Below are 136,059 nucleotides of genomic sequence, written 5' to 3' on the forward strand. Positions count from 1 at the left end.
ATTATTATTATTATTATTATTATTATTTTCAGCGTTCATATTAAAAAAATAGTTGGAAACTAATGTAAATGCAGATGATATAGAGAAAACAATTTGATGGAATCTAACAACAATTAGAAGCAAACAATACATCGATTATTTTAATCCAAAGCAAAATAATATGAACCCAGCGTCTATTCGCCAAAGACTTCCAGGTGGGCGGCTTTGCCCTCACTCTGCTCTTTTCCCTGCCCGTCTGCGCCTGCGCTACGAAACCTGGAGCCGCCATTTTTGGATCGGGAAAAGTGGAGGGGCGTGGCCCGGAGGCTCACTGGCGATTGGCGCAGCTGAGGCAATGGTCCCGCCCCCATTGGGCCAGGCGACGGAGGAGAGCCCCGCCCTTTCCGGTATGGCCTGCGGCCGGGGGCGCCCCGGCGTGGGCGTCGGAGTGGTGGTCGTCAGCTCTGCCCACCCAGGATGCGTCCTCCTCGGCCAGAGGAAGAGCGCTGTCGGCGCCGGCCTGTTCCAGCTCCCCGGAGGACACCTAGAGTTCGGGTAGGCCTGCGCGGGGCGATGACGCCATTCTGCGTCGTCATCAGGCGACCTCCGCTGAGGGGCTGGGAGGCAGCAGGCCTGGCAGAAGAGAGATCTCTTGGGATCTGCTCCCCGATTTCAGTCACTCAGAAAAATCTCTAGTGTCCTAAAAAGAAAGCTAAATCAGGCCCCTATGTTCGTGCAAACTTCGCCTTCTGGTGCAGCCTTATTGCTGGTAGTGATTTCTTTGGGAACAATATCTTATATTTATATTTTCCTGACTTGGACCAATCACCTCATCTACCGCAAAAGGCTGCCGTGAAGTTCTATAGGAAGTATAAAATGTCCGCAAAGGGGGACGTGGTGCTTGTCTCATAGGCATCACAGTTTGGTTCCTTTCACCAGACTGATACATCTTAGTACTGCACTATGAAGGGTCATGCCTTCTGCTTCCCCACTTTCAAATTAAAGGTAAAGGGACCCCTGACCATTAGGTCCAGTCGTGACCGACTCTGGGGTTGCGGCGCTCATCTCGCTTTATTGGCCGAGGGAGCCGGCGTACAGCTTCCGGGTCATGTGGCCAGCATGACTAAGCCGCTTCTGGCGAACCAGAACAGCGCACGGAAACGCCGTTTACCTTCCCACCAGAGCAGTACCTATTTATCTACTTGCACTTGACGTGCTTTCGTACTGCTAGGTTGGCAGGAGCAGGGACCGAGCAACGGGAGCTCACCCCGTCGCGGGGATTCGAACCGCCGACCTTCTGATTGGCAAGACCTAGGCTCTGTGGTTTAACCCACAGTGCCACCCGCGTCCCTTACTTTCAAATTAGTACAGCTCTAATTCGCCCCACTTGTGTTCAATTCAGCTAACTCCTAGGTGTGTGCAGGGGATTGCTTCCAAAGAGGAGCTCTCTCTACTATTTTACTTTTATTTTGGTTGGTTTTAAAAGAGGATTAGACAATTTCATGGAGGATAAGGCTACCAAGAGCTGCTAGCCATGATGGCTATGCTCTGCCTCCATGGTCGCAGGCAGTTTGCTGCTGAATATTAGTTGCTGAAAATAACAGGGAGGCGGACTGCTATTGCGCTCAGGTCCGGCTTGCAGACTTTCAGTAGGCATCTGGTTGGTTACTGAGAAGAGGATGAGCCACATCCAGCAGACATTTTCCCACCTTCGCCGCATCAAGCAGTTGGTCCCTTACCTTTCCCGCCCCGACCTGGCCACAGTGATCCATGCGACGGTCATGTCCAGGCTTGACTACTGTAATTCGCTCTACGCGGGGCTGCCCTTGAAGCTGGCCCAGAAACTCCAGCGGGTGCAGAATGCTGCAGCGAGGCTCCTCACGGGGTCTTTGCCATGGGAGCATATTCACCCAGTGCTTTTCAAGCTGCACTGGCTCCCGGTGGAGTACAGGGTCAGATTTAAGGTGCTGGTTTTGACCTTTAAAGCCCTTCACGGCCTAGGACCCTCGTACCTACGGGACCGCCTCTCCTGGTATGCCCCACGGAGAGCCTCAAGGTCCATAAATAGCAACACCCTAGTGGTCCCGGGCCCTAAGGAAGTTAGATTAGCCTCAACCAGAGCCAGGGCCTTCTCAACTCTGGCTCCTGCCTGGTGGAACGCTCTGCCTCATGAGACCAGGGCCCTGCAAGACTTGACATCTTTCCACAGGGCCTGCAAGATGGAGCTGTTCTGCCTGGCCTTTGGCTTGGAGCCAGTTTGATTCCCGCCCCCTCTTTCTTTTTTCCTTTCTCCTCCTGTGAAGTGGCTGCATCTTAATATTTTAATGTTTCAATATTTTAATGTTGTATTTTAATTTTGTTTTTAAGTTGTAATCATTCAACTTGTTTTTATTATTGCTTGTAAGCTGCTCTGAGCCCGGCCTTATTATTATTATTATTATTATTATTATTATTATTATTATATTTAATCATCTGACTGGACTGGATGACTTATCCCCCCTGCAAACCCAATAGAATTGGTCACGGCCAGTTGCTTGAGTACAGGGAAAACACCCCCCCCCATTTTAAATGACCTAATGGATCCATGTTTTTCATATCTTTGATTCTTTTGAGCCCCCTCTTCACGCCTATATTGTCCCTTAAATGGGCGGGGGGGAGGGCAAAGCCATTCAATTACCATCTTTCATGCGGCTTCATGGCTAAGAAGCTGGGCTCTTACTTCAAGCAAATAGAACTGATTATTGCCTTCTCAGTAGAAATAGTATTTCTTTTTTCTTCTTGCTGTTTAGTGAAAGCTTGGCAGAATGTGCAGAAAGAGAGGTTTTGGAAGAGACAGCCTTGCACCTAACAAACGTTCGCTTTGCATCAACTGTAAATTCTGTTAGTCTGAAGGATAATTACCACTATGTAACGATCTTAATGAAAGGAGAGGTGGATATGAATTATGAATCTGAACCAAAGAATCTGGAACCTGATAAAAATGAAAGTAGGATATTATATTTTTTACTCTTCAGTGAGCATTAGGTAGTTTCTGTAACCACATTCTCTGCATAGTATTAATGTAAGATTATAGTTTTCTTGTATCATGTATGAAAATGCTGATTTTTTTACTGTTTTTGGTGAGATTTAGGCTGCGACCTTATAAAGTATTACCTTGGGAGTAGACTAGGGTTGCCATATCTTGAAGAGCAAAAAAGAGGACAGCCCAAGATGGAGAAAGAGGGGTACAGATGCGCATGCCTCTTTCGCCAGCTTGGGTTGGCAGTGGCCGGGCATGCAGACCATGTGCGCCTCTTTCCCTGGTTCAGGCTGGCACCGGCCGTGGCATGCAGAGCAGCGGTTGCACAAGAGAAAAATAAATAACCCCTAAACCCAGACATTTCCTTTAAAATGTAAAAATCTCCCCAGATGGGCATGTTTGCCCCCCAAAAGAGAGGACATGTCTGGGATTAGCCAGACGTATGGCAACCCTAGATTAGGCTCTATTCTTTCCAAGATGGGATGGCATTTTGATGGGGACCACATTGTGTGGATGCCGCAAAATACTTGCATGCTTGAGTGGCACCAAGTACACAATAAACTGGGTGGAAGCACTCAAATTCAAATGCATCCTGACCCTAGGGATGAAAATATTTGGGTGTTACCTGAGCCAGGTCATAGTTCTGACTTCTGAACTTGCAGTAGCTATCATCATTTCTCTCTTTTTCTTTGTTTACAGGTTGGGAATGGGTAAAATGGGAAGAGTTTCCTTCAGCAGATCAACTGTTCTGGGCTTTATGCTGCTTAAAAGAACAAGGTTACAATCCTTTCACAGAAGAATTTAATCACCTTGTGGGATACACTGGAAATCATTGTGTGAAAAAAGAGTGCTAAATTTACTACATGGGAAATATGTGTTTTTACAGAGACATTTATTTGTAAAATGAATTCTGTATCACCTGGGAGGGGGTAGTTTTATCTAAGCATGAAGTCAGCTACTTCCACCAAATGTAGCAATAATCCTTGACACTAAACATGCAGCTTTTTTTTGCCTCTACTCTTCAATCTACAATGGCAAGTAAGATTTTGATGTAATAGATATGCACTATTACAAAGCAAGTGTGCAAGAGGATGCAGTAGAGCAGCTTTCCTGAAAGCGTGATGAGCGCTGCAACCCCATAGTTGCCTTTGACTGGACTTAACCGTCCAGGGGTCCTTTACCTTTACCTTATTAAATACATGGTTGTTCCTTCCATACCCTGTGTGATAGCACGCTGATTGCTTTTTGAATGTTGTTTTTGATAAACAAGTATTGTGTTGTATGTTTCATGTTGTGTCTTCCTCACCAAAATAAGTTTCTCTGGCTCAATTTGGAGAGTTACCATCAAAAACAAAGCACAGAAAAGTAGTTAATACACAGAGTTTAGGGGACCTGTGGCTTTTCAGGTAGGAGAAACTCCAAAATTTCCCCTTTCCAGCCACGAAGAAAGCGAAAAGACACATTATCTGACAATGAAGGCTTGAATGCCTTTAGGAAAGCAGTGAGAAAAACTTTTCTGTTGACAATATTTAGGAGTGACACATTACTAGTGGATGCTGCCAAATCCAGTGACCATTGGCACCCTTTTCCTCTCCCCAAAGGGCTTTCCACAGGAATAATAGATTGCTGGTGCCAGGAATGATTGCTTACAGAGGGTTTACCCCCCGCTTCTCCCATTACTATTCATCTTGGCCCCTTCCTCTAGATTGCCCACTCCCACAAGAAATTTCTAGACTGAGGGCCACAGGTTGCCACCTATTTTAGAATGAGAGTAGCTGGCAGAGCAGTCCCCATGACAACAGGACATGCAATTTTTAAAGGTGGGGCAGCAGCAGCATCTGACGACCAGATGCATCAGTCACCACTGCCTTAGCAAAACACACAACAGTATTTTTAAAGATGAAGCAAGCAATTAAATATATATATAGAACTGCCTAACTTGAGGGAAAAGACCAGAGGAAGCCTAAAATATGGAGATAAAGCAGCTACCATGCAATGCTGCTGCAAAGGAAAAGAAACAACACCTGCAATTTCATAGACCATATTTTTCGCTCTATAAGACGCACCAGACCATAAGACACACCTAGTTTTTAGAGGAGGAAAACAAGAAAGCAACGCAAAGCCTCTTGAGCGAAGAGGCAGGAGCGTTCCTGCTGCGCTCAAGAGGCTTTGTGTGGCATTCGCTCCATAAGACGCATACACATTTCCCCTGGGGGGGGGGTGTGCGTCTTATAGAGCGAAAAATTAAATGAGGTGGAAGAAGTTAAGATACCTGCTTACATACCTTCTCTGCAAGCCCAACAACCACCAGGTTTAGCACAAGCCAAGGGTCCTAGATCACCCCCATTGTTCTGCCCAGACACTGAGGTCCAGTGCCGAGTGCCTTCTGGCGGTTCCCTCGCTACGAGAAGCCAAGTTACAGGGAACCAGGCAGAGTGCCTTCTTGGTAGTGGCACCTGTCCTGTGGAATGCCTTCCCACCAGATGTCAAAGAGAAAAACTACCTCCAGACTTTTAGAAGACATCTGAAGGCAGTCCTGTTTAGGGAAGCTTTTAATGTTTAATAGATTATTGTATTTTAATACTCTGTTGGAAGCCGCCCAGGATGGCTGGGGAAAAAATTATCATCATCATCATCACAAAGCTGCCTTTACCAGTTTTACTTCCTACCTGCCCGCCACTGAGTGGAGGTCTGCAGGCACCAGTTGGGAACCAAACTGGGCTAACTGGTGGCTCTCTCTTCCTTGGTTCTTTCAGTTGCTCTGAAGCTATATACCAGTCCATGGGGGATCCTTTTAAGTGAGGTGAAGTTCATTTTCCTACACATTTCACCCAGTTCAAACTACACTTTTCTCAGTCTAGCAAAAAAAAATTCTTAAGAGTAGGGATGGGGATAGTGCTGTTTCCATAAGAGGACAAAGCACTGGGCAGGGATTTGGCTGCTGGAACGCTGGTGACAGGGGCCAAGCGCTGGACCATGCTGAGGTGCAGCTCTGTGGTATGTGAGGAAGTGCTGCGTGGCCCTGCCCACCCCTGGGGTTCCTGGAAGGCTGGCTACAAGGGAAGGTGAGCCTCAATACTGCAGGTCCTGGAATATGGACAGTTGTGAGTAACATACTGCGTGAATTAAGTGGTGATGTTAGTCCTCCCTATCAGTGCTTTTTCTTTCTAAATCACCCACTACTACCCCGCCCCCCAGCAGCACACCTAACCTTCAAAGGTGAAATAAAAAACTAAGCATATATATACTGCAAGCAACCTGAGGGTGCAATCCAAATTCATGGTTGGCAGCAGTGGAGGTTAGAACTGTGTAGCCACTGCCACATCCATAGCTGTCTCTGGCACAGGAAAAATGTCTCTACTATGTGGTCCCCAGGCTAGCACAGTAGAGAGGCTGAAATCAAATCCATTACTACCACAGCGTGACCCAGCTCAGGATCCAGTACTGGCCAATGCCAACTCCCAAAATGCCATGGCAGGGATACAGTGGTACCTCGGGTTACAGACGCTTCAGATTACAGAGGCTTCAGGTTACAGACTCCGCTAACCCAGAAATAGTACCTCGGGTTAAGAACTTTGCTTCAGGATAAGAACAGAAATTGTGCGGCGGCGGCAGCAGCAGGAGGCCCCACTAGCTAAACTGGTGCTTCAGGTTAAGAACAGTTTCAGGTTAAGAACAGACCTCTGGAACGAATTAAGTTCTTAACCCGAGGTACCACTGTACTACCACCCACTGTTTACATGGTGACATTCAGGCACTCACCGGAAGGGTTCCTTTGCCACATCCAACCCCCTTCCAGCACAGCCGGTTGGGAGTTAGGATTGTTCTGTGAATAGTACAGCAATCTTCAATATCGCATGTACAATAGAACTCTTAGCACTGTATCCAAGGTTTGCTTGAACAGAAAGCAGCTTGCCTAGAGTTCCCCTACACTGCCCTGTAAAACCTCCAGAGGGCTGTAAGGCCCTCCTGAATAATGTGCACTGTGTTTGTGGGCACTGGCGGGAGGGTAGAATAATCCAAAGTAGCGGAGGCACTTGGTGTGTGCATTCACCTGATTTTAGGTGATTCTCCCCCACGCTGGCAGCAGCTGCCAGCACAGCCATTGATGTTCAGAAGGGTCTTCAGCCCTATGGAGAGGCTTTTCAGAAAGATTGTTGTGGGGTGGAGTGGGTTGAGCTGAGGAATTCTGGTTGGATCAGCTTTATTTCGTGCAACAAGTGGATACAACTTTATGCCCTCCTATTCCATCGTTTTCAGAAAAAAAGATGACTAGTGGTATGCTTTTGTTTGAGGGAAAGCTGTTCATAATACACCAAAGTTAGTTCAAGCTTATATTCCATATACTGGTCATAAACTGAATCCAGCAACTAACTTCAAATATCTGTAAAAGTTTAACTGTTTTCACATTGCATATTCTCTCTGAAAAGTTAGAGAGATGAATCCAGAGATTCTGTGAGTGAAATTCTCCCCAAATAATATTTCTGTTAATGGAAATGCAAATGCTTTCCCCAAATTCCTTCATGCCCTCCAACTATCCATTCTGACAAGGCTATTAGGGGAATTAGTGAAAATTTCCTCAGTCTGTTTGCTATCACCACCACTAGAAAAAAGCTCCTTCCACAAATTAATCAGATACCACTTCCTGCAGTTGTTCTTTCTGTTTCTTCTTCAAGAATTTGTTTTATCTACACGTTGAAATAAATTGTGTTACAGCTGCTGGAAACAAGCTTCACTTTCTCCAGGACTGTTTCCAGCCATAGCTAGGTTATTCTGAACAGCAATTCATAAAATATAATGAAATAAATGTCAAAGTTGTAGACAGTTTCTTTCCTTGCAATGTGGCTATCTGGATTGCAGAGCAGGTGCTTAATGATGTGCACCAAACAGACTGAGATGCAGTCCCTAATCTGAGTCACTACTGCTGGTTGATGAATCTGTTGACATGACTTCCACATCATCTTCATTCTCCTTATTATGTCCAGGAGGTTCCAGCATAAAGTCATTGCTGTGATTAGGCGGTAGCATGTTCATTGACATGTCACTTGATTGCCAGGGATACTGAGGTGCGAGTACATCTAAAGGAAAAATGAAATGATACAAAAATCACACATCCAGATATTTTCATAGCAGTGTATTTTAACAACTTGCAGTCCATTGTTATGCACAGTTTAGAAGTTTCACAGAACTATGCAGTTCTTTATTTCTAACTACAGTGGTACCTCGGTCTACGAACAGCCTAGTTCACAAACTATTTGGAACACAAAGACTTCAAAACTGGAAGGTGTTCCAGTTAGCGAACTTTTTCTGGAATCCAAACATACTCTGTTCAGGGGTGCACTTCTGTTTTGAGTGCCACACTTCTGTTGTCTGGCAGCGGAGAAGGGGGTCATCATGGCGTTTCCTGCAGCAGCAAGGGAGGGAAGCTATGTGCCCGCCAGCCAGCCAGCTGGCAGGCAGGCGCGCAACTTCCCCCCCATGCCACTGCGGGAGGCGCGTGCTCTAGGGAGCATTTCCCGCAGCAGTGTGGTGGTGGTGGGATCTGTGTGGATCCCAGTTCAGCTACCGACCGACTGATTGATTGTGTGACTGCGGAAATGGATAAAAGCCCCCCCCCCATCCAAACAATGACTCATCAGTGCAGATAAGAATTTTTTTAATTTTTATCATCTACAATACTGTTTTATTTATTTTATACATTGATTATTGCTTTCATTTCAATTGTCTCGTTAGATAGTAAAATTCATATTAAATTGCTGCTTTAGGGCTTGTTTTTAAAAGTCTGGAACGAATTAATCCATTCTGCATTACTTTCTATGGGAAAAGCGTGCCTTGGTTTAAGATTGGACTTCTGGAACGGATAAAGTTCATAAACCAAAGTACCACTGTAAATATTTACAAATTATGCAATAAAACTACGTATCATTTCAACCTAAGACAAACCATGAAAATACAAGCCAACCAAAGTTAAATGTTTAGGCCCAATTGATTTCAGAGGGAGATTGGTACAGTGGTGCCTCGCAAGACGAAATTAATTCGTTCCGCAAGTCTCTTCGTCTTGCGAGTTTTTCGTCTTGCGATGCACAGTTTCCCATAGGAATGCATTGAAAATCAATTAATGCGTTCCTATGGAAACCGCCTTCAGACCAGGTCCGGGGACAGTCTGTCCCCCGACCTCTTCTGAAGGTTGGGGGGGGGGGACAAGGGCTTTTCTTCCCACCCCCAGCATTTTAAAAAACCCCGGGACAGCGGAGGACTTCTCCGCTGTCCGGGGCGATCTTAAAATGCTGGCGGGCGGCATTTTAAAATCGCCCGGGACAGTGGAGGACTTCTCCCTGTCCGGGGCGATTTAAAAGCCCCTGGGAAGGCAGGCAGGGGGGACAAAGACTTTTGCCCCCCGCCAGCCTTCAGAAGAGGTCCTGGACCTCTTCTGAAGGCCGGCGGGGGGCAAAAGTCTTTCCTCCCCCCTGCCTGCCTTCCCGGGAGAGCGGAGAAAGGCAGCGCGTTTCTCCGCTGTCCCGGACGGCTTTTGAAGGCAGGCTTTTGAAAGCCGTCCGGGACAGTGGAGAAACGCAGTGCGCCATTCCCGTTGTCCCCCGACTTAGCTAGAAGGCTGGCGGGGGGGAGAAGCCTGCTCCTCCCCGTTGCCAGCCCCGCAAACTCGGGAGACAGCGGGAGAGGCGCAGCGCGCCCTTCCCGCTGTCCCCCGACTTGGCTAGAAGGCTGGCGGGGGGGAGAAGCCTGCTCCTCCCCGTCGCCAGCCCCGCAAACTCGGGAGACAGCGGGAGAGGTGCAGCGCGCCCTTCCCGCTGTCCCCCGACTTGGCTAGAAGGCTGTGGGGGGGGAGAAGCCTGCTCCTCCCCGTCGCCAGCCCCGCAAACTCGGGAGACAGTGGGAGAGGCGCAGCGCGCCATCCCGCTGTCCCCCGACTTGGCTAGAAGGCTGTGGGGGGGGGGGAGAAGCCTGCTCCTCCCCGTCGCCAGCCCCGCAAACTCGGGAGACAGTGGGAGCAGCTTCGGCATGGCTCTGGGTCCCGTTCTGGGGGAGGGGGAAGCTCGGGCTTCCCCCGCCCCAGCCCGGCGGTGGGGGAATAAATTTTTTTCCCTTTATTTCCCTCCGCCAGGCTTCGGAGCAGCCTTCCGAAGCCTGGCGGCGGGAGGAGGTCTCTCCGCCCCCCCCAGGCTTCGGAGGAGGTCCGAGGACAGTGGGGAAGACGCGTTGCGCTTCCCCGCTGTCCCGGAGATTTCCCTATGGGCTTTCGTCTTGCGAAGCAAGCCCATAGGGAAATTCGTTTTGCGAAGCGCCTCCAAAACGGAAAACCCTTTCGTCTAGCGGGTTTTCCGTCTTGCGAGGCGTTCGTCTTGCGGGGTACCACTGTATAGACATTACATAGCCTAATGGTTGAACTGTGGTTTGCTCTCCTTCCCATTCAAATGCCCATTTTGGAATTGAGAATGCCCTTCTGTCTCTCTCACACAAGCTATTCTCCCTCCATCTTCACTTTTTTCTTTTGCTAATCACAGCTAGCCTATAACCCTTTAATCCTGCTTCTGACCATGGCTTCAATGTTAATGCTATATTGTTGCAAAGCACAGTTATTTCCAAAGAGGGAGTTGTTCAAGGGATGAGCAGGAGCTACAATGTGGTTGTCCTGATTGCCATATTATGGTTTAACAATTAAATACAGTGGTATCTTGGTTCTCAAACTTAATCTGTTCTGGAAGACAGTTCCAAAACCAAAGCATTCCAAAACCTAGGCACGCTTTCCCATAGAAAGTAATGCAAAACGGAATAATCTGTTCCAGACTTTTAAAAACAACCTCTAAAACAGCAATTTAGCATGAATTTTACTATCTAACGAGACCATTGATCCATAAAATGAAAGCAATAAACAATGTACTGCAGTCATACAATCAATCAATCAGTAGCTGAATTGGGTTCCACAGTCACACAAAAAAAGAGCCGCAAAAACAAAACGCTAAATAAATAGCAAAAACAGACAGACCTCAGAGTAACAATCAAAACAGAAGTGTGGCACTCAAATGGGAAGCGTAAGACTCAAAATGGAGCACGATCGACTTCTGAAAAAGGTTCACAAACCGGAGCATTTCCGGGTTTGCAGTGTTTAGGTTCCAAGTTGTTTGAATACCAAGGCGTTTGAGAACCAAGGTACCACTATACTGTTTCAAACATATTAAGCCACCCTTAGCTTAGTGATTGCATGCTAAATAGCAGTACCAGAATGTTACCCACAACAAATATCACTTCTTTGACCATGTTGTTTTTGTTGATAAAACATTTACTAAAATTGAAATCATAAATGTATTTTTGTTCTCCCTGTTAAATTAGCTGTTGGCCAACTAAAGCACATATACACTATTTGAAACAGCTCTAATGATTTGATTCAGTGAAGAAGTTTCATTTCTCTCATTTCCCATTACCTGGCAGTCTGCCTGCTGCAAGTGCATCGCCTGGCAAGTGTCCGTTGACACCATTTGCTGATGGGTTGTTCATCTGACCCAGCAAACCACTCCTCATCTCCAGATCAGTTGGGTATGGCCTCCGAGGGTCACCTTAAAAATAAACAATTGGTTTGCAATGCTTTCTTTTTTAAAACAGATTTTTATTAAAGATTTCTTGGTTTAGAAAAGTATGTGCAATGTCTCTTTTTTCAAGTTGAATTTTCTACAGTTTCATTTGTTGTGAGACATTTGTGTTACATTAGGAAGAAAAGGGGGAAAGAGGTGGAGGGAGGTTGGTTTGCAATTCTGAATACACACACACACACACATACACACACACACACACACACACACACACATATATATATATATATATATATATATATATATATATATACACACACACACACACACACACACACACACACACACACATACATGCTCACTGGAAGGACAGATCGTGAAGCTGAGGCTCCAATACTTTGGCGACCTCATGAGAAGAGAAGACTTCCTGGAAAAGACCCTGATGTTGGGAAAGATGGAGGCACAAGGAGAAGGGGACGACAGAGGACGAGATGGTTGGACAGTGTTCTCGAAGCTACCAGCATGAGTCTGACCAAACTGCGGGAGGCAGTGGAAGACAGGAGTGCCTGGCGTGCTCTGGTCCAGGGGGTCACAAAGAGTCGGACACAACTAAACGACAACACATATACATATACGTATACGTATATATGTGTGTGTGTGTGTATATAGCAAGACAACTATCCAATCTCCATCAATCATCTTTCCTTTTAACCACTGTTCACCTAGCAGCACGCAGCATATCTGCTACATAGAAAAGTGTGTTTCGCTGCATCTGCCTGTGAAATTCAGCCAAAACTTGTACACAAAGTATAAGCAGAGATAAAACATTTTTAGATCCATTTTCCAGTGAAAATACAGCATGTCAAACGTTTAATTGTGAAACGTGTTACCTGGCACCCATGTCAGAGGAGCGCAAACAGCATTGCTGGCACTAATTCTATGAGCATATTTAATTATTTCTTCAGATGAAACTGCCCCTGTGAGAAGTGGAGAAAAAAAGATGCAGTAGGTAAAAAGCCTCATCTCTGCATTATGAGATTCAAAAGCCAGTGTTTCAGGAGGAAAAGCTGTCACTGCTCGTTTCCTGAGCCACCAACTCCCCCTCATTTTCTCACCCTTGCACACTGATTTTTAGACTTGTACACATTGTAGACCACTACTGTGGATTTTTTTGGGGGGGCAGATCACTATATGTTCTTATGTTATGGCTTAGTATGTAGGAGGCTGCCTGGAAGTTTCCAAATTAAAACAATTCCTTCCTGTTTATTAGACCATTCTGTTCTGCACTCCAATGCAGATGTCATGAACACATGGGTGTAACTAAATTTATATGTGCTGGTGGCAGTGATTAACAACCAAGCAAGTTTCTAATTGTTGCATGGTTTGTAATCAGAAACCTAGCTGAAGTAAAGTGTGTGTGTTGCATCTAGATGCCAACTACATCCTTTTTTCTATTTTGGATACTGTCAGGGTCATAGAGTCAGGAAGGGGGTCTTGTAGACCATCTTGTTCAAGAAGAGCCTTTTAAATAATTGGCAGTATTGTCAAACTGTTCTTATCCATCAAGCAGTTTCTCCTAATCTTCAAATGAAAACTACTCCTCTGTAACCTAAGCCCATTAGATCTCAGGGTAGCTGAGTACAACTCTTTGCCATCTTCAAATATCTATAGAAGAGTGTCATCATGTCCAGGATGCTAAACTGAAAATATATTTTAGGAAATTATGTCTACAGGAATGTTTGTGTGTTTGCATGCATCTGTAACTGTTTATCTAACTGCCATATGTGGTTTGGGAGATGCAACTTTTTAAAACTGAAAAAGCATTATATACGTTTCACAGTCTCACACACATATATAATTTATATATATATATTTTTTTGGGAGGGTGGTGGCCAAAGTTGTGTTTTTTTGTTTTATTTTTTAAAGAAAACAAGATTGTTGAACTTTTTCTTGGGACATTACTGACCACCCTTGCCTACTTGACACATTTACTTGAGACAATTAAAAGGTTTTCGATATGTAAAGATATAAATGCTAGAAGAACAGATTGAATAAAATCCAACAGTGAGTTGAATTAGATTTCTTTGGAAATTAATCCAAAAATTTGTTTAACATTTGTAAAGATACAATACTATACATATATTTTCCATGTAATAAGATCTGTCATTAGTTGTCATTTAAATGCTTATTTTCTAGATGATCTTTAATAGCAGTTTTTCACTGGAAAGCTATTACACAAGAGATATAATCACCACACGTCAAATGTAGTTGTGGAAACTGGCCGTAGAACTTCCTAAAACACACTGAAAATATAATACTCACCTTTTCTTGCCTTTTCTATTGTTTTCAGTTTTTCTTTTGCTTGATAAACAGCTGTGGCCTATATTAAAAAAATACTTTCATTGGCGAACAAATATGTAACCAGAGTTTAGTACAAGAGAATTCCCATACTAGTTGAACTAAATGTTTTGCAAGTTGACCAAACATTTGACAGTATCTTAAGAATACCTTACACTGATTGACAACACATACTTCTAGCTTTTGTTGTTGCGGAGAAAATACTAAAACAGCATAGCCTCCCAGGGATATATCAACAGCAAGGCTTGTCCACATATCCACTATGGTTGTAAACGATCACTAGGTAGAATTTCTGTGGCACCTATAATTATTGCCAGGTGCTAGACTTCAGGAAACGGGAAACATTACTACATGGAACTAGAGGGAGGAGACAAATTTAGGGATGCCAATCCCAGTAAAGTGGAGAAATGCAAGAGTGGGAGGAGAAATGGCAGTAGAGGTCCTGGGGTTAAAAGGGAACAGAACAATTCAAATGAATGGGGTGATTGAAGTGGAAGAGTCTGAGAACCTAGACTTCTCAAGAGAGTTGAAGGAAACCTGGACCTTGGGTTGAGGATGCCATAGTAACTGGAGTAAGGCACTCAAAAGCTGGACTATTAGTAAAGTAATGTGCAGTGTATCTTATTATGAGACATGTAAACCCCTAACTGTGTTTAGAAGACTAATTAAAACGTTCACCCTTCACTGCATGGCAGATTTATTAGACATGGGTGTCATGCCCATCTTCCGACATGCCATTTTATTCACAGACTCACCAATATATGCTCTGCTTCCTTCAGCTGTTTCTGAAGCTGCTGGATATCACTGTCCCTCTTCTCCACCACTTTTTCCAACAGCTGCATCTCATGATGTATTTTTCCTTGATCAAGGGCCAGTTTCATTAATTCTTGGAACTCTTTATCCCTCTGAATCAACAACTCCAGGATCTGTCCAACAACCAATGTGTATTGCAATTTTTGATTGCTAAGTAGAAATTCAAAGCTGAATTGGAAAGTATATATACTGTCAATTTCTGAGCAGTTTATTGAAATAATTCTGCTCTGAATCAGCATTTCCTAAACTGTGGGTCATCACCTGCAAGTAGGTTATGAATCCTGTGTATCTGAATTGCATGCTTTATGGATAAACCCAAAACAATTATTGCTTTAAATCCTTAACTGGTATGATGAATGCCACATAAGGCTTTTTGTTTTGTTGGCATATTATAACCAAATGTCAGGACGGCTTGAGTCTTACATTTTAACCCTTGGGAACCACCCTCTGGTGGCAGATCTGGAGACAGTTTGCTGCACGGTCCTCATACAGGGCGTAGATTTGAGAGGCTATTACAACCTGTCTCTGATGTGCAGGCTCCAAAGGCAGCAGCTACACACCGGAGGCAAGGTGTAAAAGTCACTCAGAACGACTCCCTGTACAAGCACCTTGTGGCAAAGTTAAGCCAAGACTGATCTGAAGTTTGCTTATTCGAAGTAAGAAATAACATCCGTATCCTACGAATCAACTAAGTCTGGAAACCATCAAACAGGTCACTTCATTGGCAAAATGCAGGCTCAGATATCTCATGGATACTTCCCAAAATAGACTTTCTTATGAATACTGTTTAAAATATTCAGTTGGTTATAGCTAACACTGCTTGTGTAACCGTGTACAACACAAACAAAAAATAACAAAGGAGGTTGATCCCAACTTGTTTTAAGATTTTGTACACTAGTACCCAGTGTTTGAAATTAGCCAGGCACATTTTGCACCTGACTATCTGCCACTTGCGACCAAGTGAAGATGCCTGGGGGCCAGTATAGCGCCTGACATCTCCGCCATCTGGAGGTGCATGCCTGGGGATCATGGATCTTGACTGTTTTCACACACTAATACCACATCCTGTAGAATTCTATCCATTATATTGTATCTGCACAATCAGAATGAATTTCAGGAACCAAAATTGTAGCTTGTCTTCACTTACCCCACCCCACTGCCCTGCTCACAGTGTGATTGTCAAACTTGTTATGGGGGCGTTTCTGTTCTGTTTTTGTGGTATAATTTAAGTTGCTGAGGCCTTCAGGTAACAAGTGACAAACAAGTCTAATAAATGATAATAATACCAACAATACTAGTATTTCAAGGAGCTGGTTTTAACATGTACAGCCTTATACAGCTTGCGTCTTATACAGGCCTCTCCCAACAAAAATATACCCAGACCTTATGAGCTCTTTAAATGTTTGCTTACCTGCCTCTCCTCCCCAGGTTGTGCAAGTTTCTGGTTTCTTGAAATGGCCAACATCTCAATCAGTTCCCTGAAGCAAAGTTTCCACACAATGGAAAAAGTCAGTTGCAGTTTCTGAAAATTGAGTTACAGCCTTCACTCCTCCACAGTAAATACCAAGTCTAAGTAGAAAGATCCACAGAAACACTACAGTACCATGTCCATGCCACTTACTTGGGCGAAGCCATATCAAAAGTATAAATGAAATACTGCCATCTACAGTAGGATAATCCTTTGCCTCTTATGCAAAGCAAGTATATTAGAACTGTATCAGTTAGTAGTCTTTCAGAGTAAAAGAACTAGGTCCATATTTCTTGACTAGAAAAATATGGGTAACCATAAGACCCAATTTTCTAGGGTTTGCTTGGATCTCTTTGGGCTAATAACTGGCCTGAAATTCCAGCTTTCAATTTCCTGGCTTGTTACATATTCACTCTGTTAATCTGTATCTCTAAAAACTTGAAAAAAGAAAACAGCCTTCCTGAAAGTTTTGTGGGGAAAAGGCATCTGAAATACATTATGATTGCATATAGTGCACAATCAACTCGTGCAATTTCAACTTTACACAGTTGAAAGCCTGCTCATTGAAACTGCACAAATTAAATGCAGTACACACAAGGTGTAGGTGTGGCAAAAACCTAATAGTAAATTGTCCTCTCCTTCTGGTGCAAGTCAACAGGGCTTCAGATACTGAGGATCGTGAATCCTCATCCTCTGTAGCCCTTGGTTTGGATCACTTATTTATTTACTTACAGCATTTATACCATGTCCATCATTCAAAAATATGTCTCTTAAAATTTTCTGTTTGGGGTACATATTTCTACTCCATTTCTCAATGGTCCTGATGTGGAGAAGGGGGACTGAGAATGGAGAACTGCCCCAATATCACAAAACAAGCTCTCCCCCAGGGCAAACACTATACTCCTCTCTCCAAAGGCTCCTTCCAGGTGACAAACAAAAACCAACCTGTTCTTCATGCACATACTCATATGTACTCAGAAGGAAGGTCCCACTGAACTCAGTGAGTGATGAACCTCAATGAAGATTACTTCTGAACATGCATGCACAGACTTGGGTTGGCTGCTTTGGAGCCTTTCCACATGTGCAAGTGGACTCCTAAAAAAGTAGATACTAAAAAAGAGCAGGGGTTAAACTATTTGTATATTTGGGGACCTTGAGACCATTCCTGCATTAACCTAGTCAATTTAATATAAAAACAACCCATTTATTTTTGTATGCAAATAAATCATGAAATAAAAACTAACTAAAAACTAAATAAGATCCCGCAGATGGGTAACAAGGTGCTTTTGATAAAAATCTAAACTATGCAGCAGTTGTTTACATTTGTCTATTTATAAGTTTGCCTTCGTGGGAACCTCAGAGCGAACCAGGGTGCATGGCTGTTTCGCAGCTGCCTTCAACTTAACATATAATAGTTTTATATGTTTAACTGGATTTTTTAAAAAAATGTATTTCCCCCCTTCCCATGTTTTTGTTTAAACCTGTAAACCACCTTGAGTCCCTTTCGGGGGAAAGAATAAATAAATGAGTTCCTTTAAACCTGCAATAAAATCCTAATAATGATAATAAACAATAAATAACCGCTCCTTTAAGCCTGCGATGTAAATCCTAAGGGAGAACAGGAGCGTCGCCTTGGCTGACCGACTGTAAGGCGGGCGGGGGAAGCCGCCGCCGCCGCGCAAGCCCCTCCCCCGCCCGCGGCTGACCTTCCCTTGGCGACCCACCTGGCGAGGAGCTCCAGGTCGTCCAGCGCAGCCAAGAGCCGCTCGCGGGTGCTGCTCCGCCCTCCGCCAGCCGCCACCGCCGCCGCCGCCATGGCCTCCGCCGAGCGTGCCGCGGACGAGGAGCAGCGAGCGACCGGAAGGAAGGGAGCGGAGGAGGAAGGCAGCTGGCCGGGCGGCTGGGAGGCAGCGCCACCTGGCGGCCCCTCGGCGCAGCACCGCTTCCCTGCCAGGCGCGCGCCGGCTTCCCGCTCCGAGCTCCCTTTTCTCCTCTGCCGGCGGAGCAAACCGGGGCTGCAGCCCCACGGAATCGAGGAGTGGGGCGGGAGAGAAAGGGGGTCGCTGTTTTTCTGCGTCGCCCTGAGCTTAGTATTACTGCAACATTTTTATATGCAGCTGTTGTTGTTTTGTAAAATTGGTAACTGTTTTAAGTTGCATTAGTTTTCTCTACGTGCAGCATGCGTATATTTTTATATTACGTGTATAGAAATGGAGTAACAAAAATGAATGGGCAGTAGCCAGGGTTTATGTTGGGGAGGGCAGGTTCCATGTTGGAGGCAAACGGGGATCAAACCTGCAACCATAGCACCACCCTCTAACCAACCGGGATAGTAGTAGCATTTCATGTACAGTATATTTATTTATAACCCGTTTTTCCAACTTACATATAAAAGTAGGGGAGGCGGTTAACAATCATAAAAATACAGTTTGCTGCACAATTACAGGTACACTAAGATGTCTCATAATGTACCTGGACTGCAAATAATCTCTTCTGATATATATCCCTTTATACAGAGTAATAATCTACTAGCAAGACAACACATTTTGCATAGCCATTTTGCCATGATTCAGACCAAAGGAAGAGCACACATTAAATAAAATTTAATAAATAGTAATAAATCTATGGCCTTCAAAATGTGTTTGAAGGGGGTTCGGGTTTTTTATGTATTTTGGGTTCTCATTTTGTATTTTTATGTTGTGAACCACCCTGTGATCTTCGGCTGAAGGGTAGTATACAAATTTAATAAATAAAAATAATTAACAAAACCAGATGTCAGGATGCTTCTAGATGCCCTGCCTGCTGTTTGTGGAGAGATCATCCTGATTTGTTTGTGCAAAGTCAGGCAAAGTTACAGCCAACAAGTGTGATCCCACACTTTCCAGTGCATTTCCCTGTCACTTTCCTTATTGCAAAAGGTCTCATAATCTTTTGGGGAAATGGGTTTTTTGTTTTGTAAGAGTTTCAAACAGCTTTAATTATGCAGCCTCGATTTGCCAGCATGCGAGTGAATCCCTCCTGAAAATAGCGACCCTCTGGAAGCGGTCTCAGCTTTGAGGCAGTCCTGCGGCGATGGGGAAAAAAGCAGCTGGAGATGTCAGAATAGTGCGGCTGGCGCCGGTGTTGCTGTGTGGACGCTGCGCAAGGACGGAGCAGGAGCCCTGCCGGATGAGGCCGGGGCCGGAGCCTCCCACCAGACGCCTGCGGGGAACTAGCGAGCAGACCGGGATCGGGAGCCTCGGCGGAGGGCGGAGCCTAGTGGCCCAGCGACAGCCCCGCCCCCGCCCTGCATTCGCCGCCTCCTCTTGGAAAGCCGCCCCGTGGCAGGGAGTTCCGCGGGCTGACTAGGACTCGACAGGCGGCGCCTGGCCACGGCCCAGCCCGGGGAGAGCAGCGGCCCGCCGGAGCCAGCGCGTCTGCGCCCCCCGCCGCCGCGCACGCGCACTGCCGCCGAGGCCAGTCCTGAGGGAGGAGGTGGATCATGGCCGCCTCCATGATGGGCGCCCGGGCGGCGGCGGCGGCGGCGAAGCAGCTGCTGGGCTGGGGCTGCGCGGAGCGGAGCGCCGCTGCCAAGGTGAGCGGGGCCGGGCCTCCCTTTGCTCGCCGCGCCCGCGGAGGGAGGACGCCGCGAGGGGACGGGCAGGCAGAGGCGGGGGCAGCGAGGGAAGGTCACCGGGCGCCTCAGCGACAGGCCTCCGGGGCGGAGCCAGCGGGAGCGCGCCGGGTGCGGGGCAGGGGGCGCCGGGTGCGGGTCCCTCCACGGCCCCCGGGGGGAGAACCCTCGGAAATGGCGAGGATCGGGACGGGCCTCGCCGGGAGAGGCGCCCGGCCCCGCGCAGGATCCGCGCCTCGCCTCCCCTCGGGGCCGGGGACAGGGAAAGGGGGCTCCGTCTTCGTGTCACCCCCCCGCCAAACTCAGAGAGGCTGCCAGCCAAGGCTGACATATTTGCAGAAGAAGAAAGCAGTTAACAGGGCATCGCGTACTTTGGATTTCCTTTGCTTTCTTAGTGATCATTCTTCACCTTTAGAGTTTGTATTTCTGAGGGTCTCACATAAAACAGATGCTGCTACTATTTCTGTTGGAAGCATTTTCTCAACACATCTCAGCCTCCCACCATCCTGCCTGTGTGATATTTATTTATTCAGAGCGTTTGCTCCCTGCTCCTCAGCCAAAAAGGCTCCTAGCATGGTTTACATACAGTCAAAGAACAAGACAGTTCCTATCTGTAGAACTTAACAATCTAAAAAAAGCAAAAAGACACAAGAGAAAAGGATCAGCGAGGGAAGAGCACCAGTTTCTAAAGAGCTGTTCCCATCATGACCAGCTGGCCCAGTCCAAGGGGCAGGAGGTGCCCGAGGGAGCTGGGCCTCTAGCAAAGTGGGTGACACGAGCCCTGCTTCTTCCTGTCTCTTCCACTAAGGCAGCTGGGTGCCATAGCTGCCCCTGGGTGACAGCTGAGAGGGGACCTGGTGGGGCTGGGCTGTCACAGCAGAGCGATGGCATGAACTCTGACTCTCAGCTCTCCCACTGCTGGAATGTAAGTCCCTGTGTGTCATGAGCTTGAGATGCTGTTCCTCCTGTTTGTAGCAACTTTGTGGAGGCATTTTTCTTTCTCCATTTTGGCTTTATTTAGGTTTAATAAATATAGACACGGTGTAATATGTTGTGTGTTGTTCATCTGAGGGTTGTATTTACCTATTTTATAGTTCTGTTAAAGAACAGATGATTGTTATTATGTCCTGATATGTAAAGGAGGTTGTACTTTTTTTTCTCCATGACTATACCTGTTGTGCAGGCTGCTGAGTAAGTGTTATGCAGATCTCAAGCAGTCAGTCCCTGAGTACAATTCTGGGAAATTGGTATTACAGATTGAAGTAAAATGTGTTAGCCTTGGTCACAAACATTGAAGTATAATTTATGTTCTTGATATCAGAGTTACTGTTTTCTATGTGGCTGTATCTTTTTATTAACTACTGTACCTTTGTGGCTTTTGGTGGTTCTTTTTCCCCTTAATGAATTTTTGGCAATATAAACAGACCCAATACAATGGGACCTATGTAGTAAGCATATCATAAATACAGATTACATAGCTGCTGCTAAAAGCTGTAAATGAAAGTGGCAACCAAAATGTTTTCTTTGCCTGTTTGATTTCTTTCTGTTGGATTCTGATACCAGTCAGTGCATGGGTAACCAGCATGGTGCTATATAGATGTTGCTGGACTCCAGTTCCCAACAGTCCTGTCTGTGGGCCATGCTGGCTGGACTGTGGTGCCCAGAGCTGATGGGAGTTGGAGTCCAACAGGCTCTGGATGGCACCATGTTAGCTATCCCCAGTTATATGGAGTGGAAGCTCTTCAGGTGAATTGTTTTCCCACTGAATATATGCCATTTCATTAATAGGAATGGGGCTTATTATGTCTGTTCCTGTTTAGAGCTCATGGCTCTTTTCACACTGATACTCTTTGTGCCAATTCTTAGTCCACTTTAGCAGTGCTGGCTCAACCATGAACTCAACAATGCTATTAGGCTTTAGTTGAAAACTTTATTCGCAATAGCCAATGGCCATAGCAACATAAAACAAGTAATATATACAATTAAAAAGACAACAATGGGTAAAAAGGGCAATCAAATGACCAAGATTATCATTCAGATAGTGGCCCTTAATCTTATTGCACCCTCAATAAACCTAGCAACCTTTGCTGTTGTCTGATCATTTAGATCTGATAAAAGAAAGAACAATGTAGTCGCAGATGGGCAGCCTGGGATGGTAAGTAAGAGTGGGGTAATGATCTCATTCCTCAGATCTTTATAAAGGGGCAGGACAGTGTTCAAAATTAGCCAGGTGCCAGGCATATTTTGCACCTGAAGATCAGCCACTTGTGTGTTTTTTTAAATAAATTTTTATTGGGTTTTCACATTTTATATAGACAACACAAACACACAAAGACAAAAACAAACATGTATAATTTCAAATCCTTACTTTCTTAACCACTTTCCCTGACTTCCCCTCACCTCCCCTTCATGCATCCCAATTCCAATAATTAGCTCAGCAAGTTCTTCTCTCTCATCCTTACAATATTATTATCATTTTTTAACTTGGTTCTTCTTGGTTAGCCAAATTTAACTTATACACAACTATTATAAACATTACATCCTTTTCTAAGGTCGACCCAGATTCCCTTCCACAAATTTCCCTTTTTTATATTAATTATTGGTCATGATAACTAAACACCAAAAAACATAAAAGTTCTTAAAGTTCTAGATCAGCCACTTGTGACCAAGAGAAGCTGCCTGGGCACCAGGATGGTGCCTGACATCTCCGCCATCTGGAGGTGCATGCCTGGGGATCATTGGATCTTGACAGTTTTCATACACTAATACCACATCCTGTAGAATTCTATCAGTTATATTTTATCTGCACAATCAAAATGAATTTCAGGAACCAAAATGCTTGAGCAGGAGCAGTGAACAGTGTTATACAGTAGTTGATTGATGTAGCTTGCCTTCACTTACCCCACTGCCCTGCTCACAGTTCTGAAGAATATACTTGCGTTATGAAACAGAGGCTGGAATAGGCCGATATATATGTGGACTGTCCCTGCATCAAGTGAATTTTCTTTCTTAAGTTTTCAAAGTTCTTATCCTAACTCAAGATTGTCATCTGAACTAGCCATATGTTTAATGGAGTTGTCTTGCCCCCAAATGGCAACTAGACACTACATTTTGCTTGAAGGAGCCATTTGGCACCTAGCTTATATATCTGACTTTCTATCTGACTGATTGTGACTGATTTAGACTCTAAAGCAGATAATCTGCCCCCAGGCACACAGTGACAGAAAAGAATGGCATTCTAAAACGTATTCATAGAATCATAGAATTGGATGGGACCCCAAGTGTCATCTAGTCCAGCCCCCTACAAGGCAGGAATCTAGCTAAGGCATCCATGACTGATGGCCATGCACCTTCTACAGTGGTGCCTCGCAAGACGAAAATAATCCGTTCCGCGAGTCTCTTCGTCTAGCGGTTTTTTTGTCTTGCGAAGCAACCCTATTAGCGGCTTAGCGGTTTAGCGGCTAAGCGGCTAAAAGGCTATTAGCGGCTTAGCGGCTTAGAAAAAGGGGGGGGGAGCGGAAAAAAATCGCAAGACTCGCAAGACGTTTTCGTCTTGCGAAGCAAGCGCATAGGGAAAATTGTCTTGCGAAGCAACTCAAAAACGGAAAATCCTTTCGTCTAGCGGGTTTTTCGTCTTGCGAGGCATTCGTCTTGCGGGGCACCACTGTACTTAAAAACCTCCAATGAAAGAGTCCACAACCTCCCATGGGAGTATGTTCCACTGTCAAACAGCTCTTACCGACAGAAAGTTTTTCCTGCTGTTTAGTTGGAATCTTTTCTTGTAACTTGAAGCCATTGGTTCAGGTTAGACCCTCCAGAGCAGGAGAAAACAAGCTTGCTCCATGTGACAGCCCTTGGGATATTTGAAGACAGCTATCATATCTTCTCTCAGTCTCCTCTCTTCCAGGCTAAGCATACCCAGCTCCTTCAACCATTCCTTATAAGGCTCGGTTTTCAGACCCTTGATCATCTTGGTTGCCCTCCTCTGCACACATTCCATCTTGTCAATATGCTTCTTAAATTGTAGTGTCCTGAATTGGTGGTCTGACCAAGGCGGAATAGAGCAGTACTATTACTTCCCTTGATCTTGTCACTAGACTTCTATTGAATGCAGCCTAGAATAGTATTAGATTTTTTTTTGCTGCTGCATTATACTGTTGACTCATGTTAAGCTTATTTCTGTTTTGTATATTCTAAAATATGATTTGCAATTGCTTTAAGATTGTTAATGTCTCCTCAACATAATAAGCAGTACTGTGGTACCTCGGGTTCAGAACTTAATTTGTTCTGGAGGTCCATTCTTAACCTGAAACTGTTCTTAACTTGAAGCACCACTTTAGCTGCCATTGTACCACCACCGTGCAATTTCTGTTCTCATCCTGAAGCAAAGTTATTAACCTGAGGTACTGTTTCTGGGTTAGCAGAGTCTGTAACCTGAAGCGTCTGTAACCTGAAGCGTCTGTAACCCGAGGTACCACTGTATTGCTTTGCCATTTTTCTCCCTGTTTGATATATGTCATTATTATTTACATACCCCCATCCCCTTCATCTCAACCAGAGGGTGAAGCTGCTGTTTATCCCTTGGCTGTGTCACTGTAAAAAGATCACGTTTTGGTTGTTTATATAGTAAAGTATGTAAACTGTAAATAAATGAAGCCTTGTTAAACTGAAAGTCGTGTTCCTATTTTCCTAGGTATTCAGTGGAAGACAAGGTTTGTTTCCTAGCTATGTGTTCCAAGTGCAGCAACGAAGGAGCTTGTCGCTGCATGAATACTTAAGTATGGAACTATTAAAAGAAGCTGGCATTTCTGTTCCATATGGATTGGTTGCAAAGACACCAGAGGAAGCTTACAACATTGCAAAAGAAATAGGTATAGAACTGAAGTCTATAGATGTAGTAAATGTTTTCTTTTTGTTGTTTTTCCTCCATGCACAAAGTTTTAGAGACTTAATAGGTAGTGGTAAAACTGCTTACATTTTTCAAATTCTTGCTTCTTTCTCAATTTCTGAGATCCTACAAAATCACTTTAGGAGAGAGAATACCATTCAGAGATTTGTCAACTGTGAAGTACTTAGATGTACTTTTTGACACTAGTTATGTTACTGACACTTTCCAAAACCCAATTGTATATACAGTGGTGCCTCGCAAGACGAAATTAATTCGTTCCGCAAGTTTTTTCTTCTTGCGAGTTTTTCGTCTTGCGATGCACGGTTTCCCATAGGAATGCATTGAAAATCAATTAATGCGTTCCTAGGGAAACCGACTTCAGACCAGGTCTGGGGACAGTCTGTCCCCCGACCTCTTCTGAAGGCTGGGGGGGGGGACAAGGGCTTTTCTTCCCACCCCCAGCATTTAAAAAAACCCCGGGACAGCGGAGGGCTTCTCCGCTGTCCGGGGCGATCTTAAAATGCTGGCAGGCGGCATTTTAAAATCGCCCCGGGACAGCGGAGGACTTCTCCGCTGTCCGGGGCAATTTAAAAGCCCCTGGGAAGGCAGGTAGGGGGGACAAAGACATTTGCCCCCCGCCCTCCTTCAGAAGAGGTCCAGGACCTCTTCTGAAGGCTGGCGGGGGCGAAAGTCTTTGCTCCCCCCCGCCTGCCTTCAAAAGCTGTCCGGCCAAGGCTTCGCGGACCTCTCCGCAAGCAGCGGCAGCGCTGCCGCTGCTTGCGGAGAGTTGCCGGCATGCCGAAGCCTGCGCGCGCTGAGATCAGCGCGCCCAGGCTTCGCGGACCTCTCCTGCCTTCAAAAGCCATCCGGGATAGCGGGAAGCGCTTCCCTGCTATCCCGGACTGCTTTTAAAATGCTGGCGGTGGGGAGCAAAGCCTTTCGGCCCCCGCCAGCCTTCCTGGACCTCTTCTGAAGGCCGGAGGGGGGGGGGAAGGCTTTGCTCCCCACCGCTAGCATTTAAAAGAGGTCCCCGGAGATTTCCCTATGGGCTTTCATCTTGCGAAGCAAGCCCATAGGGAAATTCATTTTGCGAAGCGCCTCCAAAACGGAAAACCCTTTCGTCTAGCGGGTTTTCCGTCTTGCGAGGCGTTCGTCTTGCGAGGTACCACTGTACTACTAGTCATGCTAATTTATAGCCTGTTCCTCTGCTGCATTGCAAGGCTCCCTGAATTAAAAAAAAAAAAAAAGCATTTTGTCCTCCTTGCTTTGGGGCTATCCCTTGTTCCGGTTCCCTCAGGTCAGGGCTTCCAGAGGCCTACTTGGGGATGCCACATCCTTCAAACACTGTAATATCCTCTACTTCTGACACCATGAGCCAGGGTGAGATTATTCTTGTACTTCAGTACAATAGTTTTGTTTAGGCCCAACATGCTATCTAAGGCCCCTGTCTTGGTTACTGCAAAGAAGCTTTTCATTCTCTTTTCTAAAACCTGGATCTGCCTAGGTTAAAAAAAACCCTCAAATAGTATTTGTACATTATTTAATTTGAAACAATTCTTGTCTACCCTCCTTCTATTCCAGGTACAAAGGACCTTGTTGTAAAGGCACAAGTTTTAGCTGGTGGTAGAGGGAAAGGAACCTTTGAAGGTGGCCTTAAAGGAGGAGTGAAAATAGTATTTTCGTAAGTTGAGCTTCTAATTAATTAACACAGAAAGCAAAAACATTAATAGCCCAGGGGCATTTACTATGCATAACTATTTACTAGAATTATTTCAGTATTTGTATTTTTAGAATGCTTGAAATATTACTTAAACTTCAGCAACTTCATTTTGGGACTTTGATCTCTTTTTGGTATAGTAGATTAGATAACATGGATCTTATGGTGATCTAGTATTTTGTGAATACTATTTTTATTTTAATATGGGACAGGTCACCCTACAACTCTGAAAAAGAGGCCTGTTTGCCTTTAGAGCAGCAATTTTAAGAAGAAATGTTTGTGGGGATAATAAATTCTTTAGGGAAGCAAACTCTTAACTGACAGAATAATACTTTAATAATTATTTTAATTGTGTAATATATTTTATTCTGTTTAATGTATCTTATTCTGTTTAATGTGTTTTGTTTTGTGATGGCTTTGGCTACACAAATAAATAATATTAATAAATAATATTTATTTATTTATTAGTCCAGAAGAAGCAAGAGAGATTTCCTCCAGAATGATTGGGAAAAAACTGTATACAAAGCAGACAGGAGAAAAGGGCAGAATATGCAATCAAGTGTTTATCTGTGAGCGCAGATATCCCAGGAGAGAGTACTATTTTGCAATAACCATGGAACGATCATTTCAGGTGAGTAGTCTATTTTGAGGAGAAATGCTTTTTACGCCAGTACATTTCCAAACACAATTCAAAGTGTTGGTGCTGACCTTTAAAGCCCTAAACGGCCCTGGTCCAGTAGACCTGAAGGAGCGTCTCCTCCCCCATCATTCTGCCTGGACACTGAGGTCCAGCGCCGAGGGCCTTCTGGTGGTTCCCTCCCTGCGAGAAGCCAAGTTACAGGGAACCAGGCAGAGGGCCTTCTCGGTGGTGGCGCCCGCCCTGTGGAACGCCCTCCCACCAGATGTCAAAGAGAACAACAACTACCAGACTTTTAGAAGACATCTGAAGGCAGCCCTATTTAGGGAAGCTTTTAATGTTTGATGCATTACAGTATTTTAATATTTTGTTGGAAGCCGCCCAGAGTGGGCAGGGTATAAATAATAAATAATTATTACTATTATTATTATTATTATTATTATTATTATTATTATTTTATTTTAGAGTTTAGTGTTTTTGGTAGTGATAAAGACTTTTAAGCTGTCTTCAGAAGGATAGTTAGTAGAGCAAAACATGGATTATACAGTCAAACCTCTGTTCCTGAACAGCTCTGTTTTGGAACGTTTAGGCTCCCGAATGCCAAAAACCCAGAAGTAAATACTCTGGTTTTCGAATGTTTTTCAGAAGCTGAATGTCTGACGCTGCTTCCAATTGAGTGCAGGAAGCTCTTGTAACCAATCTGAAGTCGTGCCTCAGTTGTCAAACATTTAGGAAGCCGAAGGGGCTTCCGGTACGGTTTACGTTCGACAACCGAGGTTTAACTGTAGTACCCTAGTTCTCAATCTGGGCAAAATCTTTTGTTTTTCTAGTTTGTATTAAAGAAACAACATTCTGCCATCAAACATTGCCAGTGTTATTTACTATAGTATGAAGCAATTAGGTGCCTCATAGGACATATGAATTGTAAGGTGCTCGGTGACAGAAGTGTTTATTAATGTAAGGTTTTGATTAGATATCTGAGCATCTGAGTTTTTTAGAGGTTTTCCTTTTCTGCAGTAGCCTTTAGTAAATCCCCAAATAGCTTCTTACCTGTATAAGTTTCTTACCTGTATATGAGTCCTTTCAAGAGAAATACCATGCATGTGTCTGTGACAAGTTCTACAGCAGCTTTTTGGAGTCCTCTTGAGGACAGCAGCTGAAAGGGGCCTTTCCTAGAAAATACTGGGTGCATTTTAAACCATCTTTTGTTTTGTGCTTAACAAGAGTGTAAATAAGAGCACAGCTTTAGGGACATGAATAAGATTTTAAAATACTTAGACTTGAACACAATTTTTCATTTTATAGCCTACCCTGGCAGAAATGGAGCCAGGCTGGATTATGAGTGGTAGCAAATTTGGGGGGCTAACTGGCTGTGGTAGTGGAGAGGAGGAGAGGGTTCTTCTTTGGCTTGGATTAAAATCATTTTCGCATAAAATGAAAACTATAGAATCTGTTTCAAATTATTAACTTACACACTGCATGTTGGTACTAAACCTCCAATGTCTTTGGTTGTCTTCCAAGAATGAATTGATAAAAACATAAAACGCTTTAGGAGTTTCCCAAAGTGCTGATCACGACTAATTTCTTCTAAAAATATACTGATTCCTACTGGGGGTAGTGGTGCCCACTTTTTTTAGTAGCTTGTTTCGCTGGCCAGTCGTTTCGGGGGGGAAATATTAGATTTGAGTTCTACTCTGCCTTTCTCTGAAAGTTCACAAGCACATAAATAAGAATTTCTTGTGCAAATGATATAACCACCTTTCCCAACCACATCCATTGGAATATTTTCAGACAGCTGGTTTTTAGAAAGTAGTTAAGATATGATAGCAAGAAAGACTCGAGTCTCCAGGACTGAATTAGGGGTCTGTAAATTTCCAGCTGCCACACCTATAGTTTTTTTTATTGACTAATTGATAACCTTTAATTTTCAGTCAACCGGCACTCAAATAGCTGGTTGGCAACCAGGCTATCGTAAATGAGTTATTCTGTGTTTCTAGGTTTTTCTAGGCGTATAATTGAACACTCAGTTTCTATGTAGTATCTAATTGTATAGTTTTCATATTCAACCCACAAGTGTGTTACCAAATTACTTTAATATTTTGGGGATTGTAAAAAGACCTTGATGAAAAGTGTTTCTCTTTTTAGGGTCCTGTACTCATTGGCAGTTCTCAGGGTGGTGTCAATATTGAAGATGTCGCTGCAGAGAATCCTGATGCCATAGCTAAGGAACCAGTTGACATTGTAGAAGGCATTCAAAAGGAGCAGGCCATCAGGGTACTGAAATATGCATTGTTTGTTCCGCGACAGCTACTCTATAACCTGTACACATATGGTCTGTTTAACTAAAAGATATAACACTGGATCTTCAGATTCTTTAATGGTTTGGATTTAGAGTTGTGCAGAGAAATACCCCGTGGCGTGAATGCTGCTGCGAGTAGATATAGGTGAGGAGGATATTTTTGCTCCTTCCTCCTCTACTCCCCCCGCCCCCACTTGCTTCAGCAGCCTCCTGTGCCCCCAAACATTTGCTCCATAGAGTTTTCACCAGGCAAAAACATTCCTCTTCAACCAGCCCCTGGTTTTTATGATCTAGGACCTTTTAGAGGGGGTGAGATTTTTTAATGTGATTTTGTTCTTCTTATCTGGTTTTAATTTAAGTTGCTTTGGTTGCCTGTGGAAAAAGCAACTAATAAAACTAATAAAATAATAAAAAACAATCTAGTCCAACTCCTTGCAATGCAGGAATCTCAACTGAAGCATTGATGATATGCTAAATCTTCTCTGTATTGTTCCAATTTTAGCATATATGCTGCTGGAGCAAGCACAACTACAGCATCCATGACAGTTGGCCATCCAACCTCTGCTTAAAAGCTTCCTGTGAAAGAGAATCCACCAGTTTCCAAGGGAGTCCATTCCACTCTCAAACATCTTTTACTGTCAAAAAGTTCTTCCTGATGTTTAGTTGGAATCTCCTTTTGTAACAGAAATCCATTTGTTCAGGTCCAACTCTGGAGCGGGAGGAAGCAAGATCTTCTATCTGACAGCCCTTTAGATAAATGAGGATGGCTGTCATATCCCCTCTCAGTCTCCTCTTTCCCAGGATAAACATCCCCAACTCCCTGAACCATTCCTTATAAGGCTTGATTTCCAGGCCCTTGATCATCTTGGTTGCCCTCTTCTGCACATGGTCCAACTTGTCAATATCCTTAAATTGTGGCATCCAGAACTGGAGACAGGACTCCAGGTGGAGTCTAAGCAAGGCCAAATAGAGCAGGACTATTACTTCCCTTGAAAAAGCAACACAACAGCACCCATATAGTACAGTAAAAAAGGTAAAGGTACCCCTGCCCGTATGGGCCAGTCTTGCCAGACTCTAGGGTTGTGTGCTCATCTCACTCTATAGGCCGGGAGCCAGCGCTGTCCGCAGACACTTCCGGGTCACGTGGCCAGCGTGACAAGCTGCACCTGGCGAGCCAGAGCCGCACACGGAAACGCCGTTTACCTTCCCGCTAGTAAGCGGTCCCTATTTATCTACTTGCACCCGGGGGTGCTTTTGAACTGCTAGGTTGGCAGGCGCTGGGACCGAGCAACGGGAGCGCACCCTGCCGCGGGGATTCGAACCGCCGACCATGCGATCGGCAAGTCCTAGGCACTGAGGTTTAACCCACAGCGCCACCCGCGTCCCTATATAGTACAGTACAGTACAGTAATTGTATTATGTTAATTATATTCCCTGCCTTTTCTCCTGACAGAGACTCAGTGTTAGTGTTAATTCTATCAATGTTTATTTTATGTTTTACTTTTTTAAATGGTTGTGTTTCCTATGTTTTAGTGGTTCTTATTTTTATCTGTAAGCCAGCTTGAGTCCCTGTCAGGGAAAAAGGTTGGGCATAAATAGATACTGTATTTTTCGCCCTATAGGATGCACTTTTTCCCCTCCAAAAATGAAGGGGAAATCTGTGTGCGTCCTATGGGGCGAATGCAGGCTTTTGCTGAAGCGTGGAGAAGCTATCAGGAAGCCTGGGGAGCCTGCGGGAGTTCCCGCAGGGCTCCCTAGGCTGCGGATAGCAGCCTGCTTGCCCGGAGTGCGGGGCGCGCCGAAGCAGAGCGCCCCGCGCTTCGGGCAGATATCCGTGACTGGGGGGGGGATTAATTCCCCCCTTTATTTCCCCCCCAAAAAACTAGGTGTGTCCTATGGGCCGGTGCATCCTATAGGGTGAAAAATACGGTATATAATACAACAACAACAGATTAACCTTCACTAGTAGTGGGCCTAATTCCACCCATGGATGATTCCATCTTGCCCACAGAACCTCTCGGTCTTGGCTTTGCTCCGTCCACCGTGTTGACTTCAGGGAGGAGCTTTTTTTCCTTGTGGCTAGCAGGGAAATACAGCTAATTGTAGGCATGGAAACCCAATCTTGGTGGGGGGGCAGGAGGGTTCTTTATAACTCTTTGCTCCCTACTGTGGTTCAGATCACCACAATCCCTGCAGTCTGTCTTCCTGTTTGGTTCAATAGGAACATTTATTCCAATACCAATAGCAGACTTAGAGTCTGAGGGATGCTTGTGTCTGGATCTTTGTAACTGGGGGGAAAGTTAAAGCCCCCCCCCCCCAATTCCTTGATGCCATAGTCTAGATCTGAATCTTCCACCTCCCCAAAAGAGTTAGTAAGAGTTAGAACAGAGGATGGTTGTGTGTAGGTGTGTAGCAGAGTGGCTCACTTGGGGAGGGGGATGGTTTCCCATCTCGGGCTTATATGTAAGGTAGCTTGAAATGTGCTCATTCTTTCTGAGTTTTCTTGTTTTTGATTGATAAAGGTTCCTTCTGTGTTTTTGTTTTCCAATTCCAGCTCGCCAAGAAAATGGGGTTTCCTGCTAATTTGGTAAACGAAGCAGCTGATAATATGATTAAGATTTACAACCTCTTCATTAAATTTGATGCTACTATGGTAGAAATTAACCCCATGGTTGAAGATTCTACAGGGATTGGTAAAGTTTCTTTCTTTTGGAATTGTTTCACTTTGAAAACTTAATTGTGGAATTTATTAACTTAATTACAAAATAGGATATCTGAGTTTTTGCTCATGTTTTATTAAGAGGATTTAAAAACCTCAAACTAGATTTACCTGTTTAAGATGTGCTTTGGCATTGTCCAAATGCAATATTATGCCTTAAATGGCTCTACAAACTGCAGTGAGAAGACATTTTTAGGACTGTCTGTTACATGTACTGTGACAAGAGTCAGAAATTTGGTCAGTGTATCCCTTAAATGTGCTCAATCTGATTCCTTTCTCTCTCTTTTTTTTTGGGGGGGGGGTTGGCTCTTCCGAGTTAAATCAGTTTGCCTTTCCCATTTGTACCCTTTGTGTAGGAGCCTCTTCTATGCACACCATTTTCTCTTGAGTTTCTCATATGTATTTTCTTGGCTTTGGGAAGAAATATCGTAACTTTGATGGTCTATACATGTAGCAGGATGAGGTGAAAGAGTGTAGTGCATCACTTCAGGTTCCAGATGGGGGAATGTCACTCCTGAATTTGACTACTGTAAAAAGTTCCCTGCATGTACAAAACCAGCACAGCAGGCAGGAAACTTATTATTACACATCAGAGAGCATGCAAGGCTTGTTTTCTGCTTTCAGGGAATTTGCATGTTATGGGACATTTGGAAATACAATATCTTCTTCATGTTAAACTGGCTCAGGACTCTGCTACCTTAATCTGCACTGTTTTTAGACTAGCCCACATAGATAACTTGGGAAGTTACTGTTCTTAGCATTAAGGGGCCTAAACACATCTTGTTTGTTTTTCCAAGTGATGTGTATGGACGCAAAGATAAATTTTGATAGCAATTCGGCTTATCGTCAGCAGAAAATATTCGACCTGCAGGACTGGACCCAGGAAGACCAGCGAGACAGAGATGCAGCCAAAGCAGACCTCAATTATATAGGATTAGATGGAAGCATCGGATGTCTTGGTATGTTGGGCATGGTGAATGCTGAATATAGGAACTAAAGATGCAGCAGTGCCTGCAATAGTTAATGTTTTCTTTTTCTGCTCCTCTTTCAGTGAACGGAGCTGGTCTTGCAATGGCCACTATGGATATAATTAAACTTCATGGAGGCACCCCAGCAAATTTTCTTGATGTTGGCGGTGGTGCCACAGTGCAACAAGTAACAGAGGCCTTTAAACTGATTACATCAGATAAAAAGGTAAGAGCACAGTTGCTATTTAGAGTTCTCTGATTAACCTGATGTTTAATTAATCAAGTATTGCTGCTAGTCAGAAATGCAGCTTACTGTTTCTCCTATGAGCAGGCATCTTCTTTCAAGGAACAGCCTGACCTCTAAGCACAGTCCTGTGCTAGTTCCCTTGATGAAAGCTATAGTGTAAGTTAAAACTGCACTGTAACTTGAGCTTTAAAAACCTTTAGTATTTTTTTCTGGTTTCATTAATTTGGACTTTAGGTGGAAATAAGACTTAGCTGAAACCGTGTGTGTGTGTGTGTGTGTGTGTGTGTGTGTGTGTGTATCTTCCACGGGAAGGAAGCTATCTTTTACAGGGATTAAATCACCATCTAACTCACGCCTCCCCTCTTGTCTGTTCCCCATTCCCATCTAAATTCATATCTCATTCAAATTCCTACTCTTAGGGATTTGAGCCACACTGCCTGATCTCACTGGCTGTAGTAGCAGGTGGTAGAAGGATATAGGAACATCTCCCTTAGCTAGAGGGTAAATTAACTCGAACTACCAAATAGATACGCAGCTAAAAAGGCAGCAAGGGTGTGTGCCAATGATTGTCACATGTGCAGCTGCTGCCTGTTGGACAGAAGTGATGGACAGAAGTGATGGATGTGTGCTTGGTGCAACGAGCTCCTGCCCCTTAGGGAATGAGCTAGAGGAAAAAGCAGTAAGAGGAGGCATGATAGAGGTGCTTGGAATTTGCCATAGTCTGGAGAAAGTTGATAGAGAAAAGTTTTACTCCCTCTTTCATAATACTTGACTGAGGGACATTCAGTGAAACTGAATGCTGGAAGATTCAGGACAGATAAAAGAAAGTGCTTTGCACAGTGCATAGTTAAACTATGAAATTTGCTCCCACAAGAGATAGTGGTGGGCAGAAATTTCAGTGGCTTTAAAAAGAGGATTAGACAAATTTATGGCTGTCAGTGGCAGTAGGCTGACAAACAGGAGAATGCCATCATGTCCAAATGCCACGCAGTTGCCTGAAAACAGGCAATTGAATTGCACCCTCTCTTTTTAAAACCCTTTAAAACATCTTTGGGACAAGAAACTGTAATGAGAGCCCTCCCTCCCCTTCCATCTACTAGCAAAGATCTACCATCTGAAAATCTATGAATACCACTTTGTTGAGGAGATAATACCCACAAAGGAGGAGTGGCAGATGAAATTAGTGGAATATGCAGAATTAGCAAGCTTAACCAGCAAAATTAGACAGCAAGAAGAGAAAATTTTAAAAGAGGAATTGAAGCCATTTGTAGACTACCTTAAAAACCATTGTAAAAATGTTAGAACTTTAATCATTCAGCAGTTAAAGTTTATAATGAGAAGAATTTGAATGTTTAAATGGTTAGAAAAAATAGAACATACAGCAGAAATTGGAAATTTAGGGAGCCATGGATGGGAAGTTGATGGAATAGAATTATGGATTGATGTAATGTATCTATTCTCCTCCCTTTTTCCCTTCCTTTTTATTCTTCAGTGCTGTATTTTGTACTCTTATAAATTCATAAATATTTTTTTAAAAAACAACTTTCTGTTGCTGGAAAAACAGAAAGTAAATGAATTGTTAAACTATCTAAACCAAAGCGAAAACTTGATTTATGGTGGACAAGAGAGATTATAGAAATTCCGTTATTTTATTTATTTATTTATTTATTTTGCTTCCTGCCACCTAAAGAATCCGAGAAATTGAAAGTGGAGTAATTATCACTAGCCATGAGAAAAAGAATTTGTTTTGAGATAACAGTTGCAGCTGCAGAACATCAATACTTTGGTTTTTAATGAAGTTATGTTGAGTTGAATTGAGTGGCTAATAATAACCAAAACATTAAAAGTTTCCAACATGGTAAAAGTACTTTTGGATCAACCAGTGACTGTTGGTATTGTTCAGCAGTTGATAGCTGGACAATTAAAAACGATTAGATCAATATTTGATGAAGATAAAGAAAATGAGCCAGATGATGATGCAAAAAAAAAAGGAGCCAGAGGAATATGAGGTAGAAAATGGAAAGGGAGAATACATAGAGGCCCCAGATCAAATTGATGAAAAGTTGGGAGGACTGGATCAAGAAATAATCAATGGAAGGAAGCAGATGGTCACATGGAAATGGAAATGACCTCCATACAAGGATTTAGGGAAGAAGTAGAATGCCAGATTAGCTCTGCCAACTGTTGCCTGATGCCGTAAATCAGAAGTGGGCACGAGACTTGATGGCAATTAACTTTTATTGCTTAACACCCAGAGAGTCAGCGCGCGCGTGCACACACACACACACACACACACACACTTCAAAGGAGCTAGGTTTCCACCCCCACCCACCCCCGTTCTTGAGCTGTGAAAGGGGGAGGGCCCAGAACAGAGCTCTCTTGCAGAGCAGGAGATGCAGCCCCTGCTCTTTCCCTATCAGAGTCTGGGCCCACATCAGAGTCCCCATCACCCCCAATCTCTGACTCCAATGCTTCCCTGCTGGTTCCCTTTGTCAATGGCTCCTCCCTTTCCCACCAGTCTGAATCTCTGCATAGCTGCCTTGGTTTAAGGCGGGTCAAAGTAGGTAAAAACCCTGACTGTCCCGTTGGGCTGGGTCTCTCATGATGGCTCCCTCCTAAAAACTGCTGCCTCTGTGTATTTTTCTAAGGCAAGATATATTTCCAAAACCCAGTGTTATGAACTGCATTAGTTTCAAACAACTTAGTCTCTTGTATGTTTGGACATGTGGTGATGTCTGCCAAGCATAGTTGCCTAAAACTATAAATTCAAAGGTATTAAGAAACACATATTACCAATTATATGCTCTTTTGCAGCCACATAATTGCATAATGTCTACAAATTAGCAAACGATTCAACGATCTTCCTTTTGCAAAACAGGCATTATTTTTTTATCAGAAGACGGAATGAATCTGTGCTCCATTATGTTTACAGTTCTATGTACTTTTTTACGCAGGTGCAAGCTATTCTGGTGAATATTTTTGGAGGCATTATGCGATGTGATGTGATCTCACAGGGAATAATTATGGCAGTAAAAGATTTGGAGATTAAAATACCTATTGTTGTACGGTTACAAGGTGAGCATTTTACAATAAAAGAATCATAGGATTGTAGAGTTGGAAGGGATCCCAAAGGTCATCTAGTCCAACCTCCTGCAATGCAGGAATCTCAGTCTCTGCTCTGCCGCTCAGCCAGTCGCAAACCATGTGACTGCAAATCTCAACTTGGTTGCTAGGTGGCACCCCTGAGTCACAAAAAGCCACTGGTGATGGGTTAATTTCGAATGCTGCTTCTGCATGCTTTGCAGTACAGAATATAGAAAAGCAGAGCCTGTAACACAATGAATAATCTTCTACAGCTTCTCTTAAATCTGTAGCTTTTATGATTGTACAGAGTCCCTTTTACTGTTGAAGTTAGACATTCATTGACATACCACAAGCTTATATTTTCCTCCTATATATGAAGATATATCTGTCAGTGATGCTAAAAATATAGACTTAAGCACTGGGGTTCATTAATGGAATCATAGAATTGTGGAGTTGGAAAAGACACTAATCCAACCCCCTGAAATGCAGGAATCTCAACTGAAGCATCCATGACAGATGCTTAAAAACGTCCAAGGAAGGAGAGTTTATTATTACCAACCAGGTTATATTTACCTTCCTGTATTAAAAGCTCCAGTTTGTCTTGCTTGTTTCCCATACTCTGTGCATTTGTATAGATACAACTGAAACCATGTGTCGTTCCCTCCAGCTGCTTCTTTCTTGTAGCTTCTTGCCCTTTAGCAGGTTTCTGAAATGCCACCTTATTTTTTGTGCATAAATGCAGCTATTATTCAAAATACCAGGTGTTCTTCTGTCATTTGTAATGTTGTCTCCCTCCCCCTTGAAGATCTAGTTTAAAACTCTCCTGGTCAGGAGAGTTGCTGAATCCAAATTATCTTAGTGACTGGTTTCCAGATGTCACCAATGTTTAGTAAGGTTTGAATTGGTAGCAGGGGGTGAAGGGGACTGGCAGGGGTGTGGCAGAAATTGATGGATTCCTGAGTACTCTGGAGAATTTTCCAATGGATCCTTCCAAAGCTCCTTTGTAATGGAGAGTTGAGACAGGCAGTGCCTGATCCCTCCTGAGCATCCTTTCCAGCACTGCAGTGCCTGATTAACTCCTTGGCATTCTAGAGAGCTATGTGCTATGAAGAAGCTGGACAAAAACTGGAACATAAGTGGCACAAATCTCACTCTGAAGTTAGCGGAGCAGAGGTTGGTGCACATACAATTGCCTACCATGCCGCAGTAAGGGCACCCAAAACTGACAAAGCTTTTGCCTCTTGGTCAACTGGACTCCCACTCTAGCCTTAAAATATATTGCCATATGATTTTGAAAAAGATTGGTTGTGAGGAAAGAGAAGTATGGTAGCTACTTCAGTCAAGGCCACACTGTCTGTTGTGCCAATTACTATGTCCTGTCTTCAGAGTCAAGTGTTTGGATAACATTGACAGAAATAACCTGTGAATCCTGAAATATAAAATCTTAACTATGTAGGTACACGAGTTGATGATGCTAAAGCTTTAATAACAGCCAGCGGTCTGAAAATACTTGCCTGCGATGACTTGGATGAAGCTGCTAAAATGGTGAGCTAAAATTTATTTGTATAAATTCTTGCTGTAACGTATATTTGATAGGCATTGTTAACTTACCTAAACATGATGAAATGGCACTCTTAAGCTTTCAGTGTTATAGGATTCTTCACATACTGTAGTATACCGCAAAATGTACGAAGGCACAGTCAGGTGGCTGTAAGAATCTAGTCCTGTTAAGGCTTTCCATATGATCACACAATTTTAAATCGGGCCGTCTGGCTTCACCACATCCCTGCTCTATGCCTGCTGCTCACCATGTTGGAGGGCAAACATCTGCAGCAGGGAGCCTTCTGTGCTTGCGGAGGCTCCCTGTGCAAGCTGAACCACTGAGTAAACCAGGGGTCTAAATTGTGCAGGGAGCCCCCACTGGCATAGAAAATTCCCCGCGGCAGGTCATAGAATCATATAATTGAAAGAGACCACGAAGGTCATGTAGTCCAACCCCTGCAATGCAGGAATCTTTTTTGCCCAACATGAGGCTCAAACCCACAACCCTGAGATTAGTGGTGTTTGACTTTCCAACCCATGGAGGGCAGCTTCTGTCTACATCTGTTCATAATCAATATACTTATAACTAGACTCCTACCTTATTCAGGATAAGAGACCATGCATATAGCTGTACATGTTTTGAAAGAATGCGCATATAATTATGTAAACTGATGAATGCGTAGTAACTTAATGATACTCTGTGAAGCAAGTGCTTGAGGCACAACCCTTTTTGCCCTGAACAGTGTCTGAGGAGGAGTTTGTTAGGTGGTTCTGAGGGAAAGTTGGAGATCACAGGTAGAGTGAATAGACAGCTTAGAGAGTGAAGTGGATGAGAGAATTACAGCCTTCCATCCTACCTGCTAGTGGTAAAGCCTTGACACACCCCTGGTTGGTCACCTTGGCAGGTAATGGAGCACTTGATGCCACAGCCCCATGGATCTCCTTCTTTGCACACCTTGATGGCGCAGATGCTGGACTCGTTCAGGCCATATCCCCGGGCCAGTGCAGATAGTCACGCTGCCTCTCAAGCAGTCCAGCACAGCCAGTGTCTCTTGCACTGTGGGAACACATTCTGCTTTTTAGCTTTCCCACCTTGAGGAAGAAGCTGTCTTGTGTTGGGGGCCATGCACTCAGACTGAACCTCTGCTTCCTTTCAGACCACCTTCCCCTCGCTCTCAGATCACCTTCATTTGCTCTTTATGCTCCCATGTCCTGTGCACACCCAGCCAAGGAGGACAAACGGACAATAGTTTAATTTTTTATTGACAAAAGCACGCACTTACAGCAGCTCCCAAGCTGCCCAGAATCCACACGCATGCTTCTGGCGACGATGTGGCTGGCATTACTTTCCCAGGTTCAGGCCTGGCAGAGCAGTTCCAAAGGGACCACATTTGGCCCCTGGGCCTAAGGTTCTTTATCCTTGTACAGTGGTACCTCGGGTTACATAGGCTTCAGGTTACAGACTCCGCTAACCCATAAATATTACCTCGGGTTAAGAACTTTGCTTCAGGATGAGAACAGAAATCGTGCTCCAGTGGTGCGGCAGCAGCAGGAGGCCCCATTAGCTAAAGTGGTGCTTCAGGTTAAGAACAGTTTCAGGTTAAGAATGGACCTCCGGAACGAATTAAGTACGTAACCAGAGGTACCACTGTATTAAGCAGTCAGATGACTTCATCTTTCAGTGCATTAGATTAGACTGATATGACTTCCTTTATGAGGTTTTGTTACACTCTGTAAGCTATTTCTTCCATGTGACTTAGCTGTAACATTTTGCAGTTATTCATACTGTTAGTCACCCAAATTACTTTTTATTGTTGTCATTTCACCTGTACTTGTTGAATTGATTTTAGTATCTTATGGAAACAAAAGATCTCAAGGTGATTTTTGTTTTGTCTTTTAGGTTGTGAAACTCTCTGAAATAGTCACCTTAGCAAAGCAAGCTCAAGTGGATGTTAAGTTTCAGTTACCAATTTGATCAGACATGTAATGGTTCATGTTCCCCAAACCCTTGTTGTGTTCAGCTTTCTAAAATACTGTTCTATTATTATTTCTTCTGTTATGTATGTGAAGATTTTACTTGCTTGATAGGCAAGCTTGTATCACCTTCCTGTTAATATTCAAAGTGTTTGCTGTAATAAAAAAAAAGTTAAATACTTAGTTGCAGTCTCTCCTTCAGTTACAGCTACAGGAACAGATGCTCTTCATATGGGGAAATACAACCTTGAGGCTGAAAATGTGTGTTCCAAACAAAAAAATAAAAAGTCCATAGCTTGTGTTGATCTCATTGAAAAACTTAACAGTTAGGCTTAGTACCATATTGTTGGCACTTGTTTCAGGAGACAATGGAGTGCACCTCCAGGGGTGAAGTCAAACTGCTGCATTAGCCCTTCATTGCCCAGAAGTACAGTGGTGCCTCGCAAGACGAACGCCTCGCAAAATGAAAAACTCGCAAGACGAAAGAGTTTTCCGTTTTTGAGTCGTTCCGCAAGACGAATTTCCCTGTGGGCTTGCTTCGCAAGAAGAAAGCCCATAGGGAAATCTCCGGGGACCTCTTTTAAATGCTGGCGGTGGGGAGCAAAGCCTTTCGCCCCTCTCCGGCCTTCAGAAGAGGTCCAGGAAGGCCGGCGGGGGCCGAAAGGCTTTGCTCCCCACCGCCAGCATTTCAAAAGTGGTCCGGGATAGCAGGGAAGCGCGCTGCGCAAGCTCCGGGGACAGGAGGGCTTTGCTGCCGCCCCGGGACAGCGGAGATGTCTCCGCTGTCCCAGGGGCTTTTAAAATGCTGGCGGTCGGCAGCAAAGCCCTCCTGTCCCCGGAGCTTGCGGGGCGGGAGGTGGGGAGAAAGGCTTTTCTTCCTACCGCCAGCCTTCAGAACAGCCTTCTGAAGGCTGGCGGTGGGAAGAAAAGCCCTTGCCCCCCCCCCAGCCTTCAGAAGAGGTCGGGGGACAGACTGTCCCCGGACCTGGTCTGAAGGCGGTTTCCATAGGAACGCATTGATTGATTTTCAATGCATTCCTATGGGAAACCATGCTTCGCAAGACGAAAAACTCACAAGAAGAAAAAACTTGCGGAACGAATTAATTTCGTCTTGCGAGGCACCACTGTATCTGCTGGGCAACTTTAAGAGAAACAATTCATGTAGCACAGAATACTATGGTAATACAGATGAATGTGATGAGGTATTCTGTATATGCAGTATATCAAATATATTTATATTCTGCAGTACAGTGAATGAACTAGAGCATACTGCTCACTATTTATGAACAGTGCATTTTGACAGCCTGTGCTTTCTAAAGCAAAAACTCTTTGAACGTTGTAATTTAATCACTATGAAAGTACTGTCTTCATGATTTTCTGGTACTTAATTTAAAATATCATGTAGATTTGTATACGAACTAATAAATGCTTGTTTCTTTTAGTACTGGGCAGACATAGTATTCTTTAGAGTAGCAAATAAAAATTATTCAAAGAGCTGAGCATTGTTCTCCTTCACATATTTATATTTAAATGAAATCATTGTTTAATATTACTGTGAAATGCGTTACTAAAATCAGTGGGGATCTGAATGTTACAATCTTAGCACTTACATAGTGCCTTAGAGTGTACAAAACGTTCAGCATGTGTTATCTCTAATAGTTGTGCCACAAAAACTTATCTACAGCAAAGTGGGAATGAATGTTATGTTAATAGATACACTTCCTTTTTATAGAAAACTTCTTTTGGAATATACATTTAACAAGCTGCGTACAACTGGGAAGCAGGGCCAGATTTGTAACTAGGATAAATAAAGAATTGGAAACTCTTCACGTCTTTGTGGCAAATGTGTTTTCATGAGTATTTGTGCAGCAAACATGTAAAGTACAGATGACACACATATGTGCTGACAAACACATCTTTAAACGCAACATACATAAACATGGTTGTAGTCATATGTGACACTTGTTATTACTTGACAATTTTCCTCATTGGGTTTTAATAGCTACATGCTCAGTGTTCCCATTTAGTTTAACAATACTTGCATCTCACACCAGGTCATTGACAAGAGTTTAATCTTAAATCTATGGACTCTGCCCCACTAGTTGGTTTCATGACAAATTGTTCTAGGGCAGTGTCATTTTTAAGGCATTTTACCTCTTTGGCATGGCTGGAACAGGCATCTACCTAGTACAACACTTCCTCTTACCTGGGCAATTTGGTTGGAGGGATGATAGTATTAGTCCACAGTACTAAATTACTCTTGGTGCTATGTATCACACCACTGTGTTTCTGCTCCTTTTGGGATTTCTAGCTTGTGGGTTTAATGCCCTTTGACATACAGAGTGACACCACCTTCTTAAATTCTCTTATACAGTTGTACCTTGGTTTTCAAACAGCTCAGTTCTCGAACGTTTTAGCTCCCAAACACCGCTCCCGAGTGTTATGGTGTGCGAACCATTTTTGGAAGCTGAACATCTGACAGGGCTTCTGCAGCTTCCGATTGGCTGCAGGAGCTTCCTGCAACCAATCTGAAGCCACACTTTGGTTGGTTTTCGAACATTTTGGAAGTCGAACAGACTTCTGGACTGGATTCCCTTCGACTTCCAAGGTATGAATGTACTGAGAAATAACTCCAGAGGAACAATTCCAAAGAAACAATTCCCCCAACAGACCTTCGCCCCCATACAGCACCAGATCCAGCCATAGGGAGCCTCAGCAGCATTTGGTCTGTCATCCTCTCCAACTACGTCACCCTGCTCCAATGCTTGCGCTACCAACCCTTTGTGTGAGTCCCCGTAGGAGCACTCCTGCCCTTGAAGGTGGTCCAGCTAGGGCTGGATTGCCCAGATGAGGAGCCCTAATTGCCACAGGTAACAGCCATGGAGACATCCAGCCCCGCCTGGTTGGGGCAGGTCCAAATGGTGCAGAGCGATGATGGACCAAATACGGGGGCTCCCTATGGCTGGATCGGGTGCTGTATGTGGGTGAAGGTCTGGTGGGGGGATTGTTTATTTCTTAGTGTAAGGTTTTTATTGCTGTTTAAGAAGGTTTACTATTTGAGGGGAGTGGGGTTTGTTGCTGTTTGAGGTTTTCCTACTTTGTTCAAATAAAGACCTCTTTTCCCTCATATTGTCTATGAAAGATCCTTTAAGAACCTGCAGTGTTAACTGGCAAAACAAGAAGAGAGTCCTTGGAGACCAAAGAGACCAAAGAAAGAAATGACAACCCCCTTGGCCTATGAAAGAATATGGCTGATATAGTAACTAAGGACATTTGAATACTTGGATTATTTCCCTTAAAATAATAGGCTTCATGTTTTGTAACCTTGCCTTTGTTCATCCATAAAGTACAGAAGCTGGACACCACCCTCACTTTCTGCTGAGGTGTGGCCCTGGCTTGGAAAGGAAGCTTAGCATGCATTTATCTACTGGCCTGCAATTTCCCCTTCAATATTCCAAATAATCAAAATTCTACCATTTATTAATGTCTAGGGTTTAGGAGGTCCCCCCCCCCCGCACATCTGTAACAATAGTTCCATTTGCTACCTTCACATACCTGTGCTTTATTTTAGGTCTATAATTGTATATGGACTATGTATAATGTCACCAGGTCGGTGTATTTAGGGGTATTCAATGGTGTACTTTGCAGAATCTTATACAACCAGAGGAGTATTGCGTGAGGAGACATCTATTTTGGGGATGGGAGAGGTGGCTTTGCAGACAAGGGGTGTCCTCTCTCTGCCACAGGATTAGGCCAGGGAAGGATTACCCCCCTGTTCTCCACAAATCCCACCGGCCAAGGGAGAAGCCACATCTGCCAGCTGTCAGAAGCCAGGCATTGGCTTCACCTGCTGAACAGCAGCCTGAAGGAGCAGAAGGCGAAGGCGAAGTGACTCCACCTGCTGCTGATCAGCTTTCTTGCTCCTGATGAGAGCCAGCTGGCTCCAGCTTTCTCTCTTTTTTTAAAAAAGGATAGTATTTTTGAGAAACATAGTGTGTCAAGTACAAGGGGCAACTCTGGACTGTTGGATTGGCTAGTGTCCTAGTCCTGTGCTGTCAGCCACAGCAGAGCTTAGTGGAGGGAGAATCAACCTCAAGGGGGTACTTGCCTGGAGGCAGAGTCCAAGGTCCAGAGTATCTCAGTTCATGTAGTCAGACGATCCAAGGGTCAAGAAAGCCAAGCGTCCAAGCCAAGGTCACGAGAAGCAAGAAGCAGCAAGGTCCGGCCAGGAACAATGAATGTTGTTTCCAGCAAGTGAGGCTGGAAACTCTACTTACAAAAGCTGGAGCTTTCTGCTGCTGCTGCTGCTGGGCAGGTGAAGAAGATTCCTGGTCCTGGACCCCTGCCTCCCGCTGCCCCCTCCTCAGCTCGCTCACTGACACTATCCCTCGCACTGAGACCTGACATGGCCAAGCCAAGCCATGAAATGTAGCAAATGAACAAACAGTGCATGTATGACATTTTATCTGAAAAGGGGGGGGGGGGGGAATATAAATGTGAAATATAAATACGATGCAAGAAAGGGTATGTGTTGGTGTATTTTAGTTGGTATGTGGCCTAAAATATCAAACCTTTTTCCACACTTGATCTGGAATGAAAGAAGACAGCAATACTGTATTAGTGTCTTCCCCTTTGGCTTCAAATCCTAATGAGTGATTATGTCACCTAGTAGAAAATTTAAAAATGTTTGGATAACAAAGACTCTTCAACATTAGTATTGTCAGCGTCCAAAATATATCAAAAAGTGTTCCTAGTATGCTTGAAATACATCAGAAAGTACTATCAGCAAGTCTTTCTGATTTCAAAATCAGAAGCAGTTTTTTTTAAAAAAAGTATTTTATTTGTATAGTTATTTACAGAGCTTTCTTTCAAAGGATGAATGCCCGGATTTAATTTTTTTAGACTTTTAAATACAAATTATAATCTGCAAACTGCAATCCTGTGACCCCAGAAATATATCCCAAGAGTCCGAGGAAACATCAAGAGCTCCCTGTCCATCGATGATGGAGAAATAAAATGCCAGATCCACCACACAACAGTTATGGAAGCATCTAACAGCTTTTGAAGCTCCAACACTGGTAAGGGCCCCAAGCTGCTGTGAATCTCTCCCCCAGTTTCCCCTAAAGTTTTTTCCCAGTGGGAGGAAAATAGTTATTTATAAAAACATCCGTTAAAAGGACAGGAGTGCAAGATCACTTATCCACTCTCATTTCTTTCCTGCCAAGAAGAGCAGAGTTGGAGAAGGCAGTTCAGCCACCTTCTGTACCACTCCTGTAGGACTGAAGCCTAAAAATACCTATGTGGGACAAGCCACAGGCTGCCACAGTGGAGACGCCTGGATCCTCACTGGCAGCTGTGTCGGCAGAGCTCTACAGAGCCCAGCACAGTGACTAGATGAGGCTTCCTCAACCTTGGCCCTCCAGATGTTTTGAGACTACAATTTCCATCATCCCTGACCACTGGTCCTGCTAGCTTGGGATCATGGGAGTTGTAGGCCAAAAACATCTGGAGGGCCAAGGTTGAAGAAGCCTGGACTAGATCCTGGAGGTGGTTACACTTGCTTAGTTTATAGTTCTATTGGGTTTAAGTAGACTAAATTACTTCAGGTCCACTTTCTCCAGTTTAACTCATTTGCAAGTTGGGTTTATGTTTAACAAATATTTGACCAAAGCAGCTCTATAAATGTACTAGCCGCAGCTCAATAAAATGGAGGGTTGTTTTTTTAAAAAATAACCTAATTTTCAGCACCATACCTGAAAGCTTTTCTTCCATGTTCATACTTGTGACACTTTATCTACAAACTTCAAAATGAAGTGAAGTATTAAAAAGAGCCTGGCAGAATTCATTAAATAGATAGATGAAGTTAATCAAAGTAATTATCTTCCTATTAAATGAAATGATTTAAATTAAGTAAGCATTTTCATTTTGTAACTTGCCAGTCTTTATAGAATCCTTTAACCACTGCTCAGACAAAATTTTAAACTTCCTTTTGAACGTTCTTCTCAGAGTCTTTATCTCCTTCAAATGAGCATGATCTCCACAGATTACATGGGACACACCCTCTTCAAGCTGTTGAACCACTTTTGCTCCATGAAATCGAAGTATCAGTGCTGCAGTTAATAGTTTTGTTTGTTTAATCCTAGCACCTGAATTACTCAATTCATCAGAAGGAGCCAGGTAAATCGTGTGCTGCCTGAACATACTTAGTGGAGAGCTTTCCCATGAATAACGTGCTTCTATGTCAGCAATTGCATCCTGAGAGATCTCTGCCTGAAAGTTATTCATTCTTGAGAACACCTGCTTTAGTTTGGCAATATCAGTATCACCTGTGTAACTATCACCATAGCAGTCATATTCACAGGCAAAATGTTGTTTTGTTTCTGGAGACATGTGAATCATGAAATCAAGCTGCCAGGGTACAAATGTTTTGGATTGAAAGCACTGTAAAAGCCACTCCGCTCTCACAACATCATACTTGTCAGAAGAAATAATATTTTTCACTCTGACATTCTCGATTCCTGCAATCACACAATAGGTGTCCAAACCAGGATTCTGGACTATGCTGCCGCCATATTCCGCTATTTTACTTTCCAGCTGATATTTTGAATAGTTTTGTGTCCCTGTCATAACACAAAACTCAACATCTTCAAATATACTGGAAATCTGGTTTACATTTGAAAGATCAGGAGCTTTAAAATGATCTATTAAACCAATTTTTTTTTTAATCTTGGGCACAGTTTTACGTTTCTTTCCTTGTGGCTCATCATTATCTATATCAAAGTGCTTAGTCGCTAGCTTTCCACAAGCTTTACCTCTGAGTTGCTCTAGAATGTCAAGAGTCATACAATCATGCCATTCTTTATCTTCTCTTATCCTCTCAATACGAGGGAAACGTAATGTATAATCAGTTTTGTACATATCACTGCTCACAATCTCTGCTGCTTTAATCTGGACAATGACTGAATTACAAGGCTCAATATAGACTTCAGGCTTCTCAGTTCCACACAAGATATTAAAAGGAGGATCTCTTTTACGATAAGGTTTCCAATATTTGGCTAATTTCAAGCCAAGATCATAAAGTTCTTTCATAGTGTAACCAGAACCAACACGACAAATGGAGTGGAACACTGATGGTTTTTCACCAGGCGGAGGAGTCTCAGCAACTGCACATAAAAAATGTGACATCATGCCACCACGAAGACCTTTTCCCCAGTAGCCCCCAACAATTAAAAGGTCTAGTTCATCCATTAGTCCACTAACATACTCTGGTTTGATCTTGAACCATCCTTCCCCACGTTCGTCCGGCTTGTAAATTGACATGGGATCTTTTACCACAATTCCTTCTTCTCTGTTATCTATTGCTTCATTTAGAGAATCTATTACTTCTTTCCGAGTGTTAGCTTGATTTTTAGGAACAAACTGCAAACGACCTTCTATTGGTGTAAATATCTCATTCAGTTTCTCATATCTTTTGCTCAACATCTCATGACCCAATTTTTGGTTATTAACCATTAGAACATCAAACACACAGAAGCATGTCTGTAATTCTGAATCATCTGACATCTTTTTGATGTCAAATTTGCTACCCTTCTGTACAAAGTTCTGTGTGGTGGGATTGTAGGCCATCATTTCACCATCCAGAATGCAGTTCTGAATATTTTTGTTGAAGATATTATGAATAAATGGAGTCAATGAACCTTCCAAGGGAGAAGCTCCAAACTGTTGAGTATAATCATACCCATTTCGGGAAAAATACTTGTAAACATCTGCATCTTTGTGCATCTGCATTCGCTCACCATCTAATTTGGTTTCTATGTAAAAACTCTGGTTGTTCATTTGTTTTTCAATTTGTTGTACATCAGCAATAGCAGCAAGCATCGGTTTAAAGGCAGAAAATAATGTAATAGAAACATCACTAAGAAATACAGAAGGATTGTGTAACTGTCTACAGACTTTCTCCAAATCAGTTGTAACATTATGCAACTTTGAAGCTTCAGGATGAAAGATGGAAAGTAAGGTTTGCTGGCTGACACCAAGTTTCAAATCTTTTATGATCATCCTGATCAACCATTTCTGTTCAAGTGCTGAACTCTGAGTTATTAACTGAAGAAGGCTCTTCTTGACCAGATCCCTCCTTTTGGCAGCATTATTATTAGAAATGGAATCTAAAATATCGTTCACTTGCTTTATGGTCAGTTGACCTTTCCTGGGACACCTTTGTTTCAACACAAAATAGGCAATCATAGCAAAGTCTCCAGCATCTCCCCGTGAGCCAGTAGGTGTTCGATAATTTAAGAGTTTTAAAGCATCTTTTCCATCTTTGGGTAAATTTAAGAGCTCAATATACAGCTTAGCAAGCATGGTTTCTTTAATTCCATAAGCCATCCTTTCTCTTTCCAACTGTGGAAGAATAAGCCTCATTGCTGGATAAAAAGAATCTGCTACATCTTTTTCATTTTTATGAAGCGCATCATGATATTTCCTCCAGGAATCTAAAAACTCCTTGAAATTCTTGGTTTTCTCAGGTCGGGATTTGCATTTTTGTATTCGTTCTAATGTTGAACAGAGATCTTCAAAAGGAACTTGTGATGCCACAGTTAGTTGGGAAGGAGAACAGGAAGTAGAGATGGAAGACATCTTGAGTATTTCACTACAAAAAGAAAGAAAATGGCAAGCTTGTTTTCAAATAGTACAACTCCCACTGTATTCCTGCTTTTCCTTGAATCAGCAACAGCTCTACATTTAAAATGAATTAAAATCTCAGTTTTATTACACAACGTTAGGTCCAGTCATGGATGACCCTGGGGTTGCGTGCTCATCTCGCTCTTTAGTTTAGAAAAATGGTAAGATGATACATACATCTTTTTTTTTTTGTATGCCATCTATGCATGATGTGGTGATAGCTGTGGAGGGATTTAAGAAGTTTTTCTCTTATCATAACTCAGGGCCACCCTGTGAAGCTGAATGTTGGAAAGAAAAGCAAAAAAGTACTTTTTCACACAGTGCACAACTAAACTATGGAATTCATTCCTACAAGACATAACGCTGACCACCAAATCTGATGGCTTTAAAAGAGCATTAGATAAATCCATGGAGCCATAATGGGAATGTTCTACCCCCCACAGTAAGATGCAATTTGCCTCTTCATGCTAGCTGCTGTGAATCGCAAGTGAGGAGACAGAGGGCTGTTGCTCTCATCTCCTGTGTGGGCATTTCTTCCACAGCGTTAGCCACTGAGAGAACCCAGGTGCTGGACTTGAGGGGTCAGTGGTCTGGTCTTGCAATGGAGTGGCCGAAAAGGGAGAGAGCAAGAGACACACATGAAAAACGAGAGAAAGAAGCATCTCACCGTCTGGATAGGTCGCATTTCCAGGTTCATACTAGAGAACAATGTTGAAATATCTTTACAGTTTTAACGTGTGGGAGGAGCACGACGTCGCAGACGCCGATACAGAAATCACATGCTGACGTGGCTGGTGTGTCCAGGCCACTTCGGGGGCCCCTGCGGGCGAAGGCGACCCAGCAAGAGCAGCCCGGGGGCTTCTCCTCCCACGACCTGCCTTGGGCCTGAGGCGCCGGAGGGTCTGCCTGGCACGCAGAAGGCAGCTCCAGTGAGAGACCCGGCGGAGCCGCAGCCGGCCTGCTGGGCCCAGGGCTCTGGCTCGGAACGAGGCGGCTTCCCCGTCCCTCCCTTCTCACCTCGACGAGCCTCCGCTTCTCCTCGTCCACCTCCGCCGCTCGCACAGAGACCAAAGCACAGCCTGACAGGAAGAGCGGGCTTTCTGCTCTGCGCATGCGCGTGTGCGAAACCTGGCCTGTTCTCGCGGGGTTTCCTTCTGCCGCGCTTCCCTGATAGGCTCCGTCGCGGCGCTCGTTGGAAACCTTTGCCCTTCGAACTTTGACCCGGAAGCGTTGCCGTCCGTGCCGGTTTCCCGGAAGTGGTGAGTGGGCGAGGAGATTCCCGGCCGGGGGGCGGGGAGGACGACGGAGGAGGCGGGAGCGGGGCGCGGGCATGTCCCGCCCGGGACCGCGATGAGGTGGGCGCGTCGGGGCTCCATCCGCCCGAGCGGAGCAGCGGAGGCTCAGGTAGGGGCGGCCGGGAGCCGCGGGACTCTCTTCTCTGCCCTGCGCTCCTCGCCGAGGACGGCCTCGTCCCCCGCCTGCCCTGCGCCAGCGCCCGGGAGCTCTCGCCTTCCGCCTCGCAGCAGGTAGCGAAGCGCGGCTTGCCTGGCGCTTCCTGGGCAGGGCGGCGGGGACGGCTCTCGGTGCTGCAGGAAGGCCCTTTCTCGCGGCTGACCCCTGCCTCGCCCCCTCACGAGTGAAAGCCCCCTCCTGCCCAGAGCCCACATCCCGCGTCCTTGTCTCGCCCAGGCGGCTGCCGCGCCTCGCACCAAACGCCCGGGCCTTCGAGGGCAGCGCAGCCCGGCGCCGTCGGTTCTGACCGGTTGCCGCTCTCTCTCTCTGGCCTCGCTACGTGAAGATCTGCCGGCAGCCTCATTACTTAGCTCTAAATGACAGGGAATTTAGCCCTGCTGGGTTTGTATAGTATCTGAAATAAGTGTGCTTCCTAGTTCCAGTTTATTTCACTGGGATTTGCTTTGATGTGAGTATGTTCACGGTGGTACAATGGCTTTGTGCATGTTTACCTGGAAATCCTGATTTTTCCAAGTACCGGTAATAATGCATGTAGCCTCCACTCTATTAGAAGGCAAAAGTTTGGCTCCATGATGTAATTCCAGAAGCTTTGGTGATAGCCACAGTAGAAATCCAGGAAAGCTGTCTGGGTAATATATTGTTTAAAATATTATTTAATAGCCTAAAAACTTGCTTGTGAAAAATCACATCATTCTGGGAACATCACTCTGGGATGCATAGTTGAGTTTGTGACTTCTCTTTTGTATGTGAACACTGCAGCCTGTAATGCCCTATTAAAAAAGCAACTCTTAACTGGAAATTAATAAGAATGATGTCTGATACAAGATGTTTTCCAAAGCTGCAATTACTTATTTGATAAATTTAACAGTTATTAATGTAGCCTCATTCCTGTTTTTCAAAATTAACAATTATGATAGTGAGGCAATACTGGCTAATACACTTCCTTTTGTAACTTGGCACACCATCATTACTCCTTTAAGTGCTGTATGTCCTGTTTCTGGATATGAAGGCCTAACAATATAGTATCCACTTGAAATGGAGCAATTACAACTGCAGCATGTGCAGTATTCCAAATGTGGCTGAATCGTACATTTTGTGCGTGTGTGGCTATGGACCTAAAGGACTATAGAACTTCCCATGAATGGTGGTGCAGGTGGCTGTCTCTGCAAGCTTTTAAGTAAGCATTAGTCTATTTCAGATGGCTTTTACCAAAAATATGCTGTAATCCTATTTGCTTTAACCAGGTAGCTTAGCAGGTTTTAAGTGGTGTTTTGCTGGTTTGATGAGTTGTTTTATTATTATGGGTTTAAATTTTCTGGTATTATATGTTCTGCTGCCAACACTACTATTAACTCAAATCATTGTCGTTCCTGGCCTTTTGAGCATCAAAGTGTCTTTGATGCTACACTGTTCAAAATAGGGTGACCAACTGTGGTCATGGGCGGGATGGAAGGGGGTGACTAGAAGAGCATGAGGGAGATGCAAGCAGGGCCCCCCTAGAAGCAGGGAGTTTGAGCGATCAAGAGAGGTCAGGAGAAGGAGGGCCTTCAAGGACAGGCTTAGAGACTGAGAGTCACAGTGTGAGTGCCAACTTAGTTGGCCCTGCTAAAGGTAAAGGTACCCCTGCCCGTTCGGGCCAGTCTTGCCAGACTCTAGGGTTGTGCGCTCATCTCACTCTATAGGCCGGGAGCCAGCGCTGTCCGCAGACACTTCCGGGTCACGTGGCCAGCGTGACGAAGCTGCATCTGGCGAGCCAGCGCAGCACACGGAACGCCGTTTACCTTCCCACTGGTATGCGGTCCCTATTTATCTACTTGCACCTGGGGGTGCTTTCGAACTGCTAGGTTGGCAGGCGCTGGAACCGAACAACGGGAGCGCACCCCGCCGCGGGGATTCGGACCGCCGACCATACGATCGGCAAGTCCTAGGCGCTGAGGTTTTACCCACAGCGCCACCCGCGTCCCTAGTTGGCCCTGCTACACAGCAGCAAAACAGTCCCAGTCCTGCTGGCTTGCCTCCCCCTCTGCCACCCCACTCAAAAAGAGTCCTGCACATTGCTGAGCAACGGGCCAGGCAGGCCCAGAGGAGGAGCTTGACCCCCCCCCCCCCCGAATGCAGACTTCGTCCTCTTGGGAGAGATCTAGAGTGAAAGGCTAGAGGTGGGAAGCTCAGAGCTAGTGGTCAGTTTCAGCAATGTCTTAGCTGGATTAAGATGAACCAGAGGAATCTGCTGTGTTATTTTCTGTTAATAAGGAGCTAATTGCATTCCGTGCCTTTCATGTGTGTGCCTGCCCTGTGGTTGGCCTGGATTGTTGATAGCTCCTTGACAGTTGTTCACAAATTTATAAAGATATAGGTTTGGGAAACTCCCCCCTCTAAATGACTAAAAGACGTATTTTGTGCGCAAAATTTATTTCATCTTCAGCTGAATCCCCTATCTTGTCTTTAATTGCTTTACAAAGATCCATAAACATCGTTTTAGGTAGTCCTATATTTTTATTTTATTGGTCCTCAGTTACCAGGCACCTGTGTTACTTTATCCTATTATTCTGAATGGCTTTAGTTTGAAGCATTTAGGCATTTTGTGTATTGTCTATATCAGTGACCACTGGTCCTGTTAGCTAGGGATTATGGGAGTTGTAATCCAAAAACAGCTGGAGGGCCAAGTTTGGCCACCACTGGTCTATATGATTCTAGCTGGGATCCAGAACTTCATTATGTGAAGGCACATCTGTTTCTAACAGTTTCTCTTGATTCCCTAATCCTGCTCTGCACTCCCATACATACTGTACTGTTTGTGAGGGTAGTAGCTGCTTTGGGGGGCATAACGACTGGTAGGGGTGTTTGAAAGATGCTAATCAAATTGTACTTAGTGATTGTATTTAGAAAAGTGTCATTTAAGCAACTCCAGAATTTTTTCTGCTTTTGCTATTGAGCTTTGGAGTTACTTCTTGTAGAAGGTCATCTCCCCACTTTATTACACATTATGCTCTCTGAAGAAATACTAATGGCGTTGATTACACACAATATTCTAGATCTAGATTTCCTTCCCCCAACTGTATTTCAATTTATTTTGAAAGCCCACACGTCTTTTTATTTATTTAAATTATTTATTTAAATTTCTTTTGGAGCCCACGCGTCTTTTGCACTACATAAAGTTTAGGTATGAATTACCTTATACATTTGTTGTCCCTTTTAAAAGTTGTTTTAAAAGAAGCTTATTTATTTTCTTTTTTCAGGCTTCATATGGACTAAAGATTCATTGACTACTATAATGGAAAAATCATGGATGCTTTGGACTTTCATTGAAAAGTGGCTCCTTGCGTTGGTCTCGTGGTCCTGGGGCCTCTGCCGTATCTCTCTCTTACCTTTGATAGTAACTTTTCATTTGTATGGAGGCATGATATTACCTCTGTTAATATTTGTATCTATTGCAGGTATATTATATAAATTCCAGGATGTGTTGCTTTATTTCCCAGAGCAACCTGCTTCATCACGACTCTATGTCCCCATGCCTACTGGCATCCCACACGAAAATATCTTCATCAAAACCAAAGATGGTGTGTTGCTCAATCTGATTCTTCTCAGAAACACAGGAGACAATTCCTCATATTCACCTACTATCATTTACTTTCATGGAAATGCAGGAAACATTGGTCACAGGCTACCCAATGCGTTGCTGATGCTGGTGAACCTGAAAGTAAACTTACTGCTGGTTGACTATAGAGGCTATGGAAAAAGTGAAGGAGAAGCAAGCGAGGATGGCATCTATTTAGATTCTGAGGCTGTGCTAGACTATGTGATGACTAGATCTGATCTTGACAAGACAAAAATCTTCCTCTTTGGACGATCCTTGGGGGGAGCAGTTGCTATTCGCCTAGCGTCTGAGAATTCCCATAGGATTTCTGCCATCATCGTGGAGAACACATTCCTTAGTATCCCACATATGGCCAGCACTCTGTTTTCTTTCTTTCCAATGAGGTACCTTCCCTTGTGGTGCTATAAAAACAAGTTCCTCTCCTATCGAAAAATATCTCAGTGCAGAATGCCTTCACTCTTCATCTCTGGGCTTGCTGACCAGCTGATTCCTCCAGTTATGATGAAGCAGCTTTATGAGCTTTCCCCTGCTCGGACTAAGAGATTGGCAATATTTCCAGATGGAACTCATAATGACACTTGGCAGTGCCAAGGCTACTTCACAGCACTTGAACAATTCATCAAAGAAGTTGCAAAGAGTTATTCCCCTGAAGAAATGGCAAAAATGTCATCTAATGTAACAATAATATAACTAACTCCAGTCTTTCTGTCTGATACAACTGCATTGTACCTGGATTTGTAGAAAGTGATAAAGAATGACAATTTTTAAAGTGTGTACTCTGTCTTGTACTTATCTAAAGAGCAAAATTAAACATGGAGAGATCTAATAAATTATGAGCCAGATAGTTTTTACACTTAGCGTTATCAATTAGTGATGTTTTTGATAAAATTAATCTTAATTTCCATTTCTTAGATTAAGACACATTAATAAATTTATTGGTAAAATGTAAGTTAACCCGTGGGGAGATCTGATGTGGTGCAAGAGGGATCCACTTGTGCAATGGGACTTCTTTCCTTTGTAGCGCCCCCCCCCCCTTTCCCAAATTTTGCTCCAGAGGATTATAGGATGCTTCATAGAGCGGGGTGGAATGGGGCAGGAAGAAGAGAAACCGGAAGTTCTGTTGTACAAGAAGATTTCTGTTGTGCAGGCAGACAAACATCTTTGGCTGTTGCCCACTGGTTTTAAGAGAAGAACAGAGCTGTTGCATGCAGTGTATGTTTTGGCTGCATAGGTAACCATGATTACCGACACACACTATAACTAGAGCTTTGGGATGCATGATAAGCCCCTGAATTCTTTTGTTATGCATCTCAGATTGTGTAGTGTGCTTAATATTATAAGTAGCACCAATGGCCCCCTGGGCTCCTTTGGGAGGAAAGGCAGGGTAGGAATTAAAAAAATTATGGAAGTACACTCTATTCGGTATGACATGGCTGCATTCATTGCTTATTACATCCACATGCAGGATGAATGGAGAAAAGATGCATTTAAAGTTAATGATATATTAGTGTTGATATCTTATCCAGTCATGAAGACGGGCTGACTAGTGTTCATGTTGCTATGTTTGCTATCCTTATACTGGAAGGTTTACTGCCCTTGGCGCTTGTGCATTTTGCCTCTTGTGCTTGTTCCCCTAGAAGCCATGAGTGCTAAATGCATCAAACCTAAAGTCTGGTTGGAATATTGCTTTCTACTTAAACAACAATATGGCAATTGGAAGAAGTTGGACTACAGGGAAAGGGGTTTTTTTAGAAAATCTACCATCTAACATTTACTTCTGCTTTTCATATCAAACTCCTCTTTAACTATTTTAAAATGTTTAATTAAAAAGTTTTCTTGTGGGGTAATTGGTTTTCTTTCATTGCAGCATGGTTGTCATTTTCTAAACACTGTTGACAGATGTCATGTAACATGAATAAAACTGAAAATATTTTGGTTATTAAAGGCCAGAATCGTAGGTGTACTTCTCAGGAAATAAGTCCCACCAAACAACAGGACTTCCTCATGAAAATATACTTGGGATTGAGCTATAAAGAGGGCCAGACTAAGTGATGAAGACGAGTATTAAATAATGAGTTTGATATTGAGTATACTTTACAAAATCAAATTACTTATTCTATTAGGATATATCTAGTATATGTGTGTGTGTGTGTGTTTTGTTTTATTTTTGCTTTGTAAACAATTCATTTATTGCAAAAAACTGGGTTTTTTATTTTCCGAGAAAGAGAAAAAACAGTTTACCCATTTAGAGTGCTTCAGAATCTTACAGAATGCAATTTTAACCACTCATTTTTTAAGATGTAGTAAAATAAAAGTCAGTTTTGAAAAACTGGTTGTGCTTGTTTGAAGAGCGCATAAATTGTGCAGGAAGTGGAAAACTAATGGGTAATACTCAATTGTTAGTCATACTCAGAGTAGACACATTGATATCGGTGGACTGAAACTACTTAAATCCATTGATTTTAGTGAGTCTGCTGAGTATGACTAACATTGGATATTGCCCCTTAGAACCAATATTGAGTATCTATTTGAGGACATTCTCTTTCTGTTTTTCCTCTATCTTCTCTGACATAATTGTTTCCTGTTTAGTCTTCTTCCAACATCTCATTCATCATTCTATTAACATTTATTACATGACACAGAAACTGCAAATAATCTCTTAAATAATTTGATATATTTCAGCAACTACAGCATTTGTACTTTGCCATTCTTTTTTGTGGTATGCTATTTTAGCTTCATCGGTTTTGGAAACATGCCTCTATTACTGTTCACAGAAAGTAAATTAAGCCTTATACAAAACCTTCAGCATTAGCATGCAATAGCATACTGTAGGGTGTAGATCATACCATCCACAGTTGTAGAAAGCGTGAAGTTAAAACAGTGCAGGAATGCTGCAATGACACCCTAGACGACAATGATCAGTATTTTATTGGCCTGAGTATTGCTTTGGAAGAGAATCTTATAGTAATTATTAATCTTATAGCATTTGTTGTAGATATATCCCTTTCCCCTTATCTTTTTATAATGATATGTGTATTTGCTATGTGCACTTTGACTTTGCTTGGAGCTCATCATCTTGTAGAAAAAATATAGGTTACATTATCTTTTATATAAGAGCAACTGAACAGCCTTTTGTGGGACAGTAAATCAGCTGAGACTTGAGCTTCGAATTTTGCCTCTGAAATTTGTGGTACTTTCCAGAAAGATTAGCAATGGTCTAGTTTTGAATGGAGAATGATTCATTGACTCCCCAGTTATGCCTAAAGAGATAAGAGAAGCTTATGCTTTCAAGTAAGTACTTGTGCAGAGCTAGAGTATGATGCTTGTATGAAATTTGTGCTTGTTTTCGCAATGAGTATTTGCATAGGAACTGTATAAAGCCCCATTCCATTTCAGATGTCCCCCTCCCCCCTCAGGAAGGTCAGACTTTTAAATACAGCACAAGCTTATTGGGTCCAATTGTAATGACAGATGTATTGTTTTGAATACATTTTTATCTTTGATAATTCAGCAAGAAAATCTGGATTAATTTATGGGACCAATTGAGGGTCTGTACTCAAGGGTTTGTGCATTGTGGCACAAGGTGATACTGAAATCAGAGTAAGGATATTTAAATGTCCTTTTGGTGCTCTTATTTATTTGCTAAGGTTATATACCCTACCTTCTGCTTTGGCAGATCCAGAAAATTAAGGCTACTGAAATTTCAGTAAAATTCAATTAGAAAATAAGTATGGGGAAACATCTATAGATTTTTGTTGTTTGTGTAACTTTTTGCAAATAACACAAAACTTTATGGTAGAACTCTTGCCAAAAAATAAATTTGCTGCATGCAATAGAATTAAAGATACTTGTGGGTTCAATTTTGAATGTTTCACTTAGATCAAAACAAAAATTAAAACTGCAGCCATATGTATTTTCACTTAAAGTAAATATTGTTGAGTTCTGTGAGATTTGCTTATAAGTAAACATGTTTAGGGCCAGACTGTTGGTATATTTGTGTTTTCTACAGATTAAAAACAATACTTGTCATTTCATATTTTTAGACATGCATTTAATTAAGCACTTTCATTTTCTTTTCTTTTTTTACAATAGTAGATTGATTTTCCTTTTACATAACCTCTATTTTTATGTACTAACATATGCAATAAATTGATAACACCTACAATTGCTAATAGCCTTTTCTGTGTGTTTGTTTTGTTTTCAGAATAATTATCTGTCAATTTCCTGTAGTTTCAAAATGTAGAATAAGCCATCAGTTGGGCAGCAGCGGAAAATAATCTCTTAACACTTACAACACTGCCAACTTAATCTGTTATACATTCAGTTCAGATAATTTTAAAGGCACATATGACTTGAGTAAGGATTGATTGGTGTTTGGTGTAGTAAGCTTATCCTTTTTTTGGTCAGCGCATCAGAATTGTTTTCAGATAGATTCTTCTTCCTTACTTCAATATGTTGTAACATGGCATATTAATACGATTACTGTTTCACATCCTGCAGTTTCTCTTGCTATGCTGCTGCCTAATCCTGGCACCTGAATATTTCACTTTTGAATGGTGATGATTTCAAAAGGCAAACACAGGCTCCAAACTCCGGGAATCAACTCTTTGGGCTTCAGGCTCCCAGGCTTTCTTCCCACCACCCACTCCTTAATTGGGAGGTGGGGAGTGAATTGAAGAAGTTGAAGTTGACCTGGAAAGGAGAAAAAGGGCCAGACATTCATCAAAATTGCACAAATTCTCAGGAAGCACTCAGGATGCTGGTAGTAACAGCAGAACCAACACTATGATGCTGATGCTGCAATCGCTTAGAGCAGTGTTTCCCAAACGTTTTTGGGCAACGGCACACCTGTTTACCGGAAAAAAATCTCGCGGCACACCACCATTAAAGCCCCGCCCCGTGACGTCAGCGCGCAGCGTCACGCCGGGAGGGACGCACAAAAGTGAAAGTTTTTTCCCTCCCCCTTGCCGGGGTGGGAGGAGGCAGCAGAGCGAGGGACTGAGGGACGGCGGCAGCTGAGGCGGCCACCCCTCGACGCCGTCCCAAAAGCCGCCAAAAAGCCCTAAAAAAAGAGGAGCAGCACAAAAAACACACCACACACGGGGGGCGTGTTCTAATTTGCTTCTAACTCCGGGTTAGAGCGCAGCACGTGGAGGATGGGTGGGGAAAGAGAGAGGAGGCGCACTGATAGAACGCCAGGCACGGGGGCCGCCAGGGAGAGCCAGCGCGCGCCCCACCCCGGACGCTCGCGGCCACCGCCATCCCTCCCTCCCAGGGAAGGCGGGATTAGAGCAAGCGCCCGGGCAGCAAGAAGCGCGCGCGCGCCGGCCCTGCCCTGGATCCCTCAGAACCGCCAGTCTCTGGGAAAGTGGGCGTGGCTTCAGAACTCTCAGGCAGCAGCACCCGCCGCCCGGCAAGGCTTCCCATTGGGAGGCGCGAATGCTTTAGTGGGCGGGGATTGGTGCAAATATAGGCAGGGCGGGCTGAGAGGAGGAGCCGCCGCCGAGGAGCAGCGACACCAGCAGCGTTTCCTCTCCCCCCTCCCCTCCCGTGTCAACAAGCGGGGCGCCTGCGCCGGGGGTTTGCGCGTCAGGCAGGCAGCCAGGCAGGCAGACGGCGAGAGCCCCGCGCTGGGCAGCCGCTGCTCGCCGCCGCCGCCCCGCGTCTCGCCGCCCGACTCGCCCGCCTCCCTCCCACGGCACACCAGCCAATGTCTCACGGCACAGTAGTGTGCCGCGGAACACCGGTTGGGAAACACTGGCTTAGAGAACAACTCCATGCAGTCACAGTGGCAAAGACTGAAAAAAATGAATGCTGATCTTGTCAACTGCAGAGCCCCCGTGTAGTTTGCTGACTCCCCTCCCCCCTCCGTGCCATTGCAAATTATTGTGAGGGGGAGGCATAGAAAAATGCTACAAAGGTGCATCAGATGGGTGGGCTGCTGGTTCACCACCTGTATTCTATGACAGCAGAGGCTTCCTCCAATCCCCTTTTAGAATGAAAGCTGGAAATTCAGGCCAGTTATTAGCCCAAAGAGATCCAAGCAAACCCTAGAAAATTGGGTCTTATGGCAACCCTTATTTTTCTAGTCAAGAAATATGGATCTAGTTCTTTTACTCTGAAAGACTACTAACTGATACAGTTCTAATATACTTGCTTTGCATAAGAAGCGAACATTACGAGGATTATCATCCTGTAGATGGCAGTGTTTCATTTATACTTTTGATATGGCTTCGCCCAAGTAAGTGGCATGGACATGGTACTGGAGTGTTTCTGTGGATCTTTCTACTTAGACTTGGTATTTACTCTGGAGGAGTGAAGGATGTAACTCAATTTTCAGAAACCGCAACTGACTTTTTCCATTGTGTGGAAACTGCTTCAGGGAACTGATTGAGATGTTGGCCATTTCAAGAAACCAGAAACTTGCACAACCTGGGGAGGAGAGGCAGGTAAGCAAACCATAATGATCTGAGTAAGAGTATCAAACAGCAACCATAAAAATTTAGATGAGCAATTAAGTTCATAAGCCACTGCTTACTGCTCTGAGAGCTGGTGTTTTATCAGCAACCCAGAGCAGTACTAACATCAAGCCTTGATTCCCTTGGTGAAGAAAAGTCTTCATCTGACTCCAAAAAGGTGTTTGGTGTCTCCATGCAGGCCTCACTCCAGAGAGCACGGAACTGAGAAGGCCATCTGCCTGGTTGCCATACTTGTGCCTCTCTCAGCAGGGGCACATAGAGAAGGGCCTCAGAAGATGCTCATAAGGTCCAGGTATATTGCTGTTGGGAGAGGCCTGTATAAGACACAAGCTGTATAAGGCTTTACATGTTAAAACCAGCTCCTTGAATTATTAGTAGTATTGGTATTATTATGTGACTTGTTTGTCACTTGTTACCCAAAGGCCTCAGCAACTTAAAACATACCACAAAAACACAACACCAACACCCCCATAACAGGAAGCTTCACAACCACACTTGATAACATAACAATATCATCTCTCTCTGGGGAAAATATAAGTCTTTACCTGGTGCGAAAAACGTCAAGAAAAGCACTAGATGGATCTTACTGGGCAGAGCATTCCACAGGTGGGGAGCCACAATGGAAAGGGCCCTCTCTGTTGTCACCACCCTCTGAGCCTCTTGGGGGGACGGACGGATGGACGGACCTGGAGAAGGGCCTCAGAAGAAAATGTAAGGGTCCAGGCAGGTTCATATTGGAAGACGCATTCCAGAAGATGTTGGGATCCTGAACTGCAAAGAGCTTTATAGGTCAAAACCAGCCAGCCATGTAGTTGTAACAGAATTGGTGTTATGTGATCAGCTTGCCTTGAATCTGTCAATAGTCAGGCAGCCACATTCTCAACTTCTTTTCAAAGACAGTTTGGTGGTTGACCTGCTTTTGGAGGGTTTGCACTACCCCTGAAGGTACAAGTTTGTAGTCTAGCAGTACTGCTGGATTTCAACTTGTCCCAAGTGGCTTATGCACAGTTTAGGCTCACCAGCCATGGCTGTTCCTTTACAGGGATCGCCTCATCTCCCACCAGGAATATTGGACTGTGAAGACTGTCAGGAAGCTGCTACTAGCACAGAATACAGTTTCTATGTTGATGAGGGGGGCACCACAATGGGGCTGTGTGCCACAAGTCCGGAGTCCGATGGAGAGACTGCCAGTGAGATACCAGACCCAATTCAATGTGTTAGCAGTGTTAGAAACTCAGATAAGCTAGGCACCAAATAACTCCTTAAACCAGGGTTGTAGTCCCCAAACAGAATGTCTAGAACTTTGAGAACTTAAAGAAGAAAAGTCACTTTATCCAGGGACAGTCCACATAAAGACCTATTCCTACCTCTTTTTCTTAATGGTGACATGGACCATTCATAACATAATAATATTCTTCATAACTGTGAGCAGGGCAGTGGGGTGGGGTAAGTGAAGACAAGCTACAATCAACTATAATGTCGTTCACTGGTCCTGCTCAGGCTGCACAGAAAAAGCATTTTGGTTCCTGAAATTCATTCTGATTGTGCAGATACAGTATAATGGACAGAATCCTACAGGATGTGGTATTAGTGTGTGAAAACAGTCAAGATCCAATGATCCCCAGGCATGCACCTCCAGATGGTGGAGATGTCAGGCGCTATACTGGCCCCCAGGCATCTTCACTTGGTTGCAAGTGGCAGATAGTGAGGTGCAAAATGTGCCTGGCTAATTTCAGACACTGGGTACTAGTGTACAAAATCTTAAACAAGTTGGGATCAACCTCCTTTCTTATGTTCAGAATTATTTTTTGTTTGTGTTGTATACAGTTACACAAGCAGTGTTAGCTATAACCAGCTGAATATTTTAAACAGGATTCATAAGAAAGTCTATTTTGGGAAGTATCCATGAGATATCTGAGCCTGCATTTTGCCAATGAAGTGACCTGCTTGATGGTTTTCAGACTTAGTTGATTCGTAGGATACAGATGTTATTTCTTACTTCGAATAAGCAAACTTCAGATCAGCCTTGGCTTAACTTTGCCACAAGGTGCTTGTACAGGGAGTCGTTCTGAGTGACTTTTACACCTTGCCTCCGGTGTGTAGCTGCTGCCTTTGGAGCCTGCACATCAGAGACAGGTTGTAATAGCCACTCAAATCTACGCCCTGTATGAGGACCGTGCAGTGAACTGTCACCAGATCTGCCACCAGTTGTGGGTGTACCTGGTTGCAATGTCAGAGGTCAGTGCCGGTGCCGGTGCCACCGCATCAAATGAAATGTCTGCGCTGAGGGGGAAAGAGCTGGCCAGTGGGAGGGCAACTTGGGCAGGTACAGTGTGGGGCCCAGCCCAGCCCAGCCCCAAAGGCCTGGCCCTCGTGTGGCTTGCCTCCCCGCAGGGTGCCTGTGGCTGGGCCACCTCCCCCACAGCCCCAGTCACCCTACATTACTTAGCAATGGGCCAGCAATAAAGCCAGCATGGCTTTCTCAAAAATAAGTCATGCCAGACATGTGTGTATGGGGAATGCTCTCAATATACTATAGTGTGTCTTGATTTCGGTAAAAAAAATTTGAAAAGTCCCCCATGCTATTCTTCTGGAGAAGCTGAGAAAATGTGAGCTAGATCATGTTACTATGAGGTGGATTTCTGGCTGGTTGACTGACCAAACCAAGAAATTGCTCACCAATGGATCCTTGTTATCCTGGTAAAAAGTGACAAGTGTGGGGGCTGCAGGGTTCTGTCCTGGCCCCATTGTTGAGCAACATATTTATGATGGACTTCGATGGAGGAATAGTGGGAGATGTTCATCAAATTTGCTGATGACACCAATCGGAGAGGGGTAGCTAATACCACAGAAGATAGTATCAGGATTCAATATAATATTTATGGATCAGAGATCACTGCCCAAACTAACAAAATGAATTTCAAAAGGGACAAATGTAAAGTTCCACACTTAGCTAGGAATAGCCAGGTACACAAATATAGGATAGAGGATAGCTGGCTTGCCAGTAGTGCATGTGAAAAGGATCTAGGGATCTTAATAGACCATAAGCTTAACAAGAGTGACCTAATCAAGGGAAGTAATAGTCTCACACTATTCTACCTTGGTCTGGCCACACCTGGAGTCCTGTGTCCAGTTCTGGGCACCACAGTTTACAAAGGGTATTGACAACCTTGGGGGTGGGCAACCAAGATGATAAAGTGCCTGGAAACCATGTCTTATGAGGAATGGTTGAGAAATTTGGGTATGTATAGCCTGGAAAATAGAAGACAGAGGAGATATAATAGTCATCTTGAAATATCTAAAAGGCTGTCACATGGACAATGGAGCAAGCTTGTTTTCTCCTGCACTGCAGGATAGGACACAAACCAATGGATTCAAATTACAAGAAAGGAGATTCCAACTAAAACAATGGGAAGTACTTTTTGACAGAAATAACTGTTCAACAGTGGATGGTGGTGGACTATCATTCACTGGAGTTGTTTAAACAGAGGTTGGGTGACCATCTGTCAGACATTCTTAGCTGTGTTTCCTGCATAGCAAGGGATTGGACTAGATGACTCTTGGGGTCCCTTTCAACTCTAAGATTCTATGATTCTAAACCCCACTGTGATCAATGAGCCATTTCCATAAATTGGTATAGGGCTGCAGCCTTAGTGTATCAATAAGACATACATGGTCTAGGAGCTTTAACATAATAATTATTTCTTAGTGACGTTTGAAAAACAAGAGTAGCATTGTTAATTCCTGTAGTTTGATAGGATTTATATTTGATGATGTCAGAGTTTTAATCTTTCTGTTACTGGATTGTACAGTGGTACCTCGGGATGCGAATGGGATCCGTTCCAGAGCCCCGTTTGCATCCCGAACGGAACGCAAGACACGACAGCGCATGCGGGGGCCGTGTTTCGCCGCTTCTGCGCATGAGCGTGACGTCATTTTGAGCGTCTGCGCATGCGCGAGTGGCGAAACCCGGAAGTAACGCGCTCCGTTACTTCCAGGTTGCCACGGAGCGCAACTCGAACGCACTCAACTCAAAGCACATTCAACTCAAGGTATGACTGTATAAGAGGAAAATGAAAATACCTAATTATGTCGTGTTTGGTACTTGGAGCCAATACATTGTATTCTCTACACCTTGCCAAGAGTTTCCTACACAGCTTGCTATCTAAGAGTGCAATGGAATTCAAAATGACCAGACATTTGGATGTGGTGACGATCATACAAAGCTGTGTAGCTGAACTGCTATACATGAAGCTGAAACTGAAATGAGGAAGGTGAGTTGGGGAACTACAGAAACAGAGCCATAAAGCAGAAGCAAGCATTAAATGTCATGCATAGAGCATTAACAGACCCACATGACAGGAAGTAAGTGCTGTCTGCATTTTGGACACATATCTTGGATGCAACTAGCAAGATGTAGTTATTCACCAGAAAGAATCAGCTGAAGTTTTCATCTGGTGTTTAAGAAAGGAGGCATGGCATTTATGACCTACACACGAGGAAAGAGCCATATCGCCACCTCCCATCCTTTTAATGGCTTGGATCCTAAAGGGTTCTTACTAATATTTCTGGGGCTTGCAGTGTTCATGTCATCTTGCCTTGCAGCCATCTCTTTCTACTATGTTACAGCATTAAAATCAGAACTAGCAATGCTGAGCAGCAAGCTGAACTGCAAGGTCCAGACAAGGACATCATTTCCACAGCTCTTGAGGTCTTTGGAAAAGAGCAAAGAGGCCAATTCCTTCATTCCCTACTTGAATGTATTAGAAGGTGCTTCTAGTCAGGTGAGCTGCAGGCCCATTTGGAAGGAAATGTATACTTCTTTGTGTGTTCTGCAATTTCCATTCGCTTTTGGGAAGGACAGGAGTCACAGGCCTAATATTGACTTTCTGCGTATGTTGTTGGCAGCAAATTTCTTCTGGACCACATCAAAGTAGTGAAGAGATAATGTGGAGTGGAGACAAGCACAGGGGGAAAAGGTCTCCTCTGCACACAGGAGAAGCAGGTAAGTGAAAAGAGCTTAGTAAAGAATACAGGTCCCCAAGGAGTAAATGGGCTAACAAATATGAAAGCCAGAGATGGCATGTAAGCCTTTTTGCTGGGATTGTGGCATACAGCCAAAATTATGGTAATTAGGCATTTCTTTTGAAAATAGTACAGACGGAAGTACCTAGGTCTCAGAAAAAACCTATTTATGTGTGCTACTACATCAGCTAGGATTTTGTTAGCCCAGAAATGGCGGGTGAGTGATGTCCTAAATAAGGAGGATTGGCAATTAAAAATGACAGAATGTGCAGTTAGCAGGTCTAACCAATAAAGTAAGAGAACAAGAAGATCAAATATATAAAGAAGAATGGAAAATTTTTGTGAAGTACCTGGAAAACAACTATAACCATGTGAAAACATTAGTAGAAGTAAGGGAAATTTAACACATAACAAAGGAATAATAAAGGATTAAGGGGATTTAATGAAAATACAAGAATAGGTGGGAGAATTAAAGGAACCAGGGAGGGGGAAGAAGGGAAGTTGTAAATGACTGGTTTATTTTAAAGAAAGATATGAATGGGGAAATGTTTATTTTAAAGTGAATATGGTTTTGGAAAATGTAACATTGATACACACACACACACACAGTGCTTTTTTCTGGGGGGATGCAGTGGTACGCATACCCCTAAACATTTTGTGAATCTTAAGTTTGGCCTCATTGAGGGGCAGTATTTCAATATGAGTAGGAAAATGAGAGCACCCCTAAACATTTTTTTAGAAAAAAAGCAGTGTGTGTGTGTGTGCATGTGTGTGTGCGCGCACACACACACACTAGGGGTGAGAAATCTCAGACCCGGGGACTGAACGGCTCGATCCATTCCTTAGGACTTTCTCCTGGTCATGATTTTCACCAGCCCTGCTCTCCCAGCTCCCTGAGAGCTTTTTCCTAGCTGCAGTGTGTCCTAGAATTGTGCTTGCTTGCTCCACACCCTTCTACCTCTGGCCCTGCCCACTGCTAGCATGTGGCCTCCAGTGCCGGAGGAAGGGGGGCGGGGGTGGGCCACCCTGGGTGTTATCACTGAGGGGGGTGACAAAATGTTGGGCGGCACTCACCGTGGGGCCGGCAGCACACCTGAGCCACGCGTCTCCCCAAAGGGTCCACCCGCCCCTCTCCCTCAGCTGTTGGGCAACTGTGTGGGAGGAGGCAGGCAGACTCCTCGGAGGCCCCGTGGAGCGTCCTGCCCTGGCTAGCCCCGCCCCCACGGGCAGCTGCCCCCCAGGCCCCGCCCCCAGGTGCAGGGCATGCGCGCCACCCCAGGTGCCCAATCAGCTTGCTCCACTGGTATTCTCCACAAAGTTTCCCACTTAGGTTGAAAAATGTTCCTCACACCTGGTCTGATCTATTGTTTTCACACATGGGGAACACTTCAACCCTGGTAGGTTCACTAGTGTTATTTTATCTATAGAAGGTGAACAAACTAACTATGCAGATTCATAGAATCATAGAATCATAGAGTTGGAAGAGACCACAAGGGCCATCGAGTCCAACCCCCTGCCAAGCAGGAAACACCATCAGAGCACTCCTGACATATGGTTGTCAAGCCTCTGCTTAAAGACCTCCAAAGAAGGAGACTCCACCACACTCCTTGGCAGCAAATTCCACTGTCGAACAGCTCTTACTGTCAGGAAGTTCTTCCTAATGTTTAGGTGGAATCTTCTTTCTTGTAGTTTGGATCCATTGCTCCGTGTCCGCTTCTCTGGAGCAGCAGAAATCAACCTTTCTCCCTCCTCTATATGACATCCTTTTATATGTATATTTGAACATGGCTATCATATCACCCCTTAACCTCCTCTTCTCCAGGCTAAACATGCCCAGCTCCCTTAGCCGTTCCTCATAAGGCATCGTTTCCAGGCCTTTGACCATTTTGGTTGCCCTCCTCTGGACACGTTCCAGTTTGTCAGTGTCCTTCTTGAACTGTGGTGCCCAGAACTGGACACAGTACTCCAGGTGAGGTCTGACCAGAGCAGAATACAGTGGCACTATTACTTCCCTTGATCTAGATGCTATACTCCTATTGATGCAGCCAGAATTGCATTGGCTTTTTTAGCTGCCGCGTCACACTGTTGGCTCATGTCAAGTTTGTGGTCAACCAAGACTCCTAGGTCCTTTTCACATGTACTGCTCTCAAGCCAGGTGTTCATTGAAGCCACATTGCTAAAATTTGTAAACAATACAAATACAAACAATACACAATATCTGTATTCTTTTACTATTAGCCTTCAACATGATTTGGTGGAAAGACACAATACAGAATTAGCAGATAAATAAGTAATGGTTAATCTTGTTCAAAAAACCAGAATACTGAATTTGTATAGATCAATATATTCAGAAGCTGCTGGTATGTCATCATAAAAATCTGTAATATTTTGGAAAAGTAGATACATTATGTTTTGTGTTGGTTAAATCCCATTTTTGCTCAACTTAACACCTCTACCATAGCTGCCTTTCACTTTCTATATCTGTTGTCTTTAAAGGAGCAAATTTTGAAGCTCAGAGCTTTTGGTTTGGTATGGTCTTACTCAAACAATAATTCCTCAAAAGGTAGTCAATAAAGTACTCATTTCAATGTTTGCTTTACTTCATTCTGCTAACTGAATTAATTTTTGTTCAGAATTGCAAATACCTGAACTTAATGCCATGAAAAGGGACGCGGGTGGCGCTGTGGGTAAAACCTCAGTGCCTAGGACTTGCCGATCGCATGGTCGGCGGTTCGAATCCCCGCGGCGGGGTGCGCTCCCGTCGTTCGGTCCCAGCGCCTGCCAACCTAGCAGTTCGAAAGCACCCCTAAGTGCAAGTAGATAAATAGGGACCGCTTACTAGCGGGAAGGTAAACGGCGTTCCGTGTGCGGCTCTGGCTCGCCAGATGCAGCTTGTCACGCTGGCCACATGACCCGGAAGTGTCTCCGGACAGCGCTGGCTCCCGGCCTATAGAGTGAGATGAGCGCACAACCCCAGAGTCTGGCAATACTGGCCCATACGGGCAGGGGTACCTTTACCTTTATAATACCATGAAAATAAATCTGATGACAGAAAACCATTCTCCATTAACCTTTAATTTTTACAGTGGTACCTCGGGTTAAGAACTTAATTTGTTCCAGAGGTCTGTTCTTAACCTGAAACTGTTCTTAACCCGAGGTGCACTTTTGCTAATGGGGACTCTGCTGCCGCCACGCCACCGGCGTGCAATTTCTGTTCTCATCCTGAGGTAAAGTTCTTAACCCAAGGTAGTACTTCTGGGTTGGCGGAGTTTGTAACCTGAAGTGTTTGTAACCCGAGGTGTTTGTAACCCAAAGTACCACTGTAATTTGTTTGAGCTCTGTACTACACTCAGCTGCATGAGGGTAATCTTCCATTTTAGACTATTCATACAAACTATAGGCAGTTCTGTAGGCCTACAAAGGCATCCCAGAACAATTACAATATGAAATCTAAAAACATACATTAAAAAAACAAAATAAATAAATTTTGTAATGAACAAGTTATCAGAGTAACTTGTTTTTTACCACACTGAATAATTCGGTGTCATCTTGACCTCCTAAATTCACCCCTAAATTGAGTCCATTCACGAACAAGTTTCCTACTTCTTTGCCAGGCCCTTTTCCCTTGCATGACTTGTTCTGTTTTGATTGTTGGCCTGTGGGCATCGACTGCCTTGTTTTAATTGTGTGTATGTATGTATGTAGCCTGCTCTGGGATCCTTTGGGGCTGAAGAGTGGGGTACGAATAGCAAAAATAAATATTAGAAAACACTACTTTACAAAATATAGTAATAACTTAAGTTGGGTATGGGAAACTGGATCTGGCAATTTGGTAGGATCTTTATCCTCAGCCCTTTTGTGCCACGTTTTGGCAGGTGGGTGAGGCCACTTGTCACATGTCAGTCACCTGGCATCACAATGACATGAAGCCTTGACAATCCATGGGCTGCAGGTCCCCCAACACTAGTTAGGAGGAGTAATTTGAGTTTGCAGGGGGCAGGGGGAATGGCAGGCAGCGGTGGAGCAAGCCAATCAGCGCCTGGGGCGGTGTGCGTGCCCTGCATCCAGGGGTGGGGCCAGCCACCCGCAAGGCGGGGCTAGCCGGGTTGCAGGGTGCTCCACGGGACCTCCGGAGTCTGCCTGCCTCCTCCCACTCAGCCGCCCTACAGCAGAGGGGGAAGTGGTGGCGGGCGGACCATTTGGGGCAGTGTGGAGCCTGCGGGCGCCCAAGCTACCACGTCACTCCCAGGAGAGACGCGTGGCTCAGACATGCTGCAGGCCCCGCGGTGAGTGCCCCCCGGCATTTTGTCACCCCCCTCATTGGTGACACCCAGGGCAGCCTGCCCCCACCGTCAACCTACCATCAATATTGTTCTGCTTTTGCGGCCACTGCAGGGGAATTGTACTTTTGTGTCTCGGCTGCTGGGATGTATATTTTAGTTACTTCCTTCTGTTTCCCCCTTCAGTTCTACAGTCATGTCTTCAGTTGATGGCTGACAGCAAGCGTGACATTCAGCAACATGGTAATGCAGCATTTTTAAAATCTCATTTTACTCTTGCCACAAATAAATGGGCAGCACCACCTTTCACTTGCTACAGGGCAAGAAGCATCAAATTGTGCTCAGCTTTTCATTTCCATTAGTAACATCCCTTCACATTTCCAATGGGAATTTGTCAGCGTAGCCTTATGCTGAAATGGTGACCCTGTCTTCAAATCCTGTGAGCTGCTGCTTCACTGGAGCACATGCTCAGGTGAGCACTGTGTCTGAGTTCTGTTCCGTTGTTGCACTTGTTTTTAGTGCAGACAGCATCCCAAGAGACCTGGCTTGGTTCCTTCAGTTCCCCACTGTGAATTCAAAAGATTTTTGCCCTTCCAAATTTGTCAATTTCTTTTTCTAAAGATGTTAAATGCATGCCCTCTGTTGTGTTTCTGTGATGCCAAGAGGTGACCTTCCTCAAGACCCCTCAAATTGTTCTTTTTTCTTTTTCTTTTTTTGAAAAAAATGGCCATGCCCTCTTAGATAGTTGACTCATGGTTCAGTCTGGCTGTCAGCCGGGAGAAAAGTTAGCCATACCAGCTCGAGTGGGTGCATACAGTGAAATTCTCTGTGCATACTAGGGCAATCCACATTTTCTATTTTTGCTGCACTGCTGCAGTTGTGGGGACCCCCAACTTTCCATAAATTTTTGAAAACATGAATAATCTGTGATGGGGAGAGGGTGCCTTATTCCTGGTGACCCAAGAGAAAAACAAGCAGGTATAAAGAAGTTGTTACCACAGCTCTTTGAATCTCATCTTACAGGTAGAAACGACTGATTTCAAAAAAATCCAACTGATTCTCTTCAAAACTCAGCAACATGCCTTTGGTACTAAAAGGAAGCATAAACGGATTAGCTTATTCTTACAATTTTTTTTTGTTTGTTTCTTTTAGATGGTTCAAGTATAGTTCCATGGCTTCTTAGCTTTAAAAGAGGAACTGCTCTTGAAGAGCGAGGAAATAAAATACTTGTCAGAGAAACTGGCTACTTTTTCATATATGGTCAGGTAAAGAATTCAGTAAGCTCCTGGAGTTTGTTCTGTTTTCTTCAAAGTTTCCTAGTGTAATCTGTTTTGTCTGTCTTTATTCTTCAGGTTTTGTATACAGATGAGATGTTTGCAATGGGACACTGGATCCAGAGGAAAAAAGCTCATGTAGTTGGTGATGATCTCAGTTTGGTTACATTATTTCGTTGCATCCAAAACATGCCTCTCACTAATCCTAACAACTCTTGTTATACTGCTGGTAAATACGTTACCTATCCTAAATACATTTTGTCAAGTCCCCCCCCCACATGGAATGAGAAGGAGCTTAAAAAAATATCTGACACAGTGTTTCTAAGTGGTGTGGGTGTGTACCACATATTTCTGCAACCATTCACTGAAAACTCATTAAGTTTCATACATAAATTCCTAAATTCCTTATCTTTACCTGCTCTGTGGTGGTTGCCTGTGAACAGTATTCAAAGACAGTAATAGATTCTCCTCAGTGGAGTTGTAGCTGTTATTTTAAGCTACTTTCAGCAGAATGTGCTCAGTAATTTTGAAGCCTGAGTGCAAATGCTTACCTGGGTGGCAAAGAGTCTCTGTGTGGTGGAGGAACAAGTCACATGACTTCCTGCCCTTGAAAAGTGTGTGTTGGAGAACTTGCATGATTAACTGTCTATAAGCAATGCTCACATCATACTTAAGGTCTGTTGTGGGTAGTTTAGAGGTTCTGTTTCCTGTTCCATGACCTGAAAGCTGTGGCCACCAACTTGGGCCTCAGTTTTAGAAGTCAATCTTTATTTTTTAATATTTTATTACATTTATATATTGCACTTTCTCCAAGGATCTCAGGCAGTATATATAATTGTCCATCCCTTTATCCTCTCAAAAATCCTATGGAGTTAGGAAGAGAGTCACCCACCCAGACTGATACCATATGTGTCACACAGGTGTTGCTTCCCAACACTTGCTGGAGACCCACACAGTCTCTTTCCAGGTATTATGCTGTACTTGGGAAAATAAAATGTTTGATTTGTTGCATTATAAGTTTTATTTTACACCCTGGGACCTTATTATTAGCAACACAGCAATAACAACATTAAATCAAAGAGATGTCTCTGGACTGACTGATAACAATCTGTACATGTTTATATGTTTACATTTCTGTAAGGATATTCAAACTCTCTTGGCAGGTATTGCAAAATTAGAAGAAGGGGATGAGCTTCAGCTCACCATTCCACGGATGGGAGCCAAGATAGTCTTGAATGGAGATGCCACTTTTTTTGGTGCAGTCAGACTTCTGTGAAGCTCTTCATTGTGCATTGTACAAAGGGTTGGATCTGTTGCGTGTTTCATTTTTAGTTAGTTGGTTTATGGAGTACTGTTTTCTGTTTTATTGAAAACAGGAAGCTGATTGGATGTGGTACACCCACCTCATGTGGGTTACCAGAAATGAAACTTGTAAGAAGAATATAAATATAGCATTTGTTGCATAAGAGCCTAAATAGAGCAGTCTTTAATCAGACCACAGTGGCGTAGCGTGGGGGGTGCAGGGGGGGCCAGCCGCACCGGGTGCAACATCTGGGGTTAGGGCAAATCCACAGGTTAGGGGGCGCAAATCCACGGGTTAGGGGGCGCAAATTACTTGCCTTGCCCCGGGTGCTGACAACCCACGCTACGCCACTGTCAGACCAACAACTGATCTGTGTTTGAAGTGCAATAAAACTGTGAATTGTTGCACATGTCACAGAAGTACCCTTGATATTGAATTCCATGCATGTTCATAAATAAGTAAAAATCATTGCAGTGGCATTTACATTTCAGTAAGTGTAAAAGATTGCAGCTTTCCAGCTTTCAATTCAAAAGTTTTAAGAGTCAAGCAAAAAATGTGTTCTTATCAATAAATAAAATACTAACACACACGAACAGATAAAGGAAGATCAAACTGTATTCCTCATTGGCCAACAAAGTAGTGCAAATATTGATGGCATTTTTCACTTAGATGACATTGAAGACTGTTAGGAATGTGGGGAAGGAGGTGCACATCATGCGCAGGTTGCCATAAGACAGCTGAAGCCATTTTCTGTATCAGGCACTGGCGAACTGTCAAACTGAAAGACTTGTGGTATTTCAGTAATTGCAAATGCAACATTATATTAAAACATTGTGAATAAGTGTCAACATATGTGGTAAGGACTAAGAATGAATCTGGCATTGCCGGGGGCTCCTATCAAAATCTAAGGTTCTGTGATTCTATGATAAAGAACAGCCTTCTGACAGATAATCTTCCTAAACACTGTCGTAATGCAGGGAGCCACAGTATGGGGAATAAATTGCTCAAAGGTAAGCGGAGGCAACATCTTCCCAATGAGGAGGCCACATTCCGTCCCTGCACCAGCAGCCTTCTGTCTGTGTAGCTTTTGCACCCAATTCATTGTTTAGAACACATCAGGAAAGAAATGTGAAGCTACAAACAGAAAACAGCTTAGTAAAGATCAGTCACAAAATAAGTATTTCATTCTCTCTAATGTTAGAACTCTTTGCCTTTTTATTACAGACCAGTCTACAGCTGCAAATGTTTACCAGCAAGCACTTTAAGTCTAGATTGTTCTCGGCCTTAGGGTTAGGGGACTAAAGTTGGGTTAGGGATTATGGTTGGGGTTAGGGTTTTATGGTTAGGTTAAGGTTGGGGTTAGGGCTTTAGGGAAGCCTTTCTTCCTCCGAATGGGACCGGGAAGCATGAGCCTTCCCAGGGAGTAGACCCTGGGGCACTGGACACAATGTCACACTCTGCATGAGGTAAACCTGTAGGTCTCAAGGAGGCCATGGGCTGCTAGACCTGGTAATGCTGTCAACCCCTCCGCCAGGTAGACCGGCATCTCCCTGCCCTCCGGTGGGTAGACCGGCAAACCTTCCGTCCTCTCAAAGGGACCAGGAAGCCCAAGTCTCGCCAGTGAGTTCACCGGGGTCGATGGCAACAGGTTCGATTTTTTGTACTAGATGCAATTCATAAAAACTGTTTGGCCATGTCACACAAATGAATTAGATTAAAATTGCATTGGGTTGCATTCAGCACAGCAACCCCTAAACCTGTTCTAGTGGTTCCCTCAACCACCTGGAGCAGATTTGGGGAGGGCAGGTGGAGCGTGTGCAGAGAGGAGAGTGCGAAAAATTCCCAAGGTGCAAACTGAAATTGCTCCACTCACACATTTAGTTGAATACTGCCCACTGCATTGAATTACTTCTAAAAATAAAAGATTATATGGATGTGCAAGCTCCACAATACGCCTGCCTATTTTAATTTTTATTACTATTGGCAGTTGCCAGCTATACCAAAGGCGAATCTCAGGGAATGCAGACCATGATGAGGGTTGTGTAAACCATCAGAAAAATAAAGCTTATTTCTATACTAGGCTAAACTCATTTACCTCACAAGGAAACAAGCAGATTCTTCCAGCTTGCATACATTTAGGCAAACATCCACATGTATTTTGCCAATGCCCATCTGCAAACCAAATTAAAATCTTGCTTAGACCTTGCTTCCGTTTTTTATAAGCAATTTACAGTCATAGATTATCTAGAACAGAGGCTCCCAAATTGTGGTCCATGAGCTTCATTCAGGTGGTCTGCCTTAATATTCACTTAAATTCTTAATTGTAATTTTTGTTGCTTCTTTTATTTCTCATATTTGAGTTCTATGGAATGCAAACTGTAGTACAATGAAACACAATAAATAAAAGCAATAACAGAAATTCAATTAAAGACCATACATTGTCTCATCGCAGAATGTTACAATTGCTACAACAGGCAGAAAAGCCATTAAATGGTCCACAAAGACCCTCAGCAATTTTCAAGCGATCCATGGAAGTTTGGAAACCACTGATCCCCTTGGAGATGTGGCTATGGAGTCCTGGTTGTCATGATGAGCTCACACACGTCTCAATTTATCTCTATGTCACCACACTTTAGAAAGATGACTTCAGTTTCAACAACAGAAATATTTGTGCAAAGGTCTATTATTTATTTCATCTTTTAAAATCACATTAAAAATAAGTATTTACACATAAAGTATAAAAACCATGAACAGTTTTTTGGGGGGAGGGGCTTTAAAAATATTTATTGGTGCAAATTGTAGACCTTCACAAAGGACTTGATCTTGGATCGCTTGGCAATCATTTTTAATTTTTTTTATTAAGATTACAAATTTTAACATAATCAAAAAATCAAATTACCATACATTTTTCAATTTCAATTAACGCCCCCCTCCCACAGTGACTTCCCCCAACTTCCCTTTCTGGTTTATAGCATATTTGTTTCTTCTGCTTATAGTTTTGATGCCTTATATACTGAAATTAAAATTGTATTATTATTTATTCTTAACATTTTTACCTCATATTAATACATGTCCATTGTAAGTGTATTACTCGAATCCTGCAAATTAGTTTATTTCAGTGCATTGTTTCTGTATATATATCATAAAAGGTTCCCAATCTTTTAAAAGTCATTATTGTCCTTATCTTTGAGTCTCTCAGTTAACTTTGCCATTTCAGCGTATTCCATCAACTTTTCTTGCCAATGTCCTTTCGTTGGTATGTTGTTGCTTTTCCATCTTTGAGGTAGTAGAATTCTGGCCGCTGTTGTCGCATACATAAATAGATTCTTATATTTTGGTAAATATTTCCCTACAATATCTAATAAAAATGCTACTGAACTTTTAACAAAGGTTAACTTGAACATTTTTTTCATTTCATTATAAATCATATCCCAATACTTTATAATTATTTTACAATTCCACCACATATGAAAAAATGGCTGTCTTCCAGACTGAGAATTTTTCTATGAGGCAAGCTGCATTACTTGGATACAGGATCGGGTCAAATTAGAAAATACTGATTTATTAGATCTGGAAGGACATACCCACTTTTGGTTTGAGGCTCTTGAAAGGGACACAGAAAAAAGAGGTAAGACAAAGTGGGTGTGTAAATAATCCTAGGCCATCTTTTCTTTTTACACCTTTCAGAGTGGCTGACAAAATCATTTAAACAAGATCAAAATATTAATATTCATAAAGATAATTATGAAAAATGTTGGAATGATAAAAAGTAATCTAGAAATATGGGAAAGAATGAATCTCTCCTTATTCCTGGAAGATAACATAGTCCTGCCTTTAAAAAAATCTAATTAGATTAGATAAATTTATTGTCATTGTCCGTATATACACAGTATACACAACAACGAAAATCAAACACCCACCCAAAGACCGGGTTCACATACACATTTGCACGTATCTCCAACACTCTCATCCTATTCAGACATAATCTATAAAAACATAACATAATCCAGAATATAACATAACCTATTAAAGGCATAACATAACCTAAAACCTATCTCATTCCTTCCTACTCCCTGCTTGCTATTTCTTGCAACTGGCCCTGAGATCATTATTTAGTGCAATCAGAGCTCTTGGATAGAAACTATTCAAAAGGCGTGTGGTTCGTGTTTTCATTGTCCTATATCTTCTGCCCGAAGGCAACAGTTCAAAGAAGTTGTGAGCAGGATGGGTGGGATCTCTCAGGATATTGTGTGACTTCTTCAAAGTGCGAGACGTGAAGATCTCATCCAGGGTTGGTAGTTGGAGCCCAATAACATTCTGGGCAATTTTAATGAATAAAATATTGGAAGAAGGTAAAATTCCAATGTCATGGCAAGAAGCAAATATTGTATAAATTCATAATCAAGGAACACCTAGAGAGTCAGTAAGTAACTACAGACCCATCTCACTATTAAACAACAATTATAAATTATTTGCGGGTATCCTGGCCAGCAGACTCAAATTAATACTAAAAGATACTATTAATTATGATCAATCGGGCTTTCTACCAAACAGACATATGAAAACAAACACTAGAGTGGTTATTGATTTAATTGAATATTTGGAATTAAGACCTAGCAAAAAAGTAGCATTTATGCTAATAGACGCCGAAAAAAACTTTGATCTTGGGCCTTTCTGCAAAAAACGATAGAACTATCAGCTCTTGGAGAAAAATTCTGTAGAGGTGTCAAAGCAATATATAAAAAACAACAAGCCAGTTTAATAGTAAACAACACCAAGAGCAATATTATAAAAATTGAGGATTTAAAAGTTCGAGAGTTAAAATGAATAATAAGTACTTGAATAATAAGTATTAGGTGTGGCGCAGCATTACATTAAAACTGACAAACCGACCAAAGAATTCAAGGTATTTGGCTAAGACTAAACAATAGTGCTCTGATTGATTATACATGCAAGGCCACCAGCAGCAGCTCACTGGAGATATGCCAGCTTCCTGGGATGAACTTCCTGCTTCAAGCATGCCTCAACAGAGCTAGGTTAAGCTTCTACACATCAGAAGGTCCCTTTCTACAGTGGCACCCTTCTAGCCATTCCCAGGCGTCCTTCGCCCAATTTGATTACTTAACAGCTGAGACAAGAAATGTGGAAGAGCCACCAGTTTTCCACCAAAGGTCCCACAACATTTAAATTTTTAAATATTAAATTGAACTCCTCTGCTGATGCAGAAGAAGCAGATGGTGTCACCAGCATCTCGGTGACAATTCTCCTGCTGCTCGTTTTCAAGAGCCTTCTCCTCTTCAAGGATCTGTGCCAGCTGGGACTGTGATGAAACCAGAAAGGGAAAGCTTCAATACCAAAGCTTGAAAGGCACACGATGTTCCTAGTAAGGATAGGATATCCATGTGCTTTGCTGTAGACCCCTTCTTGCTTGTGAGGATTGTGGCTGTTAATTTGTATATTACAGTGGTACCTCGGGTTACATACGCTTCAGGTTATAGACTCCGCTAACCCAGAAATAGTGCTTCAGGTTAAGAACTTTGCTTCAGGATGAGAACAGAAATTGTGCTCCGGTGGCGCAGCAGCAGCAGGAGGCCCCATTAGCTAAAGTGGTGCTTCAGGTTAAGAACAGTTTCAAGTTAAGAATGGACCTCCAGAACGAATTAAGTATGTAACCAGAGGTACCACTGTACTGTGATGGTAATAACGTACTATAAGTACTAATGGCTGTGAAGGTTAAACATCAGCATTAAACAATGAAAGCATTTAAGTTCCTCAAGTCAGTTCTATTAAATTAAGTCTGCACCACCCCCAGTGCGGAAAGGGTACATACACGCAACAACCGATTAATGCACATCCGAAAGACATGCGATTGCATATGGCAACAAACCTGGAAGTGACCCAAAAACTTTGCTCAGCATGTCACGAAAAGGGCGTAACAGGGCTGGGGTACACTTATATATGCCCCTCCAATGTATGTGGGGCCAGGATAGAACCCCTGCACAAAATGGTTGTCAACTTTATTCAGGGTTGCCATTAAAATTTGGCCAGACTCTTAAAATAGAGAGTGCATCTAAAACACAGATTACGGCCTCCTCACTTGGTATAGGCAGCTGACCCGAAACAGAAAAAGTTTTATAATCCGAGTCACTAACTAAAAGAATGCTATGCTTTGAAGGTGTAATTGCTGGCAAAACAGAGCATGAACCCTATTTAAAAACAAAACAAAAAGAAGAAGATTTAAAAAATCCAAAGATCACAGTAGGCTTAATATAACCCTACGACAAACAAAAGTTTTAAAGAAAAACTGTGGGGGGAAATGTATTACATAACCCAAAACTGAGGTGGAGGGAAGTCAATAACTTACATGTTTGTTTTTTTTGTTTTTGTTTTTGTTTTCTTATAATTAAGTTATGTTCTTCTTATTATTGTTTTTTTTCCGTGAAGAATTTATTTTCTGTACATATGTGTGTATATGTGTGTATGAAAATTAATAAAGAGAAATTTAAAAAAATAAAACAAAAAAATAAAAACAAAACAAAAAAAATGATATAGATGCAATTTGACCTGTTCCAGCCTAGAACTCAGATTTCAAAGTAAACAACTTACTTCTTCTAGACGTCGTTTCAAGTCTGCTATTTCTAAATGATCTCTCTTCAGATTTTCCACATTTTTTGCTATTGTAGCAAACTAGGAGAGATAGGCACATGCAGTCAGAACCACTCATTGAAGGAGAAGTCAGAAAAAAAATTACCTTTGTTAAAATCTCTTTTCAAAAATTACAGAAGTATGGAATCTTAAAAATCAACATTTGCTATTACAGTAAATGCAAAAGGGACCCATTAAACGAAATGTTGCAGCATACCTTCACCTCTCATAGAAGGGAGAAGCCTAGGTTAGCCAACTTGGTGCCCTCTAGATGTTGAACTACAACTCCCATCATCTGACCATGTTGACCATGGCTAATGGGAGTTGGAGTCCTCCAACATCTGGAGGGCAACAGATAAGCTATCAGGAGCTCAAGTAGGCCCTTCCCCCCACCTTTCCTTTTCTGCCTGATATTCGAGACTCCATGACTACCATGAAAGCTTAATCTTCATAGACTCTCTTTTTAAGAGTTGGAGGGGTTGCTTCTGCAAACGTCAATATCCACCCCAGCTATTAGAGGAAGTGCTACATTACTTCCCTTTGAAGAGGAAAGTCTGATTTCTCACAGTTCTATAACTGCAGATACTGTAGATGCTGTACTGTTGATGCTGTACTGTTTTTAATATTCAGTTGGAAGCCGCCCAGAGTGGCTGGGGAAACCCAGCCAGATGGGCGGGGTATAAATAATAAATTATTATTATTATTATACATACACTAGAACAAAGCATGCTAGTTTAAAGAGAGGGAAAGAACTTCTTGCCTACTTGCTACTTTGGGCAACTTTGCCCACAAAACATTTCGGGGAAGGAAACGGAACGGTCTACTTTTACCTGGAGAGTGCTAAGAGTTTCTTCCAAGGATGTCTAAGGGACTGTGCAGATAATCACCGTCTTAGTATTTCCATCTAGTGAATTCTGGAGAATCCACGTCAGCTTGCTACCCCTGTAGTTAATGTAGTCTCTGGTGAAGGAGGATGGCCAAAAAGAGAACAAGGAGGTTTTTACTTATTAAGTAGAGGCAAAACTGGCCCAAGAGCCGATCTTTGACATCTAGGACAGAGACAGCCGATGTGGTGCCTTCCAAAAGTTGTCGGATGACAACTCCCATCAGGCCCGGACAGATGACCAATGGCCTGCGGTAGTGGGAATGGTAGTCAAACAACTAGGGGTGGCAGTACGTTGGCTACCTGGTCTAGAATCAAGTGAGAACACTTTTCAATAAGAGGAGTTTGGATTTGATATCCCGCTTTATCACTACCCTAAGGAGTCTCAAAGTGGCTAACATTCTCCTTTCCCTGCCTCCCCCCCAACAAACACTCTGTGAGGTTCTTAGCTTCTTGGAGGAAAGGTGGGATATAAATGTAGTAACATGGGCATTGTTTAGTCTGCACCTCTTCAACACATTCCAGCAATGTCAATGGAACTTGCTTTTGAATAAGCATTAGGACTGCTGTGCCAAACAGACTTGAAACCCAGAGCAGCTGAATTTCTGCAGCTGCTATTTCCCAGGCAGAAACAGCCCCACTTCAGAAGTTCAAGAACCTTTCACAGTCCCAACATATAGTTGGCCGGCTACATCTCAAGCAGAAAGCACACAAGGCTGGCCCAATATATTTTGCTGCCTGAGCCGAAACAGAAGATGGCACTCCTCCCACCCCACCTCTTTCAGTATGGTCCCAAGACAAAATCCTATACTTCAGGAGTTAGCAACCTTTTCCAGCTGTGGGCCGGTCCACCATCCCTCAGACCATGTGGTGGACCGGACTTAATTTTTTGGGGGGAAATGAACAAATTCCTATGCCCCACAAATAACCCAGAGATGCATTTTAAATAAAAGGGCATGTTCTACTCATGTAAAAACATGCTGATTCCCGGACTGTCTGTGGGCCGGATTTAGCAGGTGATTGGGCAGCATCCGGCCCACGGGCCTTAGGCTGCCTACCCCTGCTCTACTTCATCTTAGGGCAGCAGTGTAGCTTAGGGGACAGAGCGGGTCCTTTGGCACACAAACCTCTTTCCGCCAAATGTTAAAGCATTTGGGGCTTTCAGAGGAAAGGCAAGTTAAGGAGGGACCTGACAGAGGTGTATAAGATTATGCATGGTATCATTGGTCTGATCCAGCAGGATGTTCCTGTAACGCACACAATGGCATCTTCCAATGGTAGTTTTTTCTGCCAATCCCCATTTAAAAACCTCTGTTCTATCTTTCAAAGAACTCACCAAGTGAGATATCATTACTGCGCCATCATAGCTATCTCTTGCTTTCAATTATCTTTTAAAAAAGAAAGCAAAGTTGTGAACTTGTTTTACCATCACAGATTATAGACCAACAAAAACAGCCACCACTAATACCAGTTTGCAACGTGCGGGTCAGTATATACAGTAGCACACCTGCCCTCGACCAACTGGCGTATCTTGTGGAATGCTCTCCTCAGGGAGGCATGTCTGGTGCTTTTGTTACATATTTTAGGTGCCAGGCAAAAATATTCCTCTTCTCCTAGGCCTTTGGCTAATTAAACAATCTATGGTCTTTTAAACGATGTGTGTGTTTTATTGTTTTTGTTTATTATTATAGCAATTTTTTTTTTGTTTTTTTACACTGTAAATCGCCCAGTGGTAGAAATGTAAAATAAAACTAAATAATAATAATAATAATAATAATAATAATAATAATAATAATAATAATAATAATAATAATAATAATAATAATATAAAATAAATAAAACATCCTCGCAGCCACAACCAATCGCCCGAGCCGCCAATGATCTACCCACAAGACGAACCCATCAGCCAATCCGGGGGCAGGGCTGGCCGCCCGAGGGGGCGGGGCGAACATCCAAGGGGCGGGGCGAGCGTCTCGAGGATGTCCCGCCCCCCTCCGGGACGGCCCCCGCCCTCTCCCTGCCTGCCTGCCCAATCTCTTCGGGGAAAAGCCGCCTCTGCCCTCCCCCGGGGCCGTTTCCGATTGGTCTACTGGGGACGGAGGCGCTCAATCCCCGCCCACACGTTGCTCCGTAGTAATGCCTAAGTGGAGGGCGGGTGGGCGAATCGATCTCAGGCGCCTGGGCGGGGGGAGGCGAGGAGAGAAAGGGCGCTCGATCCTGCAAGAAGGCCCAGAGAGGGGTTCGAGAGATTCGAGGCGCCTTCTCGTCCCTCGGGAAATGATTGAAAGGGGGGGGGGGTACTCCCCTGGCTTCCCCCTTCGCCTTGTTTTCACAGGGCCCTGGTGGTGCTGGGGTTAAAAAGATTCCTCGGTTCTTCCCCCCCCTCCGCCCTGTCGGGTGGGTCAGGCCAGGCAGGAAGCCGCTTCCTGATTGGCTGCCTCGGATTCTCAGCGCGTGGCTGACACGCGTCCCCTTCAGAGCGCTGGTGTCGTCCGTGGAAGTAACTGCTAAACCCCTTTGGCTCCGGCAGCGCCTTGGGCTGGAGAGGCGGAGCGGGGCATCTTCTCCTGCTTCTGGAGAGCGCCTCCCCCCAGCTGACTCCCGCTGCTCGCAGGAGATTCGTTCTTCCCGCTTCCCGCCCTTGGCCAGGACTCGAGGCGGCTTCCAGAGAGAGGAAGAGCAGCCGGACGGGGTCCCCCTCCTCTTGGGGAGGACATGGCAGGAAAAACCCCCCCAGGGGCCCTTCCCGTCCTCCGGGCGGACCGCTCGCTCTAACCGCTGGGCGCTCCTGCCCAGTCCCAGCCGCCAGGCTCTCCCCCCCCCTCCGAGATGGCGCCCGCCTTTCTCCACCTCTGCAGGGACGACGCCCGCCCGCCTGCCCGCCCTCTCCCTGCCTGCCTGCCTCCTCCGGCCGGGGACCTGCGCCTCTTCGCCGCTCGCTGCAGGATCGGCGCCGCTTTCGAACAACTCCCCTTTCCCACCCCCAGAAACTCACCTGCCAAGCAGCATACGCGCACAGGGCTTGCTCCTCCATCTCTTCGGGAATCAGGGCTTCGGCCCTCCATTTATCTCCCCCCGGGGCCGCTTCCGATTGGTCCGCTGGGGCCGTAGATGCTCAATCCGCGACCACAAGCTGGACCCATTGAAATCAGCTGCTTGTCTCCCTTTGAGAATGGGTCTTTAGTGTTAAGACCAATAGATGTTTTATTGTTCGCTAAGAATATTATGTGTCTATGGTTATTTTTGGAATTTGTGTATAATTTGGTATTTGTGTTTTTTGTTTGTTTGTTTTTCTTGTATAAATAAAAAAACTTTAAATAATAATAATAATAAAAAGAGAATGGGGAGGCCGGGGCGCAGGCGGGGCTGATTGAGATCCGCTTCACCTGCCGTCTCCATTTCACAATGGGGGGGGCGGCGGGGAGTTGAAGCTAGAGGAGAGAGGCAAAATTGCGCACGCTTTAAAGAAGAGTTTGGATTTGATATCCCGCCTTTCACTCCCTTTAAGGAGTCTCAAAGCGGCTAACATTCTCATTTCCCTTCCTCCCCCACAACAAACACTCTGTGAGGTGAGTGGGGCTGAGAGACTTCAGAGAAGTGTGACTGGCCCAGGGGTCTGCAACCTGCAGCTCCGGAGCCGCATGTGGCTCTTTTACACCTTTGCCGCGGCTCCAGGGCGGATACTAGCGAGGGGAGGAGGCTCATTGTGCGCCCTGACACTCCCCACTGTGGCGGGTGCTGTACTGGCTGTGACGTCGCATGGGGGCGGTGCGTGCGTTAGTCACGCACCATCCCGACGTCACCTTCCCGCCTGCCCGCTACATTGTAAAGGGCATGTACGCTGGTCACTGCATTGAAAGGGGGCATGTACGCTGGTCACTGTTTGGAAGGGGAGTGAAGAACACACACACACACAAAGGTAACTTGTTAACATTTATTTCTATGAGGAGGAGTAATTCTGAGGGGTCAAACAAAGAAATAATAAAAAAAAAGTGACAAAAAAGTTATTTTTATAATGACGAGTTTTGCGGCTCCCAGGTTTTTTCCCCTTCGGAAACAGGTCCAAGTGGCTCTTTTTGTCTTAAAGGTTGCAGACCCCTGGACTAGCCCAAGTCACCCAGCAGCTGCATGTGGAGGAGCGGAGACGCAAACCCGGTTCCCCAGATTACGAGACTACCGCTCTTAACCACTACACCACACTGGCTCTCTCTTTACGCTTTAAAGACCAGAAACACCAGACAGGACAAACTCTTTTTAAAAAAACGTCCCTATGAGGCAAGCGAGGCTGTATTCCCCAAACCTGGAGGCGGACGGAAGAAACCAAGAAACAAAACACAACAATCTTGATTTAGAAACCCTGCTTCCCACGGGATGGGGAAAGAAGCTAAAGACACGTGTCAAATCATTTCAATAAAATAGCCCGTGAGCCTGACTTCATGTTAGGGAGGACACAGTGGTGTAGGAAGGTCAAGTGGTACCCGGTGCGGATTTTTTTGGTCAACCTCCCCCCCCCCCCCCCGCAATTGAAATTTGTTAAAGAGAGCTGCGCAGGTGATCACAATTCAGATCCCGCCTTCTCCCCCTCTCTCCCTCCACCCCCCTCTGTCAAAGAAAGCTGTTATGTACTGAGTTGAATAGGATCCAAACTGCAGCAGTCTGATCGGTCCTAGCACAATAGGATCCAAAATGCAGCAGTCTGATTGGTCCTAGAACAATAGGATTCAGAATGCAGCAGTTTGATTGGTCCTAGAACAATGCAGCAGTATGATTGGTTGGCAGGAGCCACCCAATCCAGCTCCAGATAGAAGTGAATCCACGACCTGATTGGCCTACAGGGGAATTCCGGAATTAGCCAGTCACGTGCAGCCTATTGTGTAAATAATGTATATAAAGCAGATACTTTGAGGGGACTTCCATTCCCTTCTCACCACTATGAGCTGAGTAAAGAGCATGAAATCCACTCTTGACTCATATTTCAAAAGCCATGCAGGAGATGCTGCTGGTGGTCCTCATCCTGCCTTGCCTCCTCAGAGACAGGGCTCCTCGTCTCCCTCATCTCTTCTCCACCCCTAAACCAGTGTGTGCTTTCTCTCTCTCCCCACGCAAACCAGTTGTACTGCACAGCTCTCCTAGGCCCAGCTTCTCCTCGCCCCCACCCCCCAAACCAGCAAGACGGCTTGAGCACATAACACCATTCCTGGCCTGACTACACTGGCTACCAGTTTCCAAGCCCAATTCAAAGTGCTGCTTTTGACCTGTAAAGCCTTATGCAGTTCAGGACCCCAATACCTCAAAAACCACCTCTCCCCATATAAAGCAGGAAGATCTGGAGGGTGGCAGTGTGAGAATGGACCTTTTCAGTGGTGACTCCCTGTTTGTGGAATGTTCTGGCACCATCATGATATAAAAATCCTTTTTAACCAGGCCTTTGCCTCTTAATTATCTTTGGCCTTGAGTGGGTGGAATGTTTTAATCCTGCCTTTTAAAATAGGATTTTCCTTTAGGGTCTTTATTTTTTTCTTTTATGCTGGTTTCAATGTATGTGTTTGTATGTACATATATTGAAAGTTGCTTTGAATTACCTTGGTAAAAACCCCCAATAAAATTAAATAATAGTAATAATACACTATGTCTTTTTGAACAGAATGATACAGAGCACGCTTAAATACTGTGCTAAGCTAACTGTCCCAGAACCATGTACTCCCTCTAACTGGATTGTATGAAAATAAACTCTGAACATAACCTCATATTGGCCCTGTTCTAAGAGCTGCATTTTATAGCACTCACTTTAGTGTTTTAAGCCCTAAATAACTTAGCCCAGTGCCCCCAAATTACCACAGATAGTGTTGGGGTGGCTGTAGCTGTGCACTGCCAGCCATGGGGGGGGCAACTCTCCCCCATGCCGCTGCGGGAGAGCGATTTCCGCAGAAGCTTGGGAGGCAAGCTGCGCACCCTTACGGTTGGCGGGGCGCAGCTGGCAGGCGTGCTGGGAAAGGGGAGGCTGCCGGCAAAGTCGCACAGCTCCACTTGCTGGGGCGCCCCTGAGAGGCCGGTGCCTTGGCGCAACGCACCACTAAGCCCTATGGGAAAGAGGGCTCTGACCTCATGCTTACAGTTGGAGAAACGGGCTATCAGAAGCCAGGACTGCCGTACTATTGGCTGTGGGATTGAGTCAGGGTCTTGATGCTGGTGGTTGAGAGCCTGAGCCCAGGCCTTCACGGATGTAATACTTGAGCCTGACTTGACAGAGAAATATAGTCTCTCTCATACTGGCATACGCATCCAGCGGCTCAGGGAGCATGTCAGGTCGGAGATCGCAGAAAGGAGGAGAGATGCTTGTTGTCAGGCCAGGGCTTTGGCCCTTTAATAATAATAATAATAATAATACATTTTTATACCCCGCCCTTCCCAGTTCAGAAAACCGGGCTCAGGGCGGCTAACAACAAATTTAAAATACTTAATTGTAATACAACATAAAGGTAAAGGTACCCCTGCCCGTGCGGGCCAGTCGTGACCGACTCTAGGGTTGTGCGCTCATCTCGCTCAAGAGGCCGGGAGCCAGCGCCGTCCGAAGACACTTCCGGGTCACGTGGCCAGCGTGACAAAGCTGCACCTGGCGAGCCAGCACCAGCGCCGCACACGGAAACGCCGTTTACCTTCCCGCTAGAAAGCGGTCCCTATTTATCTACTTGCACTTAGGGGTGCTTTCAAACTGCTAGGTGGGCAGGAGCTGGGACCGAACGACGGGAGCTCACCCCACCGCGGGGATTCGAACAACATAGAAGCAGCATAAAATACAGTATAAAAGCGTGAATAACAACAAAATTCAAAGTTCAAAAATCAATTTGGGGGAAATCCATCCAATAAGATTCACAGTCTTCAGGCCTCCGCTTTAGAAGAGTGAACAGGTGAAAGAGACTCCTAAGTCTTCAGTCCCCCTCCAGTGTTTCTTGAAGCAAGTGACTCACTTGGAGCTATCCATTATTCTGCAGCCACCAGATGGCCTTGACCTCTTGGGTACCAGTTTTAGATGAGTCTCTCCCATGGCTCCCTGAATGTTCCTTGCTGCTGCTTCTGCTGCTTTTGCCACTGATGTTGATCTTTTGTTCTTGGGTGCAAATATGATAGGTCTACCCCATGCAATGCCCACCAAATAACGGTTTGGTGGGCTGGAAATATTGTGGTTGGGTTGGGGAAAGGTAAAGGATAAACTTTAAAATGGGCAACGGTATTAAAATGCATCAAAACATAAACTACTCGGCAAGTACCTCTTCCCGCCAGAAACCTTTGAGTTAAATCCAGAACAAGACAAGATTGGAAGACGGCATGGTCTCACTTTATGTGACAGTTGTGTTATGCATATACACTCATGCCTCTGATGAAGACTATAAAGTTCAGTTGGTTGTATGTGTATATGGCACATAGACAGGACACATGTGCTGGGGACCCGTGACTGGCTGTAACTTTCTGGTATGTGCCCACATATTTAGCAAATTCATTTTCAAGCATTTGGGACTAGGGTTCCTGCCGCTTCCAGACTAACATCACTCATGCAGCAGCCAGATACATGGCCAGCACATGTGTCGTTGTTGAGGGGTTGTTCCCACAGGCCCTTTATGTGCTTGGAACTGATCATGCAGCAAGCACATCTCTTAAGTGTGCTTAATTTGAGGAAATTGTGTTAGCTTATCCAACTTCATGAAGAAAGAAAGTGCTCCTACAATTGTGTTATCCTGTACATGGTGATGTGCCTGCAGAGGCCTAGAATTCTTGACTTCCACACTGGAGGACTGTTAATCACTAATCCTGCAGGTCTGTTAGTGTTAACTGAAGCATATAATGAGTTCCTGCTCCAAACTTTAATGTGCATGCCTGTGTTTTAGTTGGCAGGGTTAGCTCGGCCAGCGTACTACCTATTGAGTGCCCTTGCTATAGTCTAAGAAATTACTTATTAGCTGCCTTCACTCAAGCCATTTGTCAATGATGGCTTAAAACAAAAAAGGATCTGAATTCAAAGACAACATCCCTGCCTTTCTGGTAAACAAGGGCCTCTTGATCTTCCTCAACAGCACAACCATTGCAACTGCTGTGGTGAAGTTTAGCCCTTTGCCTAATTCTCAAGAAGTTAGAAAAGGGAAGGCGGAATCAGGAACTTCATTTGAATATATCTGTATCCACCTGTTAGGGTAAAACTCTCCCAAGAAGGCTAACAAGAATCAGCAAGACACATATACAAAATAACAAGACATTAAAACAGTACCAATATTGGCAAGTAAAGCAGCAGCAATAAAAATATGAAGCCACCAGTCAAATGCCAAGATAAACAAAAACATTTTTTAAACTCATGGACAGAATCACAAGTCCTGTCTCTCAAGAAACCTTCCCAAAGAATTCAGACATCCCTTAGGTGTTTATGGGAAGGCCATCTGAATTGGCCAGGGTCACCCACATCTGCAGGGAAGGTCCTCCACCATCAAACCAAACCTTGCATAAGGTCTCTTGTGATATTCCTGTAGGCAAGGTGGTAAAGTATGGTCTAGACAACACTGGTGGCGCTGTGGTCTAAACCACTGAGCCTCTTGGGCTTGCTGATTGGAAGGTCAGCGGTTCGAATCCCCGCGACAGGGTGAGCTCCTGTTGCTTGGTCCTAGCTCCTGCCAACCTAGCAGTTCAAAAGCATGCCAGTGCAAATAGATAAATAGGTACTGCTGTGGCGGGAAGGTAAATGGTATTTCCGTGTGCTCCGGCACTCGTCATGGTCCTCAGTGCACCAGTAGTGGTTTAGTCCTGCTGGCCACATGACCCGGAAAGCTACCTACAGACAAACGCTGGCTCCCTCAGCCTGAGAGCGAGATGAGTGCCACAACTCCATAGTCGCCTTTGACTGGACTTAACTGTCCAGGGATCCTTTACCTTTTTACCTTTTACAGTCAGGCAGATTTATAGTTGGTTGATGGGACTCAGAGTTCTCACTAATGCCTTCTCATCAGCCTGGAGAGAAAAGAGAAGTGGGGTGCTGCAGAGATCTGCCTTCCTTGTGCCTGGTGATGTCTAGCATCTTTATAAATAACGTGGATGAAAGAGTGTGATACTCATCAAATTTGCAGATGACACCAGACTGGGAAGGCCAGCTCATATCTTAGAAGACAAAAACCCAATGTGACTGCTTTAGAGATATACTGTAGATAGATATAGATATATAGATATAGATATAGATATAGATATAGATATAGATATAGATATAGATATAGATATAGATATAGATAGATATATAGATATAGATATTTTATTGTAAGATTTTCAGGGTTAACAAAGTTACATAAAATGTCTGGGGTTTTTTTTGTTTATAATGTCCTTTCTACAGGTCATTTGCATTTGCTGTAAGACATTGCTATTGTAGGTATTGTGAGGTGGGGGGGGAAGGTGGGGTAATGATAGTTTATGTGTGGAGTTTTGTTGTCAGCATAACATGGATAGGTTATTTATTTGTTTGTTTTTGTTGGTATCGTGAGAGATAGCCCAGGGCCTGGTTGATTGCAGCGACGTTTGGATGCCTGTGTGAGGCGGTTGGAGTTGTTGGGCCAGGTTAGCCATATCAATTCATATGCTGTTTGGGGGTTTAGGTTGTTGTGAAGATGACTATCATATTTCCTCTCAGTCTCCTCTTTTCTGGGCCAAAACAGACCCAATTCCCTCAACCATTCCTCATAAGGCTTGGTTCCCAGACCTTGATCATCTTGGTAGCCTTGCTTTGTACATGCTCCAGCTTGACAATAAGCTTCTTAAACTTTGGCACTGAGAACTGGACACAGTATTCCATGTGTGGTCTGACCAAGGCAGAACAGAGTGGTCCTATTACTTCCCTTGACCGGGAGACTAGATGTCTACAAAGACCCCTAGATCCTTTTCACATGTACTGCTAGTAAGCCAGGTGTTCCCCATCTTATGGTCTTCCTGCCTAAGGGTAGAACCTTACATTTGTCCCTACTCATTTTGTTAGTTTGCGCCCAGGTCTCAATCTGTTAAGGTCATTTTGAATCCTGATTCTGTCTTCTGTGGCATTACTTCCCCTCCCAGTTTGGTGTCACCTGCAAATTTGAGGAGCATTCCCTCAATTCCTTCATCCAAGTCATTCACAAAGATGTTGGACAACAATGGGCCTAGGACAGAACCCTGCAGCACATGGGGATCTATTAAGCCAGAAAAAGATTCCCATTTACATTCTTGAATAACCTACTTTTAATCACAGAATTATTCAAAAGAAACAATTGATTCATATATGTGTACGTACACGTGTACACGTGTATACACGCGCACACACACACACACACACACACACTCGGTTCCCAGATAGTGATTCAGAGTCTGAAAGTATTTCTTGCCACAAACTCAGCTCTTTCTTAGAATATTAGATTCTTCAATAAAGTCTTTGAGCAGCTATCATTCACAGCATTGCACCCAAACCCAAAGAAGCATGGAACATTAAAATGCAGACTATCTCTTACAGCTTTGGGAAATAGTTTTATTTTCCTTTCAAATGAAAATGTGGGCATATATTTCTGACAAAGCTTTGCTTAACCTTTGGTAGGGCTGCCCAAGGCCCAATAAAATAATGGCCTTGTGGGTCAGTTGTGTCTCATGAGCTGCCAGATGTCCACCCCTGTCTTAGGTGGTTGTTCTATTTATTTATATGAAGATCTGCTCAGGGAGAATTTTTTATGACCGAGCTTGAAAAGTAGGAAGTGAAGCATATAATACAGTATGACAGACCTGCGCCCAACGACCGTCAACAAGTCATGCTCTAACTGGAAAACAACCTTTATTATCATTAAAATTCCTCATGCCTGTCCTCCACCATTTAAAAAGGCAATGTTAACTTTGTCAAATCACAGCCTTCACCATTATGATAATGAAGCTCCGTTTCTGTGAGGGCAGGCAGCTAGAGTGACATTTTCATTGACGATTGCTCTTTTTCAGATTACATTTCTGAATGCCACGCTCTGACAGCCCAGGTTTATCATGCAAACAAACTCTGGACCTTTCGGCTTGTCCCTTTGCAGAGGGTTGAAAGTTCTTTATCTGTGTGTGCCCCCCCCCATTAACCCATCTTAAAATGGGTCCAGTTGATGCTAAGCAAAAGTGACTTTCATGGCAAATTTTGATAGCAAGTTTTGTAAAAGGGAAAACTCATCTTAGCCCAGCTGCTCCTCCAAAATCTGTGACGACATACCGGTAATATTTAAAGAGTTTCCCAAACAGTCTTGCAAAGCACTTACTTGTCCTCTTTGCATGTTCTATGAGCCCCTGTTGGAGACCTATGCTAACCCCTAGGTTTGAAATTTTATTGTTGTTGTTATTATTATTATTATTATTATTATTATTATTATTATTAGTTGTTGTTGTTGTTGTTGTAGTAGTAGTAGTAGTAGTAGTAGTAGTAGTAGTAGTAGTATTGGATATATCTGAGAAAACAACGAAAAATTGTAAAAGGGCATTGAAGCACAAGGAGGAGAAATTTTGCTGATATAAGTCCCAGCCACTGAAAATAACTCCATCCACCCCCCAAAAACACCTCAGAGAGGCAAACACAGTCACACAGGTACTGGAGGGAAAGGGGCAAAAGGCGATATCTCAACCAGAACAAGCCTTCAAAGCATAGCTGTCAACCTTCCCTTTTTTTGCGGGAAATTCCCTTATTTCAGCGCCATTTCCCAATGCTTCCTGCTGCTATCCTAGATTGTTAGATATCCCGTAGACTGTCTCCAGGACAGGTGAGGCTACTGATCCCTTATTTTCAAATTTGAAAGTTGACAGCCATGCTTCAAAGCAGAGCTAGCCCTTGCTGTGTCCTCTTGTTGGTGCTTTTGTTTTTTTTTAAAGATATTTATTAAGATTTTCAAATTATTACAAAAAGAAAAAAGAAAAATACAAAATACAAAATAAAAATAGTTAAAAACAATTCAATCTTTCCATTACTTATCTTTCATTTGCTTGTTTCCCGGACCTCCTCACACCTCCCTTTTTTGTATTCCAATTCAATTTGTTAGTTCAGCAAATCCTTTCCCTCTTTGTTTATCCTAGTCTTTAATCATAAAGTATTATAACATTAAATTTTTACCTGTTAATAATCCATTTTTTCATATTCCTTTATAGCATTACAGCTAAAAACCACTTAACTTCTATTTTTACTCTTGTTGGTGCTTTTGTGTTTCCTTCCTTTGTGGCGCAATCCTATGCATCAGACGTGGGACAACTATTTTCAGCCAAGGGATGCATTTCCTTCTGGGTGACCTTTGGGGGGGGGGCACATGCCAGTGGGGGCCAGAAGCAAAAGTGGGTGAATTTTACCTTTGTAAAGTTTCTGCACTCACCTGCCCCTCTCCATCCTCTATCCAGGCAACCAAGAGACACTATGAGGACCCACAGACTTAGTCCAGCCAGGAAGAAGCAGTGCTTTTTTCTGGCTGTATTCACCAGTATTCAGTCCTGAAAACCCCACCGGCAAATCTTGGCTTCTAAAAGCAAGTGTGTGAGGAGGGTGCACCTTTTCTTGGCACTGCCAGCTGCAGCTGCAGCACTTCTTCCTTGTCCTGTGGCAGCACAGCTGCAAAAAGCTGCCAGGCAACCGCTGCACCCACTGCTGCCACTCAGCCAGCTCTGAGGCCGGCGGAAGGTGCTTGGCAGACAGCAGGCGGGCTGAGTTTGCTGCAGCCACGTCAGCAGTGGCCGGGCAACACCAAAAGGACTCCAGCTTCTTTGAAGGCCTCGCAAATGGCACAGAGGCAGAAGGCCACGTCTCCCGGCAGTGGAAAGCCCAGCTCCGGGTGCTCGGCTGGCACTTGTCTTGCACCAAGCCCAGCCTGCAGTGTGGCAGAGAAGGCTACTTCATGGTGTGTCCTGGCACCTTTTTTTTCTAGAAAGAGGCACTGGGAAGGAGGTACAAAGGGGGCTGCAAGCAAAGCAAGCCAGCGAGGGCTGTGGCCTGGCGGAAGAGTCCCAAAGTTTAGCTACAGAATCAACATCTTCATCAAGCAATTCACTATGACCCCAAGGTCTCATTCCTGATCCACCACCACAGTTTCAGACCTCATGAACTTTTATGTGATATTAAGATACACACACGGGACGTGGGTGGCGCTGTGGGTTAAACCACAGAGCCTAGGGCTTGCCGATCAGAAGGTCGCCGGTTTGAATCCCCGCAACGGGATGAGCTCCCGTTGCTCGGTCCCAGCTCCTGCCAATCTAGCAGTTCAAAAGCACCTCAAAGTGCAAGTAGATAAATAGGTACCGCTCCAGCGGGAAGGTAAACGGCGTTTCCAAGCACTGCTCTGGTTCGCCAGAAGCAGCTTAGTCATTGCTGGCCACATGACCCGGAAGCTGTACGCCGGCTCCCTAGGCCAGTAGAGCGAGATGAGCGCTGCAACCCCAGAGTCGGCCATGACTGGACCTAATGGTCAGGGGTCCCTTTACCTTAACTTTAAGATACACACACACACACACACACACACACAATTTTCTTGCTTGGAATTGCATTTGCCAATTCACTTAGTTTGAAGAAATCTTTTTAGAGCCCCATGCAACCCTCCACCCCTTTTTAACTACCCTGAACAAAATGTGAACGAAAACATTTGGCTCTCTCACTGCTCATTCCTAACGCTGGAACATTAATGAAGAAGTTAACAATCACTGGTCCCAATTTCAATCCTTTGGAGATTGAAATCCTTTGGAGATTTTCTATAGCCTCTCCACTGGGAAAATTGTCCACTAATTCCTTTCTCCTCCCTGTTCTTTAATTAGTTATTGATCCGTAAGGGCACCTCTCCTATTTTCCCTGACTACTAAACTAACTTATCAAAAGCTTCTTGGAAGTCTCAATACACATTGTCAACTGGATCATGCATAAGATGTAATACAGATGTTAAGGCCTGAAGAGGGAGGAATTCCGCTCCCATTTTCTCTGGGCTTCCACATCTCTGCCCATAGTGTTCCTTTGTCCCTATCTTTCTATGTCATTTTAACCAAAATTGTTTGATTTGAAAGCTTTTTGCTTTGTGCCATGAAAATGTCTAAGCCCAGAATTGGATGCCAAGATTCAAGCCTGCCTAGAATTCACATCCCCTGACCTAGAATATCTTTTTCGGTTTCCAGGATGTGGGTGGGCTACTTGTGGTTACTCTGGTGAGAATCAGTATGCTCCATGAATTCCTTTTTGTTGTTTTTGGAGATGCAAACAATAACTGCTAGATCAGTGCATATCTGTGAACAATAATGTGTTCTAATAGGATGGAGGAAAGGAAATATTTCAGCTCATACTGTGACTCAAGCCGGCTTTTATGCATTTCAGCTATTGCCTTTGAAGAGAATCCCCAGCGAGTTGCTTTTGTCTTGTTAATATCCTGTGGAAAATAATACCAAGAAATTGCTTGCATTCCATCCAGAAGAGTCAAAGCACAAAAGCCACTCTCCCAAAGTCACTGCCCCCCCAGCTCCCAAGAGATGGAGAGGATTTATTGGCGCAGCTTTGGCTGTGTTACCTTTGAACTTGCTTTCACTGCTAAAATTAACCCAGCAGCTGAGCTAATACTTGTTTTCTTTTATTATTTCTATCCTAGACGGGCTTTGTATGATTCCACAGCTTCTTTGTGCACCACTTGCCAAAAAGCAGGGAGACCAGCCATGCCTCAAATGTGCTCTGCGCTGGTTTCATTGCTGGAGTAATGATAAAGCATTAAGTTGTTTATCCATCAGCCAATGACTGCTATCACAATTCCATTTCCCCACCACTTGCAGTTTGTGCGGAAAGCTGCGTGCTAAGTCTACTACAAGGTTATCCTACTTGAATTCATGATCCGAACTCACCCTTGGAGACAACAACTCAAATTATCATCAGTTGTCACATTTTAATAATCCCCCAACTTGCCTCAGTCCAGCATTTGTAGCATGATAATGAGATAAATCAGAGACTGACACTAGTTCCAAGCAAGCTTTAAGCAAAAGAAAGACTGCATGACTAAATTTCGTTTCTTACCTTACTTTCTGTGAGCAGCTTTGGATTTTCAAAACAAGAGAGCTGAGCTACACTGGCACTTGTTTCATGTTTCTAAAGCTGGGCTCAAGCGCGCAAGCGCGCGCGCACACACACACACACACACACACAGAAAATGGGGAGGTGTACATGCCCCTGAAGCAGCAATAGCCCCTTCCGTGATGGGGAAGGAGATACAGTCTGACTGTATCAAAGTCTGCTTTGAACAGTTAAGTGATGGGGGAGAGGTGGGGGAGAAAACACAATTCACTTCTATTTACCTGCCTGCTCTGAATGTTCTGAGCGAGTCAATACTTATGCTAAGAAGGGCTGAAGAAAGTTCATCTGTACACCCATATCTGTCATTTAGAAATATTTAATGCCACTCCTTTGAATCCCAAAGCAGCTTGAAAACAAAACAATAAAATGATATTGAACAGTAAAACTAAAGGGGGAAAAGGGGTGGCGTCACATTTAAAATATCACTATATCTAGCAGCAGCAGCAGCAGCAGGAGGAATAGTAAGCAAAAATCCTGCTTTATTCCAAGTCAGACAATTTGTCCCTCTAGCCAGGTATTGTCTATGCCAAGATCTCAGACAGACATCTTTATAATAGTAATTTTTAATAATGTTATTATTTATACCCCAGCCATCTAGCTGGGTTGCCCCAGCCACTCTGGGCAGTTTCCAACACATATAAAAACACAATAAAACATCAAACATTAAAAACTTCCCAAAATAATAATAATTTTATTATTTATGTCATCTGATACCTCATTCTTTAAACTTGGATGTGCCAGAGGCTGGATCTGGCACCCAGCACATGAAAAGCGCATGCTGCATTACTGAGCTTTGGTTGTGTCCCAAGGGGCCCCCCTAAACAACCACCTTTCCACAGCTCTCCCAAAGTTGAGCAGTGACTGAGTCAGGCAGACCTCCCTCAGGAAAGCCTGGCACCATGCGATGTGGCACCATGACGGAGAAGGCCTTTGTGTCCCTGCCCACCTCATTTCTGAAGGCAAGGCAAGGGAAGGGAAGATGTGCCTCAGGTGATGGCCTGAGCGACACACAGAGGATAAAGTTTCCTTCAATAGCAATCAAATAATGCCTTTATTAGTATCAATTGAAAGTCATAAAGTATTGAACTAATTTTTGAGTTCACCTTAGCCTAGCTATTAAACCAACAAAAATAAATAAGAAATGGGGGGGGGGGGAGAGAGAGACATGTCTCTGATGCAAAGCATATTTGGGAGCCATCTGTGGCTACCTTACAAATCTAATGCAGGAAGCTCTTTGCATAATGATTAAATGAGTTTATGCCAAGTGCAAAAACTGTCATGTTGCACCAAAGCATGTTGGGACAAACAAGGAATGGCTACTCTCCCTTTGGGAAATGTAAATGCTGCCTTATTTGCATCTGTCTCTAGTACTTAATGGAACCCACCAGTTTGCAACATGATGGTGTGAATGCGGGTAGCTGATTCCTGGCTGTTTTAAAGGTAAAAAAAATCCCCGCAAGGTGATTTTTCTCACCAATATTCATGTTAAAACTCTCTCTTTCTCACACTTAAATTTCCCCACTTCAAATATGGCATTACCTACTCTTTTCCAGGACATCACAACTTGGGAAAGCAAGGCTACCTTACTTCATTGGCCCTTCACTGCCCTGAATATCTTTGTCAGAGAAGGAGTCACCTCAAGGCAAGATGGAAGTGCTCTGAAGGCACCTCTGAAGGTTAAACAGTTATTGTGCCAACACTGGGAATATTGCCAAACACTTAATTGGTGAAGACATGGTGTCTAGAGCTGTTAAATCATTTCCTGGTTTATTAAATATTAGAGTTATTTTGCATCTAACTAAGAAGCTCCTGGGGTCCTGCTGCAGTTCAAGAGGTTTAGGTTTAAGAAGCACAGTCAGGGGATGTGGTCAGTACAGTGGGCAAAGAGCCAAACTCAGACCAAAGGAGGTAAAAGAGGTAAAATAGACTAAACAGAGCTGGGAGGAGCAAACATGGGACTCACATCCAGCTGGACAGAGATGGCAGGGATCAGCCACAGGTAGTGGCAGGGAGTCGCTTTGAAGTGAGATGCTGAGATCTCAGGTGTGTGCTTGGGAGAGATCTGTAAAAGAATTTCAAGGAACATCATTTAAGGTGCAATTATCAGTAATCATGAGTAGCAACTTACCTGCACATCAGTTGCTTGGTTAGGCTTTTTATATAGAAAATGAGACTATACTCTCACTGAGGTGATAAACCTGTGTCAGAGCTCAGGTGACTGAATGCAATCATGGCACACAGAAAACTTAAGTACTGAGTTTTAAGCTCTAAGATATTTTACGGTAAGATAAGGTTAAATAAATTAAGGCAAATTGAATAACAGAATATGGTGAAAGATGGAAAGGATTTGCTGAGTTAATTAATAGGTTAGACTGTTAAGATAAATTATTCAATAAAAATTGAGAAAGATGGAAAAATTTGCTGAAACAACTAATTAAGCTAGAATACAAAAAGGGAGGTGTGAGGAGGTCAAGGAAACAAGCAAATGAAAGATAAAGATATGCAATATGGGATTTGTATCTTTGTTGTTGTTGTTGTTGTTGTTGTTGTTGTTGTTGTTGTTGTTGTTGTGTTGTATTGGTTTTTATGTAATTTTTATTCTTTTTTCTCTTTTTTATGTATTGTAGTGTTGTTTCCTCTTTCTTCTTCTTCTTTTTTTGTAATCTTGAAACTCTTAATAAATATTATATTTTTTTTAAAAAAAGAAAACTAGTGTGCCAGGGGAAATTCTGAGCCAGAACTAGGGACTGTTCAGAACAGGGGGTACATATGTACCAGGCCCCATACATGCAGAAGCCCGAGGTCTGTAGCCTTCCTTAAAAAAAAAAGAAAAGTAAGCCAACCAGACATTTCTAAAGAAAGTTATAAAACAAAACATGAAGACAACTCTCATGCTCTGGCACTTGGGAAGCAGCACCATTGCTAAGGAGACTTAATCACTTTTGCTAAGGAAGGGATGTTGTCCACCACCATTTGGGACTTGGGAGGGAGCCCTCCCAGAACAGCAGAAAAAGTAAGAGAAGCTGAATGGAGGAGGAACATGGGGCATGGGAATAGCGGGGGGCAGCTGCCCTCCCAAATCAATAAAAATTAATAAAAATACATAGTAAACAGAGGTTCTGCCCCCCCAACAAAAGCCATGCCCCCCCAGCAAAACTCCTGGCTACACGCATGACCCGGGGTGTGTTTGTTTAATCATTTTCCTCCTGTCCACATTCTTTCATTAATTCCCTCTAGTCTAGTGTGCTGCTTTAACAGAATAAAACACAATTTTTGGAATGTTTTGCCTGGAAGTAAGTCCACTGAGAATGCAGGCACAAGCTTGTGCAGACATGTAAGAGGCAATCCAGATACAAGGTGCCCTTAGACTATGGTTACCAGACGCCCCCATTTCCCGGGGACAGTCCCCGGATTTACAAATCTGTCCCTGGACAAAATCCATCCCTGGAATGTCCCCGGATTTCATTTAATGTCCCCGGATTTATATTTTAAGTGTTGCAGATTTATTAGTAGGGAGTGAATGTTGCATGATTGGTTCAACGGCACAAGACACGTCATATGGGGACTTCTGGCGAGGCAAAATGGCGGGTGCCATGGCAGCGAGCAGCTCCTGAAGCCAGCCAGAGCCAACTGCGCTACCAGGCTGGCTCTGGGCTGCTGAGACTGCTGCCGCCGCCGCCACTGCCAAAGGGAGCACCAGGGATGCCTATCGCGTCAACTGGGGAACCACTGCCCCCCTGGTGAGCACCAGGAGGGACAGGACATGTGGCCGAGCCCAGGCCCAACCTGAGCCTACTCCACGGGGCCCAGAGCAGGTCGGACTCCAGAAGAGACCACAAAAGAGAAGATATTACCCTGCTAGGATCAGAGCCCAGCGCCTGCACACCAATTTATGCCTGATTGTCCTCAACATTGCCTCCCAAATGTTTTATGGTGGCCATAGGGACCTGGGCCTCTTAGAGTTGGTGCCTATGGAAGAACAGGCATCTGAGGAATCCTCTTCTGGAGAATCTGTGAACTGAGTGGTTAGTGATGGGAGTTTTCAAAGGCAACAGATATTTGAAGCAGACTGAATGGGCCTGGACTGAGGACAAAACGACAATTGAACTTTAAATGCCTTATTGCATTTAATGTGATTGGGATTTGAACAACAATAGCTACTCCAGGGAGACCCAGTCAGGACTGGAACTGCAGTGGGAGCTTAATCCTCACCCACTTACTGCAGTTCTGATGAAAATTGCTCCAAACAAAACAGTTATATTAATGCATTTTAATAGAACATGCAGTAGGCATATACACTGATAAAATAATATTAACACAGAGAGATGGGTAGTTGTAACTGAGCATAAGTCAAAAGTTGAGGTGACCAATTACCTCCCAACTACATTCCTGGAAAAGCCACTCTGGAGGTTTCCAACTCAAGAGTGGGAGAGCTTCAGATTGGGTCAAATTGGCTCAAAACCTACAGAAACCCCCAAAGGCACATCTGGACGGTACAATACATTACATTATTTGAACAGAGTGCTTTACCATTTGCTAAAGTCTGTCGGAGACATTGGCAACAAAACATCAAGCAATAGACCCGTTTCTGTTTCCCGGTATATTCTGTTACATCAGTTTCTAAGTTAACATTCACACTTACAGCTGAAGGTAGTTTTTATTTGTCCCGTAAGATGAAATCTCCACATGGAGAACAGGAACAGGCTTGCAAGCCGGGAGCCAGGGCGGGTCAGGAGCTCAGGCAGCAACTGGATACCAACAATGTTGCTCCCAAAACTTGGGACTGGGGCTGGCCGGCTTTTATCTGCCCCGAGGCATAGGGCGGCTCCAATCATCTGGTGACTTGCCTCTCCTGGCCTTAGTTCCCTCCGCCTCTCTGTCCTGAGCCTTTGTAGCTCAGGAGAGGCTGGAAGGTCACCCGACCCAGAGGCAACCTCCGCTTCCTCTGATGGGGCTGAGTGGAGCACCTGCAGGCAATGGGTCCTCCATCACCTCAGGAGCCAGAGCAGGCTCAGCTGATGCCTGCACCTGAGGATCCAGCACAGGTGAGGACCCTTCAAGCTCAAGCCCCAGCCCCGGCTCAGCTGGTTCTGGAGGCAGGGAATCCTGTGCAGGCTGGGATCCCTCAGGTTCAGCATCCGAGTCCACATCCCAGGCCATCACACACACACCATTCTCTCCCCCTGCCCCCACCCCACCTCTCTCTCTCTCTCTCTCTCTCTCTCTCTCACACACACACACACACACACACACACTATTTGCATTAAAAAATTGGCCTCCTTTTCTCAGTTTGTCTTCCTCTCTGCCTAGATAAAGGAGACCCTCTTGTCATTGTATGCAGAGGAAATACAGAAACCTGTGCCTGTCCAGCGGCCGACAGGGCAGAGCACTGTTCTCAGCTTCACCAACCGATCCAACTTCCATCACCAGCAGAGGAAGTGGTGAGAGTGCTGGGGGCCGTATTCCTGGTGGGCTGGATTTGGCCTGTAGTTCCACATCCCTGACTCAGGCTGGAATTGATTACATTTTGCAGCTCAACTGGATCATATTGAAATGTTACAAAAGCAGAGGTGTAAGCAGCTTATGAGAGCAGTAGTATTTCATACTGTATAAGTTGTCAGCACTTACAATGTAGAAAAACTGAACTTCTAAATAGGCTGCAGTAAAGTGTACTGTTTGTTTTAAGGGCAGCAGGGGCTCAGACAGTCCACTGAATGGGTTGTTAAATGATGCTGCTGAATACAGAGGTCTGGGGAAGTCAGTATAGGGATGGTCATGGGAAGCAGGCCACAAAGATGTTGGTTCAAGGGAAAAATAGGGATAGAAAGAAGAATTACTTGGATTCCAAAATCCAGGTTTGGGGCAAGTACTCTTTGGTGAGAGCACTCTAACAGAGATTTAAAATCACAAAATATGCAGCAAAGCTTGGAAATATAAGCTGTTTGACCTTTAAAATATGCCCTTCTGAGTTCCAAAATGCCCCTCTTCCCCCAGCATAGAAAAAGACCACACATTTGGTAAGTTAAAAATTGGTTTACTTACAAACTCTTCAAAGGTCATGTCCATGTGCTTTTCCTACATCACTCAGAAAAAATTGCATAGGCAGTAAAACTTGGCTTCATTAGAAAGTGGTGAAAGTTCCTAAACTATTGATATACAAACTCCAGAGAGGCTTGTTAGAGCCGTGCAGGCTGAGCTTGGAGCAACCAGCTCAGACCTCTTCACATGCTGAGCTTCTCAAGTAGACTGGAGGGAACAAAGGTTTCATTACCTAATTCCTCCCAAGATGAGCTAAGCCTGAAAGGACAGCTTTCTCTGTTATTTTCATGCATTACTTAGACTTAAACATGTTGCTTATATAAGGCTGGTTATCCCACAATAAGGAGTCTTCATTTTATTTTTAAATCTTACTGAGTAGCACAGGCTTTCCTTAACCAATGACAAATGGGGGAAAGTTGGTGCAATTGTTGGCTCCCCCACCCCACTCTGACAAGGAACAGATTTAAATTCTAGACAGGGTTTTGCTGAATTTGTTACTTGCCTGCCCCATCAAGAAATGGAATTTCTCCTTTTTTGCCCTTGCCACTACAGTGAATACGAAGAGGCATGATGATGTCCATGTGTGAGAAGGGAGGGGGGCTTATGGCGAGCTTGTTCTGACTTGCCTCCAGTATAAGTCAATCACACTTTGGTGGCCTTTGATTTTCAGCTCCTTGAAGATGAAACATTCCACAATGAAACTACACACACATATAAATAAGATTTGGGGGTTTGTTTGTGTTCTTTTGAAAATGCAAAGACAAAAAAAGAATTATCATTTTTAATTGGCTGGCTAGTTGGTTCAGAGAACAGTAAGTTAACAATACTGTAATGGAATACAGTATTAGGAAGGTTTGCAGCTGTTTGATCTATTTGCTGTGTTTAAGGGGCGTGAAACTAAGGGGCTCATACAAAATAAGTTGCCTGCCTTTAAGATAGCTTGGCTGTTTCATTTCAGTTTTTTATGTCCTCTACGCTGGGTTGATGAGGATACTCACAAAAAGGTGATGAAGGACCCTGGGTGAGAGGCAGGAAAGGGAAGAATTCCCAGCATGGGAGGCTGGGAGAAGAAATGGAAGCTCCTGGGTGACACTTGGAATGGCCCACCCCCTTTGGTGTGAGATAAGGATTAAGATCTACCCCTGATAGAGGGCTTTGCATTCTTTTTCTCTCTCTGCTATCTCAAAAGCTTTCAGATTTTTGGGGAATGGTAAAGCAAAACATAGGGATGCGGGTGGCGCTGTGGGTTAAACCACAGAGCCTAGGACTTGCCGATCAGAAGGTGAGTGGTTCGAATCCCCGTGACGGGGTGAGCTCCCGTTGCTCGGTCCCTGCTCCTGCCAACCTAGCAGTTCGAAAGCACATCAAGTGCAAGTAGATAAATAGGTACCACTCAGGCGGGAAGGTAAACGGTGTTTCCGTGCGCTGCTTTGGTTCACCAGAAGTGGCTTAGTCACGCTGGCCACATGACCCGGAAGCTGTACGCCAATAAAGCGAGATGAGCGCCATAACCCCAGAGTCGTCCGCAACTGGACCTAATGGTCAGGAGTCCCTAAAGCAAAACGTGAAGAATTGAATAAGTAAAAACATTTTTTGAATCTAGTTTTCATTAAAACTGTGAATTTTTTTTTCTTTAGGACTAGGAAGATGCTGCCTGGGACAATTCTAATTAGGGGCTGGACCCTATATAAAGTAGAATCATAGCATCATAGAATTGTAGAGTTGGGAGGGACCAACAGTCCTTTTTTCTAGAAAAATAGGTGCTGGTACTCACCATGAAGTAGTTACAGTAAGTGCCACACTTTTAAACAACAACAAGAGGTGCCACCACTGCGTACCCTTGAGTACCTCCAGAAAAAGCCCTGGGGACCACAAGGGTTATCTAGTCCAGCTCCATGCATTGCTGGAAACTTTTGCCCAGCCTGGGGCTTGAACTCCTGATCCGGAGATTAAGACCTCATGCTGCTTGGGAGGAAAAGGCAGGCGCTAGAGTAGTTCCTATCACAACCAAGCAATGCTGCTGACATCTCCTATCCCGCTTCTGCCTCCAATGAGGATTAGGTCTTGAGCAAGGACATGTGTGATCAGTTGACCACTGGTGGTGCATGTTTTTGTGCCTGCACATTTGCAATTCAAGGGTGTGAGGTTTAGAATCTCATTAATGGTTCTGCGGTGCATTGTGAGTGTTTATTGTGGGTATTCCATATATAGACCCTCAAGCTTTAAAATGCCCAGATAAGTTTAATTCAAGAAAATTTAAGGAAGGCATCAAACGCAATGTCACAAGTTCCTTTGATACTCATTTTCAGCTTGTAATTAACAGCTGACTTTACTGACTTTTAATTAAACTTCACAGTCATAAAACTGTGTACATATAATAGATCATTGTATAATAAATCATGATGCTGCTGACCCTGAGGCTTAATTGCCTACCATTAGCGAAGCCCTTGAACTGGGACAATGGTGAAGGGAAGGTTGAACTCTGACCTCCTGAAAGTGGGCAAAACACACCTTTCAGGCACTTACGTTTAACAAAGGTCCCAGATGAGCTTTCTAAAAACAGCTTCTTCACATACTCTTAACTGCTGGAAAAAAGAGTCTTAATGTTTATTTTTAATGAGAATCTTCTTACAGCCCCCAAAACTTCCACTGAAAAGGTTTCCTTTGAAAGTGTTATAAGAATTTTAAGATTCGATGTTAAAATCTAATTTTAAGATTAGATATATTAGATGTTCATAAATGTACCAAGCAAACACATACAAATATGTAAACCACATGCCTGAAACCCACAGAAAAGTCCTGAAACCATTTTCTCTCTTCCAAATCGACCTCAAATATTTCTCTGCGAGGTTGAAGGAAATGGGGAGCCTCCCATTGTCTCTCTGCTCACAAATCCTCTCTCAAAGGCACATTTAAGATATGAATAGGGTGAGCCTGTGACCCGTGACCTGGATTCAGGAGTTGAGTAGTTATCATAAGAAAAGAGTGGCCAGGATGCCCAGGTAATCCAATCAAGTAACCTAGCAGACAGGAGAAAAACAACGCACTCAGATTTCTGTTGTAGTCCGCCCCTTCTCTGATGTATTAAGGGGGTGGTCTTGGGCTACACCTCTTCTGTGATGTAGGTATGATGTATCTGGGGGGTGGTCTTGAGCTACAGGGTGGGCAATTTCAAAGTCTATATAAAGGCTTGCACACCATTGTCTGGGGTCCTCCTCCTCTCTCCTGCGTGTGGGGGGAGCACCTTGTTGCAACAGCTTTAATAAAGATCAGGCTTATAGCCGCTTTGCTTTCGTATATCCTGGTCTGGTCTCTGTTCATTTCCCGACCAGTTTGAGCCTTAAAAGGTCCGCTCTCTCTGAAGGTCCAGTCTTCCTTAAGAAGCTGAACCCCTTAGGACCCCTCATTATTCTTATTTCAAAAGCATAACCCATTGAGCACTGGAGGCTCCGCACAGATGCTCGAGTAACTTCCCGGGTGTCTCAGCCCTTCTTCGTGGATGAGGGAGCTTGAGTGAGAGGGGGAGGAGTGGGGGTCCAAATATGTATGGGGGGCACTCTTGTTCATGCTGCTGTGTCTCAATTGCCCCTCTCTTCTGGGCATGTCAGCTGTTATAATATATGTCATTCTTACAAGCTCCCCCACCCATCATTTCCCATAGGGAATCTTAAAGATTTTTTAAACCCTGAATCATACATTTTGACACAACATGGTTTATGTTTCCTTGGTGCAGAATCTGGTCTTTGAGTTGGCTACAAAGCTGGCACAGAATCACCCTTAGCCTTTGACCGCTGATCAGGAATTCCAGGGCAAACTATAAAGAGAAAGCAATTGGGGAAAGCGCGGGGGGGGGGGGATGGTCCATGGTGCCATCCTATTAGATACGCAAAGTTGTCATGGCAACTACTGCATAATTAAAGGCTCCTTCTCTGTTCTTGCATGCTTCAATTGTGCTGCTGACGGCTTGCATCATCTGAGCTTGTAAAGCAAAAGGCAACAATTTCCTTTTGCAAAAACAAGCTGTATCAGCAGCGCTCTGGTGCATCAACCTGGACACAGTCTTTACAAACAGTGTTTTCTCAAACAACAGCTTCAGCCAAACAGTTTGCTTCCTTTAAGTACAATTTTTCCAATGAAACGGAGCAGAGGAAAAAGAAGAAAAGTTAACCTGAAACGCTCCTATACAGTATATCACTTTTCTGTGGGCTAATTCTAAATTATATTGATCTCTCTGGCTTCTGCCAGCCAGCTTCCACAACAAATGATGACTGGAGATCCAAAGCTCAAGAAATGCAGTTCAGTTTTGTGTGGGATAAAAACAAACAAAAGCAAGCTAACAAACAAGAGTTACAGCAACAGCAAAAATATAAGGGGAGGGGACGGATAAAGAAGGGGGCAAAGCAGATTTTGAGCAGCAAGTTTCTTCTCCCATCTTAAGTCCCACATACAAAATATATTTATATTTTGCATTAATGCTGGAATTCAAAGAAGACTGTGGGAAAGTCTTAGCATACAAAGTGATGTGTTCTGCCCACCTCTTTACAAACAGCTGGGCAAAGATCTTTTCTACTGCAGCATCTTTCATGATCCTTATTCATATAGCCACCTTGGTCTCATTTAGGAGGAGGAATGGGATACAAATTTAATAAAGAAAGACATTATTATGCATTGCGAGGTCATATGGGAGACAGACATAATCTTCTCACCATGCAGTGTAAACTAGGATCAGGAGAAAACATGGTAGTAGATGAACTCTGTTTACTCACAAAAGCGAAGTCAATCTTGTTTAAGTCACCTCAGGAATGCAGTTAAAGATGGAACCAGAAGTGTGTGTGTAGCTTCTGAGAATACTTCGTTGTTTCAGAGGCTGATGACATGTCCCACCCCTTTGATTCACTGCCTGAAAATGATTCCTTTTGTTGGTGGCACATAATCAGTTGGCTGATGACAGTCTTTGTCTTCCCAGTTCCCAGTTCACAGGGCACAATGAACATACCAGCTTTGTGTCATCATTATTTATTGTGGAATTTAAGGTCAGTCACCATGGATCACTGCACAAATGCTGAACAGCCACTATTGCAACTGAAGTCAATAGGAGTTCTACTATGGAATATAAATACAAAAGTCTCTGAACAGTAATCCAGGAAGATCTAAGACTAGTCACACCGTTACTGCTTGACTGGAAACCTGATCTGAAAAAAACCCAGCAGAATCCTTTGACTTCTGTGACAGTTCAGAACTTTTAATGTATTTGAAAGTCAGGCAATGTTGGAAAAAGTGCAGGACAGGAAGATGGTTTCACAGGTTTCCCTGCAATTCTGTGTAGTGACTGTGGGGTCTGGCCATGAGGGGTGAGATTTCTTAGTAAGGTAGCCTATAAATAAAATTGTGAATAATAAATAAAAATACATTATGGCAGGAGAGAGGGGGGGAAATATACTAACTCTGCGTATTAACTGAAGTCTAAAATTTTGTATTCATGAGTGTAAAAAGCATTTCATGGATTATATTTTTAAATGTAAGTGTTTTAAATGAAAAAAATTGAACATGTAAAGCGTGAGTGTGTCACCCATGTGGATAATACATGATTTGTTGTAGCTCCTTGTTGAGTGTACACAAAAATGTACATTAAGTGATCCCCCCCACGCATAATGTGTCAACTCACTCAAGAGAAAAGGCCCTTTGTTGCTGTCAATAATAGAGTGGTCATTTACATGTGCCAAAAATAGAACACAGATTTGCAGAATGTTTACATATGATTATATACACATAACTTTATAACATATGCAAATTTATAAATTATAATAATTCAGTATGACTCACCATAGTGGAAAGATTGTGATCAGGTGAGCTCTGTGCTTGCTCAGTCTGCTCTGCAGGTGTGCCAACTGTCGGCAGGTGTCTTCAAGGCTCCTCCTGCCAGAGGCGGAGCTGGCTGTTCCAGCACTCACAGTGGCGCCCATGCTGTGCACCCGGGGGCGGGGCTAGCCGGCCGCAGGGGCGGGGCGAGCATCCTGGGGGCACTGCCTGCAGCGAGCAGCAAGCAGCCCAGGGGGGTGGGGCGGCGATGTCCCCCCCCCTCAGGGATGGCACCCGGGGTGGGCTGCACCCATCACACCCCCTTCCTCCACCAGTGCCTCTGCTCTCTCTTCTCCACATTTTTTATTTGTAAACTGAGTTTGGATTAGACAGTGCATCATATAAAATATGCCTTCAAACTGAGGATTGACCTATTTAAAGTCGGACACACGGCCAACCTAATAAGCAGTTAATATTTCAAGAAACTTGACATTCTTACTCTAGTGAATCCTTGGCTGAGGCTGATGGAGTCCAACAATTTGGGAGGGTCACAGCTTAGCCACCCCTGCTCTGGTTTACTGCTTGCTTGTTTTGCAATTATGGCTTTCCCTGCTACAGTTCCTCTCTCTTTTTGTCACCATGCACACACAAAGCTTAATTTGCATGAATGTTGTCAAAAATCTGGAGACAACTAATTTCTATGATCTCATCTCATTGCTGTGACCTTAGGCTGATAAGTTTAAATTCTGAAACGAGCAACCCTTTTCTAGATCTTTCCCCTCCCCATATTTCATAAGGCGCTGCCTCTAATGAGCTACATTCTTTGCATGCCACTCCTATTATCTGTCTAAAGACATTCCATCTTCTCACTCTTTGCTCTGCCTTTCTGAAACCAGATGAACATTCAGAGGAGCAAACTGTTAAGAAACTAACTTGAGGCTGGTGGGGGGTTTTGCACAGAAGGAAAGAAAGAAGTAACTTGCTCTGAAATTGCTGATTTATGTTTAGTTGTTTTTCTCCAGGGGGACCTTCTGTTCTCACTTTTCTGTTTATAGACTTTGAGAGTTTGTCAAACTCAGCATTCACATAATCTTACTCTTGTGCATCTTCAATCTTCGCACGCCCCTTTACATAACAGTTACAGGAAGGCATTCTGGCCAGAGCAGAAACTAAATTTGGCGAGAACACCATCCAATGGTGCAACCGTTAGAAGTATGTTGGTTTATTTTTATTCTCAGTCCCCTAGTCTTTCAGGCTTCTGTCGTTGCCATTGTCCACTTTGGCTGGAAAGGAAAACAAGGGGAACTGGGTAGGTTACTGTTGTCATTTGGTTTGCTTGTTCCATGTTTATAACACCCTTTTAATAACAAGCTTAGGCAATGTACATGGCCCATGTTCTTATCCCCAGATCAACCCTGTGAGGGAGGTGAGGCTAGAGATAATGATTGCCAAGGTAATCCAGTGGCTCAGCAGAGATTTGACATTCAGTCTCCCTCGCCTAAGACAACTCTCTGGTCACCACACCACACCACACTAGTTTTAGTAGTTGTCCTTAACAATGTATTAGTTACAACTCTCCTTCATGGATCATGCCAGAGCCTAGCGTGCTCTGGTCTATGGGGTCACAAAGAGTCAGACACGACTAAACAACTAAACAACAACAGTTACAACTGGGGCCCGTGACAGAATGTTGCAGCGTCTTTCCACCACTATTTTATCTACTTGCTTGCTCGCCACAACTGTACGGCCGCTTTGTATGGAAGAGTTGCAGAAATTAAAATTAAAAAATCTAAAAAGAAGAAGCATAAAACTTGCAATGAATTGAAAAAGGTATTTAAATATACCTTCTTGAAGAAACCAGAGGCCTTTCTCCTGGGCATAGTTGACCAATCGGTGTTAAAGAAGGATAGAACTTTCTTTATGTATGCCACGACAGCAGCAAGAATACTTATTGCAAAGTATTGGAAGACACAAGATCTACCCACCCTGGAAGAATGGCAGATGAAGGTGATGGACTATATGGAACTGGCAGAAATGACTGGCAGAATCTGAGACCAGGGAGAAGAGTCGGTGGAAGAAGATTGGAAGAAATTTAAAGACTACCTACAGAAATATTGTAAAATTAATGAATGTTAGAATGATGTTGGATTGAAATTAAGTGGTTTCTAGCTGTAATGGTATAAAAGAATATGAAAAAATGGTTTTTTATAAGTAAAAATTCAAGGTTATAATAATTTAAGATTAAAGATCTGGGTAGAATAAAGAGGGAAAGAAACTGCTGAGCAGTTTCTTTCCCTCTTTAGAAATGGTATGCTTCTGCAAATATGATTAAGCAAATGGTAAAATAAGTCACAAATGAGAAAAGAAGATAAGTGGACCAAACATATTATGTTTATTTTAAAGGTATTAAAATAGAGATACAACATATTGAATACGGAGACATAATAATTGAAAGTTGTAACAAGGTTCGAAATAAGGTAACAAATTGCTGATATTGTTATTACAAAGAACGCAGAATGGGAAGGTGTGGGGAAGTCCAATAAGGTTTTTTCTTTTTCTTTTGTTAAAAAAAAAATCAAAAAAAGTGTTTCTTGTATTTGGTTTCTTCTGTATTATTTGGAATGTACAAAACTATGAAAAGAAACGCAATAAAAAATATTAAAAAAAAAAGAAACTGCTGAGCTAATAAATTGAACTGGAATACAAAAAAGGGAGGTCCGAGGAGGTCCGAGAAACAAGTAAATGAAAAATAATGTGATGAAAAGATTGTTTTTAACTACTTTTATTTTGTATTTTGTATTTTTTCTTTTTCTATTTTGTAATGTAAAAATTTTATTAAAAAAGAAGAAGAAGAAGCATAAAACTTGCTATTTCTGGCAGAGAAAGTAGTGAAACAATCTACAGCACCCATAACAATAAATCGAGGTACTTGGATGACAAGAACACAAGTTGCTTAAAAGGCCTGACTGAAAAATTGGTCTTTACCTGTTGCCAAAGAGACCATAAGGACCTCACCAGGCAAGCTTTGCTGGGGAGGTTTTCCATAACCAGAGTTCTACCACTGAAGAAGACCCTCTCCTGCAACTGGCCTCTCTGGGTGAGGGCCCTCAGAACAAGGCTTCAGACAAATATCTGAACATTGTCCTAGGACATATAGGAGCAGGTGATCTTTCACGTAACCTGGTCACAAGCTTAAAAGCTTGAATCTTAAAACCAGCACCTTACAATCAGCCCCAAATGGACTGGATCTGGAACCAGTGCAGCTGACCCAGGGATGATATTTTTAGGAGTTTGTGGTGCTAGACACCATAATATCCTGGGTCTAATAGGTGTCAGAATTTAATCATGACCCAAGTGTATTAGGCTGTGTGTCAGACACCTCTTTAATCCTAGGGAATCCACAAGTGTTAAAAGCTAATTAAGTCAGGCTAACTTCCATTTGAGGTGATAGCCTGGAGAAGAGCCATTCAGACAACACAAAGGGTAATTCTCATTTGCAAATGACTGGCTCTCTCCTACTCTCAACTGAGAGTTAAGGTAGTTTAAAAGTCAATGTAGTGGTTTAGGCTAAAGGTTTAGGGATAGCAGTTAGTCTACAACAGAGATAGTAAGGTAAATTAATCTAGTATTTTCTTCTCTGTTCCCCTCCCTGCACTGTGGAAATACCTTTGACAGTGATCCAAATCTTTGTTGTTATTATTTTCAAAACACCAAGATGAAATGAAGTAAAAATAGAAGGGGGGGGGGGAGAGTCTCTATGTATTCTTCTCATAAGAGGCAAACTGTTTTTTCTAGGCCAAGGGACAGTGCCTTTCTACTTCCTTTCATGTGAACCTTCTGATTTACATTATATTGAATTGCTAATCCAGCAAGTCTTGGGTTCAGTTTTCTGAAATAAAGATTAATACCTCATTACCCACTGGCCATGTAAAACCTAGGCTGTGAGGTGAGAAAATGCTGCATCCCATTAAGAAATAGATGAAGAAGTAGAAATCTATTGCCCTGTTTAGAAGATTTCAAATGCCAGTTGTACATCTATGATCATGGAACAATAGCAAGGCTGCTATTGCTTTATTTGGATTAATCCTTTTGTGCTAGAGATTGCTGAGCTGAGGCTTCTGCAGCAACTCAGAATAGAAAGATTATTTCAAAATACATTAAATGCCATTTACTGGAGGTGAAGGCAGAAAAGGAATTGGCATGCTCTGTTATCCTTCGTGCGCCTGTCTACTGTGGGATAACTGCTGCAAACATGAACTGTTTTTATTTGTCTTGAGTTCAGGCTCTGTTTAAAACCAGCTTGACCCTGCTTACACGCATGCTTACTACTTTTTTCTTCCTTGGATCAAGTACATATAATTCTATTTCTGTGGCACTTTGTTCAAATTTTGTCCATCTGCTGCAATTTTATCCATAGAATCATAGAATTGTTGAGTTGGAAGGGACCCTGAGGGTCATCTAGTCCAACCCCCTGCAAGGCAGGAATCTCAACTAGATCACACATGGCAGATGGCTAGCCAACCTCTGCTTAAAAACCTCCAAGGAAGGAGAATCCACCACCTCCTTAAGAAGTCTGATCCCATACCCTCTGTCATCTCGGAAGGGCAAATCGGGACACCCCCTCCCCTTGTACCATGCTGCTGACTTGCCTTCACTGGCTCACGCCATGCCAACTATAGAGCACACATGACAGCAGCTGTGCGGGAACATCCTGGGCAGGTGTGCCAACAGTGGGCCCCTCTCTCCCGGCGGCTGATGAGAGTTGCAGTAGAGAAGAAGGGTGCCATGTTGGTGGGGAAGAAAAGCAGCTCTCATGCCTCCTTCCCAGTCACAGGAGCTACTTCCACAACCCCTGTCCTCAGGCCACACGAATCAGGGCACCCCGGGACAAAGGCAGAGCCTGGGGCACCTTCAAAGGAAATGTGAACGTCCCGCTTAAAACGAGGCACTTGGACTTTCCACTGTCAAAGAGCTCTTACCAGCAGGAAATTCTTCCTGGTTTTTAGTCGGAATCTCCTTTCTTCTAACTTGAAGCTAGTGCTTCGGAGCATGGGTGCAGCCAGGATTTATTTTAGGGGGGCAGGCTTTTTGTTTGGGGGGGCCAGAACCAAATTATCTGCAATTGCAAATGGTCAATTAGTTAAGTATTTCTATTTATTTACTTGATTTAGGGGGGCAGTTGCCCCCGCTGCACCTCCCTGGCTACGCCCATGATTCAGAGCCCACCTTCTGGAGCAGGAGAAAATAAGCTTGCTGCATCTTCTATGTCATAACCCTTTAGACATCTGAAGATGATTATCATAATTTCCTTTTCCCCAGGCTAAATATACCCAACTTTCTCAACTGTTCCTCGTAAGGCTTGGTTTCCAGACCATTGATCAACTTGGCCACCTTCCTCTGTACACCTTCCAGCTTGTCAACATCCTTCTTAAATTGCAGTGCCCAGAAGTGGACACAGGACTCCAGGGACTCAGCTATACAGCTGCAAATAAAACATTTTAAGTGTGTTTTTAGTGCAATATACAATGTGATGCTAGATGGCGATGGAGAGTTAAATTCAATGTATTTTTAAAAACGCTTAAAAAAAAACATTTTCAGAACTTTTTAAATATGTGTGTAGCGCTGTGGGTTAAACCACAGAGCCTAGAACTTGCTAATCAGAAGGTTGGCGGTTCAAATCCCCGCAACGGGGTGAATTCCCATTGCTCTGTCCCTGCTCCTGCCAACCTAGCAGTTCAAAAGCACGTCAAAGTGCAAGTAGATAAATAGGTACCACTCAGGCGGGAAGGTAAACGGTGTTTCTGTGCGCTGCTCTGGTTCACCAGAAGCGGCTTTGTCATGCTGGCCACATGACCTGGAAGCTGTATGCCGGCTCCCTAGGCCAATAAAGCGAGATGAGAGCTGCAACCCCATAGTCGGTCACAACTGGACCTAATGGTCAGGGGTCCCTTTACCTTTTAGATTCCACCAAGGTGTGGTTTGGCCAACCATCTCTTTGGTTTCAAAGCAAAGAAAATGAAATTGATTGTCCATTTGACACTTTTTCATTTTTTAATCTTGAAACTGTAGCTTGACTCTCTGGTAGGAATGAAGAGGGAAATATTAGGGTTGCCATATTTTAAGAAGGAAAAATCCAGACACCCCCAAAGTTGCTGAGCTTTTCTTAGGAATACCCCAAAATTGTTGAGCTTCTTTAAGGAAGATCCCAAGGTGTTAAGCGTCATATAGTGTGCACAGTCTTATTCAAGCACTGATCTGCACATTCTGTGAAATAGAGAAAAACAGCTTTTCATTTCTTCAGGAAGCAGCATTATAGTTATGTCTTCGGAAGTAAGCGATTCATTGCAGGGGGACTAGATATTATGCAATTACAAGTGACTCAGCCTTGTACTTGTAGAACATTAATAAAGCACAAACATGCTTTTGTTGTTGTCATCTGGAACCACCCTGAGTCAGACAGGAACAAAGTAAGGCAAAAGAATAATCTCAGGGGAGCAAATTAATAAAGTAGCATTTCAATAGCATTCCCCTCCCTCCCCTCCCAAAGTTCAGCTGTGTTTACTGTAAGCTGGCAGCCTAATGAAAGCTCATGAGGAAACCCACAGAGTTTACCATTCAGCTGAAGCTCACAAGTGCCAAATGATAACTCTTCCCATTTCTTGGAATGATCTTTGCAGTTGGTCATCTTCTGGTCATCAGCTGGTCATCCTCTGAGTCAGAAGAACCTCTATATATTAATCATATATTGTCCCAGAACAAATTATTTCATTAGAGCTGGAAGTATTGGCTTTCCTCTTTCATCACCTCCTAATCCCTTCCTTGCTCTAGGAAGAACCGAGGCGGGTCTTCCTCAGAGCAAGGCATGACTGCTGAGGTGGCTGAGAAGTGCCCACTTTGCCTCTGCAGTTTGCTGGGGCAGCTAGAAATGCTCTTGAAACTTGGGAAGAGGTGAAGTTTAAACTTACTTGGTGTGGAGAAAAATCCTGAGTTTCTTGCCCTTATTTTCACCTGAATATTTGGACATGTCCTCCCAGGTAACTTCCCAAATACACAAGAACAGGATAGATTATTTTTTTTCTGGCAGGAAGACTGAGAAATCCCGCTGGCAATTTCCACCAGTGATTAGCATCTTCTCCTGCTCCAGGAGACATCTACCTTCTCCTCAGATCCCCCAAGATGTCAGCCATGCCCCCTCAACTTCCCTAAAGATTACCTGGTAAATGTTATCTGTGACCTGATTGACTGAAAAGGTGCCAGCTGTCACTCAGCACAAGGTGGGGAGGAAATCCTTGAAAAATGATCTGTGCCCATGTAGTCATGTCCCTCCCATTCCCTCATGAGTTCATCATCGGTCATCAGAAAGCCCTGCAACAGCAAATAAATAAATAAGTGTTGCTGTGCTGCCATGCAAATCACCTGGTATGGTAGCGCGGCAGCAACAACAACAACAACAACAAAAGGCACCTAGACATTTTGTTTTGTTGCCCACAACCTGGGTCCCAGGAGCCACATGGATCCTTGATTTCCTATCCCAGTTTCTAACACTGAGCAAGACACATCCTTTAGTTTTACAGGATTCATTAGGCAGTAATACCAAAGGCAAATGAAAGGTGTTGAAATCTCGTTAGAGATCTGCCAGAGCTGTCGTGTTTGTACTAGAAGGGATTGCACTTGTAAGGAAAGGATAATGCTATGGAACCCAACATTAATTGGGTTTTAATTATTAGTATTTTACTAGAACTTTACAACCATCCGCTTTGAGATTGAAACAGTACAGTTTTTGTTAACCATGATATGACTACATTTTCAGATTTCCTTTCCATAAGTAAACACAGTTCTGATCTTCTACATACTTGGGTTTTAATATACTGTATAACCCTTACTTAACTCTGTGTCTCTAATGCTTTGAGAAGGTAATAAACTCATATGTGAAAAAAGATATTAAAATCAGAAACATCCCAAGGCAACTTAAACACTAACAAGCTTATTGTATGCAATATTCTCCCCTGCCATCCACTTACCGGTAATGCTTATAAAAGTTTGTGCTGCAATAAGCTACTGTACCTTTAAAACGCCAGAGAAAATTTTAGGTCTAGTCACATAACAGTGTAGCTTTATACTCAGGGCCAGCCTGAGACTTTTTGCCACTGTAGGCAAAATGCCCTGACACCCACCCCCTGCAGATCTGGGCCCCTGCCCTCCCCTGCGCTGCCCTCACCATTGCGACATCCTGCCTCTGCTTCCACCAGCCATGGCAACTTCGCCCTTGTCTGCAGCTGCAGCGCCACCACAATGCAGCAGCGAGGGCACACTGAGGGCAATGGTGCTGTGATGGAGGTAAAGGTGGAGCCCCAGCAGGGCTGGCAACAGCACAACAGTGGGAGGGGGGCAGGGTGCCCCCGGATCTGCCGCCCGAAGCAAATGGCTTCACCATGCCTCATGGGTGGACCGCCCCTGTCTGTAGTATAGAATCCAGTTGGGACAGCAGACCTGTATTTGGCTGCCTCACCTCCATGAACTGGGCACATGTATAAGTGATGCACATGTGCCTGAAGTCCATCGTGCAAAGGCCTGTTCAGCTGTGATCCTTATCTGTCCACCTCTCCCGCCCCCAAATTTTGCTGAGTAAACATTGCACGTTATCAGAGCTAAGTATATGCATCATAAATGGTGCCCAGCACATTGTAAGCACACAAGGAGAAAACACCTGGAAAGGATGCATCTGCCTATCATAAATGGGCTAAGTGCTCTTATTTATGAATATCAAAAGCATGTTTTTGATAGAAGGAAAACAACCAAACAGGTCCTAATTTGGAAAAAGCGATCACACCAAAGGCCTGTTGAAATAATCAGGATCTGTTAGCTGTTCTATTGATTTAAACAGGACTGAAAAGCAGTGGAGGCTGCAGTCCTTGCAGCCAAGCCCCAAAATCCAGCAGTGCTCAGGCCCAGGATCACTGAAGACTCCAGCCTGCATTGCCATTTTGGCTTTTATTTGCAATAGGGCCAAGATGTCCTGACACCACTAAACCCCATGACAGCTGAGGACATATTCTAGGAATCCTTGTAATGGTAGAAGGGACTGGGATAATCCTCACAGGTCAGGTTGGAGGCAATACAGTGGTACCTCAGGTTACATACGCTTCAGGTTACATACGCTTCAGGTTACAGACTCCGCTAACCCAGAAATAGTACCTCGGGTTAAGAACTTTGCTTCAGGATGAGAACAGAAATCGTGCTCCGGCGGCATGGCAGCAGCAGGAGGCCCCATTAGCTAAAGTGGTGCTTCAGGTTAAGAACAGTTTCAGGTTAATTCCAGAATGAATTAAGTTATTAACCCGAGGTACCACTGTATACAAGGGACGCGGGTGGCGCTGTGGGTTAAAGCCTCAGCGCCTAGGGCTTGCCGATCGAAAGGTCGGCGGTTCGAATCCCTGCGGTGGGGTGCGCTCCCGTTGTTCGGTCCCAGCGCCTGCCAACCTAGCAGTTCGAAAGCACCCCCGGGTGCAAGTAGATAAATAGGGACCGCTTACTAGCGGGAAGGTAAACGGCGTTTCCGTGTGCTGCTCTGGTGCCGGTTCGCTGGAGGAGCTTCGTCACGCTGGCCACGTGACCCGGAAGTGTCTCCGGACAGCGCTGGCCCCCGGCCTCTTAAGTGAGATGGGCGCACAAACCTAGAGTCTGTCAAGACTGGCCCGTACGGGCAGGGGTACCTTTACCTTTACCTTACCACTGTATAAGCAATCACCAGCCCTAGTGACCCTTGAGTAAGATGAAAGCTCATCCCAACACTCAAAGCAGTATCTGGGGCATTCTCCTAATTCAGGTATGCCTCTCCCCTCCATCATCTGCTAAACATCTCTCCATCACCATTGCCATCACCTCACCAGACAATTATGGGGGCTTTCATGGGCCAAGCTGCCCAAAGGGCTACCCAAAGTTGGTACCAAACCTGGCAATGCCAAGAGGTGCTACTTGATCCTAAGCATGTTTACTCAGAAGCAAGTTCCACTGAATGCACAGGATTTATTCCCTAGGAAGAAAGTGCTTTAGAGTCAGCAGCAAGCTAAATGGAATTCCAAGTAAGCATTCATAAGATTGGTCTATACGTTTTGTTGAAAACAGTGGGGGTGAAGTCTGAGTAAACACTCAGGATCAGGCTGCATCATACTTTGGATTGGGGCCACACTGCTTATTTTACATCAAGTAGGTGTTCACCTCTTGATGGAAAATGCATAAGCTACATTATTTTATTTTTGCACCATATGTATTGAACGCATCAAAGCAATTAAGTTGGAAGCCACAGTAGTATTTTTAGACAAAGGGGGTCCTATCTGAAGAGGCCAGACAAATTTAGTTTAATCATAGGTGGAGGCTGTACTGAAATCTGCAGGCAATACTGCATTTAATTCCCCTGCCAAAAGAACCAATAATGTCTGAAATGCACAATGACTATAATCACAGCTTGTCACATTCGCCTTCGTCCATTCATCAGTTTATGGTTCTGCTGGATGGGGTTTAAGTACAGAAGAATCCCCACAGAAGAGGAGAGAGCCAGAAGGAAGCTGGTTTTGGTATTCAAAAGTGCCCAGCTTATTATGGGGAGGAATGCTCTCATTCAGGGTTCCAACCAGCCATGTCCTCTTCCACACATAGTAAACTGGGTACTTTTGAATGCTAAATTTGTCTGGCTTCTTCAGATAGAAACCCGTCCTCTAAAAACAATGCAGTTCCTCAAGAGCTCGAAAGCTATGTGGTAGAAAGTAAGCAGTGTAGCCCAAATCCAAAGTTGCCCAAGATTCATGCCCTAAGAAGAGACCTTGCCCACAAATTTCACCTATTTCTGGCCAAAAATGTAACAAGTTAGAGACTGTTCCTTGGGGTGGGGGGCGTATTTTAGAGATGTCCAGCACAAATGTTCTTTGACTTATTTGCCTGTAATGTGGCAGGCTTCGACCATTCTGAAAGGGTTATTATGCCTGCAAATTTCATTCACTTCCGTCAAAAGAGAAAACAAGTTTTGATTTCCAAATAGTGATTGAGGGTGGGGAGAAGGATTTGGACTCAAGACTCCTGAGCAGAACCAGCCTCCTCACTGGTCCAAATTGAGTCACAGTTACAAAGGCAAAATTGGGGTCTGAACCAAATCTTGTGGTCAATGCACACAGGGATATTTTTAACTGGCCGAGCCCCCAGGATGATGGCAGTCCAAGAAAGTTTCCTTTTGCTGCACTGTAACTATTCAAACTCTCCTTCTTTCAGCCAAGCTGAAACTGATGATCCTGTCAGGCAAATTTTGTGGGAGTAGAAGCAGGCTTCTGGTTAAGTTCTCCTGGGCACTGGCAGACTGACCTTCACATAGCAGAAGTACCAGAAGCTTCTTTAACAGATAGAAGTGGTATTTGAACATCTGCAAAGCAACCTGGTTCTTGCTTTATTTCAGATAACATGTAACCAGCTATGGCAGTTCTATTTAGATATCACTAGGAGTGGCTGGCAGGGAGCCACTGAGAGGCTGGACTGCAAGCAGCAGTATCACTATCACTTAATGGGATGCTGTGGGTCTAGGACAGGGCCGCAGGGAGGTTGGGATGGGGTCAGTGGTGCTGACTTGGGCCCCAAACTGTGGGTGCTGGCACATGCATGCTACACCATGACATCATGACAGGATATCTACTGCTTGATTGTAAAAATAAATAAATCGCTAAGTGGTTTAGCAAACAACAACAACAAACTGTTTACAAAAAATGAGACCCCCCATCCCATTTGGGAATAATAAATAATTATAAATAATAAAACATCACCAAATGCACATTTCTCCCCTTATTTGCAGTACAAAGGCTGAGCCAGTGTGTTGCTGCTGTGCAGTTTGGTTACTTCCTTTCTTCTTAAGGAGATTTGCTCTGGGCGAACAACAGCTGCACAATGAAAGGGTCATCATGCCTCCCTGAAGAAACCTCTGGCAATTTCTGAAGGAGGCCCAAATTCTGCTTGGCAATCCACTGCACCAGAACACAGGAGGAAGTCTCTGTTGCCATGTCACTTCTGGATGGTGCTGATCAGGGCCATCAGGAAACAGCAAAAATTCAAGGGGAATTTGGGATATCCCATCACATCATTTTCTCAAAGTGGGATTGATTTATCAATAGTCCATGAAAAGTGACATGCTTCTGCCTGAGGCAAAAGACAACACGGAGCCCCTTCCCCCTCTCCACCTAAGGAGGCACCAGGGCTGGCAGCTGGATCTTACTTCAGCTCTGCTGATGGGCAGGTGTCCCCCTTGTACCTGATAATGGGAGTTATCCGGGGCTGTTTGGCCACATAGCAGAGAAAGCCCTGCAACTCTTCTTACAGTGGGGTGGGGGTGGGGTGGCAGCCCTGGGGCTTAGGAGGACCAGCCAGAGGGCAGCTGCTGTCCCTGCCCACCCAGCACCGGATCCTCCCTTTGAGTAAAGGCAGGGCCAGGCCTGCTCATGGCACATCTGGCTGCTCTCAAGAGCCCATGGTTTGGAGTAAACATAAAAGTGCCAGAAAAATATACACTTGCAGACTTTTAATTTTGTTTTCTTGGGCAGTCAGCTGAACTGCTTCATTTATTGTGACCCTGAAGCACTGAAAACCAAATGCATTCTTACACAAAGGCAGCATGTTTCAGCTTGCAACAAGCGAGCCGGATAGAGAACTGCCAAAAGCTTATCTTGAACAGTTTAAAGTCATCAGAGTGAAGCCTTGACAAGACGCTCTTTGTTTATAATGCCATTTGGGTGAGAATTATGAAAGTGCAGATGAGAAATAATGGGACCTTCAGTTGTCAAGAGACAGAAAGATACAAATCCCCCACAGTAGACAGTGAAAGGAGGTTCTGCCCTTGTTGGTTAAGAATATATTTAATAATAATAATATCATTGGAGAAATCTATGATGTAACCGCACTTGGAATACTGTGTAAAGTTCTGGTTGCCTTACCTCAAAAAGGATATTGTCAAACTACAGCCAATTAACAGATGTTAGCCTGTCATCGTTTAGTCGTTTAGTCGTGTCCGACTCTTCGTGACCCCATGGACTAGAGCACGCCAGGCTCTCCTGTCTTCCACTGCCTCCTGCAGTTTGGTCAGACTCATGCTTGGTAGCTTCGAGAACACCATCCAACCATCTCGTCCTCTGTCGTCCCCTTCTTCTTGTGCCCTCCATCTTTCCCAACATCAGGGTCTTTTCCAGGGAGTCTTCTCTTCTCATGAGGTGGCCAAAGTCTTGGAGCCTCAGCTTCACGATCTGTCCTTCCAGTGAGCACTCAGGGCTGATTTCCTTAAGAATGGATACGTTTGATCTTCTTGCAGTCCATGGGACTCTCAAGAGTCTCCTCCAGCACCAGAATTCAAAAGCATCAATTCTTCGGTGGTCAGCCTTCTTTATGGTCCAGCTCTCACTTCCATACATCACTACTCGGAAAACCATGGCTTTAACTATACAGACCTTTGTTGGTAAGGTGATGTCTCTGCTTTTTAAGATGCTGTCTAGGTTTGCCATCGCCTTTCTCCCAAGGAGCAGGCGTCTTTTAATTTCGTGACTGCTGTCACCATCTGCAGTGATCATGGAGCCCAAGAAAGTAAAATCTCTCACTGCCTCCATTTCTTCCCCTTCTATTTGCCAGGAGGTGATGGGCCCAGTGGCCATGATCTTCGTTTTTTTGATGTTGAGTTTCAGACCATATTTTGCACTCTCCTCTTTCACCCTCCTTAAAAGGTTCTTTAATTCCTCCTCACTTTCTGCCATCAAGGTTGATGTTAGCCTACATACCTGCAATTCCATTCACCTGGGAATAAATCCTATTTAACACACCAACACTCAGGGGTGCCAACTTGAATAAAATATGGGGGGCAGATAAGCCCCGCCCCACATAATTGATCACAAGACACACCACATGCAAACTATGTGGGGGGCATGCAATGGCAGTGGCTGCTGAGGCTGTGACTTTATGGGGCTATGAAGAGAGAACTGAAGCCTTAGCCATAGCCAGTGTTCCTAATGAAACTTTTCAAGAAGAAGAAGAAGAATGATAGACATAATTTCATGGCAAGCGTCCAGCTCAGGTAATCATATTGTGCCAATCTGAAATTCCTTCTGTAATTCATTTTGATTTAGTGTTGGCCTGGAAAGGGAAAGTTGCCATAATGTTGAAATGTGACATGATGAACTGCTGATTGATCTTCACATTCTGAAAATGTATTACCCTGGAACAGCCTTGATTCATTTTTTGCTAAGTCAGAGAGTGACTTTTGAATATTTTATGTTTCCCTACTGAGTCATTAAATGTTTATGTGTCTAAATGAAGCAATGTAGATATCCTCAGCATAGCAAGAGAAGGAATCAGGCTTCTTCTGACCCACCTTGAATCTCTCAAGGGGACGGTGGGCAAACTGTGTCCCAGCTCTTTCAGAGAGGCATGAGGTCACTGGCCAACTCCCAATGACAAGCCCTCTCCACCCCCTCTCCGACCCTATTCAATGTGAACAGTACCCAAGGCACTTGAGACAAAAAATCCCAACTGAATCAGAAAATCTCCTCTCTAGCAGTAAACAACAACAAATTACCTTTCATGATACTCCAAATAAGCCTGGAGTGACTGCCTCACTCTGCCTCATGGGGAGGGCTGGACCTGACACTTAATAGGTACCTAGGAGGAGGTTCACCTATTCTTGGTAAAGCTGCAGGGAGGTTGTTGGTAAGCAAACCTGAGCAAAATCCCATCTCACTAACTAGAGTCCCACCTTGGTCAAGGAGGTTAGGATAGGAGTTGGGGGCAACAGTAGGCAGGGGTGAGAGAGCCCCAAATCGATTGACAATCAACTGCAAACTATCAGTGGACACAACGGAGAAGTCCTGTGGAGGCCATTTGTATTCAGAATATAAATGTTCACCTTGTCTGTGCCCTGTAATTATTCTTGAGTCCTGTGTATGCCTACTCTGCTCAGAAGCAAGCCCCACTGAGTTCAGTGGGACTGATTTCTGGGTAAGTGTGTCTAGGATCACAGCCAAAGTGTGCAGATGCCAAGTTCTGAATCAAGTTTATTGTTCAGACAGCTGCAATATCCTGTCTCCTACTTAGAGTTCTACAAAAGAGGTGGGCAGGGTATAAACAATACAATTGTTGTTGTTATTATTTCTGGACAAATTTGTGGGGGCAGATCAACTGGTACTTGATAACAATCACTATTGACTATGGAATAAATGTTACCACCCATTTGTGCTTCATATCCTTTTTGCTGACTCCATACAACAGGCAGGCCCTGAGTTTATACTATTGAACCGACACAGGGATGCAACTCACAACAAAGTGGGTGAGCAAGATAAAACTAACCTGTTCTGTTTCCCATGCCGGCAATCAGTACTGTGCTGAAAATAAGGCATGAGAGCAGGCACTGAGTATCTCCACATTTAGGAAACACCAGCAAAGAACAAGGCTATGCAAAGAGCACTGTAGTGATTTACTAGCTGTCATAATACTTGTACCACCAGAGGCTACAAGTACATTGCATTTTAAAATGCAGCCTCATGTTAAATCTATTACAACAGCAAGCAACAGACACAGTACGATGGCAGCTACATTTATATGGCTCTGCTCTTCCCTACTTGACGCCTGCTAGTTCAGTCAGATACTGGCAAATGACTCAGTCCTGATCTGAAACTCTCATTTGCACCATTTCTGGTCAACTCTGAGGTCTGAGGAAAGACCACGGAGCAGTTGCTTTGATTACAGAATGTCCAGGCTCAGTCTCTGGAAGTTCCCCTTGAAAACCTTTTGATTGATTAAAAGGGCACAAGTAGACAATATTTTTAAACAAAATTTAAAGATTTTTAATACAACAGACCTTCCAAGTGTGCATGACACAAGCATGCCCCATGGCACGCGTGAGTGATGCGAGCACACCCTGTGGCATGCATGCATGGCCACCACAGAATTAGGGGGCCCAGCCCCCTACTTGAAAATGTTGGGGGTCCCTTGGCCCCACAACCCCTGATGGCGCCCCTGGTAGGACATCCATATTTTCATCGGAGAAATCATAGAATCATAGAATCATAGAATCATAGAGTTGGAAGAGACCACAAGGGCCATCGAGTCCAACCCCCTGCCAAGCAGGAAACACCATCAGAGCACTCCTGACATATGGTTGTCAAGCCTCTGCTTAAAGACCTCCAAAGAAGGAGACTCCACCACACTCCTTGGCAGCAAATTCCACTGTCGAACAGCTCTTACTGTCAGGAAGTTCTTCCTAATGTTTAGGTGGAATCTTCTTTCTTGTAGTTTGGATCCATTGCTCCGTGTCCGCTTCTCTGGAGCAGCAGAAAACAGCCTTTCTCCCTCCTCTATGTGACATCCTTTTATATATTTGAACATGGCTATCATATCACCCCTCAACCTCCTCTTCCCCAGGCTAAACATGCCCAGCTCCCTCAGCCGTTCCTCATAAGGCATCATTTCCAGGCCTTTGACCATTTTGGTTGCCCTCCTCTGGACACGTTCCAGTTTGTCAGTGTCCTTCTTGAACTGTGGTGCCCAGAACTGGACACAGTACTCCAGGTGAGGTCTGACCAGAGCAGAATACAGTGGCACTATTACTTCCCTTGATCTAGATGCTATACTCCTATTGATGAGGCCCAGAATTGCATTGGCTTTTTTAGCTGCCGCGTCACACTGTTGGCTCATGTCAAGTTTGTGGTCAACCAAGACTCCTAGATCCTTTTCACATGTACTGCTCTCAAGCCAGGTGTCACCCATCTTGTATTTGTGCCTCTCATTTTTTTTGCCCAAGTGCAATACTTTACATTTCTCCCTGTTAAAATTCATCTTGTTTGTTTTGGCCCAGTTCTCTAATCTGTCAAGGTCGTTTTGAAGTGTGATCCTGTCCTCTGGGGTGTTAGCCACCCCTCCCAGTTTGGTGTCATCTGCAAATTTGATCAGGATGCCCTTGAGTCCATCATCCAAGTCGTTGATAAAGATGTTGAATAAGACCGGGCCCAAGACAGAACCCTGTGGCACCCCACTAGTCACTCTTCTCCAGGATGAAGAGGAACCATTGATGAGCACCCTTTGGGTTCGGTCAGTCAGCCAGTTACAAATCCACTGAGTGGTAGCATAGTCAAGACCGTATTTTACCAGCTTCTTTACAAGAATATCATGGGGCACCTTGTCAAATGCCTTGCTGAAATCAAGGTAGACTACATCCACTGCGTTCCCTTCATCTACCAGGCTTGTAATTCTGTCAAAAAACGAGATCAGGTTAGTCTGACATGACTTATTTTTCAGAAATCCATGCTGACTATTGGTGATCACAGCATTCCTTTCTAGGTGCTCACAGACTGTTTGCTTAATGATCTGCTCCAGAATCTTCCCTGGTATTGATGTCAGACTGACTGGGCGGTAATTATTTGGGTCCTCTCTTTTCCCCTTTTTGAAAATAGGGACAACATTTGCCCTCCTCCAGTCTGCCGGGACTTCGCCTGTTCTCCAGGAATTCTCAAAGATGACTGCCAGTGGTTCTGAAATCACATCTGCCAGTTCTTTTAATACTCTTGGATGCAGTTCATCTGGCCCTGGAGACTTGAATACATCTAGAGTAGCCAAGTATTCTTGTACTATCTCCTTAGTTATTCTGGGCTGTGTTTCCTCTGCTGAATCATTTGCTCCAAATTCTTCAGGTCGGGCATTGTTTTCTTTATCGGAGAAGACTGAGGCAAAGAAGGCATTGAGGAGTTCAGCCCTTTCTGTGTCCCCTGTTTGCATTTCACCATCTTCTCCTCTGAGTGACCCCACGGTTTCTTTGTTCTTCCTTTTGCTACGAACATACCCATAAAAGCCTTTTTTGTTGCTTTTAACCTCTCTAGCAAGCCTGAGTTCATTTTGTGCTTTAGCTTTTCTGACTTTGTGTCTACACGTGCTGGCTATTTGTTTGAATTCCTCTTTGGTGGTTTCCCCCCTTTTCCATTTTTTGTACACATCCTTTTTTAATCTTAACTCAGTTAAAAGTTCTTTAGATAGCCACCCTGGCTTCTTTAGGCACCTTCCATGTTTCCGTCTCATTGGTATTGCCTGAAGTTGTGCTTTTACTATCTCCCTCTTAACAAACTCCCAGCCATCTTGAACTCCCTTTCCTTTTAGTATTACTGTCCATGGGATCTCACCCAGCACTTCCCTAAGCTTTATGAAGTCGGCTTTCTTAAAGTCGAGAAATTGAGTCCTAGTATGCCTGGCTGCTCCTTTCCGCTGTATAGTAAACTTCAGAAGAGCATGATCACTCGCGCCTAATGATCCTTCCACTTCTACCCCACTAACCAGGTCATCAACATTGGTTAGGACCAGATCTAAAATGACTGTTCCTCTTGTTGCTTCTCCCACTTTCTGGACAATGAAGTTGTCTGCAAGGGCAGTGAGGAATCTGTTTGACCTTATGCTCTTGGCTGAGTTTGACATCCAACAAATATCCGGGTAATTGAAGTCCCCCATTACTACTATCTCCCTTCCTTTTGCATGCTTGGCCATCTGTTCCAGGAAGGCATCATCTATGTCCTCCGTTTGGCTTGGGGATCTATAGTAAACTCCCACAATGAGGTCACTGTTATTCTTCTCTCCCTTAATTTTGACCCAAATGCTCTCACTTTGGCTTTGAGGTTCTAAATCTTGGATCTCTTCACAGGTATACACATCCCTGACATATAACGCCACTCCTCCTCCTTTCTTGTCTGGTCTGTTTCTTTGAAATAGATTGTATCCCTCCATTATTACATTCCAATCGTGGGATTTATCCCACCAGGTTTCAGTGATTCCTATTATGTCATATTTAGTTTGCTGTACCAGGAGCTCAAGCTCATCTTGTTTATTTCCCATGCTTTGCGCATTAGTGTACAGACATTGAAGTCCATTAATCATTCCCCCGTGTCTCTTATTTAAGGATTTTCTCCTCCCACCACTAGGTCTGCATGCTCTTTGCTCCATTCGGTCTATGACATTTGGATGATCATCTTCATCAATTGATAGACTCCTACCTTCAGGAGCACTGTCTCCCTCCCCCACATTAGTCAGTTTAAAGCCCTCCTGATGAGGTTTCTGAGATTTTTTGCAAAAACATTCCTCCCAACCGTTGTGAGGTGCAGCCCATCGCTTGCCAGAAGTCCATCTTCAAGAAACTGCAGCCCGTGATCTAAGAATCCAAACCGTTCCTGTTTGCACCATTTGCGAAGCCAGTTGTTCACTTCCACTATTTTTCCCTCTCTCCCTGGGCCACGTCGTTCAACTGGGAGGACAGATGAGATGACAATTTGTGCATTTAATTGCTTCAATTTCCTGCCCAGAGCCTCGTAATCTCTTTTGATCTTCTGGAGGCTATTGCTTGCAGTGTCATTGGTTCCCACATGAACCAAGAGGAAGGGGTATTTGTCAGTGGGTTTTATGATTCCTTGCAGTCGTTCAGTTACATCTTGGATCTTAGCCCCGGGGAGACAGCACACTTCCCGAGACATCTTGTCAGGCCCACAGATCACTGCTTCTGTTCCCCTCAGTAGGGAATCCCCTATCACCACTACACGCCTCCTCTTAGGTCTGGTCGGGGTTCTTCTGTGAGCTGTCGGTTCCAAGGTCGCCTGGACATTCCCAGAGGACTGCCTTTGCTCCTCGTCTTCATATACCTGATCGACTGTAATGAGGGAGAGATCCTCAAATGGAGTCTGCTCTTCGTCTTCCATGCTAGGGGAAAGGACCTCAAAGCGATTGCGTATTTCTAAACAATCAGAGCAAACCCTGGGCCTCCTACTTCTTTGAGTCACGTTTCTCCATATATCTGGCTCCTGTGTTGGTGAACTAGCCACCTTCTCAGGGGAGTCCCCTGTCTCTTCCTTGGTGGAGACGGTGTGCTCTGTTGCTTCCAAGAAGAGTTCCAGCTCTCTAATTCTTTGGAGCGTAGCTACACGTTCCTCCAGTTGCTGGACTTTGTCTTTTAAGAGGGCAATCAACATGCAATTGCTGCAGGTAAAGCTGCCTGCAACCTTTGGCAAGATGGCAAACATTGTGCAGGAACCACAGGTGACTGCAGCTGTTCCCTCACCCTCCATCTTGGGAACGTGTCGTTGGGGGTGACTACAGTGGTCCTCTATCATAAAAAGTGTGGAGACAGGACAAATAAATCCCTCCCAAAAAACCTAGGTCTCCCCCAACAAATGTTTGAGACTAGCTCCCCTAAATCTAAAATATGGATCAAACTGCGCGCGCCGCCAGGCGCGCGCCACTGCCTTAAAGCTCTGATAAGCTCCTCCCACAGCTAATCACCTACCTCAACAGAAGCCCTGCCCCCTCTGACCTTTGCCCAGAGAGAGCAGCTAAACAGCCACAAGAAACTCACACAGGAAAACCCTTTTTGTTCCTTCTTCAGCTGCTGCCCTAAAGCTCTCTTTCCCTAAAGAAATGTTGGAAGGTGTGGAGTTATGTGACCCCTGAGCCAAGGAAATAGGTAACTACACAACCTTTAGAAGACCTCTGAAGGCAGCCCTCTATAGGGAAGTTTTTAAATGTTTTATTATGTTTTTATATATGTTGGAAGCCACCCAGAGTGTTTGGAGGAACCCAGTCAGATGGGTGTGGTTTATTATCATCATCATCATCATCATCATCATCATCATCATTATTGAATAGGACATCCCTATTTTCATTGGAGAAATGTTGGTGATCATGATACAAATGCTAACAAAAATGCAGATGGTAAGCACTATTTTAAAATAAGCGCTCTAAACAACAATAACCTGTGGCTGAGGGAGAACGACTGGCCCAGACTCACCCAGGTTGCTTCTTGGTTCAGTGTAGAACCTCAGTCTGCCTGGAAAAACTCTCTCTTTTACACTACAATGACTCACTAGCTCTCATTCTGCCTTTCTGTCTGACAATATACCTGAGGGACAATCCTATTAAAATTTCATCCTAAATTAACCCCTGCTTAATTTAGGATGAAAAGAAAAACATCAACTTTTGCATATTAATTAGCAGCTTTAGGCACATGTTCAGGCTCTGCCCAATAATTCCACGTCCTGTTGCTCTCAGATGCACCTACGCTGGCTATCTTTAGATGCATTAAAGATTGAGATCCTGCTATCTCCCAAACTAGTTAGGGCAGAGAGTTTGCATAACAGCACTTCCTGATAAGGTAAAGGTAAAGGTACCCCTGCCCGTACGGGCCAGTCTTGCCAGACTCTAGGGTTGTGCGCCCATCTCACTCTAGAGGCCGGGGGCCAGCGCTGTCCGCAGACACTTCCGGGTCACGTGGCCAGCGTGATGAAGCTGCTCTGGCGAGCCAGAGCCGCACACGGAAACGCCGTTTACCTTCCCGCTAGAAAGCGGTGCCTATCTATCTACTTGCACCCAGGGGTGCTTTCGAACTGCTAGGTTGGCAGGCGCTGGGACCGAGCAACGGGAGCGCACCCCGCCGCGGGGATTCGAACTGCCGACCTTTCGATCGGCAAGCCCTAGGCGCTGAGGCTTTTACCCACAGCGCCACCTGTGTCCCTGCACTTCCTGATGCTTAGTGCTAATTAGATAATCTATTGTTGACTCAATACTCAGACTTGATTGTAAATGTTATTTTTACAGGTGTGACTTTCTAAAAACTTCTTAAAGCCAATGAATCAAACCACGTTGGATGGATGAATAGCACAATGGCTCTTGCTAGGACTGAGGAACAGTAACTGGTGCAGGAGCCTCAAAGTAGCCCCAGTGTAAGGACTTGGGTCAGGGCAACATACCAGTGCAGTTGTTCCATTGTGCTGGGCCTAGGACTCTTACCCAGGATACCCTAAAGAGAGGTTAAATGGGCTGAACCAGTGCTTATGTTTCCTAAAAAATGAGGTGCCGATGCTCATATATTGATAAAAGTGCCATGAGTACTGACACAAAATGACTGCCATAGGTAGCAACAAAAGAAGCACCAGTACTTCATACTGGTCAGTACTGCCATAAAAAAACCAAACACCCTGGGCAGAACTAGGTATGTTATGGCAACCCCAGGTGTTGGACCAGCAAGTTGCCAGGGAAAACTGGTGAGGGGATTTTTGAACCCACATTTGTAAATGGGAACTGGGCCAAAACAAACAAGGTCAACTTTAACAGGGAGAAATGTAAAGTATTGCACTTGGGCAAAAAAATTGAGAGGCACAAATACAAGATGGGGGACACCTGGCTTGAGAGCAGTACATGTGAAAAGGATCTAGGAGTCTTGGTTGACCACAAACTTGACATGAGCCAACAGTGTGACGCGGCAGCTAAAAAAGCCAATGCAATTCTGGGCTGCATCAATAGGAGTATAGCATCTAGATCAAGGGAAGTAATAGTGCCACTGTATTCTGCTCTGTTCAGACCTCACCTGGAGTACTGTGTCCAGTTCTGGGCACCACAGTTCAAGAAGGACACTGACAAACTGGAACGTGTCCAGAGGAGGGCAACCAAAATGGTCAAAGGCCTGGAAACGATGCCTTATGAGGAACGGCTAAGGGAGCTGGGCATGTTTAGCCAGGAGAAGAGGAGGTTAAGGGGTGATATGATAGCCATGTTCAAATATATAAAAGGATGTCCTATAGAGGAGGGAGAAAGGTTGTTTTCTGCTGCTCCAGAGAAGCGGACACGGAGCAATGGATCCAAACTACAAGAAAGAAGATTCCACCTAAACATTAGGAAGAACTTCCTGACAGTAAGAGCTGTTCGACAGTGGAGTGCTCTGATGGTGTTTCCTGCTTGGCAGGGGGTTGGACTCGATGGCCCTTGTGGTCTATTCCAACTCTATGATTCTATGATTCTATGAAATGTCATGTATCATCACCCAGTTTTAACAGATGGATTATCTTGTATACTTTCTCTGGATTAAGAGATGCCTGAACATGTATGTATATGCCCACTGGTACTGTCTGACGACAAAAGCATCTTTCTCTTACCACATCTAATTGCAGCTATAAATCAAGAATTGTTACAGATCTGGTGTAACAGACTTTGTGGGTGCCAAGGCACCCATAACTGCTAAAGATAGGGAACAATAACATTTTGAGTTTTGAAGGGAAGATGACAGAGGTTAGATATAAAATGCAGGCTAAACCAGGAAATCACAGTCTCAGTGCCTGGTACCCCCAGGAATCTTGCTTGGCAGAGAGAGGCAGAGGCACCCAACTTCTTAGCTGGGCCAGTTTTGCTCCTAGTAGCCCCATCCTAGGGATTATTGTGCAAATATAAGGAGGAAGAAATAAGCCTTGCTCCAGGAGTGTGAAAAGGCAGGGAGGGGAGAGGAAGAGAGATAATGAAGCGGGGTGGGGGGTGCAATCCATTGCTAGAAAAAGCGGGTGCATCTTCTCCCATGAAAGATGTTGTTGCTTAGTCGTTTAGTCGTGTCCGACTCTTCGTGACCCCATGGACCAGAGCACGCCAGGCACTCCCGTCTTCCACTGCCTCCTGCAGTTTGGTCAAACTCATGCTGGTAGCTTCGAGAACACTATCCAACCATCTCGTCCTCTGTCATCCCCTTCTCCTTGTGCCCTCCATCTTTCCCAACATCAGGGTCTTTTCCAGGGAGTCTTCTCTTCTCATGAGGTGGCCAAAGTCTTGGAGCCTCAGCTTCAGGATCTGTCCTTCCAGTGAGCACTCAGGGCTGATTTCCTTCAGAATGGAGAGGTTGGATCTTCTTGCAGTCCATGGGACTCTCAAGAGTCTCCTCCAGCACCAGAATTCAAAAGCATCAATTCTTCGACGATCATGAAAGATAGAATGAAAGATAGAATGGGCAAAAAGATACACAGAATACAAGAGAATTGCTTTGGGAACTGTGTCATTGTGTACTTTTATTTTTAAAGAGTGACAAGAGTGCTTGTCTGCTCAAAATAGTGGCCAGCTTTTATGATTTTTTCAATGATGATGAGCTTAATTGCAATCCATGGATAATGCGCCAGGGTGGGTTGGGGATCCTGTCACTGAGAGTATAGAGGAGATTCTAACTGGGCCAGGAAAATGGCCTGCAGGATTTCTCTAGACAATGTCAAACTGTCCCCTTGATTTTTCTGGTCAATTTCACAAATAAAATTACCTTATATTGTTGTGGTCTTACCATTTTAAAAAAAAAAGTCAGAGGTAGCATAGAGATTGAGGGCATCTTATTTCAGGAGAGGAAGTAATGAATTAAGGGTTTGTGAGAGCTGAAGTGCTACAGGCAAAGTATTGCAAAACAGACAAAAATCTTTAATGAAAGGACTTGTGGTGCAGGAAACAAAAGGAAATGCAGAATGAGAAATCAAGAAAGAAGAGGCATCTCAATGCACCATCCAGCTTTCCCAGGGACCACCCCCCCACTCCCCCAACCTGGCCTCAGCGGTATATTTTTCTGTTCACACCTGCAAACAGATTGTGTTGTTATTATGCTCTTTCTCTCCGTAACACATTTTTTTCAATAACCAAAAAGATGGGTGTAGCACTGCAGGGGGTGGTGTGTGTGTGTGTGGATGATCTAGTGCCACATGGACCTCCTGCAAAATTAAACAAACCAGCACCTCATCTGGAAACAGGCTGTTAAACTGGCCACATGTGGCTCACAGGAGGAAGACAGCATTACAGGCAATATTCCTTTGCTAGGCCACCTTAGGTGATACTGCAGCAGCAACGGGATGGTTAGATGTTTTAGCAGGGTAAGCTCCACTCACCATGCGTATAACACAAAGCCATGCTGAGAAAACTGAGCCTGTGCTGTGCAGTGAGAATCCAGCGGAGTAGCCAAGTGCTTTCTCAGATTCTGACTGTATATTTTACTACATGTAACATCAGTGGCTGCTTGTAGCATCCTGTTCTGAATATACGGGAGAAAAGTCTAGACAAGTTTGGAATTGAGACTTCAGGGCAGGGATAGGCGAAGGCAGCCTTACAATGAAGCAACTCCTCAGGCAGAAGATTTTGGATGTCATTAAGCAAGGCAGAGTAAGAACCAGCTTGACCTGACTTGTGGAACAAAATACTCCGAAATGAGCAGGAACACAGTATGCGTTTTGTGCAGCTTCTGCTCATTCAATACAAATTATGCAGGGAAATCTCCTGGTGAGTTATGCTCTGTGTTAGGAGGGTGAGTACCATTAAGATCCAGTATGAAAATGTCTTGGGCTGGCCTAAGAGGTGGTCCCCCTGCAACCCTTGTTGACAGTAAACAGACAAGACTGGCAGAAATCACAACTTAGGGTGCTTCCAGATGGGTGTTTATTGTGGGATGGGGTGGGTGATGATGATGATGATTGCAGCATACAGCACAAGATATTATGGGCTGTCCCGTGAATGTGAATCCGCTGGATGAAATAGCGGAAGAACGTTGCCTCAGGAGAGTGAGGAAAAGTCTCAGGGATGATTCACACCCTGGCCGGCACTTTCTTGATCTCCTGCCCTCAGGCAGAAGATGTAGAAGCATGATTAGTCGCACCAACAGGGTAAAGAACAGCTTCTATCTGTGGGCTGTTAGGCTGCTGAATGAAAAGATAACAACAGGGCAAGTGACTTTCGGGTTTGGTGGGTGTACGTCAGTAAACGAGAGGAATTAAGACTAAGAGAGCTGGGGGGGGGTGTGCTCGTGTAATCTCACTGTATGCAAGTTGCACAAGTGACAATAAAGTATTTCAATTTCAGTTTCAAGCATCCACACAACATTGTTAAACTCAAAATGCCAGTGTGTATTTCTCCCCACAGAAAATCAGACAAATTGTGTGTGTGATGTGGGACTTGTATGCAGTACTAATATCCTGTCTGTTGCCATGCCTACTCATCAGAGTCTGGCTTGCATGCACTGCTATTGCCTGAAAAGGAAAGAAATGCACTGTATGTTTGGGAGGAGCGGTCCATTCTTTGGATAGAAAGGAGAGCAACCGATTTAGGAAGCTGCCCGGAGTTGGCTGAGGCAGCCCAGTCAGATATTATTATTATTATTATTATTATTAGACCCACCTGTAAGTGACAGTGGGAGTTCTGTGTGTAGAAAGAAAGGAGAGGGTTCTAATTTTAACAGGAAGGAGAATGACACCTCCCTATTCTGCTTGGAAAGTGAAGGTGTGAGGAGACCCTGCACCCTTTTGGTTCTGTGACTCTTCTTTTTCACACTCCCTCAGCTCTGCTTTTTCAGTGGGACTTGGGCAGTTCTTTCTTTGAACACAGATCTACCAAACTCCTATCCGGTCTGCCTCTTAGCCTAAAATAAGAACGAGGGGTGGAGGAACCATTACTTGAGAGCTTTCTGCACCACTGAGTTTAACCAGTCTCACGTTGCTTCCTAACATCCTGTCAATGGGTACATTTCCAAATCATTCCAGCTCTTTAGGTTCACAGTGAGCATACTTCCTACATATAAGTTTAATATATAAAAAAGAAAAAGTGAAGTGTAGCAAGCTTTCTACCAACAGCAGCAAAATGTGCCCTTCAGTGATTATTTTGAAAACAATAATTCTCTACACAAAGCAGTACAATAGCACACTATTAATGGAACATGCCTGCAATAAAGAATAGCCTATTTAAGGCCTTCAACAATAAAAGGGATCTTGTGTCGTGGTTTTGTGTATCATCTAACGGGATACACTGTGTTCTCGATTATTTTGCGGGAGAGAAAACATCCTTTCAGTGTTATACACTGTATCTTTGAATCTCTCTTTAAGGTTTTGGTATCGTTTCTGATTTTCAGCTGCAGATTCCTGCTTCATTTGACTCTAGACATTATTCTGCCAGAAAGAAGCACTATTATAAGCTCACTGGGAAAGAGACAGAAATGGGACTTACAAGGACTTCACTGGGCTAGATCATACATGCAGTGGGTCTTTTCTTTGGCATCCTTCCCTTCCTATTTTTAGCCTTTTAAGAGCTGCTCCCACTTCCTTCTTTTTAAGCAATCTGTTCAGAATGGGCTCAGGTGAACATCCATGTGGTGATGACTTCATCTCTGACTGCTCGCAGCTGCCTGCCTGCTTGGAAAAGGCCAGCGTAAACAAAATGAGCACATGCTGAAAACTCCCAGCGATGGAGCTATTATGTGAAAGATGCAACAACAACATTGTTAATCATTAGCTGCATTGCATGAACTGATGGAGTGGATTACTGATACTTGCCTTGTCAGGAACATTTCATTCCACAGAACAGTTTTTCAGGGAAAGTTGAATGGGAAAAATAAAACCGATTCACTTGAAAATATTCTAGAACTGATGTTGAAAACCCACAATGGCATTTGCCTGAAAGTAAGGTCCTGTCCCAGGCACCCAGCTCAGCTCCCTGCTTGCCTCCTTACTTGGAGTTGCACAGGGGCAAGTGGGTCTCCCCTGGAGCTGTTTCTCTCCAGCTGATGGAGCCCAACTGTCCTCCAGCTTCCCAGTCCACTTTACAGACCAGCCAGTTCAGCAGTCTCTCCCCACCCCTCAAGTGGCCAGCTCTATTGTCTTTTTAAATTTTTTTCCAAGTGGTGCCTGTACAAACACATTGTGAAACTCCCTCCCCACAGAAGGGCACCTGAGACACACATTTCAGCATCCTCCAAATTTTCTTGATTGTAATTTTTTAAGTGTTGTAAATATTGCCTTTAAATTTTTTTGCAACTCACCTGGGACCTCATGCTGAAGGGCAGGCAATAAATCAGATCAATGACTAGAGTTTAAAAACATATATATTTAAAAAATAGAATAATTTTTAAAACAGATATGCTTAGTGACCAGTTCCCAGCTCTACAGTGCTACAGTATATTCATCCAGCTTCTCCTAAAAACATGAAGCATGTTTCCCCTGACCTAGACTCAAGAGAGAATACTATGTCTGACAAAAACATAGTGAATATACTTCCACACTGGAAACACTGCTAAAATAGGGCTGCTCAGAAAAATGGCATCTGGGCGGATATTTGCTGAATTAGCCAAATGTCCAGAAAAAACCTGGACGTATGGCAAGTTAGGCTATTTTTATTTTTAAAATCTGAAAAAAATCAAAGAAAAGCCCCAAAATGGTGTGTTTTGGGGGGGGGGCTATGTTCCTAAGAAACAACTCAGCAACTCTGTCTGGATTTTCACTTTGGGGAATATGGCAATCCTAGCTAAAATTATGTTCACCCTCCCTACAACACTGATATGGTAGCCGGGGTGTGTGTGTGTGTGTGTGAACTTTCTCCAGCCAATTTGTCCATTTGCAGTACAAGAGCCTGTGCAGAAGTGTCATGTCTCCTCTGACCAGTTCTAGCAGGGCAGTTTGCCCCTGCATGCCACCCCTGCTAAAAGCCATGGTGATGCAAAGGCAAATAAGGAAACTGAAGCTCTTCCAAATACACGCAGAAGCTGATCAAAAGAAGAAGACAAATCATTTCCCCCCTCTCTCTCCTCCACTGTTTGATGGGGCAAGTAGCAGATTGCAGGAGATGGGACAAAAGCACATCATGGCTCTTACGCTGCTTTGGGGTTGGCAGATCCCGCTTGCATCGCTCTGCAGTAGGTGATTATTCTGGAGTTATCAAACCTGCAGTGCTGCAAAGGATGGATTCTATCAAGCATATAAAGATGAAATCATCATGCCTGCTTCTCTAAAATGTAGGGGGAAATTCACCATTAGCTCAGCTTCCTATCACCTGCACTCTCTGCTACTGTCACAAACTTGATTCCTGGCTAGCTAGTTACGGGAACATATATGAAGCTGCAATCCTATTCCCACACGTGTGGAAGTTTATTGAACTCAATGAGTAACTTCTGAGGCTCCTTTGGGAAGATGGGCAGGATATAAACAGCCCTGAGATATTTGGGCAGTCTGCTTTGCTTCTCTGAAACATGCCTGCAGCAGAGGAGAATATATTAGCTGCCTGGACTGAATTCACAAAAGCCCCTGTGCAGATGGGACCTTGACAAGAGTCAGGAATAGAGGAGGGAAATGAGGCATTTAAGTAATTTTAAGACTCTGAACTTAATGGACTTGGGGTTCCCCTCTTGAGATAGTAATGTGTATTACTTCAAAATAGTGTGCCAAAATCCCTCCTTCAATTTACTGAAAGTTTTCTTCATCTACAAAATAAACTTCCGTTTTTCTGCCTCACTTGGAAGGTGTTCTGGAATTTTGTAATTTTGTTGCTGTGGCATTGTGCTTAGTTGCTTTATCCGTATGCGGTGGCCATGAGTGATGTATTTGTCTCCCTAGGAAACCTTCCCACACAGCTCTGCAGTCCCCTGGATGCCTCCAGTTACTGATCTTAGCGAAAACTCCATGGGAGGCGTAACCTCACAACATCTACCCCAGGGCTTTCATTGAAGAATGGGAAGCTGGCAAGCAATACCTGAGATCAGTGCACTGGCTTGTTTTGTTTTTGAGGGCAGCCCTTCCTTTCACCATGTATGTGTGGTGGTGGTGGGGGGACAGGGAGAAGGAGCTTTCTGCACTGATTTCTTTAAATGTGAACATATTTCAATTGAATAAAAACAATAAACAGCTGTCAGGCACATGGTAGGGGCCCTCCTGCTCCTACAGAAAAACCCAGCCTGTGACGGAGGCTTTCAAGAAGTGTGGACACCCAAGAAGGCTGCCGACCACTGAGAGGATTTGAGGAGTGCTCACAGACACGCTCTGGCAACCTGGAA

At 44.0% G+C, this 136,059-nt stretch overlaps 6 protein-coding genes and 1 long non-coding RNA gene across 16 annotated transcripts; 4 read left to right on the forward strand and 3 right to left on the reverse strand.

The window, feature by feature from the left end:
• Window positions 1–360: 360 nt before the first annotated feature.
• NUDT15 (nudix hydrolase 15) lies at window positions 361–4,280 on the forward strand. Its single transcript, XM_028703987.2, has 3 exons — window positions 361–534; window positions 2,769–2,965; window positions 3,698–4,280. The coding sequence occupies exons 1-3, from the start codon at window positions 389–391 to the stop codon at window positions 3,850–3,852; spliced, it is 498 nt and encodes a 165-aa protein (XP_028559820.2). The 5' UTR covers window positions 361–388; the 3' UTR covers window positions 3,853–4,280.
• A 2,905-nt stretch (window positions 4,281–7,185) lies between these two features.
• Window positions 7,186–18,051, reverse strand: MED4 (mediator complex subunit 4). The gene is made up of 7 exons (XM_028703989.2): window positions 17,908–18,051; window positions 16,127–16,193; window positions 14,658–14,828; window positions 13,867–13,924; window positions 12,435–12,521; window positions 11,440–11,571; window positions 7,186–8,076 (listed from the first exon to the last, which is right to left on the reverse strand). Exons 1-7 carry the CDS (start codon window positions 17,997–17,999, stop codon window positions 7,904–7,906), a joined length of 780 nt encoding a protein of 259 aa, XP_028559822.2. The 5' UTR covers window positions 18,000–18,051; the 3' UTR covers window positions 7,186–7,903.
• Window positions 18,052–19,504: 1,453 nt separating this feature from the next.
• Window positions 19,505–41,700, forward strand: SUCLA2 (succinate-CoA ligase ADP-forming subunit beta). 3 transcript variants are annotated; one of them, XM_028704011.2, is made up of 11 exons: window positions 19,505–19,757; window positions 24,490–24,667; window positions 26,266–26,365; window positions 26,870–27,032; window positions 29,184–29,312; window positions 31,892–32,030; window positions 32,854–33,015; window positions 33,108–33,250; window positions 36,226–36,346; window positions 37,812–37,900; window positions 39,798–41,700. In XM_028704011.2, exons 1-11 carry the CDS (start codon window positions 19,665–19,667, stop codon window positions 39,870–39,872), a joined length of 1,392 nt encoding a protein of 463 aa, XP_028559844.2. In that variant the 5' UTR covers window positions 19,505–19,664; the 3' UTR covers window positions 39,873–41,700. The 3 variants fall into 3 exon arrangements, with proteins under 3 accessions (XP_028559844.2, XP_028559833.2, XP_077775155.1); XM_028704000.2 differs by lacking the exon at window positions 19,505–19,757 and adding an exon at window positions 20,671–20,721; XM_077919029.1 differs by lacking the exon at window positions 19,505–19,757 and adding an exon at window positions 21,934–21,951.
• A 2,988-nt stretch (window positions 41,701–44,688) lies between these two features.
• Window positions 44,689–49,929, reverse strand: LIG4 (DNA ligase 4). Of its 4 annotated transcripts, XR_013390690.1 has the most exons (3): window positions 49,571–49,929; window positions 45,407–48,521; window positions 44,689–45,288 (listed from the first exon to the last, which is right to left on the reverse strand). XR_013390690.1 is itself a non-coding variant. In XM_028704023.2 (2 exons), exons 1-2 carry the CDS (start codon window positions 49,927–49,929, stop codon window positions 45,773–45,775), a joined length of 3,108 nt encoding a protein of 1,035 aa, XP_028559856.2. In that variant the 3' UTR covers window positions 44,689–45,772. The 4 variants fall into 4 exon arrangements, 3 of the variants coding, with proteins under 3 accessions (XP_028559856.2, XP_077775144.1, XP_077775149.1); XM_028704023.2 differs by having other exon boundaries at window positions 44,689–48,521; XM_077919018.1 differs by having other exon boundaries at window positions 44,689–48,521; window positions 49,221–49,656.
• ABHD13 (abhydrolase domain containing 13) lies at window positions 49,712–57,789 on the forward strand. Of its 3 annotated transcripts, none has more exons than XM_028704034.2 (2): window positions 49,712–49,812; window positions 53,266–57,789. In XM_028704034.2, exon 2 carries the CDS (start codon window positions 53,301–53,303, stop codon window positions 54,312–54,314), a length of 1,014 nt encoding a protein of 337 aa, XP_028559867.1. In that variant the 5' UTR covers window positions 49,712–49,812; window positions 53,266–53,300; the 3' UTR covers window positions 54,315–57,789. The 3 variants fall into 3 exon arrangements, with proteins under 3 accessions (XP_028559867.1, XP_028559884.1, XP_028559875.1); XM_028704051.2 differs by lacking the exon at window positions 49,712–49,812 and adding an exon at window positions 49,826–49,957; XM_028704042.2 differs by lacking the exon at window positions 49,712–49,812 and adding an exon at window positions 50,336–50,474.
• A 4,568-nt stretch (window positions 57,790–62,357) lies between these two features.
• TNFSF13B (TNF superfamily member 13b) lies at window positions 62,358–75,156 on the forward strand. Of its 2 annotated transcripts, XM_028704063.2 has the most exons (6): window positions 62,358–64,887; window positions 65,012–65,108; window positions 69,595–69,651; window positions 70,561–70,673; window positions 70,761–70,911; window positions 71,846–75,156. In XM_028704063.2, exons 1-6 carry the CDS (start codon window positions 64,579–64,581, stop codon window positions 71,956–71,958), a joined length of 840 nt encoding a protein of 279 aa, XP_028559896.2. In that variant the 5' UTR covers window positions 62,358–64,578; the 3' UTR covers window positions 71,959–75,156. The 2 variants fall into 2 exon arrangements, with proteins under 2 accessions (XP_028559896.2, XP_077775164.1); XM_077919038.1 differs by having other exon boundaries at window positions 70,761–75,156.
• A 1,158-nt stretch (window positions 75,157–76,314) lies between these two features.
• On the reverse strand, window positions 76,315–82,756 carry LOC114582795 (uncharacterized). 2 transcript variants are annotated; one of them, XR_003703540.2, is made up of 4 exons: window positions 82,509–82,756; window positions 79,461–79,590; window positions 78,592–78,672; window positions 76,315–77,305 (listed from the first exon to the last, which is right to left on the reverse strand). It is a non-coding gene; the product is annotated as an uncharacterized LOC114582795 (long non-coding RNA). The 2 variants fall into 2 exon arrangements; XR_003703541.2 differs by lacking the exon at window positions 82,509–82,756 and adding an exon at window positions 80,850–81,029.
• Window positions 82,757–136,059: the final 53,303 nt, after the last annotated feature.

This window comes from Podarcis muralis, chromosome 1 (genome assembly GCF_964188315.1).
Source record: "Podarcis muralis chromosome 1, rPodMur119.hap1.1, whole genome shotgun sequence".
Lineage (NCBI taxonomy): Eukaryota > Metazoa > Chordata > Lepidosauria > Squamata > Lacertidae > Podarcis > Podarcis muralis.

Bases quoted from the DNA above. Each gene is read 5' to 3' on its own strand.
- NUDT15 (XM_028703987.2), top strand. From the start codon at position 389: ATGGCCTGCGGCCGGGGGCGCCCCGGCGTGGGCGTCGGAGTGGTGGTC. The intron at 535-2,768 runs GTAGGCCTGCGC...CTTGCTGTTTAG, and splicing joins GGAGGACACCTAGAGTTCGG to TGAAAGCTTGGCAGAATGTG. The intron at 2,966-3,697 runs GTAGGATATTAT...CTTTGTTTACAG, and splicing joins GGAACCTGATAAAAATGAAA to GTTGGGAATGGGTAAAATGG.
- MED4 (XM_028703989.2), bottom strand. From the start codon at position 17,999: ATGGCGGCGGCGGCGGTGGCGGCTGGCGGAGGGCGGAGCAGCACCCGC. The intron at 13,925-14,657 runs GTGAGTCTGTGA...TTTTTAATATAG, and splicing joins AGGAAGCAGAGCATATATTG to GCCACAGCTGTTTATCAAGC. The intron at 11,572-12,434 runs GTAACACGTTTC...TTTATTTTTAAG, and splicing joins TCCTCTGACATGGGTGCCAG to GTGACCCTCGGAGGCCATAC.
- SUCLA2 (XM_028704011.2), top strand. From the start codon at position 19,665: ATGGCCGCCTCCATGATGGGCGCCCGGGCGGCGGCGGCGGCGGCGAAG. The intron at 24,668-26,265 runs GTATAGAACTGA...CTTCTATTCCAG, and splicing joins CAACATTGCAAAAGAAATAG to GTACAAAGGACCTTGTTGTA. The intron at 26,366-26,869 runs GTAAGTTGAGCT...TTTATTTATTAG, and splicing joins GGAGTGAAAATAGTATTTTC to TCCAGAAGAAGCAAGAGAGA.
- LIG4 (XM_028704023.2), bottom strand. From the start codon at position 49,929: ATGGAGCCCCGACGCGCCCACCTCATCGCGGTCCCGGGCGGGACATGC. The intron at 48,522-49,570 runs GTGAGAAGGGAG...TTCTTTTTGTAG, and splicing joins AGAAGCGGAGGCTCGTCGAG to TGAAATACTCAAGATGTCTT.
- ABHD13 (XM_028704034.2), top strand. From the start codon at position 53,301: ATGGAAAAATCATGGATGCTTTGGACTTTCATTGAAAAGTGGCTCCTT.
- TNFSF13B (XM_077919038.1), top strand. From the start codon at position 64,579: ATGGCATTTATGACCTACACACGAGGAAAGAGCCATATCGCCACCTCC. The intron at 64,888-65,011 runs GTGAGCTGCAGG...TGTTGTTGGCAG, and splicing joins TAGAAGGTGCTTCTAGTCAG to CAAATTTCTTCTGGACCACA. The intron at 65,109-69,594 runs GTAAGTGAAAAG...TTCCCCCTTCAG, and splicing joins TCTGCACACAGGAGAAGCAG to TTCTACAGTCATGTCTTCAG.